Raw genomic sequence first — 144179 nt, 5'->3', positions numbered from 1 at the left:
GCGCAGAATTCCCCCAGGAGTAGTAATAAATCAATCTAATTGCAGTCTAGGTGGGAAACACTGAAAGGAAGCCCAGTCCCACGCCCCCCCGAAGGCTGCCATGTTGGATCAACTCAGACTTTCCCCAGAGGTGTACCAGAGGAAGTTCCATGAGGAAGTGTTCCCAAAAGGGGACTGTCCACAGGCTGTTGCTTAATGGCTCTGTGATTTAGCCACTCACTGGCTGACCCTGGAAACCAAGACGATGGGTGACCTCACGGGTAGTATTATTTTAGAACAATATTTAAAAATTCTTCCCACAGTGGTAAGACCTGACTGTCGCTTCTACCCAGCAACCATTTCAGAGACCATAGAGACAATGAAGAGGTTTTTGGAAGCAGAGGTCTGGAGCATTGGGACGATTTCCCCTCCATGAGGTTCACTGGACCCAGACTGTGTTTTGGAGCTCCCAGAACAAGGAGGTGCCTGTGGTTCTGGGCCCCTTGGAGGGACAGAACCCCTACATCCCTGTGGATCTCCAGGGCCCAGTGCTCTAAGTTTCCAGGCCTCAAGGGGGCCTTCATCGACCATTCAAGAGGGCTTAGTCTTACATTATTATTATGAGCAACTGAGACACATGCAGCGAGAATGCCATGTGTTGGAGCGTGATTATCTTAGGTGTCACTTTGTCCAATAGGATAAGACCTTATGGCGACCTTTTTTAGCGGGTTTGAGAACCTTCTTGGTTCCCACCAAGATAAGACCACACTGGGCAGAAATGTTAATGGACTCTGGCTGTGGCCAAACAGTCATACGCTAAGACTTGCTCCAACTCAAAGTCCTTGAACCCAATCAAACAATCCAAATTGCCTGTATACGTGGTATGACATTATCTGATAAAAATACGACCATATAGATCATTGTTGCAAATGCTGTTATATATTTGCAACAAATCTTGTACAAAATATGGAATGTAAGATGTCTATGAAAAGGTTATGATTTGCTGGTTATGATTATGCTATCTGTATGCATGTATCTTTTGCATTTGAAGTTATGAATATTGGCTCTATACCTGGATTTCAAATGTTTGCTCCTGGGGTAATGCCCACAAGGTACTTAGCCAGCACATCTTGGAGGGACTATTCAAATTGAGTGGCCCATCAAAAGGACACTTAACTCACAATGGACCATGGGGACGCCTATCTACAGATAATGGTCTTTCCTGCTGTGACTAAGCAGAAATATGCATGGACATGTGACTTGCCCATATGATTCCAAACCCCATCTTGTCACCTGTGATTTTCCACTGGCTGTGCTGAGAGCTTTGTTTGGAAACAATGGGTTTCCCTCCACATGGCAGAAGCTACAAAAGGCCCTGGAAACATCTCCATTTTGCCTCTTTCCTGCTCAAATCTCTGGACTTTATACTAACGGGAGCATTCTAGCCAAGGGACTGAGGTCCTTCCAATGACTTGGAAGCAACCAGACTTATTAAGCCAGCAGTTTATTCCATCACTGCTACAAGCCTGAACCAAGAACTTTGCAATTACTGTATGTATTTGATTCCTTTAACCAATTTTAACTCACTTTTCTTTCTTTTTATGAATAAACCTTTAGATTTTAGGTACTAAAGGATTGGCAACAGTGTGATTTTTGGGTAACATCTGAGTATATATTGCCTTGGGTGTGTGGCTGGTCCTTTGGGGTCAGAAGAACCTTTTATTTGATGAGGCTGGCTGTAAAGAACCACTCATCTTTAAATCCAGTGTTTTCTGGGGTGTTAGAAGAACTGGAATACCTAAGGAAACTGCTTTTATAACTTCTTGTTAGCCAGTGTGGTGAGATAAAAGTTTACTTTTGTTGCTGGTTTGGTATATCTTATGGAGGAACAATATATAGGGAAGAAGTAGATTTTTGTCTGTCCTTCCCAGGCTGCCAGAAGGTAGTCCCTAAGGGATGAGGCTGCGTTCCCTTAATTCCCCCCCCCCCCATAACAAAACCATTTGAAAGGGTGGGGATTGATATCATAGGCCCCCTTGAGAAAAGGGCCTTGGGCCACAAATTTATTGTAGTACTTTGTGTTCCCTTGCGGTTTACTTAGATCATGACGTTTACTGTCTGGACCAGTGATGACCAAAATAGATCTACCATGTAAACTGCTTAAGCCTTGGAGGTCTCAGGAAAACCTCTTCCCATACAGAAGAAAGAGATGAGGATTTAGGACCCAGCTCACAGAACAGAGGAGTCAGCTCACAGAACCAACTGAGGTAGGGATTAAGGGGCTCCTGCGTGGGGATGGGTTGTCCACTGGTCGGAGAGAACAATTAGAGACCTGTTGCAGATGTACCAGGACATATTTTCCCCATTTCCAGGATGAACCTCTGTAATGGCCCACCAATCCATATAAAACCTGGGACCCAACCCAGTCAAAAGTCAGTATCCCATCCCAGAGGGGTTGAAGTCCTAGTTAGTATAAGAGGTCCATAAGATGTTAAACTAGCTGTGATTGAGGAACTGAGAAGTCCCTGGTGTAGTCTGGTACTCCTTGTCCCTACACTGGATGGGACTGTTTGATTCTGCATAGACTTCCACCAAATCAATGTGAACTTTGACTTTGTTGCCCAGGCAGTGCCCCGAATTAATGTCCTGTTTAATTGGCTCAGCCAGACCTGATACATCTCTACACTAGACTTAACTAATGGCAATAGGCAGATCCTGCTCTCTCCTAATTCCCGTGCTGAGACAGCCTTCTCAACCTCTGTAGGTCTTTTCCAATTTGTTAATATGCCCTTTGGTTTATACATCAGCCTGGCCACCTTTCAAAGACTCTTGGACCAGGTGATGTGGCACCATCAACCCTGAGCAACAGCCTACTTGGATGATGTGGTAGTCTACAGTCCAGATTTAGCCACAGTTCTGCAGGCCCTGTGGGATGCCGATTTAACCATAAACCGAAAGAAATGCACATTAGGGAAGTGGCAGACCACATGCTTAGGGTACCTGGTGGGGAACAGTAAAGTGGAACTCTTGATTGGTAAAATGGAAGCCATAGCCAACACTCCTGTTCTGAAATCAAAAAAGCAAGTTTGGGCATTTCTTGGTCTGGTGTGGACCAGGGTTTTATAGAAAATTTGTATCCAAGTTTGGCTCTCTATTGACTCCCCTTACTGATCTCATTAAAAAAGCTGCTCTTTGCCAGGTCACTTGGTCTTCTGAATGTGATCGGGCATTCCTAGAAACTAAAAAAGTTCTCTAACAAACCAGTACTGCGTAGCCCTGATTTTACACATGGATGCCTCACAGTGGGCACTGTGAGCAGTGTTGTCCTAGATGCTCTACAGTCCGGAACATCCTATCCTGTATATAGGAGTAGGACACTCCAGGACTGTGAAACCCAGTATTTGGTCCTCAATAAGACGTGTCTAGCAATGCACTGGGCAGGGAAAGCCCTGCACTCTTATTTGTTTGGGACTCCCTATTTTCTTGTCACCAACTACGCAGCACTCTAACAGCTCCAGAAAATGCCTGGGTGACCCATTCGTACTTCACCTTACAGCCCTTTTGGTTTTGTATAGAGCATTGGCCTACTAAGGACCACCAGAATGCAGACGTTCAGTCCAGGATGAATGAAGTTATGCAGTGAGTGCCTTGACAGGCCTATTCAAAGCTTATAGTCAAATGCTTGAGGGATTACTGCTTAACTCAGTTCATTTTACCTGCTCACATAGTAGTCCTTGCTGGTGACAGCTGGAGGACCAATGTCTGAGACATAGACAAGCTAACAGCCACAGTCAAAAAGGTTTGTAAACATTGCTTAAGCAAAACATTGCATTTTAAAGAGTATCTGCAAAGCACAAGCTGTGGGTTTGAATCGTCCTAAAAATTATCCCCGGAACTAGGTAATGTTGACTGAAACAGGAGCTAAAATTAGAAGTGGCCCAGATATCTCGGTCTCAGGTTTGCCTTCTACCCATATCTGTCACCGGGGGCTTATATTTCCACATAAAACTCGAACAAAATAAAGGTACAACAGAATTTATAGAAGGGGTGGCAAGGACTGCCAGAATAAACAAGGTAAAACAGATAACAACCAGGCAGATAATAAAAATAAGGCAGGCTGTAACAATAGGGGGACTATGTACAGAAATATCCCCTACTCAAAGTAACCCTTGTGGGGTGAATGGCCTACCCTTAATTACCTGTTCTGTCTCAACCAGACTCTACCACTCAGATGGGCAGCAGCGATCTGATCTGAACACTGCCTTATATAGACACTCGGTCACTAGGCAGATTAGATGATTGACAGCCACTGTCTTTTCCCGCCTAAACAGAAAAAGGCACCAAACTGGGATGAGGAGGGGACAAGAAGGGCTCACAAAAATGGACGACTAGTTGTCCTTTAGAGGATCCAAGATGGCCTGAGGATTTTTACCTCTACAGTAAGATGGGATGGGGAAGCTGTTACACTACTGTTGCATACCATGCACAAGACATTACTTTTTACTCAAATTTTTTGGAAGGGGAAATTAAAATTACAACCAGTATTAAAGGAGCTAAAATGTCTGCTGGACATTCAGAAATGTTACAGAAACAACTTGACTTAATTGCAGGGTCTGGCAAATAGCTTGTTGATTTAATCAGATGGTTAGAAAGCCATGAGATTCGTGTTCATCAAGTGTACAATAAAGTTGTTGACTTAATCAGCACCTATTGAGCACTTAAAGTTGAGCAAGAAGGATTCAACACCAGTGTAAAAATTTCTACTGAAATTGCAGATAAGCTTACAAACTAGTGTCTCCCTGATCATGGTGAAAGAAAACCCTATTTTACTCAGATAGCACACCAGTTCCTTAAAGCAGTAACAGTGTTTGATTACACGCAAGTTTGTATGTTAAACTTTGATGCCCTCCCACTGGATTCCATACCTGGTTTCAACAAGAGCTTCAAAATTGAATTAGAAGGATACTGGGTTTATACAAAGGAAAGGACCAGTGACCTTTTGATGACTGCCTTTTGGAGGTCTGCAGAACCACACTTTCCCAACATTGCAAAACTGGCCAACCGATATTTGTCTGTTGTCCCCAAATCTGCATGCGAAGCAAAGCATTTCAGCATATGAGTAGGTTCAGACTGTACAGAGGCAATTCATGAAAGAGGAATGAGTGAACTGGCAAACGATGCTTAACTTTAATTCAAAAATATAAACAGAAATAACTGAACAGTTAGTGGACTGTATATATTTGTGTTTACTGTTGATTTTAGTTGTAAATAGGGCTGTCAAGCAATTAAAAAAATTAATTGCGCGATTAATCACAATGTTAAACAATAATAGAATACCATTTATTTTAAATATTTTTGGATGTTTTCTACATTTTCAAATATATTGATTTAAATTATAACACAGAATGCAAAGTGTACAGTGCTCACTTTATATTTATTTTTTATTACAAATATTTGCACTGTAAAAAACAAGATACAGTATTTTTCAATTCGCTTAATATGAGTACAGTAGTGCAATCTCTTTATCGCGAAAGTTGAACCTACAAATGTAGAATTAGGTACAAAAATATAACTGCATTCAAAAATAAAACAATGTAAAACTTCATAGCCTACAAGTCCATTCAGTCCTATTTCTAGTTCAGCCAATTGCTCGGACAAACAAGTTTGTTTACATTTGCAGGAGATAATGCTGCCTGCTTCTTGTTCACAATGTCACCTGAAAGTGAGAACAGGTCTTCTTATGGCTCTTTTGTAGCCAGCGTTGCAAGATATTTACATTCCAGATGCGCTAAAGATTCATATGTCCCTTCATGCTTCAGCCACCATTGCAGAGAACATGCGTCCATGCTGATGATGGGTTCTGCTCGATAACAGTCCAAAACAGTGTGGATCGACACATGTTCGTTTTCATCATCTGAGTCAGATGCCACCAGGAGAAGGTTGATTTTCTTTTTTGGTGGTTCAGGTTCTATAGTTTCCGCATTAGAGTGTTGCTCTTTTAAGACTTCTGAAAGCATGCTCCACACCTTGTCATTCTCAGATTTTGGAAGGTATTTCAGATTCTTAAACCTTGGGTTGAGGGCTGTGGCTATCTTTAGAAATTGTACATCGGTACCTTCTTTGTGTTTTATCAAATCTGCAGTGAAAGTGTTCTTAAAATGAACATGTGCTGAGTCACCATCCAAGACTAGTCACCATCCAAGACTACTGTAACATGAAATATATGGCAGAATGCAGGTAAAAAGACATACAATTCTCCCCCAAGGAGTTAAGTCACAAATTTAATTAACACTTTTTTTTTAACAAACGTCATCTTCATGGAAGCATGTCCTCTGGAATGGTGGCCAAAGCATGAAGGGGCATACGAATGTTTAGCATATCTGGCACGTAAATACCTTGCAATGCCGGCTACAAAAGTGCCATGCAAATGCCTGTTCTCACTTTCTGGTGACATTGTAAATAAGAAGAGGGCAGCATTATCTCCTTCAAATGTAAACAAGCTTGTTTGTCTTAGCGATTGGCTGAATGAGAAGTAGGACTGAGTGGACTTGTAGGCACTAAAGTTTTGCATTGTTTTGTTTTTGGGTGCAGTTATGTAACCAAAAAAAAAATCTACATTTGTAAGTTGCACTTTCACGATAAAGAGATTGCACTACAGTACTTGCATGAGGTGAATTGAAAAATAGTTTCTTTTGTTTATCATTTTTACAGTGCAAATATTTGTAATAAAAAATAATATAAAGTGAGCCGCATACACTTTGTATTCTGTGTTGTAATTGAAATAAATATATTTGAAAATGTAGAAAAACATCCAAAATATTTAATAAATTTCAACTGGTATTCTGTTATTTAACAGTGCAATTAAAACTGCAATAAGTTGCGATTAATTTTTTTGAGTTATTCGTGTGAATTAACTGCAATTAATCGACAGCCCTAGTTGTAAAGTTAATTAAATTTAGTTATAAAATTAGTTCCATGTGTACTCTGTGAAATGATATATTTTGCCTTTTACATTGTTGTGAATTTTTTAAACAAAATTTGTAATTTACATGAAGCCCTGTTTACAAGCAATGGAAAACAAGATCTTATAATGGGAAGTGTCAGGTTACTTTAATAATTGGCTTTGCTATCAGCGCAATCTGTTGTACATTTGGGATAGCTAAGAAGAAATGCTATTTTGGCTACTATTAGTTTCCATGTTGCATATTATAATACAATAGCTTCTTTTTTATTTTAAACTGGGGTGCAAAATTTATTTAGCCAAAAAGGCTTTTTACTTTCCACAGGAGGTGCTTATGTCTTTACTATTGAATAAGCTTGCATTAGGATGAGTAGTAGCTGTTTACAGTGATTATTATAATTGCCATTCATTATCATGCAGGTATATCTTTTTATGAAGAATATGATCAGCAACTTCTCCATCACTGAAGAAGGTAAAAAGATTTTTATCATGCATCATGAGGGGATTTTAGTATACTGTATGTGGGGTTCTTAATATTGTTGCCCCTTTTCAATCCAGGTGGCTGGTTAGTGCAGTGACTCAAGCCTTGGCTACTGTGAGAAGAGGCAGAGGCAAACCAATACAATAGAGATCACCTTAAACCTTTTAAAGGAAAAACCCAGAAATTTGACAGGAACGATAATATGAATAATATGAAGTAAGATCAAATACTTGCTTAGGAAAGTAATAAACTGTCAATTACCAGCACAATCAATTAAGTTTTTTTCAACAACATGCTGTGTTACCCCAAGAGGGAATCAATTGCTATCCCGTTTTTGCCTCTCTCCAGTTTGTGATGCTTCTTTGCTTTGATGCTGCAATGACTGCACCTCTTTCCAATAGGTCCACCTGCAAATGACAGCTCCTCTCCCAGAGGGCTACACCTGTTCCCCAGGCAACCAAACTGTATTTCCTCTGTCAGTGTGACAACAGTCAACTTCATTGGTCATATGCTCTATGCCACTCGCGGCTGGGCTCCTTGAACACTGCCCTTTGTGGTCCAGCTTCCTCTAACACAGCTTTTTCTGGCCAGTCCCCTTTTCACCCCAGCGCAGTCTCTTTTCATCTCCTTCTCTAACTGCCTTCCAGCATCAACCTTTGGGCGATTCTGGGCTCCTCCTCCCCAGCTCGAGCTGCCCTCTCACGGGCTGTCTCTCTTCCCAGGACAGCCTTCTATGCTGCCGCATCATAGCTGCAGCAGGTGCTAGTGCCAGGGTTACTACACTAGTCAAAGTTTCGGGCCTTGTGGGTATTCCAGTTAGGAACAGAAATTGGTCGTAGTCAGGTATTTCTGTGATTAAAATTTGTTTACAAAGAATGTTCAAAGTCCTGAGTCTCTGAATGCAGAAGGAAACTAGGAACAGGTAACAGATTCTTTTGCTCACAACACCAAGAGTACTGAAGTAGCAGCCCTGACCCAAAAACCTCTCCTCAGATTTCTTCCAGGGACAGCCACGTTTTCAGCATCTCCTTCAGGCTGTCTGTGTCACTCTCTCCTCCTTTATTTTCTGCCTTCCCTATCACACACACTCCTACTCAAGAAGCGGCAAAGAATCCTGTGGCACCTTATAGACTAACAGACGTATCGGAGCATGAGCTTTTGTGGGTGAATACCCACTTCGTCGGATGCATGTACTGGAAATTTCCAGAGGCAGGTATAAATATGCAAACAAGAATCAGGCTATGGATAATGAGGTTAGTTCAATCAGGGAGGATGAGGCCCTCTTCCAGCAGCTGAGGTGTGAACACCAAGGGAGGAGAAACTGCTTTTGTAGTTGGCTAGCCATTCACAGTTTTTGTTTAATCCTGAGCTGATGGTGTCAAATTTGCAAATGAACTGAAGCTCTACAGTTTCTCTTTGAAGTCTGGTCCTGAAGTTTTTTTGCTGCAGGATGACTACCTTTAAATCTGCTATTGTGTGTCCAGCGAGATTGAAGTGTTCTCCTACAGGTTTTTGTATATTGCCATTCCTAATATCTGATTTGTGTCCATTTATCCTTTTACGTAGGGACTGTCCAGTTTGGCCGATGTACATAGCAGAGGGGCATTGCTGGCACATGATGGTGTATATTACATTGGTGAATGAACCGGTGATGGTGTGGCTGATCTGGTTAGGTCCTGTGATGGTGTCACTGGTGTAGATATGTGGGCAGAGTTGGCATCGAGGTTTGTTGCATGGATTGGTTCCTGAGTTAGAGTTACTATGGTGCGGTGTGTCATTGCTGGGGAGAATATGCTTCAGGTTGTCTGTGGGCGAGGACCGGCCTGCCTCCCGAGGGATTGTTGTCCAGGATGGGTTGTAGATCAGTGATGATGCGTTGGAGAGATTTTAGCTGAGGACTGTATGTGATGGCCAGTGGAGTTCTGTTGGTTTCTTTCTTGAGCTTGTCTTGCAGCAGGAGGCTTCTGAGTGCACGTCTGGCTCTGTTGGTCTGTTTCCTTATTTCCTCGTGTGGGTATCATAGTTTTGAGAATGCTTGGTGAAGATCTTGTAGGTGTTGGTCTCTGTCTGAGGGGTTGGAGCAAATGCGGTTGTACTCAGTGCTTGGCTGTAGACAGTGGATTGTGTGGTGTGTCCAGGGTGGAAGCTGGAGGCATGAAGGTAGGCATAGTGGTCGGTGGGTTTTCGGTATAGGGTGGTGTTAACGTGACCGTCACTTATTTGCACCATGGAGTCTAGTAAATGGACCTCCCATGTAGATTGGTCCAGGCTGAGGTTGATGGTGGGGTGGAAGCTGTTGAAATCGTGGTGGAATTTCCTTCCCATGGTTCCAGATGATGAAGAGGTCATCAATGTAACATAGGTAGAGAAGGGGCGTGAGTGGATGAGAGCTGAGGAAGCGTTGTTCCAGGTCAGCCATAAAAATGTTGGCATATTGTGGGGCCATGCGAGTGCCCATACTGGTGCCACTGGTCTGAAGGAATATATTGTCACCAAATTTGAAATAATTTTGCGTGAGGATAAAGTTACAGAGCTCAGCAACCAGTTGTGCTGTGGCATCATCAGGGATACTGTTCCTGACAGCTGGTATTCCAGCTGTGTGTGGGATGTTTGTGTAGAGAGCCTCTACATCCATGGTGGCTAGGATGGTGTTTTCTGGAAGATCACCAATGCATTGTAGTTTTCTCAGGAAATCGGTGTCATGGAGATAGCTGGGAGTGCTGGTGGCGTAGGGTCTGAGTAGAGAGTCCAAATATCCGGACAGTCCTTCAGTGAGAGTACCAATGCCTGAGATGATGGGGCGTCCAGGGTTTCCAGGTTTGTGGATCTAGGGTAGTAGATAGAATAACCCTGGTCAGGGCTCTAAGGGTATGTTGATTTGTTCCTGTGTTAGTGTAGGGAGTGTCCTGAGGAGATGGTGCAGTTTCTTAGTGTATTCCTCAGTGGGATCTGAGGAAAGTAGCCTGTAGAATTTGGTATTGGAGAGTTGTCTGGTGGCCTCCTTTTGGTAGTTAGACCTGTTCATGATGACAACAGCACCTCCTTTATCAGCCTCTTTGATTATAATGTCAGGGTTGTATCCGAGGCTGTGGATGGCATTGTGTTCTGCACGACTTAGGTTATGAGGCTAGCAATGTTGTTTTTCCACAATTTCTGCCTGTGCACGTCGGCGGAAGCATTCTATGTATAGGTCCAGACTGTCATTTCGACCCTCAGGAGGAGTCCATGTGGAGTTCTTCTTCTTGTGCTGTTGGTGGGAGGGTATTTGTGTATTAGTGTGCTGTTCAGTGTTATCTTGAAAGTATTCTTTGAGTCGAATACGGCAAAAGTAGGCTTCCAGATCACCGCAGAACTGTATCATGTTTGTGTGGGTGGCGAGGCAGAAAGAGAGTCCCCGAGATAGGACAGACTCTTCTGCTGGGCTGAGTGTGTAGCTGGATAGATTGACGATATTAACTCCTACTCAAAACAATCCTCAGCAAAAGCTCCTGGGCAGGTTCACATACCCCTTTCTGTGTTAGGTGGGGGCTTATCCTTACAGTTATGTTAATTAAAGGGTGCATTCACTTATTCATCTCAATGAAGTTTTAACTCAGCTCAGGTTTCATCCAGCTCATAGTAATATAGTGAATATGTGGATTTTATGACAGTGAAGGTGGACATTTTCATGAATTGTTCAAGACTCCAGCCCTGGAGCACCCATGGAGTCAGCGCCTCTGCTCTGGCTGCCCTCTCCCCTTGCCCTGTTTCTCTCCATTTACTCACAGACTCTCTGTTTCTCTGTCTCTCCCCTGCCTACCTCTGCCCCTCAACTCTTCTCTTCTCCACCTTTCGTCACCTCCTTCCACATTCCCAGAGGGAGGGGCTACATCCTCTCCATAGATCTATGACAGTGAGTTCACCCTGAACACACCCTAATTTATATAACCCCATAAAGGGTTGAGTCCCTTGACCATATTTACATGAGGATGAGAACCACTGGAATACTCCCTCTGGTACAGAACCTCAGTGGAAACGAAGGTTAAACCAGAAGATTAAGTTTTGACATCAAGATACCGGCCTATTGGATGAATTTGAGAAAAATCTTTTGAAGAGAAAACCAAAGTGAACAACCCTGAAGACGAAATATCAGATGAATGAAACAGATGTGAGAGTTGTGAAGGAACAATGTAAATAAAGCTGATCTCACTGAGTCATAGGCTTGAAAAGATATTCGGCATAAAGCTGTCAGTATCAAGAGAACAGATTTGTCAGGAGAGACCCTAAGAGATTCATTGATCAGATTGATGTTAAAAGCAGAATAGGAAAAAATAGAGAGCCAATAAATAATGTGGAAGAGTTTCAGCACTACTGGATGGAAACTTGGTCTGAGGATGTACAACATAATCAGACAGCGGACTGGATTAAAAATTTGAGAGAAAAATGTAAAAAACACAGAATAGAGAAATACAAAGGGATATATAAGAAAGAAATAGATGAGGTACTGAGAGGAATGAAAAATTGGAAAGCACCCAGACCAGATGGGGTACCTGGATTCTGGCTAAAATACCTAACAACTCTCAATGATTGTTTACTTGAACAACGCAGTAACTGTTTGAAGAATGGATGTCCAAGGTGGATGGTGACAAGGAGAACCATCCACAGACAAAAAAAGAAAGAAGGCTGCAATGATCCTAGGAATTATAAACTGATCACGTGTTTACCAAGTATGTGGAAACTTCTAACAGTAATTCTGGCAAAGAAGATCTGGATAGTGCTAGCTCGCAATGGAATGCTGCCTCCTGAGCATAAAAGTTGCACAGTAAACATGAAAGGGACAAAAGACCATCTCAGGCTGAATAGGAAGACCACCGAAGGTGAAAAAACAAAGAAAGAAATACGTAGAGGTGGTATGGATAAACTACCAAAAAGCATATGACAGAGTCCTACGTTCGTGGATCATTGAAACACTGAAAATGCACAAGGTTCATCCAAAGATGATTTCCTTTCTGTAGCAATTTATGATTAACTGGAACACTCAACTCTCTCTAGAAGGGGCTCTCATGGATGAGGTCCAAATTAAAAGAGGACTCTTCCAAGGTGATTCCTTATCATCAGTGCTGTTTATGGTAGTGATGGTGCTGCTGCCATGGATACTCCTTGAGATAAACTCTGGTTATCATATCAGCAAAGAGCAACAACCAGTTAACCTTTTGTTACATATGGATGATCTGAAACTATATGGATAATCATAAAAATCAGAGATTGATGACGTATAGAAAAGTTTGGTGAAGATATAAAGCTATGGGTTGGGTTGGCTAAATATGCATTGGATGTCTGTAAAGAGGGGCACACTGGTACAATCAGATGGCATACAAGTTAACAAACATAGTATCCAAGGTATCTCTCAGGTTGGCCCCTACACGTACCCTGGACTCAGGGAACTGTTGGAGTTACAACATAAGGTAAGTCAAAGACAGAGTGAGGAAAGAATATTACAGATGAATAAGAACTACTCTAAGGACAAACCTCAGAAAATTTGATCGAAGCCATTAATACATTGGCAATACCAGCAATACAGGTACACTACCAGAGAGATCAAGTGGAAGCAAGAGGCAAAGAAAAAAATTGACACCCGAACAAGAAGGCTCTAAGCAATGCATAGAATAATGAATATCAATCAAGACATGGACAGGAGATATGTCTGATGATATGATGGAGGAAAAGGTCTGCTATCTGTGCACAGTACTATTAACAATAAAGACTATAATATCAATATATACAATAAGTCAGCCAGACTAAAAGATCATCTGGTCATGATAACTAGCGATGGCTGAAATGCATCCCAGCCCAAGAAAGCATAAAAGAAAGGGAAAAGCAAATTGCCAAAGAAAGACTTGAAAGATTTACACAGAAATCAATGTACAGACCGTGGTGGGGAAGAGATTGAACCCATTAATGACCAAAGATCCTCCAGACATGAGTTTGTTAATATCTCAAAAGAGAGACAGAGAGCCTCATTATGAGTGCACAAGAACAGTCCTTAAGGCTTAATTATGTTCAAAACAAAATGGACCAATGGAACTGCTCCCCAAGTGCAGAATGTTTTCAGAACATGTGTTGAGCTCCAGCAGGAGCCTGGCTGTGAGAGAATACGTGAACAGACAAAATGTGTGTCTGTGGCAAGTACAGATTTAAATGAACCGTGTGGTATTATGATCGCTGTAGAAAATGAAGAGGCTAAGATTATATGGAATCTGGCAACTGTCACAGACGGAACAGTACACACAAATTGGCTGGACATAGTGGTTGTAGAAAAGAAGTCAGACAAGACCATGTTAATTGATATTGCCATATCAACAGACAGAAACAAAACAAAAAAAGAAGAGAAGATGGCAATGTACGAAGAACTCTGCCACAAGATGGAACTATTATGGAAAACTAGAACAAAGATGATTCCAGTGATTATTGAATTACTTGGAGTGATCTTAAGGGTCTGAATGAGCAGCTGAAGAATATGTTAGGACTGCAAGGCATCATGATCAGTGACCTCCAGAGGATACCATCCTAGGCATTGTGAGAATTTTAAGGAAAATCAAAGGAGACTGAATGCACTTGAACACCTAAAATGCAAGAATTCTGCAGAGGGTTTAACAAAACTCCCAACTACCCAAAACTAAGGCGTTGATTTGTGGTCAGGATTTATTGGTGACTCATGCGGATAAACTTTAGACAGTGGCTTCCCCCTTTTTTATGCTTAAAGATCGTGTATGCTGCTAATGCTGTTTGTTTAAAAAAATTCCCCTGATGTAATACTGAGGGATAATAATAATGTAATATATATTGCATACTTGGAAAATCTTTTACTAAATGCAAACAGGAAGCTTCCCAGGCTAATGTGACCATTTCCTTAATGTTCTGCAGAACTTAGGCTTAAAAAAAAAAAAAAAAAAGCTTCTAGCCAGTATTGAAAAAAAATCTTTAAAAATGTGAACACATGCTGCAGCCCCTGGCTGGTCTGAAAGTAGATGCCATTATTACACTTTTAGGTTGGGGAGCTCTCTTCATTCTAGATCAGTTCAGCAGCAAAAGCAAGTTGAAGGGCAGCTACAATGACCCCTACTGAATCCTCTCTGGATTCTCTGTACTTTGGGCCAGACTGCCTAATTTCTTGCTTTTGGTTGGAGACTCTGGTTTACCTGGTCTGATATCTGACTGCCTTAGAATGTTTCTCCAACTTCTGGCCAGTTGCCACAGTAGGTGGGGCCAGTATATGATACTCCATCACCTCTGTGGTATTGGGAACTGTACCTTTAAGTGGCTTAGCTTTGGAAACAAGGAGTCTGAGCAGGGGTGCTGCAGAAGCCCATGATCTGTCATGCAGAGGCAGTTGGAACTGGACATGGAATAAACAGTATCTCTTTCAAACACCCTGGACCTAGAGCAATTCCCGAATATCATAATCTCCTTTTTCTGCCAGCCAGTTAGTGCCCTCCTTGTTCTCAGTTCCTCCCTTGTTTGCCAATGAGAGACAGTAGAAGGATGGTTCACTGATTCTGGTGCTCGCCTGGGACTTGTGAACTGTGAGATCACTTCCCTGCTCCACAACAGGGTGGTGTGTGACCTTAGGCCTGAGTTCCTCATCTGTAAAGTGTAGATAATAGTGAACCCTATATCACAAGTGTATTGTGAGGATATAATAAACACATTTGAAATTTGTGAAGTGCTCAGATACCATGATAATGTGGGTCATAGGGGCAAGTAGGAGAGAGAATGGAATAGGACTGGAACATTAACAATTCCTCTGGGCGCTAGGCCAGGCCTATTTCCTACTCAACCACTGGATGGCTAAGCTAAGATCAGGCCCAGGGTTCTCCTGCTTTGTTGCCAGCCCCAGCCACCTCCTTCTCTTACCCAACTCCAGCTGTTCCCTCCCGACTCCTAAAGAAAGGAAGAGAATATACTTAGTTTCTTAGCCTTTTCCACGGAAGGCCACAACATCCTTGGATATCTGCCAGCCTTTCCAAAATTAGAGGACATGGCTAAAGTGGTTCATGAAGATGGTTTAAAGAAGGTGGAGGGACAATATTCTGCCAGGGCAACACAACAGACTCTGAGATTCAACAGACAATGGAGCATAATCCATCTGGAATTCACTGGGATCTCTGTGAACTGTTTGAATGAGTCATGCAAAGAACCAGACAGACTCTGGAGAATCTAACCCTTAGAAAGTCACTTGTAGAACAACCAGATGCAGTTTGCCTCAGGAACTCGTAAAGACCAAGATGATAGGCACAATGCAATGTGAACTATGTACTAGAAAATAGATTGCTAGAACTGCGTAATAGGCTGTATTACATTGATGACTATGTACTGCAGAAGAAGGATTGTTCATATTTTTTGGTTTTCTGTTACTATTGTCTCACTCAAAACCAGAGTGATGTCTAAGCGGGAACGGGAAGAGAGTAGAAAGGAAGAAACACTCTGGGTCACCTTTTGGGAAGTGGGACAGGAAGTTCCAAGAGGCAGTTGAGGAAATTAAAATAGTTGAAGCCTGCCCTGGGTGTGGAGTGATTGTGGCTATTATCTTATGTCTCCAGTAGAGCTTCAGTTCTGTTCAAACTGATATGGCTGAGACTTTCAGTTCTGTGGTTGATCCTACACAAGGAATGGGGAAGGGCAGAACCCATGAACTCCTCTTGAGGTACTGGAGAATTGATGCTGTAAATGGAGCAGTGAAGTGATGAGGTGTCTGCTGATAGAAGAGGATTTAAGGCCTCACTGGGGAGAAGGATCTGTGATGGCTGCTGCATCTGAGAGGAGGACAGATCCTGGGAGAGGGCCCGAGACAGCTGTAGCAGCTTTGAAAATCCACTGTTCAGAATTAATAGATTTAGTGGGGCAGGGGAGAAAATGATTTGCAAAACAAACAAGAAGTATGCATCGGAGAGATATTTAGATTGTAAGCTCTGTGGAGAGGAGGGACTGTTTTTTTGTTTTGCCTAGCACAATGGGTTCCTGGTCTATGATTGGAGCTCTTAGATGCCACCACAATACAAATAATAAACAAATAACAATTCCAAGGGGGTGTGAGCGTCCATGTGTGGGTGGATGAATAGAATGTCTGGCTGCATGAGAAGGTGTTCAGGGATGACACAGAGAGTGTGTGAAGGAATACTGTGGAATAGGCAGTGGTGGATTTGTGCATATTGGTGTATAAACCATATGTATGGTGTACAGTAATAGTTGGCTAGTAGATTTTTCTTGGAAATTTTGCAAGAGTGATGGAGTCATGCTCTCATGTCTGACTTTTCCTGATTATCTATATGGACATTCAAATAATTTTGCCTGGCTATCTGACAGGGCTAAGCATTAGGTGTGAAGTACAAATGCTTATGTCCCTGTGTAATGGTTTGAATGCATAGGTTACCATTTCATCCAGCCTCTGAGCTGGATGAGTTGAGTTTATGCAGTTTACTGTGAGGAGGTCAGGGAAGGAAGTGATGGTGGAATCTTTGAGGCAATATCTTAAAAAAAAGTCCAGTCTTCTCTGCATGGATATTAAATTCCCCAACATACTTTTTATAAGTTGGGGTTTGCACAGTGTCCTTGGTCACACATTTCTCTATTCTTAATGTTTTGCAGTGTATTTTATGCCACTTTACTGCTCCTCTTCACCCCAGAGGCAGTTACATTTCCATGCTGCTGCATAAGTTTCGTTTGTAAAGCACTTCAGCTGCCTTTCAGATAGGAGTTCATATAAATATAAAATATTAATGAATATTAACAAATATATTATCTTTAGGTAAGTTTAAAATTAATATTTATATGTCATGATCATCCTTTAGCAGGATCATCCGATATTTCAGTATTGTACTATTACAGTTCAGTGCATTGCAGAGGATCTCTACTGCATATGTATTGACTGGCTTCCCTCTGTCATATTGTTTAGCAACAGCAAACAGCTTTCTGCCAGAGTGATGATACTGCATATGACTTGATCATTATACCACTTGTCCAGTGTAATGAACCAAATTTTATAAACTCTGTACTAATAAAGGATACTTATGGGATATTATATGGAAGTTGGCTTCTCTAGCACTGTGGCTTGTTTGTACCTAAATTATTAGAAGTTTGGCAGAACAAAAAAAGGTGGTAATGAGAGTCTCCTACTTACATTGTGATTGATATTCTGGCTGTTGCAGGCAGAGGCACTCTGGTGGTGAATGGGTATGCAGAGGGCTAGTGCTGGTGTCTGGATATATTTTGCTTAAGTAGTATTTGAGGGGAGCATGCTGGTAAGCTATGGAACTACAAGAGAAATTATGAAACCCATGGGGAAAAGTAGTGTTAAAGGTTTTCAGATCATGGGATAACAGAACATCCTAGTTGTCATTGGGGCATTGTCTATTTATGTGTACTATGTTTTTATTTTATTTTATGATTTACATTTTGATTATTTAGACTGATTAAATTTATTTGACAGGCTAAATTTTCAAAGGTTGCACAGGGATGTAGTCATTCAACTCCAATTAAATGGTCTGATCCTACAATCCCTGCCCAGGGAACACTCACTCCCATTGTGATGAATGGAAGTTTCTCTGGACAGTGTCTGCAGGATGAAGCCACAAATCAATGTGACTCTTAAGTCCCTGTGTAATGCTTTGAATGTATACCCACCATTTCTGGCTGAGCCATATACCATTCTATTCATAGTAATAAAAACACCCTTTGAAATAAGCCAAACATTTTTTTTCCCTTAAGGAGGAATTATTGCTTATTATTTTATAAAGAATGGGTGAAGGGAGACACCAAGCATACAGACAGAAGAATAAGTCAGAAGGAAGGAATGGTCCTACTTTCCTGCAGGAGACCATGAAAAGTGCCATGCTCTGTCATAGAATCATAGAAGACTAGGGTTGGAAGAGGCCTCAGGAGGTCATCTAGTCCAACCCCCTGTTCAAAGCAGGACCAACACCAACTAAATCATCCCAGCCAGGGCTTTGTCAAGCCAGGCCTTAAAACCTCTAAGGGTGGAAACTGCAAACCCTCCCTAGGTAACTCATTTCAGTGCTTCACCACCCTCCTAGTGAAATAGTTTTTCCTAATATCCAACCTAGACCTCCCCCCACTGCAACCCGAGACTATTGCTTCTTGTTCTGTCATCTCACATCACTTTGAACAGCCTAGCTCCATCCTCTTTGGAACGCCCCGTTTTGATTGTTGAAGGCTGCTATCAAATCCCCCCTCACTCTTCTCTCCTGCAGACTAAATAAGCCCAGTTTCCTCAGCCTCTCCTAATAAGTCACGTGCCCTAGCCTCCTAATAATTTTCATTGCCCTCCACTGGACTCTCTCCAATTTGCTCACATCCTTTCTGTAGTGGGGGGCGCAAAACTGGACACAATACTCCAGATGGCCTCACTAGCGCTGAACAGAGGAGAATAATCACTTCCCTTGCCCTGCTGGCAATGCTCCCACTAATGCAGCCCAATATGCTGTTAGCCTTCTTGGTAACAAGGGCACACTGTTGACTCATAGCCAGTTTCTCGTCCACTGTAATCCCTAGGTCCTTTTCTGCAGAACTGCCGCTTAGCCAGTCAGTCCCCAGCCTGTAGCAGTGCATGGGATTCTTCTGTCCTAAGTGCAGTACTCTGCACTTGTCCTTGTTGAACCTCATCAGATTTCTTTTGGCCCAATCATCCAATTTGTCTATGCCACTCTGGACCCTATCCCTACCCTCCAGCGTATTTACCTCTCCCCCCAGCTTAGTGTCATCTGCAAACTTGCTGAGGGTGTAATCCATCCCATCATCCAGATCATTAATGACGATGTTGAACAAAACGGGCCCCAGACAGACCCCTGGGGCACTCCGCTTGATACCGGCTGCCAACTAGACAGAGCCGTTGATCACTACCCATTGAGCCCGATGATCTAGCCAGCTTTCTATCCACCTTATAGTCCATTCATCCAATTCATACTTTTTTAACTTGCTGGAGAGAATAATGTGGGAGACCGTATCAAAAGCTTTGCTAAAGTCAAGGTTTATCACGTTCCCTTCTTCCCCCTTATCCACAGAACCAGTTATCTCATCATAGATGGCAGTCAGGTTGGTTAGGCCTGACTTGCCCTTAGTGAATCCATGTTGACTGTTCCTGTTCACCTTCCTCTCCTCCATGTGCTTCAAAATGGATTCCTTGAGAATCTGCTCCATGATTTTTCCAGGGACTGCTGTCCCTTTACATCAGTCAGTTGGATGGAATTGTATCCACTTCTAGATATGTAGGTCCTAGCTCCCATTAACTTTAAGGGGAGTTATGGCTGCTCAGCACTTCTAAAAATCAGGCCCAGTCCCGAAGTCTTCATTCAGCAAAACTCTCACGGAAAATTAATGGGAGCTGTATCAGAGAGAATATTGGACGATTGGATCCACCTACTTTTCATTTTGTGCCTGATCTTGCTCCCACTGAAGTCAAAAGCAAAATTCCCATGAACTTCAATGGGAGCAGCACCAAGCCCTCCAGTTTTATATACGTATGGTTTGTTGACATGACTATGTTTGTATGTCTGAGATTTATATACCTTTCCATGAGATCTTCAGCCTAAAAGGCCTATCCAGGGTATGGGCTTCCGAATGAAGGATTTTAATATTAATTTGTCCACTGTTTCTGTTTTTTATCTTTAAACGTACACAAATTTCACACATGCACAGTGAACCTGACTGTTCAAGGCCAGCACTGCCATGTAGCTTGAAAATTGCAGTATTCTTCATGTATGCAGAAGCTCACTTACACTAATGCACACTACTCTGAATCTTAAGAGATCTGTATCTGAATTGAGTCCTTTATCTTTATTACGTTTCCACCATAAAAATATCTGCTACAGGTCATCTAACTGGTAAGTGTCTAATGCAGTACTGAATGAAGTTTTGAAATTGAAAATTTAATGGATAGCATCCAGGGCAGTAGATAAATCACAAGGATCGTTAATTCAAATAACTGAAAGATAATTTGTTGAATGCTCCAACAGCCTATATAAAATAATATTAGAAGTGGTGTGGGAAGGGAAAGATTAATATTTTTTTCTATTTATTTTCACCTGCTTAGGGAAAAATGTTTTGCATTCCCATGACATATGATTTAATGTGTTTGTTTTATTAATATGTTTATTAAGCCACTGATTTCTTTATAATGTTTATAAAGTAAGAAAAATATGAAACATGCAGCCTTGAGAAATAAGTAGTATAACAGGGTTATTTAGACAAAATGAAAGTCGTCAATAAGCTATATTACTTTTATACAGAGCCTTTCAAAATGTTTAAGAAATTATACACACAAAAAATTCATCCACCTTGGAATGCAGCTACTTCTGGGGTGAAACATGGTAACTGTTTAATCTCATAGCTCAGGTGTGGCCAACCTGTGGCTCTTCAGAGGTTAATATGCGGCTCCTTGCAGAGGCGCCAACTACGGGGCTGGAGCTACAGGCACCAACTTTCCAGTGTGCTACAGGGTGCTCACTGCTCAACCCTTGGCTCTGCCCCAGGCCCCAGCCCCACTCCACTCCTTCTCCCAAGACCCCCCCCCTTCCCTTGAGTCTGCTGCACCCTTGCTCCTCCCCCCCCGCCTCCTGCACACCACAAAACAGCTGATTGCGTGGGCAGGAGGCGCAGGGATGGAGGGTTAGGTGCTGATCGGTGGTGCTGCTGGCGGGTGGGAGACACGGGGAGTAGGGGGGGAGCTGACGGGGGGCTGCTGATGTGTTACTATGGCTCTTTGGCAAGGCACACTGGGAAATTCTGGCTCCTTCTCAGGCTCAGGTTGGTCACCCCTGTCATAGCTGGATAGGGCACAATAGTCTAATACATAATACAGTATATAACCACATTGTTCAAGGAGAATAACTGGAATTTGGTTATTACTTGGGCTATCACCCTAACCTTAATAAATACTAAAAATACTGAGGATGCTTTTATGACCACAGCTGGTCAGAATTTGGTTTAAGTCTCATGCAAAAAGATTATGAAATGTAGTTGCTTCAGTTATAGTCACATCTATGGATAATCCCTTTAAATGATGGATTTAAAGGTCACTCGGTTACACCTTTTCATCAGACTATGTGCAGTTCTGATTTATCAAAATAGTCTTTTTGGGGAGTAAAAGCATAGTACTGCTCCTTTCTCTAGGGGTTGTTCTTGCCAATAATTTGAAAATACAGGATTCACATGTACTGTGATAGTAGCTGAAAGGCTTCATGGAACAAGTGCCTTTGGGGAAAACCTTGCAGGCAAAGTCCATAAAAGACATTGAAAAGTACAAGGTAAGACTTTTCCTGCAAGGTTTTCCCCAAAAGCTCTTGTTCCATGAAGCCTTTCAGCTACTATCACAGCACTTGGTGTTTTGCATATATGATACTTGTTTGCATGAGTTGAAAGGACTGCTAGGAAAAGTAGGGTGAGAGGTGAACCATCAGAGAAGAGATTTGACTACCAGTCCAGAGCAGCAGCCACTGAGCACTGCTTCAACTCTTCCCCATAATGATTAAGGGACCTAGGGAAAGGAGACAGGGATATAGAGAAGCCTGAAGGAAAGGGAGTGATAAGAGGAGCTTTGGAAGGGAATAGGAGGAGCCTTGGTTGAAAGGGAAACACACTGGGATGGGGAGGCAAGGGGAGCTGTGAGGGCTCCTGGACAACAGGCAGAGGTTGGTAGGAGGAAGGTCTCCAAGAGGAAGGGGTATGCTGGGAGATAGAAGAGACTGAGGAATTTCACAGTGAGAGAAGCCTGAAAAGAGACAGGGGAAAATGTAGAGGGACTATGGAAACTTGGCATGCTGTCTGAAGAATATTTCTAAGGCCTGGTATACACACAGATTTTGTTCTAAATAATTATATCAATTAGGGGATATGATTTTTTATGGACCATGTGACATATTTAGACCATGTGACAGGGTGCTAAGCAGAAAACTGCTTAGCCAACCCTCTGTCACTGCAGCTCCAATTAAGGGAGGTGAATTGGAGCTGGGTAGATCACCTGGCCGATTGGGGAATCTGCAACAGCTGCTGCCTCATCAGGCTGGGGCTGGATAAAAGCCCCAGGGGAAGGAAGCCAGGGGAGGAGCTGGAAAGGCAGTGAGGGGAAGCAGGGAGCAATAGCTTGCCCCCTCTCTCCGGTTGGTGGACTGTAAGAAGGGGACTATGTGTATGGTGGAAAGGTGGTGGGAACACAACCTGTAAATAAAAGCACCAAGGTCTCTGTGTGACTTTCTCAGCCCAGCGGGGGCAGGAGCCAGGAGGGCCCTGCAGGGACCCCATTACAGACCATTTCAACCCCTAGTGTGGACATACATATTGGTCAGTCTTATTCCCCTTCCCATGCTGGAATAAGATATATTAATATAAGCATCTTTTTTGCACGTATAACTGCAATCACACTAGAATGATTGAACTTTGGGGTGTAGACAAGGCCTCAGAAGGAGAACAGGATGGAAGCCTGCTGGACTGCCCTGTAGGAGAAGTTGGCTGGGGGTAATGTTATTGGAGAGAAGAGAGAAGAACTTGTGTTATTGTGGGTTTTGCAGGTCTCATGCTGCAAGGGAGTGTATATAAATACACCCAACTATCCCCCCAGCTATGTGGGTAAAATTACTCCATTGAAGAAAACATTTCTATTCTTCCTGATACAGCTCCCAACTATTTGTGATTTTGTAGATTCTTACAATACGTACATAGTAGGGAGTTACATGATTATCTGATTTCTGGCTTCTACCCTGTTAAATATTGCCCTTAATCAAAATGGTTGCCATCTTCCATTATTGTCAGACAGATGTAATGTTAACAAGTTACTTAAAATTTCTGTGGAATGAAGAGGCTACATAGCTTATTTGATTAACAAGAGGCAGACAGAAACACATTCATACTATACATAGGTGTCATGAGGGATTTGATGACTTGCTAAAAATGAAACCATAACGAAAAGCTTACCTCCCTATGAAGCTGAAGGTGACAGCAGTGCTAATACATATTACTCCTGAGTCTCTGAAATCTCAAAGGTTTTTATGTCAACAGTTCCTGGGGTCAGATATAACTATAGCGGAGATTAAAAATCCGACTCAGGCTCTTTCTGTAGTAGTTGGGAGGAGTGCTGAACCTGATGGGCTTCCTGAGAAAACTGATTTTCAAACACCCTCTTATTAGTGTAGGCCTAACCTGAGATAAGTAACTTGACATAAGTGAGACCTTGTTTCTCAGTGGGCATGACTGAGAAGGGAATGGAAGATTAAGCTGTAAATAAGGCCGTAACAAGCCTTAGGCTGCAGTCAAGCTAGCTAAGATAAGCAGGAATACCGTGGTACTTGGGACAATGGACAAGATAAATCTGGAATGCAGCCATCATGAACAGCACAAGGACAGAGCATACTGTACAGAGATTGGTTCCTGAACAGTAATCAAGTGAATCATATGATGCAATGTATAGTTGGGAATGCAGATGTTAGTAAAGATAAAAATACAAAAAAGTTTTGCTGTGTAACTTTGGATTTGTGCTGTACCCTGCATCATCCATGTGTCTGAGTTTGGCCAGCCTGGGTGCAGTGTTGTTGTATGCCAGGGATTGGCAACCTTTGGCATGCGGCCCTTCAGGGAAATCTGCTGGCGGGCCGGGACGGTTTGTTTACCTGCAGCATCGCAGGTTCGGCCGATTGCAGCTCCCACTGGCCGTGGTTTGCTGTTCCATGTCAATCGGGGCTGTGGGAAGCGGCGCAGGCCGAGGGATGTGCTCACTTTAAGCATGTGAGCAATCCCACTGAATTCAATGGGAACATGTGCAGGCTTGGATTTAGATATAGAGTGACCAGATGTCCCAATATTACAGGCTTGTCTTGGTTATGCAACCTATTAGCACCCCACATAACTTCCCGTCCCCTCCCCTCACGATTTTTCACACTTGCTATCTGGTCATCCTATCTTGGTATTGTTGGGGACACTGGGGCATGGCCACTAGGTAACTCGAGGGGATGGAAGACCACGAGTGTCGATGAAGCCCCCTCGCACTAGGCCCAGGTGTCCATAGCCGCCCCCCCCCTCCTGCCTGGAGGCACTCGCAGCAGCTCTGCGTACTAGGCCCAAGTGTCCTTGGCCCCCCCGCCTGGAGGCACACACAGCAGTTATGCTGAGAATCTGCAACAGTATGTTGCAGAGTCAGACTGCCTGAAACTAAGCAAGGCCAAACAGGGGAGATATGGAAGAACAATGCTGAATAAAGCAGCTTTATGTATAGTTTAACAAATAATACAGAGAATCAGGGAACTAGCTGGGAACTGGATTGGCTGGCTATATGGATACTTAGGGCAGCTTGCTATTGGATAAGTATGCTGGGAAAAAGGATGTATAAAAGCCTGTGTAACTTCCTGCTCTGTTGTGCAGGATTTGAGATTTTATTCTCCCTGTACCTTTTTGCAGCTGCAAATAAACTTTTCTGCTTCTCCACCCCGTTGTGATTATTGGGTGTAGCACACCGGGTAACGAACCACTCAAGCTGTTGTTCAGCCTCTCGGCACTGGGTGCCGGCAACAGTATCACCAAATAAACTGAGATGCAAAGACAGGGTGTCCTTGCATGACTCATTGACAGACTCAGATCCAAAGAGAGACAGAGGTATGTTTGCAGTATAGTGTTTTAAAAGGTTTTAAAAATATCATATTGCAAAAAAATCTTTTTCAAAAACATTTGTCATTTGGATTCAGTGTGAGCTAAGTTTTAAAAATAAAAAACACAAAACACATAAAAATCTATATCAAAAGTTTTGCTGTTAAGATCTCTGTGCTGCTGGAATGTGTTTTTCAGGGGACCAATTAAAAGTGCCATTGGAATCAGTTAGATTTATAAGGATCTCAAGTAGTTATGTGGAAAAGATAAATTAGGCTTGATTAGAAGACTCTCCCCTCCATGAATGAGAGACCTGGGGCAGGGCAGATCTGAATGGGCAGTCTTTTCCTCTCCCAATGAGACACTTGAGGGCAGGTCTTGATGAAGAAGCCCTACCCTCTTCTAAGGAGTAAAACACCATAGGGGAGACTCAGCCCTAAATGGGGGTGTCTTTCCCTCAAACAGTGAGTTTTCTCATCTCTCTCCCAATGAATGAGGAGACCTGCAGTGGATCGTAACTAAATGGCTGCAAGTTGAAGCTAGACAAATTCAGACTGGAAATAAGATGTACCATTTTTAACAGAGTAATTAACCACTGGTTTATTTACCATGGGGTTGTAATGGATTCTCCATCCCTGACAATTTTTAAATCAAGACTGGGTGATTTTCTGAAAGATCTGGTCTAGGAATAATTTTGGGGAAGGTCTATGGCCTGTGTTATACAGGCCACAGTAGATGATCACAATGGTCCCTTCTGGGCTTGGAATCTGTGAATGAGCAAGTCTTTTCTGACCACTCCACAGAGAGGTGGTGGTGAAAGAGCTGAAGGAGAAAAAGAGTCATGTTCTCCTGCCCTACCAAATAAGTGAGAAGAAAACTAGAAGGGGGTGTCAGATCTCATCAGAATAGAATATTCTCCCTCTATCCCATAAATAGGTGGCGATTGGGAGGGGACACCACAAGTATGAATAGGGTTTGCTCTAGTGTTGCCAACTTTCTAGTCGCACGAAATGGAACACCCTAGTCCCGCCCTTTCCCCAAGGCCCCGCCCCTTCCCACTCCCTTCCCCAAGGCCCTGCCCTCTGCTCATTTCATTCCCCCTCCCTCGGTGACTTGCTCTCCCCCACCCTCACTCACTTTCACTGGGCTGGGGCAGGGGGTTGAGGTGTGGGGGGGTGAGGGCTCCAGCTGGGTGTGTGGGCTCTGGGGTGGGGCTGGGCATGAGAGGTTTGGAGTGCAGGAGGGGGCTCCAGGCTGGGGGTGTGTGTGGAGATTTGGAATGTAGGAGGGGGCTGCAGGTTGAGGCAGAGGATTGGGGTGCAGGAGGGGGTGAGGGCTCTGGGGTGGGGCCAGGGATGAGGGGTTCAGGGTGTGGGAGCTCTGGGGTGGGGCAGAGGGTTGAATTGCTGGGGGGTGAGGGCTCTGGGGTGGGGCCAGGGATGAGAGGTTTGGGATGCAGGAGGGGGCTCCGGGTTTGTGGGGGCTCAGGGCTGGGGCAGGGGGTTGAGGTGCGGGCTTACCTCAGGCGGCTCCCAGTCAGTGGTGCAGCAGGGCTAAGGCAGGCTCCCTGCCTGTCCTGGCTCTGTGTTATATCCTGGAAGCAGCCAGCAGATCTGGGTCCTTGGTGTGGGGGGCCAGGAGGCTCCACACACTGCTCTAGCCCACAGGCACCGTCCCACCCCAGCTCCCATTGGCTGGTGTGGAGCAGGTGCTTGGGACAGCGCACAGAGCCCCATGGACCGTGTGCCTAGGAGCTGGACCTGCTGGCCACTTGTGGGGTGCAATGTGGTGCCAGCCAGGACATGTAGGGACTAGCCTGCCTTAGCCCCGCAGACCAGACTTCTAATGACTTGGTCAGTGGTGCTGACCGGAGCCACAAGGGTCCCTTTTCAACCAGGTGTTCTGGTAAAAAACCGGACACATGGTCACCCTCGTTTGCTTCCCCTCTGCACCTATGAGCCAGAGAAGAACTGCAGGGACAGGTGTGTGGAGACTGCACATTCATATATCAAAATAGAGCTTTTTATCCAGGCACTTAAGTGTTTTCCTAAGCAGCAGTACCCCACGGTGTGTGGAGTGGAGTCAGGGCTGAAGAGGGGAATTTCTCTCTCCAACACTGAGAGAGCCCCAGAGGGTGTCAGGCCTAAACTGTTGAGCAAACTCCTCCCTCTCCCAAAATCCAGTGGCGGGGAAGCGATTGGACGATCGCGAGGAGACTGCCCAGGCGTCTTCCCCCCGACGCCATTTTGGGAGCAGGAGCAGGCAGGACTACATTTCCCAGCATGCTGGGGCAGCGAGCAGCGCCATCTTGCCTCGTTGGGGTGGCCGGGGTCTCCTTGGGAAGCTAGAAGGGAGGAAGGTGTGGTTCAGCCCATGGCTCTTTTCCCGGCCTTTGCCGGCGCCGCAGAGCCCGGGGAGACGCCAGCCAGCGGTAGCGAGGGCTCCAGGAGAGGTAACGTCCTCCTAGGGGGCCGGCATCAGCGGCCTAGTGCTCTGCCAGCCCCGGTCCCTCTGCTCACGCCCCCCTCCACCTAGAAACCCTGCTGGGTCTCCTGCTCCCCATAGAGACCCCTCCCCGCCCAGCGCTCCCCTCGCAGCAACCCCCTGGTGCCAGCCCTGCACACACGCTCCCTCCAAGGGCGGCCCCGCTTCTGCTGCTCCGTGCGTGGAGGTGGGTGCCGGGCCCGGGCCCGGGCCCCTGAGGGGACGGCGAAAGCGGCGGCATCAGATACACGCAGGTGCCTGCTGCCCACGTGTGGGGGTGTCAGTTATGCCCGGCTGTCAAGGTGGCCCCCGTTTTATGCCCTGCAGTTGGTACCCGTGAGCGCACTTACTGAGCTGTAATACGCGGGTTTGCAGTGAGGCTACTGCTGGAAAGAAGCTGGCGTGTGAGAAGGCTACCAATCCTCTGGCACACCTCCCCCTAACTTGTGACTGCGCTGGGGGTATGGCGATCTAAAAACACCATGAACTTTGCCGATTTTCAGGCCCTCCCCTCGGGGTACACATCTGTTCCCCTCTGTTCTTTGTCCAGGTTGTGTTAACTTTGGACAAAGATGGTCTTTATTCCGTTTACCCAGGTCCACAACACAAATATAGTTTTATCTACAGAAACTATCATTTTTGTAAAAAGAAAAGGAGGACTTGTGGCACCTTAGAGACTAACAAATTTATTTGAGCATAAGCTTTCGTGAGCTACAGCTCACTTCATCGGATGCATTCAGTGGAAAATTTGTTAGTCTCTAAGGTGCCACAAGTACTCCTTTTCTTTTTGCGAATACAGACTAACACGGCTGCTACTCTGAAACCTATAATTTTTGTGTGAGACAGTAAGATGATTGCAGAGAGAACCTAAAATAGTGACACCTGCAATTTTTTCCACGGGAGCCCGCCCTCCTGTGTTATACAGTAGTGCAGGGATCGGCAACCTTTGGCACGCGGGCTGGTTTGTTTACCTGCCGCATCTGCATGTTCGGCCGATCGCAGCTCCCACTGGCTGCGGTTCACCCCTCCAGGCCAATGGGGGCTGCAGGAAGTGGCGCGGGTCGAGGGATGTGTTGGGGGGCTTACTAGGGCGGGCTGCGTACTAAAGGTTGCTGATCCCTGCAGTAGCGGTTCTCAACCTTTTTCTTTCTGAAACCCACCCAACATGCTAGAAAAACTCAGTGGTCCACTTGTGCCACAACAATTGTTTTTTCTGCATATCCAGGAGATTAAAAGCCAAGCCGGCATTAGGGGTAGCAAGCAGGGTAATTGTCTGGGCACCATGGCGCAGGGGGCTTTGCAAAGCTAAGTTGCTCAGGATTCAGCCCTGGGCATTGGGGCTCTGCTTTCTGCCCCAGATCCCAGCAACTCTAACCCCGTCCTGCGCTTTTGTTTATTTTGGCTGACCCCCTGAAATCTGCTCGCTGCCCCCCTTGGGGCCTTGGACCTCTGTCTGAGAACTGCTGTTATACACCATGCTGTGCTTCCACTAGATGGTACTGTAACTTTTGGTGCTGCCCTCACAATGAGGGGACTTTTTAGCCACATTGGGGGACCTTGTTGGGTAATGAAACCTGGACAGGATGGATGGTACTGGTTAAAGTCCCAGTCCTGCAAATTACAATGCATGGGAAGACCTCTGTGCCCATGTGGAGATCCAGTAGGGTTTTTCATGGGTGCAGGGCTCTGCCCACACATTGTAACTTGCAGGATTGTGACCTTCGCTTAACCTTACTGTGTATGGACCTCATGTCCCCACAACAATCTTTCATTTTATAGAGTTGAAGGCATATAGAACAAGAGGTTGAGACTGAAATTCAGATTTGGATTCTCTTTTTTAGCACTATTTCTAGACCACAATTTTGTCCACAAGTAATTTTTTAAAGAAATCATTCATTTTAGAAATATTGACACTTTAAGAGGGAATCGTTCAATTACATTGCACTTTCTGCTGTATTTTCTTTTGGTTTTTAACCCCTCCTAATTCTGAAAATTGAGTACAAATATTTTAGCTATATTTCAACCTAAGAAGCTCAGTGCTAATTCATTTTTTGTGTCTGAGCTTGGAGAGGTAGAGATAGAAAGTGATTAGCAAACTAACACATCATTACTTTTCCAGAATTTGTGGAAATATCTTCTATAAATTATCAGCTTCCACTAATTAACAGATTGAGCATATTTTAGTAATGTTATAAAACATTAAATATTAAACAGAAATAACTGTTATACCACCATAAACTGTGATCCCATCAAATTTCACAAATTTAATAGAATAAAATGAATACTTGTCTGAGAACTAGGTACTGTAGAATGTGGTGGTGATGAAAGATGGCACTCTTTCCTTGGAGCCAGTGTCCTTCCTGGGTGTAGGGGCCATTGTGCTGCTGAATGTGTCATTTTTTAGATGATACATAAAACTGAGGTGCCCTTTGTGATCATTTAATATCTCTATGCATTTTTTTTTTTTGTAAGAGCTGGGGTATTAACTCTGGTACTCTGGCCAGATTTCATTTTGGGTAATTGCATTCTGCCTACCTATGCTTTCCCCTCTGTTTTATTTGGATTTTGATAGTTTGACTTCCTGTCTGAAACTTTTGCTGTGCCATTTTGTACTCTAGAGGGCACTGCGATTTAGTGGTGAGTGAAGTGAAGGGATGTTATGAGGTTTAATTAGGACCCAATTCTGCAGAAGTTTACTACTAAACATACTGCTTACTAATGTGAGCAGCCCCTTGATGGCAGTCTGTAGTACTTATAAGATTGGGCCTGTATGTTATAATGTGCCTTAAGATCCTCCAGTGAAAGGTGCTTTAAAAATGAAAAGTATCACTAGGTCCCACAATTTGTGCTAGAACCAGACTTATAGATGTTTGCAAAGCAAAAAAGCTTGATTTGAGATTCTTGAACATTGACTCTGCTGTCAGGTACTGGGAGGTTTTTTCAGGTGGGAAGGGTAGAAAGAGTCTAATGCATTATCTTTCTGGTGTTATGCCCATGAACATGGAAAACAATAGGAAAAAATAAATTTTAACACAAATTATACAGACCAACAATATGCCAGGTGTTTTAAAAAGTTGTATTAAAGTGAAGTCCCTTCCTTGAAAACCGTACAATTTTAGGTTAATGATGATGAGATATGAGGAATTAAAAGCGGTTCAAATATTTGTTCCCAGCCCAGTATTTCACTGGAGATTATTTACAAGTAGGCTTTAACTAGGTACGTGTTATGTAATGGAATAGTTGTTTAATTCTCCCCAAAGTATTAGAGCATGGTTTACCATTTTGTACAGAATAGCAAGAGAATTTTTAACATCTGGCTGGTATAAATGATGATTTAGGGGGCATCTATGCAAGTACATTGATTGTACCGGGGATGGAGTTGGAGTTTCTACCATGATTCTACAAGTTTAAAACACAATTTGGTCTTGTCTACGCAGGCAAGATTGAGCTGTGGACATAGTCAAGGAATTAATATGTTTATATAATCATTTCTAAAGGTCAAATTGCCTTTGATAAAAGGTCCTGTTACTGGAATCCCAGTGGAGGCCAACTGAGGTCACTCAATTAGGGTGAACTGCAAAGAATGAGGCAGTCAATCCCCAAAGCTGGTGGATATTTCAATACTTAGATTTACACAAAACAGCTTCTTTATTACCTCACTGATTGCCCAGAAACACAGTTCCCTTAAAGTAACCCGCCTCAGACCTCCATCCAGGTATCCAAGTCAACTAAGATGAAGATTTCTGAAAATCTTATTTCATCATATAGAAGAAAAGGTTCTACCTATCCCAAAGGATCAGACACATTACCTCCCAGGTTAATGAATATTCCAGATTTTACCCAAATATACATTTCCTGCTAATTCTTATTAAGTAAACTAAAATTTATTAAAAAAGAAAAGCGAGTATAGGTTAAAAGATCAATATACATATATACATGAGTTCAATTCTTGAGGCTCAGAGACATAGCAGAGATGGTGAGCTTTGTAGTTGTAAAGAGTTCTTTTAGAGTTTAGTCCATAGGTTATAGTCCAGTATCACATCCAGGGTGTACCGGGTTAACTGCTGTCTCATCTTGTGACTCAAACTTCCTCTGATGAAGCTTAAGCAGATCTGAGATAAACAGGATCAGGACCCAAAGAACTTTTATACAATTTCAAGTCTTCTTTGACAAGTCGGAGTCCCTCAGGGAACAATAGGAATTAGGCTGACTTTGAAGGAGGTACATCACGGGTACTTAGCTATACAAATTAACATAAGGCAATCGCCTGTTCCTCCACCATTCATAGATGATTTGATATATATTTCAAAGAGAGATGAATACAGCGATGTCCCATGTTTACAATGAATGTAAATGCTAGGATGTTCTTTTGATCTCTGAATTATCAGAATACAGCATAGACAGGGACTGTTGATTACATTGTTGACCACTACCTATATATATATGTAAGCACACAAAACCACAAACATTATCTCCCCACATGTCTTTAAGGGTTGAATTTGAGTCATTTATTTTGCAGGATGTTTAACCTTTTCTGGCCATGAGTCACAGGCCCTAAAATGGGAATGTAAAGAATCAGAAACTGAACGATACCTGTGTCCTTTTACTTTTGTGAGCAATCCCATTGATTTTAGTGGGTGCCTTCACCTGTTCTAGGTATAACAGATCCTTCCAGTTAAAGTTCATTTCAGGTTCATGTTTTAAATGTTTTAGATCTGCTGTATTTGGAATGTTTGTTAATAATGGCTCACAGTGAGAATGCTACCTTTTTTATATTTTTCCCTAATTTTTTTGGACAGTCATCTTGAGAAATACACATGAAAAGGGAATATCAATTTCTTTTTTCTTTCCATTTTTTGTTTTTAGAGTGTGGGTCTCACCCTTTGAGCAATTTTTTAAATTTAGAAATATTAGATTTGATAACAATCTTCCACCCTCCCAAAGTGAGATGGTTTCCCTATTCCCTCCCATCTACTGAGCTTTGGTCGCACCCTTCACCCAAACTGACTGAGTAATGGATTAAGTACATTTTTGTTCCTACAGTCAATCAGTTTCCTCACTGTTTCTCTGATGACTTCTGCTTGTGATGTCATCACAACAGCTCACCAACCTCTTTCCAAACAGGAAATAGTGTTTAAAAAATGATCTATTAATGTTTTGTTTATATTAAAATCCTTTGATTTAGGGATTTACCTGACCTGATGTTCCTTCATTTAAAATGTTCTCACCACACCTAATGCTTGAGCGTATAATTCTACTGATTTCTGCAAAGAAATAAACTTGAACTGAAATAACTAAAGCAGTTTTGATTTGAAATCGCATTTTCATTCCTATTGTTGTAATCACAGACTGGCACAAAAAAATAAAATAAATAATTAAATTTGTTTTAATTTGCAATTTTAGTGCAAATTTGTGTGTTGACCAGCCCTATGCTTTTTTGTGGTTTCTATCCGTTGCTGCCTTTTTTTAGTTCTCTGTGCACTGGCATCAAGAGTGATGTAGTCAATAACGTAAACAGTTCAGGGAACAGTGTTTGTAATTAACTAATTCAGAGGTAAAGAGACCCTCATGCATTGTTATTTTACGGTTTTAAGACTCAGATTTTCAGCGGTACAGCGCACCTACAACTCCCATTGTAGTCACGAGGAGCAATGGTCCCTAAAAATCAGGCCCCATATAACAGAATGGAGGGACGGTATCCCTAGCCTCTGTTTTCCAGAAGCTGGGAATGGGCGGTAGGGGATGGATCACTTGATGATTACCAGTTCTATTTATTCCCTCAGGACACTTGGCATTGGCCACTTTTGGAAGACAGGATACTGGGCTAGATGGGCCTTTGGTCTGACCCTGTATTGCTGTTCTTATGTTCTAATAATAAGATTGGTAATGCAAAAATATTTTCCCCCTTATTGGGGTACTTTTACCATTTTACATCTCAAATGGTTTTATTGTAAACTATCACTTAGCACCTATCCACGTTATTTGTTTAAGGGCCTGATTCTGTACCTATTCTAGTCAGTGACACAGATTTCCTTCACTTCAGTGGTGGTAAGATGCCTTATTTGTTTAGGAAGAATTTCTGAGGCACTGTTGTTTAACAGATTAGGAGTTGGAACACCTGGGTTCTGAACGTTGTATCAACAGTCTCTGACTTTGGACATATCACTTAGCTTCACTATGCCATTTGTAAAATGAAGCTAGTACTTTATATAATGCAAATGATCAGAACACTTTCTACTATTAAGTACAAAGTATTATTGTCAATATTTAAAATTAAAATCAGACATGAAATGTAAAAGTATTTACTGTGCAGTAATTACTTTTTATACAAACTTATGAAAAGTATTTCAGCCAAAATAAATAATGACTCAATAGTGAGTTATTACATATTTTATTATGTAGGTAAGCAATAATTTATTAATAAGGGAAGCTGTGTGGTTATACAGAAGACCTGTAATTCTCAAGTACATTGTTAGGCATATGGCCAAAAATATAAATGTGTTCAAAATATCCCGTGGGATAGGTGTAATGATTTTAAGGAGGGTGAACTGACTTATTTCCAGTCTTGTGCTGTTATGCCACATAGCTGCACAACTAGAATCTTTACCAGTCGATCAGTTTTCTCTTTCATTATGTTCATCTGGGTAATATTGCACAAGTCAAAATAGGCACCTTACAGATTCTACTGTGTGTTTGTGTGAACAAATAAATAATGAAAAGGTCATATACATGAAGGACCAAATCATTAAAATTCTGTAAATCCAGAATAATACCGTTGAAGTCAGTGCAGTTATTCTGGATTACACAAGTATAAATGAGATCAGAGTATGACCAAGGGATCAAACAACTTTTTGGGGCAGTTCCTATCTCCCTCCCCCCACTTTCCCAGAAACAAAAGCACCCCAAAAGCACATGGAAAGAACATGGATGTTATGGCAGAAGTTGATAAGAGCAGTTCCTATTTATGAATATGTATTTCAGTGATAAAAATTAGGAAATAAGGCTGTCTTTTTTTCCAGCACACTGTGTGGCATCGACTTAATTACTGCTTTAGGTCCTCATTATGCAATTGTGATGAGTGTATGTTGAAGTTCCATGGATCTTGAATGTAGAAAGACTGCAGGACTAGCCCAGAATCAACCACTCTTGATATTTCCTGGAAAACATAGGGACTGCAGCTTGAGCCTGAACGTGTACTCTATATTTTTGTAGCCCTGCAGCTTGACCCCTGCAAGTCCGAGTCAGTTGACCAGGGCCAGCTGTGGCTGCGTTGCGTGTCTTTTATCACAGCGTAGACATGCCCTAAGAAGCATTCTCTTTAGAGTTAGTTCTTCTTATATATCAGTTCTGAAGTACTTCAGTTACAGGGACTGTGTAAGACAATACTTCAGCCTGTGAAATTCCTTGTGTCAAGGTTCCTTCCCTACTCTGAACTCTAGGGTACGGATGTGGGGACCTGCATGAAAACCTCCTAAGCTTATTTTTACCAGCTTAGGTTAAAACTTCCCAAAGGTACAAACTATTTTACCTTTTGCCCTTGGACTTTATTGCTGCCACTACCAAGTGTCTAACAAATATATAACAGGGAAAGAGCCCGCTTGGAAACGTCTTTCCCCCCAAAATCCTCCCAAACCCTACACCCCCCTTCCTGGGGAAGGCTTGATAAAAATCCTCACCAATTTGCATAGGTGAACACAGACCCAAACCCTTGGATCTTAAGAACAATGAAAAAGCAATCAGGTTCTTAAAAGAAGAATTTTAATAGAAGACAAAGTAAAAGAATCATCTCTATAAAATCAGGATGGTAAATACCTTACAGAGTAATCAGTTCAAAACATAGAGAATCCCTCTCGGCAAAACCTTAAGTTACAAAAAAAAACCCCAGAAAAACGGGATTATACATTCCATTCAGCACAGCTTATTTTATCAGCCATTTAAACAAAACAGAATCTAACGCATATCTAGCTAGATTACTTACTAAGTTCTAAGACTCCATTCCTTTCCTGTTCCCAGTAAAAGCATCAAACAGACAGAGAGAACCTTTGTTTCTCCCCCACCTCCAGGTTTGAAAGTATCTTGTCTCCTCATTGGTCATTGTGGTCAGGTGCCAGCGAGGTTATCCTAGCTTCTTAACCCTTTACAGGTGAAAGGGTTTTTCCTCTGGCCAGGAGGGATTTTAAAGGCGTTTACCCTTCCCTTTATATTTATGACACCTTGTTTCCTACCTGGCTTGAGTAACATTGTTGATGGCTGAGTCAAATATCTTTAAAGGTCACTTACATGGAAATTTTCCAACATATGTCCCACCAGAGTGGATTGATTTAAATCAACTTTCAATTTGTACTTCATTTTTTTCTAAAGAAAGATTCTTTCTTATTGGTTGATATAACCATTAAAACGTTGATTAATAGCTAAATAGATCCTTTACACTAGGTTTGGTGCATTTTTTGCTTCCTAGGAGGGTATGCTATAACTATATGCATTTATTTAAGCAATTATATAGTGTAGTGTTATGATTGAGCTTTGGGGGCACTCCCAAATAATAAACTTATATGGATATGATATTTGTAGTGTATATAGGCCTATTGGGTATATAGGTATAGTATGTATATATACATATGACAGCACCTCGTATCCAAGCATAATAATCCTTTTCCAATCTGGTGGTGTAGTCTGACTGTTTTACTTTGGTACCGTAGATAGCAACAGATCCCTATTTGGGCAGTTACAGTTGCTACCTAGTAGTAGGTTGAGTGTTTTGAAATACTGGGATAGGCATTATTATTACAGTATGTCCCACAGTGCTATGTATATAAAAAGTAAAACAGAAATTTGGAGTAGTGACATTACAAATGAGGCCTTTATATATAATTTCTTGTAATTAGCTACAGTACTGTCCATCCATGATGTATGTTACCCTTACTGCTGGTTGTCACCCTCTGGGATAAGCTTTGCTGGGCAGGAAACTGGAGTGGCTAGCTTCTGTGTTCCATTCATTGCATTGCTATGTGATTTACCAGTAGCTGACATAGATTCAGTTGTTTCTTATAGCTGCTGTCTTCCAGATAACCTACTGAATGGACAGTAACCAATTTATCCAACATTGCTGTGTCAGGATTTAGTATTGGTACTCAGACGCTGAACAAGATTGTTTTGAATAACATGTGCCTCAGTTAGGATGCAATGTTACTGATCCAAATTATGACTGGTACTAACAGGGAATTTGTTTACACAATTTATAGTTTCTATGTAACTTAATGATTAATTTTACCAATATGTTTTTTCCTTGGTGCCGTTCATTTGTTAATTTTTACTAGTGTGTTGGTTAAACAGCTTTGCAAAGTTATTCACATTGTAAATGCTGTACAGCAATAATACAATACAGCAGTAATACTGCAATAATACAGTTGCTTTTACACAATAGCCAAATTCAAATTAAATGACAGTTTAACCTGGTCTAGCTAGTGATTTCTAGCCGATTGCCAATTTAATTGTTCATATATGGTAGACTGAGGTGTAGTTGACCAGTCTCTTACTTATAAAGCACTTCATTTTTCTTTTCTTGGGGCTTCCTTCACTGTACACTGATATCGTCTGGTGTTTTTGTGGTGTGATATCTTCTGGTGTCTTTGGTCTGTGGGATGCAACCTTAAACAGCTAGTTAGTGAACATAATAAAGTTTTTTTTGTTTTGTTTTTACATTTCTTCTTGTTTTCAGTAACCCAAATTTAATACACTTATTAACTTAGTGTGTTTACAGTGTAATAGAGACCAAGTCTTTTATAACAAAGCTATACTTTTGCAGTTGTATAGACATTCATTTTTCACTTGAGGTGCATTAGTAATATTTAATACTAAATGTAATACTTAACTTCTAAAATAGATGCTCACAATCTTCTGTGAGAAGGTGTAATGCTTTTCCCTGCTGAGCACTCTGTTTTACAAAAGAGTTAGTAACATAATTTTTACCAAGCTTTTTAGAGTTAATTTGCTTGTAATACCAATTCCACTTTTAACTATTTAGAATGATAAACTTTAACAACCACTACCTAACAAAAAAGAAGAGTATATAACAATTAAACCAAAATACATTTTAAATGCAAGTTCATGCAAACACTTTGAGGGTTCATGCAACACTTATGACACTTTATTGCAGGGGTGGGCAAACTTTTTGGCCTGAGGGTCACGTCTGGGAATAGAAATTGTATGGCGGGCCATGAATGCTCACAAAATTGGGGTTGGGGTGTAGGAGGGAGTGAGGGCTCTGGTTGGGGGTGCAGGCTCCGGGGTGCGGCCAGAAATGAGGAGTTCAGGTGCAGGAGGGGGCTCCGGGCTGGGGAGGGTGGGGCAGGGGGTTGGGATGCAGGGGGAGGCTCAGGGGTGCAGGCTCTGGGCGCCGCTTACCTCAAGCGGCTCCTGGAAGCAGCAGCATGTCCTTTCTCCAGCTCCTGTGCGGAGGTTCATCCAGGCAGCTCTGCCCTGTCCACAGGCACCACCCCTGCAGGTCCCATTGGCCGCAGTTCAATGGGAGCTGCAGGGGCGGTGCCTGGGGCGGGGGCAGCATGCAGAGCAGAGCCGTCTGGCTGCCCCTTCATGTAGGAGCTGGAGCGGGGCATGCCGCTGCTTCCGGGAGCTGTGTGGAGTGGCCTCCGACCCTGCTCTCTGGCTGGAGCGGGGCAAGCCCCGGACCCCACTCCCCAGCAGGAGCTCGAGGTCCAGATTTGCCCACCCCTGCTTTATTGTGTTTGGGAGCCAAAGGTGGAAACCTGTTGAAATTGTTTGGTTAGCTTTATGCATAAATTATTATTTATGACATTCTTATAACTATATTTAAAAGTGCAAACAAGTTTATCAATTATAAACGCAAACAAGAAATGGATATTTTGTTAATATTATCTTAACCCTTAGATTTTTTTTCTTTGAATAAAAAATAACCCTCTCCCAAAACTGGGATTAATAAAAGAGAATTCTTTTTGTTTGCAGTTGCATTATTTGTTGAGGCATATATTTATAACTGAAACCTTCTTAAATTTTGGAAAAAATAGTATAATATTATGATGGACCCCAACCATAATATTAAAATAATGTGGTACCATTTATATTTTTAAAAAAAGGTTATAAGGCATTAAGAATTTAGTTATTAAAACAATGCATTTAAAACAAAAACAAGCAGATAAAAGCGTTAAACACTTAAATAAGCAAGTTATTACCTTTTTATTTAAAACTTTTAATAAACATTGATAAAAATTCATATCATTTGCCAAATTTGTGTTATTAATTTAGTAATTTAACTTAAGCTGTATTTTAAAGAATCCTTATTGAGGTTACAGGGACAAACCATCCCGATGCGTAGAAAGAATAGTAAATATGGCAAGCGACCAGCTTGGCTTAACAGTGAAATCCTTGCTGATCTTAAACACAAAAAAGAAGCTTACAAGAAGTGGAAGATTATACAAATGACCAGGGATGAGTATAAAAATATTGCTTGGGCATGCAGGAGTGAAATCAGGAAGGCCAAATCACACCTAGAGTTGCAGCTAGCAAGAGATGTTAAGAGTAACAAGAAGGGTTTCTTCAGGTATATTAGCAACAAGAAGAAAGTCAAGGAAAGTGTGGGCTCCTTACTGAATGAGGGAGGCAACCTAGTGACAGAGGATGTGGAAAAAGCTAATGTACTCAATGCTTTTTTTGCCTCTGTCTTCACGAACAAGGTCAGCTCCCAGACTACTGCACTGGGCAGCACAGCATGGGGAGGAGGTGACCAGGCCTCTGTGGAGAAAGAGGTGGTTCGGGACTAATTAGAAAAGCTGGACGAGCACAAGTCCATGGGGCCGGATGCGCTGCATCCAAGTTGGCGGATGTGATTGCAGAGCCACTGGCCATTATCTTTGAAAACTCATGGCAATCGGGGAAGTCCCAGATGAGTGGAAAAAGGCTAATGTAGTGCCCATCTTTAAAAAAGGGAAGAAGGAGGATCCTGGGAACTACAGGCCATTCAGCCTCACCTCAGTCCCTGGAAAAATCATGGAGCAGGTCCTCAAGGAATCCATTCTGAAGCACTTGGAGGAGAGGAAAGTGATCAGGAACAGTCAACATGGATTCACCAAGGGCAAGTCATGCCTGACTAATCGCCTTCTGTGATGAGATAACTGGCCCTGTGGATGAGAGGAAAGCAGTGGACGTGTTGTTCCTTGACTTTAGCAAAGCTTTTGACATGGTCTCCCACAGCAAGTTAAAGAAGTATGGGCTGGATGAATGGACTATAAGGTGGGTAGAAAGTTGGCTAGATTGTCGGGGTCAACGGGTAGTGATTAATGGCTCCATGTCTAGTTGGCAGCCGGTATCAAGTGGAGTGCCCCAAGGGTCGGTCCTGGGGCCGGTTTTGTTCAATATCTTCATAAATGATCTGGAGGATGGTGTGGATTGCACCCTCAGCAAGTTTGCAGATGACACTAAACTGGGAGGAGATACGCTGGAGGGTAGGGATAGGATACAGAGGGCCCTAGACAAATTGGAGGATTGGGCCAAAAGAAATCTGATGAGGTTCAACAAGGACAAGTGCAGAGTCCTGCACTTAGGACGGAAGAATCCCATGCACCTCTACAGACTAGGGACCGAATGGCTCGGCAGCAGTTCTGCAGAAAAGGACCTAGGGGTTACAGTGGACGAGAAGCTGGATATGAGTCAACAGTGTGCCCTTGTTGCCAAGAAGGCCAATGGCATTTTGGGATGTATATGTAGGGGCATTGCCAGCAGATCAAGGGATGTGATCGTTTCCTTCTATTTGACATTGGTGAGGACCTCATCTGGAGTACTGTGTCCAGTTTTGGGCCCCACACTACAAGAAGGATGTGGAAAAATTGGAAAGAGTCCAGCGGAGGGCAACAAAAATGATTAGGGGACTGGAACACATGACTTATGAGGAGAGGCTGAGGGAGCTGGGGATGTTTAGTCTGTGGAAGAGAAGAATGAGGGGGGATTTGATAGCTGCTTTCAACTACCTGAAAGGGGGTTCCAAAGAGGATGGATCTAGACTGCTCTCAGTGGTAGCAGATGACAGAACAAGGAGTAATGGTCTCAAGTTGCAGTGGGGGAGATTTAGGTTGGATATTAGGAAAAACTTTTTCACTAGGAGGGTGGTGAAACTCTGGAATGCGTTACCTAGGGAGGTGGTGGAATCTCCTTCCTTAGATATTTTTAAGGTCAGGCGTGACAAAGCCCTGGCTGGGATGATTTAGTTGGGGATTGAGCAGGGGGTTTTGAGTCCTGTTTTGAGCAGGGGGTTGGACTAGATGACCTCCTGAAGTCCCTTCCAACCCTGATATTCTGTGATTCTATGATTTTTCATTACTTTATATAAACTTTATATTAAAGCTCTGCTGTATGGAAATAAGGAATGCCCATGTTTCAAATATTAGTTAGTGCTTATGATTAGAAACAGTCTGCTTGTCTGTTGCTTTGCAACCATATCTTCAAGAAAGTTAGGAGTAATTCCAGTTGTTGCATTCCTGAAGGGTTAAAATAATTAATTTACTGGATTTATTTAAAGTAAAGTTTTTACCTTGTTTTCTCTTTGTTGTTTTTTTTTTCAGCTGCTTTATCTTTTGGAGGTTTCTTTAAAAACTTCAATTTTTAAAACAAAGAGAGAGTGGTAGTGCAGAGGAAGAGGTTGGGAGCAACCTAGGATAGTAGGGAGACCTGAGCCAAGAAAGATTAACTCTATCAAGATATATTAAGGTACAGGCAGTAGCAGCGAGTTTAGCAAACTGAGAAAAGATATAAAGGAAAACTTAACCAGTATGTAAAAATATTTGAGAAAGAAGGTTATATTTTTAGATTTGAGCGAGGAGTGTGGCTCCATAGGTTAAAGCAGTTGGGAACCTGCAGCCCTGGTTTTTATCCTGTCTCTGAGAGGAGAGCAGGCGTTGTTACTTGCTTTTGCAAAACCTGAATTTTTTCCCCCAGTGTCTGTTATTTTTGTTTGCATGCCAAATGGATTGCAGGAGTGCCCTTTTTTGCTGCAATTGACTGTTTTTGGGCAACTCCGTGTGTTAATGCATCAATTCTAAGTTTTAACCCGCTTAATCTTGCTTTTTCATTTTGAAATTCTTTTTTATTCACTCCCTTACAGCGTGGATATAAATCAATTATTTTTGTGAGTTAAATCGGATTTTTTTGATAAAATGCTTTTTGAAGAAAAAAACCAATCTAAAGATAGTTTTAATTAAGATACATTATAGCTCAAAGATCTCTCATCATGGAATAGGATTATAAATTCTAATTCTGTAGTATGAAACAATATATTCATGTAACGTTTAAGAAAAGTTTTGTAAATGAGTTCCAATAGTTCATGGATTATGGGGTTTCAGGGGCTTCTGTATAGATTATTTAGGTTAATCTTTCTATCTACCCAATGGGACTCAGTGCTCAGTCTAGAAGGGACCATCAGAGATGCTTAGTTTTGCAGTTCTCAAACTGTGGATTAGTGTCTCCAGAGAGAACATGCTTGTTAACAGCAAAAATGTTTTTAAATAAATAATATATAGAGGTGAGAAATAACAGACTTAAACCCTATTGTCCCTCTACAAATTTGTGTACACAGAGTCAATCCCTTACCTCTCTCTAAAAGTGCAAAGTTTCAAAAAGTTCAATGAATAGAAGATTGTTGGGGGCGGAATAGGATCTGGACGAGGAGAAGAAGTCTGGAGAAAAATGTGAGAAGGGAGGGACAGGCAGTAGAAATAAAAGTGAAACTGTTTGAGCAGTGTATTCTGGAAGTCTTGAGGTCTTTCTGAGTGTAGCCTTCATTGATTTGAGATCTACCATACCATTCTCTCACTAGAAGGGAAAACCTATAATAGATGCAGGCTGTAAAAGAGACCCAGTTTGGGAATAAGAACCATTCAAGAAATATATGTTTGCTGATGATGTTTTAAAGAAAGCCACACCAGTGAACTGGTGGAAGTCACTTAAGCACTTGGATTCAGAGACTGTTGAAGTGATAATCTCACTTTTAACAGCAGTAGCTTCTTCTGCTGGTGTAGAAAGAATATTTTCTTCCTTAGGACTAATTCATTCCAAATTGAGAAATCATTTGGGACCTGAGAAAGCAGGAAAGCTTTTTTTTCTTTTCCAGATTATGAGCAAACAGGAAAATGAAGGTGAATACGACTGAGTTAGCTGCAGAAGCCAGTATTTTAAAAAGAAAAGGAGGATTTGTGGCACCTTAGAGACTAACAAATTTATTTGAGCATAAACTTTAAGTGAGCTGTATTTTTTGCCTCCACTAGCTATTTTTCATAATTCTGTAAAGCTGGAATAAATATTTTTTGTATTCTTCCTCATCTTTTTTACGATTTTGAATATTTATGAAAATAGGTCTTTGTTTCTGAATAGTTCCTTTCCTTCTCTTTATTCTCCAAAAGAAGTCCATATCTTCTCTCTTTTACCATTCTAATGTTGTGGAGATAATTTTGATGGCACAAGTAAAAATTATGGCAATGATTAAGTAGCCTGAACAGATGCATTTTTAAACACAAAGAATTGGTATTCATGCAGAGATCTCCAGCAATAAAATGCCTGGGAAGTGAACCACTTCCATATCCTACCATCATCTAGAAAATGTGACATAAGCAAAATTTTGGAGAAGTAATCACTTACAATGCTATATCGTATATCAGAATTAAATGTGAGTGTCTTTGATTTCACTTGATACAGGGGTAATGGTATGTTAGTTGTTAGAGGAGGGGAAGTCTAGGATTTAGGGTTCTAATTCTAGCTCTGCAATGTGAACTTGTACAAGTAACTTAAACTTGCTGAGTGTCCCTATCTGTAAAATGGGTTTAAAAACATTTTTCACACATATAGTATTATGAGGTATAATTAGTTTGTATACATGAAGTGCTTTGATATACTTGAAGGAAATAAATACGAAGTGTTATTTATTTATTTACTTGTAGCACAATCTTATTATTTTTCAGAATTTTTAAGATAAAATAATTTCTGTATAGGAATGGTGGTTGAGAGTTTTGTATTGAAATATTGTCTAGGGAAAGCTCTATCTGAATAACACAGGTATTTATGCATTATAATAAACATTGTTAATATTGAGAGCAATACATTCCTTTTGAAGTCCTCTGGTATTTTTTTATTTTAGTAACTACATGTCTGTTGTTTGGGGCATTAAAACCCACGGTCAGCCTGATTTTGACATTCACTATATAGAGACTTCTAAAGTATGTGAAACTCTTTTGCTTTTCAGTTTACACTTTTAAATGTTGTTTTGTAGCATTTTACTTAAAATTTAGATTCATGTCATGGGAGGATTCCAGGTCCTAAAAATGTTTTACAATGTGCTAAAACTCAGTGGTCTGCTAAGTGAAAATTTCATGGATTGCTTTCTACTATCCTTGCCTCTTATAAATGACTTCAGTGACATTTGCTGTGAATTAGGTTGTCTGCTGACTAGATGAATCTGCACCTTTTAAAGAGTACAACAGGCAAATTGTTGTAGATCTCACATTTTTCTCTACCTGCAGAATTGGACTGGCTTAGCAATCCAAGCTTCTCCACAGAAGATGCACTGAAACTGCACCAGCACACTGCAAAGGCTTCAGATCCTGCTCCTAAGAGATCACAATTTATAAGGTAGCAGGTTCTTTGCAACTTTTTAAATAGCCTTTTTCTAATGTCCTACTTTTCTTTTGGTGTAAGTGTGGCCAAACTCAGGAGCTTACAGTGTAGCTTTTCGTTGCACGGTTTACTGTTTATATCACCAACAGAAGTTGTTCCAATGAAAGATATTACCTTACCCACCTTGTCGCTCAGTTCACTGGTTAGAAAGCCAGAATTGTGTCATTTGGAAAACTATGAATAATTATTGCATTTTCCTTTATTTAAAGTAATGAGAAATTAGCCTTTTAAAATTACTTTTCCTTTAGCTTTTTCTCACTGGTGCATTCAAATTGCTGCTAATCTTGGTGAAAGGAGGTAGCTGAGTGATCGTGATTATGACTACATTTTAGTCACAGGTATTTTTAGTAAAAGTCATGGATAAGTTTCGGGCAGTAAACAAAAATTTATTTATTTTTTATTTTAAACAAAGATTTATTTTTGTTAATCCTTCTGTTCAGTTTGAACTGAATTGGCTCATGATCACTTGAACCAAGATTGTCCCCTATAACCATTTCTTCTATGAGGTCCTCACTACTCACCAAAACCAAATCTAAAATGGCATCCCCTCTAGTTGGTTCAGCAACTACTTGATGAAGGAATCCATCAGCTATCGCATCTAGGAAAATCTGAGCCCTATTATTATTACTAGCACTCGTCCTCCAGTCTATATCTGGGAAGTTAAAGTCTCCCATGATCACGCAGTTCCCATTAGTATTTACTTCATTAAAAACATTAAAGAGGGCTCTATCCATATCCAAATTAGATCCTGGCGGTCTATAGCACACCCTAAGCACTATCCCAGGGGAGGCTCTAATAATTTTCTTCCCCAGTGTAATTTTTGCCCAGATGGACTCTGTCTTATCCATTCCATCACTTCTTATTTCTTTACATTCTACCTCATCATTGATGTACAATGCTACTCCACCACCTTTACCTTTATTTCTGTCTTTCCTAAACAGCACAGACCCTTCAATACCTGTAGTCTAGTCATGACGACTATTCCGCCATGTTTCTGATAAAATATCTGGTTTCACTTACTGCACCGGTAGCTCTAGTTCCTCCATTTTGTTACCGAGGCTCCTCACATTTATGTACAAACATCTTAATTTTTGCTGTTTGGCCTCGCTCACATTCTGTACCCATTAGGCCCAGTCATTCTACAGCCAGTATATCCTATTAGACTGGTATCCACACTGCCCTTCCTCCTTATATACATTCTCCTACCCACGGCTGTATCCTTTCTTACTTCTTTTTATTCCCTCTCAATGCTAAAATCTGGCGTGGAGATTACCTGGACATCTCCCAACCATGTCCCCCAATTTCCTAGTTTAAAGCTCTCTTAATCAATTGTGCCAGCCTCCATCCTAGAAGTCTATTTCCTTCCCTACTCAGATGAAGTCCATCCTGAGAGAACGGTCCTCTGTCCATGAATGCCTCCCAGCGGTCATACATCCCAAAGCCCTCCTTATAGCACCCCTGTCTAAGCCATCTGTTGATAGTCATAATCTTGTCACACCTTTGTTGCTCTTCTCTAGGAACAGGCAGAATCCCACTAAAGATTACCTGAGCCTCGATTTCCTTAAGCATCTTCCCCAGCCTAGCAAGTCTCCCTTAATACTTTCCAGCGAGAATCTAGCTGTATCATTTGTTCCCACATGAAGGATAATCAGGGGATTCTTTCCTGCTCCCTTTAGGATCCTTTTCAACCTCAGGTCTGCATCCCGTATCTTAGCACCTGGAAGACAGCACACCCTTCTATTCTCTGGATCAGCTCTGGTTACAGGCCTGTCTATTCTTCTCAGTAAAGAGTCCCCGATCACATAGACCTGCCTTTTCCTGGTGACGGTGCTATTCTCCAGTCTATCCCCTGTTCCCTCTGGCTGCAAGTTCTTTCCATTCTTATTCTCTCTTGTAATCCTCTTCAACCCACCCTGTATCCTGCTGGGGCTCATGTTTGGTGTAGTCTCCATTGACATCTCACTCCCTCAGCTCCTAGGCGGAGGCACGACCAGGCAGCTCTGCATGCTGCAGCCACCCTGAGTGCCGACTCCCCAGGTCCCATTGGCTGCGACTCCCGGCCAATGGGAGCTGCGAGGGCAGTGCCTGCAGGCAAAAACTGCGCACAGAACCCCCTGGTCGCGCCTCCGCCTAGGACCCAAGGTATGTACCTGCTTCTGGGGAGCCCCCCAAGGTAAGTGCTGCCTAGAAGCCTCCCCCCCTCCTGCATCCCAAGCTCTAGCCTCCTCGCACACCCAAACATCTGCTGGTGCTGTGGGAGGGGGGTGCAGTGGCCCAAGACTGCCCTGGCAGTGGCTGCCCCCAAGCAGCCGCCCTGGCTGCTGTAGAAGTCACGGAATCTGTGACTTTCTGTGACTTCCGTGACAAACTCACAGCCTTAATCATGATTTTTCATTTGCTTTTAAATATTCTAAGTAATCCTTGAAGGAATGCTGAGGCTTAGGTATCATCTTTGTGATTTTTTTCCCCCTTTTTTATGAAAACCAGTTCAAATAGCCACTTTCCCTACCATAGTCGAATATAGAAAATTGTCAGTTATAAACTGTGCAGAGATGTGAATTAATGAAATACTATCCTATGTAAAGTTGTGGAGTTGCAATTTAATCTTATAGATCACTTAAATAGCTGATTAAAGCTAATTTTGATTAAAAGAAATAGATCCAGTTTTATGGAATACAGGATTGTGTTTTAAACACTTTGCCCAACAGGTGCAATACTAGACATATTGATTTAAGTCTTGGGTGCATTCTGCAGTAGTTAATGGAGTGGGTGGGTTAGGTTCTGTGGCTGGCAATGTGTAGGTCACATGGGTGGGCAAACTTTTTGGCCCAATGGCCACATCAGGGTTGCGAATCGGTTTGGAGGGCCGGTTAGGGAAGGCTGTGCCTCCGCAAACAGCCTGGCTCCTGCCCCCTATCCGCCCCCTCCCACTTCCCGCCCCCTGACTGCCCTCGACTCATCCAACCCCCCCTTCTCCTTGTCCCCTGACCACCCCCTCCCAGGACCCCTCTACCCCAACCATCTCCCTGGGACCCCACCCCCTATCCAACCCCCCTTCCCCCCACTCCCTGTCCCCTGACCCCATCCACACCCGGGACCCCAGATCCATCCAACCCTCCCTGCTCCTTGTCCCCTGACTGCCCCCTCCCGGGACCCCACCCCCATCCACACCCCTGCCCCTGACAGGCCCTCCAGGATCCCAGACCCATCCAACCTCTCTCCCCCCAAGTCCTTGTCCCCTGACTGCCCCCTCCCGGGACCCCCGTCCCTAACTGTCCACCTAGGACCCCACCCCCTATCCAGCCCTCACACCTGCTCCCTGTTCCCCCCCCCCCCCCCCCCGGGACCCCTGACCCCCTGGGACCCCACCCCCATCCAACCCCCCCATCTCCCTGTCTCCTGACCGCCTCCCCCATCCAATCGGCCTCTGTCCCCTGACTGCCCCCTGGGACCTCCTGCCTCTTATCCAATCCCCCCTCCCACCGCCCCCTTACCATGCCGCTCAGAGTGGCAGGACAGACTTATTGGAAAATCTGGGCGGTGGGTGGGTGCAAGGTGTGCTGCCCACGCGGCAGTGTGCCTGCAGAGGAGGGGCCAGGGGCTAGCCTCCCCGGCCAGGAGCTCAGGGCCAGGCAGGACGGTCTTGCGGGCCGGATGTGGCCCACGGGCCGTAGTTTGCCCAGCTCTGGACTAGATGATCATGATGGTCCCTTCTGACCTTAAAGTCTATGAGTCAGGTTGAAGCAGGAAAGTTCTGAACTTCAGTGATGTGTATTTTGGAACAAAGTCCTCTGTTTGATGTGTTGGCTGCTCTTTGTAATGACAGAAAATGTGTTCATTACAAAAATCAAAGTTGAACCCATCTCTATTCACCAACTTATGTTGGACTTGAGTTATCACAATATAACTTCTGCAGCTAAACTTGCCAAAACTTTGTGTATTTGTCATTTTTCTTCAAGTCTTTACAGGCTTATAATGTGATAAAGTAAAAGGAATTCTTAAAATTACCTTGCAGATGACATTATGTAAACAGTGAATATTTTAAATAAAATATAATTTGTATTAAACTATCAAGAAAGAAAATATACAGAGGAATTATTTTATTAATTTGACTGCTTAACTTTTGGGTTTCGAGGGTTTTTCCTCAATGATCAGCAGTAGCCCCTTCATGGATTTTTTTTAACACCTGTTTGTTTTCCTGAAAGGTAATCTGTAGATAATTTTTAAAAGGTTGGGTTTGTGCCCTTTTTTTGGGGGGGGGGAGGGGGCATCTTTATGAAGAAGGGTGCAAAGTGTTTTTGTAGATTCCAAGGCCACAAGGAACCATTATGATTATCTAGTTTGACCTCCTGTATAACACAGGCCATAGAACTTCCCCAAAATAATTCATAGAGCATACTTTTTAGAAAAACATCCAATCTAGTTTTAAAAATGGTCAGTGATGGAGAATCCATCATGATCCCTAGAACATAAGAACGGCCATATTGGGTCAGACCAAAGGTCCATCTAGCTCAGTCTCGTCTTCTGACAGTGCCCAATCCCAGGTGCTTCAGAGGGAATGAACAGAACAGATAATCACCTACGGATTCATCTCTTGTCGCCCGTTCCCAGCTTCTGGGAAACAGAGGCTAGGGATCCATAGTTCCTGGTTAGTTACTCTCACCTTATTTTCCATCTGAATTTGTCTAGCTTCAACTTCTAGCCATTGGATCATGTTTTACCTTTCTCTACTAGATTGAAGAGCACATTATTAAATATTTGTTCCCCATGTAGATACTTAAAAATTGTAATCAAGTCACCCCTTAATCTTCTTTTTTTGTTAAACTATATAGATTGAGCACTTGGAGTCTATCACTGTAAGACATGTTTTCTAATCCTTTAATTCTTCTCGTGGCTCTTCTCTGGACCCTCTCCAATTTATCATCAACATTGAATTGTGGGCACGGACCTCACACAGTATTCTAGCAGTAGTCAAACCAGTGCCAAATACTGAGGTAAAATAACCTCTCTACTCCTACTCGAGATTCCCCTGCTTATGCATCCTAGGATCGCGTTAGCTCTTTTGACAATAGCATCACAGTGGAAGCTCTTGTTCAGCTGATGATCAGCCATGACCCCCAAGTTTTTCAGAGTCACTGCTTCCCAGAATAGACTCCCCTTCTATAAGTACAACAAGGAGTCTGGTGGCACCTTAAAGACTAACAGATTTATTTGGGCATAAGCTTTTGTGGGTAAAACACTACTTCTTCAGATGCATCGAAGCTTATGCCCAAATAAATCTGTTAGTCTTTAAGGTGCCACCAGACTCCTTGTTGTTTTTGTGGCTAACACAGCTACCCCCGGATACTTGACATCATTCTATAAGTATCACCTACATTCTTTGTTTCTAGATGTATACCCTTATATTTAGTCATGTTAAAATGAATGCTGTTTGGTTGAGTGCAGTTTACTACGCTTCTTTTTTGCCCCTGAAAGAGTGCTTTTTCTGATGGTTTTTGATCTTCGAAATATCAAGAATGTCAAGTCTGGTCTCTCTTGCTTTTTACTGAAAGACGTCTTGAAAGTATCAGATGTTTATTGTCAACTTGTATCTTAGCTGAGAGGGTACTTATGTTGAATTCTTAACAAAGACATCCCTTCTTCCAACTGTTCATTATATACTGAAATTAACAGTGAGTATCCTCTCAGTTGCTTTCTTTATCTTCTCAATTGCTCAGCTTTCGGTTGCGTGTACTGTCAAAATTTCACTAATTCTCTGGTGATCACTGAGTCTTCCAAAATCAGCAAGAACTGTATTTCTAATCTAAAAAGCATATATATATATATATATATATATATATATATATTTTACAACACATCTTTCAGGTATTTCTTATGCATCAATAAAAAGCAAAAAAGAGTACTAGTCAATTTCTCCCCTCCCCTGCTTGAAGGCCCCTCCAATCATTTTAACTTGATCTAAAGTGAAAGTGGCCTTGCAAAATTGTCTTGAAAATTTATCAGCATAGGTACAAAAGCAACTCATTCGGTTTTACTCTGGGGGTGGTAATGGAAAGGACTACTGATATTTATTCACTTGTCAAAGTGTACTTACCATGGGCAAGTACAACTTTGTATGACCTGTCTCAAGTAGTAATTTCAAAACAAATTTCAATAATTTTAAAGGTAAATGGTGGCTGTTACGCAGATTTCTTTGACTTTTGTGGCAACCATTGATGTAATTCACTGTCTGAGAGCTATCCTTCCCTATAATTTGGGGGATGAGGAAAACTCTGGTTATGGACTTTCTCACTGGTGAAATTTCTTTAAAATTATTCTAACTATATAAGGAATTACGTTTCTTAGCAGGAGTCCTTCAAGGTCAGAGCTCTCAGGAGGAAGTGACACCAATGAAGATCTAAAAAAATCAACTAAGAAAAGGAAAGGGAAAAAGAAAAAGCATCATCACCACAAAAAAAGAAAAAAGAAAACCAGAGAGGAATCAAGTAACAGTGAGTCAGACTTGGACAGTGAGTGTATGAGGGATAAACCTAGAGGAAGTGACACAAACCGTGAAAGAGAAGCAGCAACATTGAAGTATGTGCATTTTACTAATATGCTTGGATATAAATATAATCCTATTCTAGTACTGTATGTGGTGTTTGAACTGGTTAGATGAGAATACTCTCACCAGTGGGTCAGTTCTGACTCTTAAAAGAATAAGTTTAAACTTCCATTGTAACCGTCTCAGAACAGAACAAGAAACACTCAAACATTTTTTATTAATTGTTGCATCTGAAAAATTATGCCGAGGAATATTTTATGAAGTATTTTTTTTTAGAGCTGAACAGAATAGCAGAGCAATGAAAATGTGGTGCTTTTTTAATGTTAATGCTCCCTGTGAATTATTGTAAATCTTTGTTTCCTTATATTAATCCTTGAGTAACCTATTGTGCTTTGAGGGGAATTGTATTAAACGATGTCCTTAGATACTGCAGAAAATTGAAGTTGTTGAATATTGAAGCAAAAATTTGTTTTTCCTAAGGGGAAGTGTTTCATTATACTGTGCATTCATAATTTCCCCTCTCAACAGTGGGCATTCATTATAGGATGTATATTGATGTTCGTATTAATTTAGTATTTTTAGTTTTATTTCTGGCCTTTAGCCATTCATTAGTATGCATCATACACTTTATTTTTTGTATATGTAAATCAAGATTTGAATGAGTGATGTTCTATTATATCAGTGGTTCTCAACCAGGGAGCACATCAGCTCATCTGGATGTTTGCCTGGTTTTACAACAGGCTACATAAAAAGCATTAGCGAAGTCAGTACAAACTAAAATTTCATACAGACAATGACTTGTTTATACTTCTCTGCATATTATACACTGAAATGTAAATATAATATTTATATTCCAATTGATTTATTTAGAATTGTATGGTAAAAATGAGAAAGGAAGCAATTTTTCAGTAATAGTGTGTTGTGACACTTTTGTGTTTTTATGTCTAATTTTGTAACCAAGTAGTTTTTAAGTGAGGTGAATCTTGGAGTATGCAAGACAAATCGGACTCCTGAAAGGGGTACAGTAGTCTGGAAAGGTTGAGAGCCACTGTATTATATCACCTTGGCTTGCTGCTTTCAGAGACACTAAAATAATGAGTAACTAGTCTATATGTAGCAAGAAAAATGTTTTAAAGTGACCAGTATGATGATTTGAATAGGAAAAAGAGCTTACATGGATACATTGGGTGCCCAGGCTCAAAAAGTGGGCCTTCCATTTCGCACTGACCACTCATTGGTCTTTGATGACTTAAATGTAATTCAGGTGCCCAAACAAAAGGATTGATGTTCTTGTACGGTACCTATACTGTGCATATAGGTTGTTTTAAGTTTTCTCAGGAAAAAAACCCTATATAAACACTCTTTAAGTATAAATCTGTGTTAAATTTTAGGTTTAAAACTCAAACTGATGTTAACATGGGACCTATGCGCAGAATTATTCCTGTTAGCATTTCCATCTGAAACATAAACTGTGAAACCCTCTTGAGTGCCTTGTCACAGGTGAATGTTGGAAACCTTGTCAAGGCGCTGAAGCTCCTTTTTTAATATTCACATTTGTAATACAAATGTGAAAGCAGAATTCACCATATCTTGCAGTTCTTAGAGGGGTAACTTAGCTGCATCTTTTAAAAAAAATATGACTTTTATGTAACTAATTCATAAAACCTTTACATTTTACTGAATTGCATTGGTATTGTTATAGAAAATTAGCACAGTATAGCACCGATTGTCCCCTTTTTGATTTACTTTTTCTTATAGAGGAAGTTACAGTTAATAGCAATGTTTCTTCTTGCAGGCTTTAGACTTAGTAAGAAACCCATTTATTAAATCCTGTTGAGCACTTTCCATGCTCTTGGAAGTCCATTTTCAAAATGCAGTGAATGATTTTCTCTTGAAAGTTCCCTGTATTGGTGGCTCCAGTGGTAAATTTCCACTTCAGTTTTCTCATCTCTTTCACCAGTATATGACTTATTTGTTAAATGGTACATGTATCATGGCCTTTTGAATGTGCATAATTTATTATAGGATCTAGAAATGTTTAATTTCCTGGTTTTGTAAATGCTTATGTTTAACTCACATGTTCAGAAAATGCTTCTTCCCCCTTTTTCAGTCTAGAAGACATTACATCAAATGTTGCCACCAATCGCTTTGTTTGGCTTGAGGATATTCAGGCTTTGACAGCAGAAACCTTCAGAACAGACAAGAAACCAGACCCTGCAAACTGGGAATACAAGTCACTGTATCGAGGGGACATAGCAAGGTACAATGCACTGTTTTGTTTTGATACTTAAAATGTCTCTAGACATGTTAGTGGTGAGATATTAAAAGTTTGACACTAAAAATATTTATTTATAAAACGTAAAACCATGCTCAGTAATGTCCCTAGCCTCTGTTTGCCAGAAACTGGGAATGGGCGACAGGGGATGGATCATTTGATGATTACCTGTTCTGTTCATTCCCTCTGAAGCACCTGGCATTGGCCACTATCAGAAGACTCAGTATGGCCATTCTTATGTGAAATTATCTATTCAGACTTTTGTGATTCCACACTCTTCTGTATTGAAACTCAACTTTATGGTACATGGAAATAGTTTTCACATCACAAAAGATGTCTTGGAATAATCAGAGTAAGTGATGTCATGTTTGCTCATGGATAGTCTTAACATTATGGTGTACAGTCACTCCTCAGTGTACATGTAGAACTACCATTAGAAGATGGCAGTGGAGTCTAGCAGTGCATGCAGGGGACTGGAAGTCAGGAATCCTGGGTTCTGTTCTAGCTTCTGTCTCTGACCTGTTGTGATTTTGGTTAAGTCTTAACATTTCTGTGTCTGTTTTCTCATCTGTAAAATGGGACTAATACTCAGGGCATGTACACTACAAACTTTTGCCAATGCAAGTTACATCATCATAAAGGCATTGCGGTTAGTATATTGTTTATGCACATGCACATGCAATGATGCTGGCTTTGGTGGGACCCAACTGAGAGTACCAATTCAGGACAAGCTGCTTAAAACAGGGCAGTTACAGCCTAAGGCTGGGGTTCCTTTACACACCAAGGCAAACCAAACCAGCCAAACAACAGAAGACTTCGGTTTTACCCCACTTGCTGACCAGAAGTCACACAAGCAATTCCCTTAGACACTCCAGTTTCCCAGTATCACCACCAGTGCCACTCATTATGGGGGTGAATGGTTATGAAAACCAATGCCCCAGTAAAAGAAAAAAGGTTCATCCGATCCCAAAAGACCAAGCCCCAGACCAGATCAATATATAAATCAGCTCTTACCCACAAATCACACTATTGCCAATCCTTTAGAATTTAAAATCTAAAGGTTTTATTCATAAAAGGAAAAAGATGAGAGCTAGAATTGGTTAAATGGAATCAATTACATACAGTAATGGCAAAGTTCTTGGTTCAGGCTTGTAGCAGTGATGGAATATACTGCAAGTTCAAATCAAGTCTCTGGAGTACATCCACAGCTGGGCTGGGTCATTCAGTCCTTTGTTCAGAGCTTCAGTTTGTAGCAAAGTCCCTCCAGAGGCAAGAAGCAGGACTGAAGACAAAATGGAGGAGATGCAGCAGCCTTTTATAGGCTTTCTCTTGTGGGTGGAAACCCCTTGGTTCTCCTGTCCAAGATCACAGCAAGGTGGAGTTTGGAGTCACATGGGCAAGTCACATGTTCATGCATGACTCAGTTCTTTATAGGCCGACCCCATTGTTTACATGTTAGTTTGAGCGTTCCCAGGAAAGCTCAGATGTGGATTGGCGTCTCCCAAAGTTCATTGTCGCTAAGTGTTTCTTGATTGGGCACTTGCTGGAAATAGTCCCTTCTCAAGAAGCTGACCAAATGTTTCAATGAGGCCACTTAGAATCAAAACACATTAAGATACAAGTACATAGCCAATATTCATAACTTCAATTACAAAAATGATACACACATACAGCTAGCATAATCATAATTAGCAAATCATAACCTATCCATAGACACCTTACATGACAACCCTTATACAATTTTTGCTGCAAATATATAACAGTGGTTGCAACAATGATCTATATGGTTACAGTTTATGTCAATAACGTCACAGCATACTTGGCTCTATGTGTTGGTGGTGCATGTACTCACCAGGAGTGGTTGTTTCGATGTAGTGTGTGGTGCACCACGGGTAGGTATCCCAGTGTGCAACTTGCCACCGTCCAGTGCACTGTCTTTTGGGAAGTTTTGGAAATGCATGGTGGGGCAGAAATGAGTAGTGCAAGGGAGACTGGGACTGCTGGGTCAAGTTCCCATTATGTAGTTTTCTCCACGCCATAATGCCATCTCCATCCCATAATATTCACTGCTATTTTGAAAATCCCATGAACCTGCACGGGACTTGTCACTATCTGCCATCTGTGACAGAAGCATGGAGCCTGCACAGCTCTCTGCACTATTGTCATGAGTGTTGCAACCACAGGATTCGTGATCCTCTGGTATTTGCAGAGCCACAAGAAGGTGTATGGGGAACATGACGATTTCCTGGAGGGCAGATTGCAAGAATCAGTTCCAAATTATTGGTGGTGGTCATGGAGCAGCTGCAAATAGTGGCACGCTGCTTCTGGGCCTGAGAAATGGAGCACTGAGTGGAGGGAATACATCATAATGTAGGCTTGGGATGATGAGCAGTGGCTACAGAACTTTTGGATACGCAAGGCCACATTCTTGAATCTCTGTGCCAAGCTCACCCCAGCCCTCAGTGCAGGGACACTAAAATGAGAACTGTACTGACAGTGGAGAAGTGAGTGACAGTCATATTGTGGAAACTTGCAGCGCTGGATTGCTATAGGCAAGGGGGAAATAATTTTAATGTAGCCTCATGCTCTACAAGGCAGCACGAATGGAGGGAGGAGATACAATAGACGCATGGCAATGGCTGCAAACATTCCCTGCAGAAACTGAACATAATGAACTCATGCTATCCCACTGGAGTGCACCACTGCCTCCACTTTCCAAAGTGCTAGGGGGTGCGTGTGTGTGTGCGCGCGCGTGTGTGTGTGTGTGTGAGAGAGAGAGAGACGCGCTTTGCCTCTTTAAGTACGCTGACCCCACTCTTAAGTACACAGCCTTTTTAAGTAGATCAGCAAGTTGAGACAGCAGCTGCTGCCACCAAGCTCCCTCCATCCTGAGCCCTGTCCTGTTCCCACCATGCTCTGTGGAGATGGGGTACAGGAGCAGGGGGAAGGAGAACACCCTGACATCACCACCCCTCTTCCCCCCTCCCTCCAGCAAACAGGAGGCTCCTGGGAGCAGCTCCAAGGCAGAGGGCAGGAGCAGCACATGGCAGTGGTTGGAGGGACACCTGAACTACCTGGCAATTGATAGCCTGCTGGGCGGCTGCTGCGCAGGGAACTTACAGGAGCTGATGGGGGGATGCCAGCTCACCCTGGTTCCAAGCCCCAACCAACTCGCTCCAACGGGTTGCTCTTCCTGCAAGCAGTGGACAAAGCAGGCGGCTGCCAAACAACGTTATAAGGGAGCATTGCACAACTTTAAATGAGCATGTTCTCTAACAGAACAGCGACCTAATGAAACATTAACTGGGCGATGTTAAGTGAGGAGTTACTGTACACTACCACTGCTTTCACTGACATCAGGCATTATGCAGCATCTGTTGGGAACTAAAAGATAAATTATTTTCCAAACAAGACTTCTATTGACTAACAAAAAGCACCTCAGAATTTTATTATTTTTTTTTACAAGTTAACAGTAAATACATTAAAACCTTAATTTTAGGATACAGCACAAAGAAGAGGAAGTAACATTCATGTCCATTTAGCTATATGTACACTTACATTCACTGCAGAGGATGTGAGGGAGATTCCCACACCTCAGCCATTTTTTTTTAGGTGACAAATCTGAGGAACTGTTCCGGATTGAGGTGTCAATAGAGGAGGTTTTGAAACTAATTGATAAATTAAATAGTAGTAAGGCACCAGGACCGGGTGGTATTCACCCAAGAGTTCAAAAGGAATTCAAATACGAAATTGCAGAACTACTAAGTGGTATGTAACTGGTCACTTAAATCTAATTCTTTTCCAGATGACTGAAGAATAGCTAATATGATGCAAATTTAAAAAAAAGAAAGAAAAAAAGGTGCAAGTGATTCTGGCATTTTCAGGCCAGGAAGCCTAACTTAAGTACCAGGCAAATTGGTTGAAACTGTACAAAAGAACAGACTTACCAGACACACAAATGAATATATGTTGGGGATGAGTCAACATGGCTTTTGTAAAGGGAAATCATTGCTCACTAATCTATTAGTATTCTTTAAGGGAAGTCAACAAACATGTGGACAACAATGATCCAGTGGATATAGTGTACTTGGACTTTCAGAAAGCCTTTGACAAGGCCCCTCACCAAAGGCTCTCAAGCAAAGTAAGCAGCTCTGGGATAAGAGGGAAGGCCCTCTCATGGATCAGTAACTGGTAAGAGACAGGAAACAAAGGGTAGGAATAAATGGTTAGTTTTCAGAATGGAGAGTGGTAAATAGTGGGGTCCCCTAGGGATCCATACTGGGATCTGTGCTGTTCAGCATATTCATAAATCATCTGGAAATAGGGGTAAACAGTAAGGTAGAAAAATTTGCAGATGATACAGAATTACTCAAAATAGTTAAGTCCAAAGCAGACTCTGAAGAGTTAGAAGGGATCTCACAAAACTGGTGACCGGGCAACAAAATGGCAGGTGAAATTGTGTTGATAAATCAGAAGCAATGCACATGCAGTTATACATATAAAATGATGAGTTCTAAATTAAATGTTACTATGCAAGAAGATGACCTTGGAGTCATTGTGGATAGTTCTCTGAAAACATCTGCTTAATGTGCAGCATCGGTCAAAAAACCTAAGAGCATTAAAAATCATTAGGAAAGGGACATAATAAGACAGAAAATATCAAAATGCCACTATATAAATCTCTGGTATGCCCATCTTGAATACCGTGTACAGTTGTGGTCACCCCATCTCGAAGATATATTAGAATTGGAAATGGTACAGAGAAGGGCAACAAAAATGATTAGGGTTATGGAATAACTTCCATATGAGGAGAGATTAAAAAGACTGGAATTGTTCATCTTGGGAAAGAGATAACTAAGGGGAGATGTGATAGCGGTCTATAAAATCATGAATGGTGTGGAGAAAGTAAATAAGGAAGTGTTATTTACCCCTTAACATAATACAAGAACCGGGGGCCACCCAATGAAATTAATAGGCAGCAGATTTAAAACAAACAAAAGGAAGTACTGCTTCACACAAGATGCAGTCAGCCTGTGGAACTTAGTGCCATAGGCTGTTGTAAAGTCCAAAAGTATTACTGGGTTCAAAAAAGAATTAGATAAGTTTATGGAGAATAGGTCTGTCAGTGGCTGTTGGCCAGGATGGTCAGGGATGCAACTCCATGCTCTGGGTGTCCCTAAGCCTCTGATTGCTAGATGTTGGGACTGGATGATGGGATGGATCACTTGATTGCCTTGTTCTGTTTGTTCTCTTTGAAGCATCAAGGCATTGGTCACAGTTGGAGGATACTGGGCAAGGTGGAGCATTGGTTTGACCCAGTATGGATGTTCTTATGACCTGTGAGAGCCATGGCTGATATATGTGAAGCTGTGGTTGTCTTTACTGTACCCTTGTCTGGCGTGGTAGGGGTAGGGATGCGGTCCCTGATGCCACGTAGAATGCTGGGGGAAGGGGGTGTAGAGAAGCACTATGCTGCAGGACTGCAAAGGGAGGCGAGTCTGTGATTGTTGAACCTGTAGGTCCACAAGAATCTGCAGCATCTGTGTCCGCTTTTGGAAAAGCGCCATTATACCCTGGTGCATCTCCTTCTTTTCCCGCTAGGCCCCCTGGGCCTTTTTCCTATCCGCTCTTTCCACCTCCACATAGCCTGCAATATTCATCCTCCAGGCCATCTGTTCGTAGACTGATGCAGCACTGGCTTGCAGGATCTCTCAGAACATGTCCATCCTGAGTCCTTTTTTTCTCCTCTTTATCTGGCTCCGGTGTTCCGTGTGGGTGGAAACCCCTCAAAGCTGCTTCGGCGCAGCTACAGATAGAACACAGAGGTGCCATAGTCAGGATAGTCACAATGGAAATCAGAAGTTAAGATTCAGAACTCACTTCCCTTGCTTCCCTAAAGTTTTAAACAAGACTTGTTTATTGACGCTTCTGCTTTGCAGTGATTGTGCATAGCGCCACTCACAGCACCAACCATGGTGAGTATGGCCTGCTGTGGTGAGGGAAATGAGGAGGGAATTGCTTAATTGCATGAATCTCTGTGGGAGTATAGGGCAATGGCGTTGAATACTGACACTATTTTCCACAGGCAGTGGTGATTTTAGCTGGTATCTCACTCCTGAAGGTAATAAAGGCACAGAGTACATAGCTGTGCTGGTGTCCCAAAGCTGTTCAGGCCCATATGCTGCTAGCCTGCAATGGTGCCTGTCAAAGTTATCGCTGACTGGCATGGGAAAGTGTCCTACTGAGGAGGAAGAAATGAGGCTGCCATCCATAGAAACCTTCAGGAGAGGATTGCAGTGTACCTCCATGAAAATTTCATTGAGATCACGCAGGAGGATTCAAGGGACATCCCTGTGTACATAAACTGCTCCGCATGGCCCCCTGCCCAACTCTAGAGGGAGAATGAAAAGCTGATAACATTTCTACCTTGTACATTCTTCTGGTACAAATAAATTAATGAAAAGTCAATAGCTGTGTCCTGAAAAGTTGGGGGTGCCTTTACTATAGTGACAAATTTACACAGTTACCCAGGGTTCCTTCTCCTGCATCAGGCTTGCCCATGCTTGACCGCTGGGACTGACTGGACTGCGGTGGAGTCTCAAACAGGTCCTGGTTTACAGCAGAGCAGCCTCCCTCCACCCCCGGACTTGTATTCCCCATCCTCCTCTTCCTCCTCCATCACCTCCTTGTCCTCTATGTTCACAGAAGGGGCCTGTGACACAGACTGCTTTGCAGTATGCATGTGTGGAGGTGGTCGTGGGGTCTCTGCCAAGTATGGCATGCAGCTCTTTGTAAAAGGAGCAGGTCTGTGTCTTGGCACAGTATTGATTGTTGGCCTCCCTGGCCTTCTGGTATGCCTGCCACAGTTCCTTTGCTTTCACATGGCACTGCTGCTGATCGCCATCACACCCCTTCTTCTATGAACAGATTGCACAGGGGATGTAGATGTCCATGTTTCTATGGCTGGCCCATAGTTGTGTGTGCATAGCCTCTTCTCTACACAGGCCGGGAGATCCATTATCTCCTGTCTACTCCTGGCCAGAGCGCATCAGGATCGTGAGGTGTGCTCACCAAAATGCACAATCAGGAAAAGGCATTTCAAAAATTCACAAGGTTTTAATTGGGGGTATGTGACATTAACCAGGGTACAAGCTGGACTGAAGAACAACTGCGTCCCTTGAATTGTCCAGTCTAGGGGCGCCTTTTACACTGTTTTGCTCTGAGAGCTACCACTCCTTTACAAATACCTAATTTAATTAGGAAATACTGAAAAGCGAACTTCTGTCTTCTGAAAGATAAAAATACATATTTGACTAATGTGTATTTTAATAGTCACATTTTTAAAAAATGCATTGTTGTATTTTTTTCTTTAAGATACAAGCGGAAAGGTGACTCATGCCTTGGTATTGACCTAAAGAAACAATGTATAACTTGGGAAAGTTCCATGGTAGAAAAGAAACAATCCCCCAAGCGACCTGAACGCTACTTCACGAAGAATAGTGTGAAATTATTGACCACAGATGGAATTCCAGTTTACAGTAAAAGCCAAACTTCATTTGGTTCAAGCACTTTCATACCAGTTTCACAACTGGACAGTGATGCTCCTACTACAACAACCTGTGTGAATCCTCTTGGGATTTATGATCCGTTGACCACACTCTGGTTGCAAGGAAAAGGTCCCCCAGAGCATGAGACTTTAAAGCAGCAGGCATCCCAAGAGACCAGTGGGAATGTTAACTCTATTCTAATGGCAAAAGTGGAAGAATATAATAGGATGGTCAGAGAAAATCCAAGAGATGTTCACACTTGGATGGAATTTGTTTCTTTTCAGGTACACAGTCTTGTATTTCTCATTGCAGTACTTTGTGATATATTTATTTTATTTGTATCTGAGTAATAATTTTCTGCTTAACATCTTGTTTCTGAGTTAAATTATATATGTGTGTATACTATTATAGTACATGAAATATTCTTGTGTGATTTAACAACTTGCACTAATAGAGAGAGATGCAGTCATTCATTGTCACTTATGTCAACCTTCTCCTTAGTGCTCCTTCAAAGCCTGAGACCCTTCTGTATTTATAACTGAGTTGATTTCCTTTTCTTTTAAGGATGAAATACTGAGAGGACCTAGCCCTTATGCCATCAAAGAGGGAGAGCAGGAAATAAGGAGAAAATCATTCAAGCTAATCCTAGAAAAGAAACTGGCCATTTTAGAGAGAGCTATTGAAAGCAACCCAAATGATGTTGATCTGAAACTTGCCAAGCTGAAGCTTTGTACAGAATTCTGGGAACCATCAACTTTGATCAAAGAATGGCAGAAGCTGGTTTTTCTGCATCCCAATAATCCACTGCTGTGGCAGAAATATCTCTTATTTTGTCAAAGTCAGTTCAGCACCTTTTCAGTTTCAAAAGTCCATAGTTTATATGGAAAATGTTTGAGCACTTTGGCAGCTGTACAGGATGGCAGCATGGTATCACATCCTATACTGCCTGGCACAGAGGAAGCTATGTTAGGTAAGAAGGTTATCTTTTTATATCTCATTTTATGGCTATTAAGATTTTCACAAAGGCTGAATATATTTTAGGAAGAGATTCTCTCTGTATTGTGCTAATTTTTTGCTTTGCAAAGAGCCTGCTGAAAATATCTGGCATCTTGCCTCTTTAGGTGATAGTAAAAGTAAATATTCAAGCCCAATATGGATACAGCAGATGCTTCCCTTCCCCAAGAGAGCTTGTGATATCACATCCAGTAATGCTCTGAAGAGTTTAAAGTACAAATTTCAAGGGAAGGGAATCTAGCCAACAACAAATAGGTGTGTTGCTTACCTTCACAAAACAAATTCCTTTGGTTTGCGCAGCAAATAGCAGTTATATCATTTGTTAAAGATGAAACTTTTGAAGTACTCTTAATTAGGGCTGTCAATTAATCACAGTTGACTCACACGATTAACTAAAAAAAATTAATTGTGATTAATCGCACCGTTAAACAATAGAATAGCAATTGAAATTTATTAAATATTTTTGGATGTTTTTCTACATTTTCAAATATATCTATTTCAGTTACATCAAGTACTCACTTTATATTTTTTATTACAAATATTTGCACTGTAAATGATAAAATAGTATTTTTCAATTCACGCCTTATACGAGTACTGTCGTGCAATCTCTTTATCATGAAAGTGTAACTTACCAATTTTTTTTGTTACATAACTCCACTCAAAAACAAAACAATGTAAAACTTTAGAGCCTACAAGTCCACTCAGTCCTACTTCTTGTTCAGCCAATCGCTAAGAGAAACAAGTTTGTTTACATTTACGGGAGGTAATGCTGCCCACTTCTTATTTACAGTGTTACCTGAAAGTGAGAATAGGCATTCGCATGACACTGTTATAGCTGGCGTAGCAAGATATTTACTTGCCAGATGCGCTAAAGATTCATATGCCTCTTCATGCTTCGGCCATCGTTCCAGAGGACATGTTTCCATGCTGATGATGCTTGTTAAAAAAATAATGCGTTAATTAAATTCGTGACTGAATCCTTGGGAGAGAATTGCATGTCTCCTGCTCTGTTTTACCCTCTTTCTGCCATATATTTCATATTATGGCAGTCTCGGATGATGACCAAGGACATGCCGTTCATTTTACGATCACTTTCACTGCAAATTTGACAATATGCAAAGATACCAATGTGAAATTTCTTAAGATAGCTACAGCACTCGACCCAAGATTTAAGAATCTGAAGTGCCTTCCAGAATTGGAGAGGGATGAGGTGTGGAGCATGCTTTCAGAAGTCTTAAAAGAGCAACACTCCGATGTGCCAACTACAGAACCCTAACCACCAAAAAAGAAAATCAACGATCTGCAGGTGGCATCAGATTCAGATTATGAAAATGAACATGCATTGGTCTGCACTGCTTTGGATCGTTATCGAGCAGAACCTGTTATCAGCATGGACGCATGTCGTCTGGAATGGTGGTTGAAGCATCAAAGGACATAATCTTTAGCGCATTTAGCATGTAAATATCTTGCAGCGCCGGCTACAACAGTGCCATGTGAATGCCTGTTCTCACTTTTAGGTGACATTGTGAACAAGAAGCAGGCAGCATTATCTTCTGCAAATGTAAACAAACCTGTTTGTCTGAGCGAGGCTGAATAAGAAGTAGGGCTGATTGGAATTTGTAGGCTCTAAAGTTTGACATTGTAGAAAATGTAGATAACATCCAAAAATATTTAAATAAATAGTATTCTATTATTGTTTAACAGCGCAATTAATCACAAATAATTGTTGTAATTGGTTGACAGCCCTACTTTTAATTATTGGGGAAAGGATAATGGAAAGTCTCTATATTTTTTTTGTCCTGAGAATCCCTTCTAGAGAATTTGAAGTTTAAACACTGACAATATATGAATAAAATAATTTATACTGTGAGGAAGGATGGTCAGTGGCTGAGGCACTGAACTGGTGGCAGGAGAGTTGGGTTCAGTTCCCAGCTCTGACACAGGCTTCCTTTGTGGCTGTATCCCAAGTCATGTAATCTCTCATTCTTTCATCTTCCCCATCTGTAAAATTGAGGTTGTAATACTTCCCTACCTAACAGGTTTATTGTGGTGACAAATTCATAAACACTTGAGAAACAGCATGTAGATAAAATATGGATCTTTTGTCTCACAGTCAACACCATTTTTCTTTTAGATTCATGGACTTTTAAGGCCAAAAGGGAACATTTATGATCCTCTTGTCTGACCTATATTACAGGCCACAGATTCTCACCTAATAATTTCTGTATCGAGCCCCTAACTTCTGTTTGAGCTATAGTATAGCTTCTAGAAAGATATGCAGTCTTGATTTAAAGTCTTAAAGTGCTGTTTAGTGTCTACCAGTTGGTTTAGAGTGCTTCTATATTGCTTGTTCATTTAAACAGGCTTGGACAAAGCACTGGGAAATATACTATAGGAACAAATCTTGCATTGGCAGATAGATGTTGGACCACATGATAATAGCTTCTTACATCTCCAATTTCTGACAATTTAATCACATCCTACAGCAGGGGTGGGCAAACTTTTTGGCCCGAGGGCCACGTCGGGGTGCAAAACTGTATGGAGGGCTGGGTAGGGAAGGCTGTGCTCCCAAAACAGCCTGGCCCCCTCCCACTTTCCGCCCCCTGACTGCCCCCCTCAGAACCTCTGACCCATCCAACCCCCCCTCCGCTCCTTGTCCCCTGACTACCCCCTCCCGCTGTCCCCTGCCCCTAACCACCCCCCAAGAACCCCACCCCATCCAACCCCCCCTGCTCCCTGTCCCCTGACTGCCCCGACCTCTATCCACACCCCCTCCCCCTGACAGGCCCCCCAGGTCTCCCACACCTATCCAAACTCCCCTGCTCCCTATCCCCCCACACCTATCTCCACCCCCTGACAGGCCCCCTGGGACCCCACCCCCATCCAACTCCCCTGTCCCTGGACTGCCCCCCCCCATCCACATCCCTGCCCCCTGACAGGACTCCCATGCCTATCCAACCGCCCCTTGCTCTCTGTCCCCTGACTGCCCCCCAGGACCTCCTACCCAACTTTTTTTCTTTTTTTTTTTTTTTTTGGCTGCTGCCTTGCGTGCATGTGTGTGCGCCACCACCGCCGCCCCCTTACCATGCCGCTCAGAGCGGCAGGACCTCACAGCCCCACTGCCTGGACAGACCAAGCTGTGGTGCCCGTGCAGCAATGTGGGGGAGGGGGGATAGCCTCCCTGGCCAGCAGCTCAAGGGCCAGGCAGGACGGTCCCATAGGCCGTAGTTTGCTCACCTCCATCCTACAGCCATCATAGTAAGGGATGTTTCACTGGGTATGTGTATCCTTATTGGTCCTTATTTCTTAATCTGTAAATTCTTCTTCTTACCAAACACCTTTAAACTATTTTCAATGTTTGCCACTTCCTTTGAGGGGGAAAGTTTGCAAATACCTTGTGTTAAATGGACAATGATCAAATTTTTTTTTCAAATTTTTTTGAAAAACTTTTTGTTTGTTTATTGATATCTTTCTGGTTGAAATGAAAATAGACTCAATTTCACCTTTTGTTTCTGGTCATTTTTCACTTTCTGGTTCTCATGCACTAGCATGATGCTGTTATAGTTGGGTTGCAAACACTTCAGGAGAATGGTTTTGATGTCAGAATTAAAATAATACTAATGGAAATATTTCTGTGAGTTTCAGGTTTTGCGAATGCTTCTTTTAACCAAACCTAAATCTTGGGTTAAATTTGACCTGACAATGTCCCTTTACTTATTAGGAAAATTACCAAATTGTCAGTCATGATAAATGCACCAAGGTTTTTACAGGTGGCATAATCCTGTTATGAAGATAGTGGGTACTACATATGTAGGCATCCTGTTTTCAGCCTTTGACAAGTATGGATAAATGAACGGATTAAAAAACCTGGTGAATTATGCCATCTAGTGTTTAATCAGACACATTGCTAGCTGCATGAAAATAAACAAAGACAACGAGGAGTCTGGTGGAACGTTAAAGACTAAGATTTATTTGGGCATAAGCTTTCTTGGGTAAAAAAAAACCACTTCAGATGCATGGAGTGAAAATTACAGATACAGGCATAAATATATACTGGCACATGAAAAGAAGGGCGTTACCTTACAAGTGGAGAACCAATGCTGAAGGCCCATTTAGTCAGGGTGGATGTGGCCCGCTCCCAATAATTGATGAGGAGGTGTCAGTGCCCCTCTGCCATGTACATTGGCCAAACTGGACAGTCTCTATGTAAAAGGATAAATGGACACAAATCAGACATCAGGCATGGTAACATACAAAAGCCAGTAGGAGAACACTTCAATCTCCCTGGACATTCAACAACAGATCTAAAAGTAGCCATTCTTCAACAACAAAACTTCAAAAACAGACTTCAAAGAGAAACTGCAGAGCTACAATTCATTTGCAAATTTAACACAATCAATTTGGGCTTGAATAGGGACTAGGAGTGGCTTGCTCACTACAAAAGCAATTTTCCCTCTCTTGGTATCGACACCTCTTCATCAGTTATTGGGAGTGGACCACATCCACTTGGACTAAATAGGCGAGGACTCCCTGCAGCTCTATCTTCCTGCAGCAGCACCAGGGATGGAGGGGGAGAGGTGCCTCTCCCTGTGCGGCAGCTCCGGGGCTAGGGCCGTAGGATAGGTGCCCTTCTCCCAGCCCCTGCAGGTCCGGCTGGGGCTAGGTTCAGGGAGGGGCGTCTCGGCTGCGACAGGTCTGGGCTGGGGTTGGGTTTGGAGAGGGGTGCCCCGTGATAGGGCCGGGCCGCCTTGGCCAGGTTCAGATCTGGGATGCCCTGGCCGCAGCTGGGGACAGGTCTGGCTGGGCTGCGCTGCCCTGACCACGGCTGGGGCTGGGCTGCGCGTGGTAGGGGCACCCCGGCTGTGGCAGATCCAGGCTGCTGCATAGTTGAGATTGGGGGGCTGCTGTGGCAAGTTAGGGGCAGGGCTGGGGTGCCCCTCCTCTGGCTGTAGCAGATCCCCTGGCAGGTTCCCTGAGCGCTTGGGCAGCGTTATATAGGCTGCTGCACGGCCACGCAGCTTACAGGGAACTTAGGCCTTGACATAAATCTTGGACATGCCAGTAACACTTAATAATTTTTTGGAAGGTCGTTTTGTTCCAACATAATGAGTCTCCACAGCACTGGGTAGTGGAGGAGATGTATCTCTTTATATTTGTGTTGCAATCCAATATTTCGGAACTAACTCTTCCTTTAAAGTATTATGATTTTTGTTCCCTTTGCTTTCCAGGTGTCTTTCTTCAGCAGTGCCATTTTCTTAGACAGGCGGGCCATTCTGAGAAAGCTGTGTCTTTGTTCCAAGCCCTGGTTGATTTCACCTTCTTTAAACCTGACAGCGTAAAAGATCTGCCAACAAGAGGACAGGTAGCAATTTCTATTTAGAACTGTTTTTCACTCTCTCATTGCATGATCTGTTTACGTTGGAGCTTCAGCACTGACAGAAAAATATTTGCTGATTTAAAGATGTTAATCAAAATTAAAAATTGATTCACTATTTAGCACTTCTTCAGGGTGGTCCCTGCATTCTCCCCTGATTGGGAAAGGCAGCCGTAGTGCTGAGAGCTTCTGGAACCTTCTGAAACACATACCCAACAGGGAATGTGCACTCTTATAGCAATGAATATTGGTACCTCAGGTTATATAAAGGAGGTGCAGCCCACCCCCTCCCCCCTTGTCATCTCATCTCTTCCTTCTGCCCAATTGCAAGTGGAAGAATTCAGCTGGTTGCCCAATGTCTGGTTTGCCCAACTTATAGTGAACACTTTCCTTATCCCTTTTCTATCTTTGATGTAATTAGGATTGTGTAAATAGTATTATGTAATTTTGTTATTATAGGGAAAGCGGGTAGTGACCCTATTATTTAGATTATGTAACAATTTCCATTCTAAAAGATTCTTGCAAGCTTTTCTTTGAGATGCTCTGACATTTCCATTGTTTGCAGCAGGTCTTTGACATTCAGGAGGAGGAGTGCCCTCAGGCCATAGAATCCACACCTTTGAGTAATTGAGTTATATAGGCCTAACTCCCACTGGAGACAGTGCTATGTCCATGGGAGGGCTTCTCCCATCGACATAAATACTGCCCCTTGGGGAGGTCAAGTACCTTTGCTGATGGGAGAAGCCCTCTTGTCGGCGTAGGTAGCGTCTTCACTGAAGCACTATGGCAGTGCAGCTGCGCCACTGCAGCCTTTGAAGGCCATGTCTACACTAGCAAGCTTACAGCGGCACAGCTATACTACGGCTATTACATGGTCACATATTATTTTTTCCACAGGACTGCTGCACTCCCCTCTCGCAAGCACCCCCCATCTCAGTGCATGTGCCCGCACACTCTCTCTCTCTCTGTTTGTGGGGGGTCTTCGGTGACTCAGCCCTCCGGCCGAGTCAGTCTGTATGTGAGATAAAATCAAACCCTTTCCGGGATTTAAGTCCAATGGGGGCCTATTGTAGTGCCTTCTGTAAGGTCCCTTTATTTGCAGCCCTAGCTCCTATTGCAGCATGCTGGCTTGAAATGTCTCTCATCCCCTTCTGGACTCCTTTGAATTGTCCCTGCTCTTAAAGCAGTCCTGGCCCTGATGTGGGGCCACATACCCCAGGGCTCCCTTCCTGGAGAGTCTTCGATTCTCCAGGCCTTTCTGGCTCCAGCTTTTCAGCTGGCCCACTAAGAGAGTTCTTTTCCCCTTCTGGGATGTATCACAGTCCAGACCACTTTCCCAGTGACTGCCCTCAACTCCAGGTCCCAGCCCAGGGACCCTATAGATAGCAACCATCTGCCACATCCCTTTAAATAAACTGTGTTGCAGCTACAATTCCCTGGGCTACTTCCCCGTGGCTCCAGCACATTCTTCACCTTTACTTCAGGGCCTTGTCCTGGTTGAGTCCTAGCAGCACAGAACTCCTTTGTGTTCCCCCTGGCCTCTGCCCGCACTGCTCTGTCCAAGTCCTGTAGCTCTCTCAGCCAGCCAGCCAGCCAGCCAGGCACACTATCCACACTCCCCCAGCTCCATTAAGGAACTGATCTCACTCTGGCCCTGCAGCTCCTCTTAGACTAGCCTGCTGGACCCTGATTGGCTGCTTCCCACACAGCCACTTTAGGCTGCTTGGAGGACCTCTCTACTGCCCTTTTCTGGGGCAGGGTGTGGCAGGGCTTCAAGGCCTCGAGCAGGGGGCCTCCGGACCTAGCCCACCCTGCCACAGTAAAATGTTCTCATCTCTGCTCACTTTTTCTTGTTTAACAAATGTATTGGCAGGTTGTATCAAGAACGTGCACAAACTGTTATTACAAATTGTATATCTATTTTAAGAAGAAGCACTCTCTCACAAAGTTAGTATATGCACTGTTAGGAGCTGTATAGAAATAGATTCACTGCCACCAAAAAGAAATAATGTTTTTGGGAGGTTCACAAAAAAGAAATCACTTTTGGTTCTATTTTATGGCTTTCTGTGCCACTTAGTAAAGAAAAGAGACATCTATTGAGTTGTGAAATCATAAACTTAATTTTTTTAAATTTATAAAATGCATGCAGTTACACATCACTTTGTATATAATACAAAAATACACAATGAGGACCTAAAACAAAACAAACTAACAAGTTACATGCAACACTGTATATTCACATCCTGCTGTCAGACAAAAACTTGGGAAAGGATGGACTCTGCCTCATTTCTAAAGTTTCGTCTGTGCTGGGGATTTTTTTTTTTTTTTTTTTACACATTTCCCACCTTTGCTAACACCAGTTTAGCTCATATGGTGTTAACACCTTGGGAGCCCTGATTTAGGCAGACTGCCGCTCATGTTTTAAGCACTGTCCTCTAATCCTGCCAGCTGACATGGTTATTAAAACACCAACGGCTCATCTGCGCTTGGATTTGCATCTTTACTAATACCAGTAGAACTTTGCTGTTTTAGCAATGGTGGGAAATTTTTGTAAAATTTTTCCTAGTGTACATTAAGGTCTAACTGTCCATTATAATAGCTGGTTGAATTTCTTCTTCATCTTACCACATCCTATCTTGTAGAACATATTCAGGCTTCTCATCTGCTATATATATTTCTGCTTTAAGTGTAGCTACATGGTGTTCTGGTGTCCATAACTATTTCTGTACTTATTGATTTGGTACCACAATAAGAACTTTGAGTTGTGACTCAGAATTACATGAAATTAGATGCACTATTTCTGATCAGTTTTCAGCATCCCATTCAGCTCAGTGACCCATTTAGTATTTATTTATAGAGCGGTTATTCCCACACAAATGACTCAAGTGCTTGAATGGCCAGAGGTGGATGATGAGTAGCTACTGTCCTGCTTCCACTAATTGACATGATTTCTAGGAGCCTCATTGCCCATGTTGTATGCAGCAGCCAGCTTGCTCATCCATGTTAAAAGTATACCTACAAAACTTTTTTTTTTAAACTTGCCTATATTTCTGTGTTACTTTCTTTCTACTGTGTGCTAATTTAGTTATTCCTTTTTTTTATTAGTGATAGCTTGACAGGATGGACTGCTAAGTCATTTTTAAATGTGGCTACAACATTGAAAATGATATATAGAATGTTTCTTGCCTCAACAATAGGTAGAGTTCTTTGAACCATTTTGGGATAGTGGAGAGCCTCGGTTTGGAGAAAAAGGAGCAAAAGGCTGGAAATCATGGATGCATCAACAAGAAAAGGGAGGCTGGATTATCATCAATAAACCTGGTAAAACTGTACCCTTTCATACGTTAGTTTTTGACAAGTTTTTTCTTTGCTTTCTCCTATTTATTAACTCATAAAGGCTTCTGGTTTTATTCAGAGCCTGAGAACATTGAGAGTTTCCATAAATATCTATATGTCAGAAACAAATTAAGCCACATGGGCTGAGGGAAATATATTGTAGTTTTCTTCGTGTGCCTTTGCATGTTGCAGGCTATTCCCAGACAAAAATCTTCACCAAGATAGAGATACAGTTGAAAATATATTGCCCTTTAAAAAAAAATAATAGAGATTTATTTTAAATTAGAACAACCTAAAACTAGAAACTCCAGTTTACATTCCATTTGCAATCTTCATGCCATTCCTGCATCCTAATCCACTTTCCATGATCTACCTATAAATTGGAGACCATTGCCAGTTACTACACTCAAGTTAAGTCTGCCTTTGTGCACATATGAATTCTAACAGTTTGCTCTTCAGTCTTATACTTTATTTAAGGTTAAGATTTTGTTAGTTATTTTTAGTAAAAGTCATGGACCGGTTGCAGGCAATAAACAAAAATTCACAGGAGCTGTGACCTGTGCAAGACTCTTACTAAAAATAGTGGGGTGGGGAGAGGACTGGGGGGGGAAGAGGAAAGGGGAAGGGGAAGGAATGGCAGCTGTAGCCCTGGCTGAAGCCATGGGGGCAGAGGCATACAGAAATAGCTCCAGCCCCAGCCAAATCCGTGGAGGGCATGAGGGGCGCACACAGTCCTGGCTCTGTCCAAAGTTGCGGGTCAGCGGTGCACAGCCCCGGCTCCCGCACTGATGAAAAGCGGTGCACAGCCCCGGCCGTAGCTGCGTTGTTGGGGGCACAGCCCAGGCTCCTGTTGTAGCTGCGAGGGGCGTGTGCAGCCCTGACTCTGGCTGAAGCCACGGGTTGGGGGTGCACAGCCCCAGCTTCTGCTGCAGTTGTGAGGGGGGGAGCACAGCCCCAGCTCTAGTAAAGCTGTGGGTTAGGGGTGTACATCCCCGGCTGCAGCCAAAGTTGTGGGTTGGGGGTGCACAGCCCCAGCTCCATGCCGGCTGCTGCCAGCTGAAGCGAAGTCACGGAGGTCTGGTAAAATCACAGAATCCATGACTTCCCTAACCTCTGTGACTAAATCATATCCTTAAATATGTGTAACATAGCCTGCATCGTCAATCCCAGCCAGTATCTGATGTAGGGGTCTCCATCAGATATGAAGACAGTGGCAAGGTTTATCCTTAGAATTTGAGCATGTGGATTTGGTGCCCCATAATGTTTGATATTGAAAAATGGTTCTTTTGTGTTCGTTTTAACTATGTTGAAAATCCCACTATTTCTTGACCATTTTTAATATATTTATTTGATATGGCAGGCCTAGCCCAGAGGCCAGGAAGTCAGACATGCAATGTCCCTCCTGCCTTGAATTAGAAACCATCTCCTTGTCTTGGGCTGTGATGATTCATTGCTGCAGTAGTTACCACCTGCATTTAGTTAAGTGCTGTCGTGATTTTAAATCCCAAAGCACCCGTCTTGTGTGTTCTTTTGTTATGTTGCTCACGGAAAAATGGATTCCATGATGGTCCATCTTTCCTTGAAAATGGCCCCTCCCCAACTTTTCCAGCCCATCATTCAAGGCAGAGGGATATGAATATTCAGCTGACACCCACCTGTATCTGCATGGGTTAAAGATACTATCCTTATGAGCCCCTTTGAATATATGTGAGTGAAATTTTCTACTGGAGCAGAATGGTAGTAGCACTGATCCTGGTAGTACTTTCCGGCTTAAACTTTACGATTCTGTTGGCTTTCCCCTGCCTCACTAGGGGTTGTTGTCTGTGATGCTACTTCTGGGAGGAGGCATTGCCTCTAAAGTCAAACATCTCTCACACATCAGCATAGTAGGGCCTTGCCTCCCTCTTCAGGTGGGGCAGAGAGATTGGAGCATTTTGTCCTGGGATGACCCTACCCCCACCCCAACCCCCTTTGCTCAGCAGTGCCTGTTGGAAACCTTTCTGTTGTCCTAGGTGTGAAACAATGGTGACTTAGAAGACTAAGGAGGGAGTAAAAAGAAAAGGAGTACTTGTGGCACCTTAGAGACTAACAAATTTATTTGAGCATAAGCTTTCGTGAGCTACAGCTCACTTCATCGGATGCATACTGTGGAAAATACAGAAGACGTTTTTATACACACAAACCATGAAAAAATGGGTGATTATCATTACAAAAGGTTTTCTCTCCCCCCACCCCACTCTCCTGTTGGTAATAGCTTATGTAAAGTGATCAGTCTCCTTACAATGTGTATGATAATCAAGGTGGGCCATTTCCAGCACAAATCCAGGGTTTAACAAGAACGTCGGGGGGGGGGATGTAGGAAAAAACAAGGGGAAATAGGTTACCTTGCATAATGACTTAGCCACTCCCACTCTCTATTCAAGCCTAAGTTAATTGTATCCAATTTGCAAATGAATTCCAATTCAGCAGTCTCTCGCTGGAGTCTGGATTTGAAGTTTTTCTGTTGTAATATCGCAACTTTCATGTCTGTAATCGCGTGACCAGAGAGATTGAAGTGTTCTCCGACTGGTTTATGAATGTTATAATTCTTGACATCTGATTTGTGTCCATTTATTCTTTTACGTAGAGACTGTCCAGTTTGCCCAGTGTACATGGCAGAGGGGCATTGCTGGCACATGATGGCATATATCACATTGGTAGATGTGCAGGTGAACGAGCCTCTGATAGTGTGGCTGATGTTATTAGGCCCTTTGATGGTGTCCCCTGAATAGATATGTGGGCACGGTTGGCAACGGGCTTTGTTGCAAGGATAGGTTCCTGGGTTAGTGGTTCTGTTGTGTGGTATGTGGTTGCTGGTGAGTATTTGCTTCAGGTTGGGGGGCTGACTGTAGGCAAGGACTGTCCTGTCTCCCAGGATTTGTGAGAGTGTTGGGTCATCTTTCAGGATAGGTTGTAGATCCTTAATAATGCGTTGGAGGGGTTTTAGTTGGGGGCTGAAGGTGACGGCTAGTGGCGTTCTGTTATTTTCTTTGTTAGGCCTGTCCTGTAGTAGGTGACTTCTGGGAACGCTTCTGGCTCTATCCATCTGTTTGTTCACTTCTGCAGGTGGGTATTGTAGTTGTAAGAATGCTTGATAGAGATCTTGTAGGTGTTTGTCTCTGTCTGAGGGGTTGGAGCAAATGCGGTTGTATCGCAGAGCTTGGCTGCAGACGATGGATCGTGTGGTGTGGTCAGGGTGAAAGCTGGAGGCATGTAGGTAGGAATAGAGGTCAGTAGGTTTCCGGTATAGGGTGGTGTTTATGTGACCATTGTTTATTAGCACTGTAGTGTCCAGGAAGTGGATCTCTTGTGTGGACTGGACCAGGCTGAGGTTGATGGTGGGATGGAAATTGTTGAAATCATGGTGGAATTCCTCAAGGGCTTCTTTTCCATGGGTCCAGATGATGAAGATGTCATCAATATAGCGCAAGTAGAGTAGGGGTGTTAGGGGACGAGAGCTGAGGAAGCGTTGTTCTAAGTCAGCCATAAAGATGTTGGCATACTGTGGGGCCATGCGGGTACCCATAGCAGTGCCGCTGATTTGAAGGTATACATTGTCCCCAAATGTAAATGTCTGTAGGCTGCTTTTGCCGGGGACAGAACAGGAATGGAGTCTTAAAACTTTTAGTAAGTAATCTAGCTAGGTATGTGTTAGATTATGATTTCTTTAAATGGCTGAGAAAAGACTTGTGCTGAATAGAATGACTATTCTTGTCTGTGTGTCTTTTTTGTAACTTAAGGTTTTGCCTAGAGGGATTCTCTGTGTCTTGAATCTAATTACCCTGTAAGGTATCTACCATCCTGATTTTACAGAGGTGATTCCTTTACTTCTATTAAAAGTCTTCTCGTAAGAAAACGGAATGCTTTTTCATTGTTCTAAGATCCAAGGGTTTGGGTCTGTGGTCACCTATGCAAATTGGTGAGGATTTTTACCAAACCTTTCCCAGGAAGTGGGGTGCAAGGGTTGGGAGGATTTTTGGGGGAAAGATGTGTCCAAACTACGTTTCCCAGTAAACCCAGATAAAGTTTGGTGGTGGCAGTGGAAATCCAAGGGCAAAGGGTAAAATTAATTTGTACCTTGGGGAAGTTTTAACCTAAGCTGGTAAAAGTAAGTTTAGGAGGTTTTCATGCAGGTCCCCACATCTGTACCCTAGAGTTCAGAGTGGGGAAAGAGAGTGGGGTGGGAGGAGAGAAAACCTTTTGTAGTGATAATCACCCATTTTTTCATGGTTTGTGTGTATAAAAACATCTTCTGTATTTTCCACAGTATGCATCCGATGAAGTGAGCTGTAGCTCACGAAAGCTTATGCTCAAATAAATTGGTTAGTCTCTAAGGTGCCACAAGTACTCCTTTTCTTTTTGCAAATACAGACTAACACGGCTGTTACTCTGAAACCTGTCATTATAAAACTGTAGTCTGATTCCAACACTGGATTTTAGGTTCAGTGAATATTTTTAATCTGAGAAGAATTTAATTGCATTGGCAAGATCTAATGCATGTAAAATTAAAGTCATTGAAAATATCAGTCAGTTTAAAACAGTGATACCAATTTTAATTTGTAATGTTTAATGCCATAGTAATACTTTTCATACAGCTAGTGCTTTGCATTTTTAAAATACTTTCTGTACATTAATCCTCACAATGCACTAATGAAATAAGTAAGCGTGATACTCATTTTACATATGGGGTAACTAAGACAGAGCAAATTATGATTTTCTTTAGGCCACACATGGAGTTGGTGTCAGAACCAGAATGAGAACTCAGAATTTTTCAGTTCTCAATCTTGTATTTTACATATATGAAGTTTCAGGTTTTGGATGGGTGACTTTAAATTTTGGTGTCTGGGTTTTTTTTTTTTGTTTTCTTTATTTTGTAGATGATGATGAGGAAGATGGAGATGAAGATCAAGAAATAAAGGATAAAACTCTACCCAGATGGCAAATTTGGCTGGACATTGAATGTTCCCGTGAAACAAGGCATTGGCTGCCTTGGCGACCTGACAAAACTAAAAAGCAGACTGAAGAAGATTGTGAAGATCCGGAGAGACAGGTCATTGTGATATATAAGACAACGTGTGTGTGTGTGTGTGAGATTTCTTTACATTTAAGTTAATCTGTCAAGGACTCCATGCATAATTGTTTTAAACAAAAATAATAATGATTTTGGAAGATCTTGGACATCTCTAGGGCAGTGGTTCTGAAATTTTATTTTTTTACTTGGGTGGGACTGAAAATTCACCAGTGGTTTCTTGCTGGGAGCCATGCAAGTCCCCCCCAAAACCCACTGGTGGGCTTGAGGTAAGGTTGTTCCAGGGAGAGAGGAGGTACTGGTTGGTGAGGGTAGGCTGATGGGGCTCATGGAGATCAGCTATTATGTTGGGGGGAGGGAAGTTCCCAGGAAGAAGTGGAAGGCTAGTGGAAATAGGAAAGGGCATGGGAGTTGAGGTGATGCTTCTCCCTTTTCTCATTGTTTAGCTCCAGAACTGTGCTACTTCACAAAGCTGAAGCTGTCTTGTTGGCACCAAAGCCTATTGGACATGCTGCTTCGCCTCCCCTGGAGCTGAGCACAGTGCAGGCATCAAGAAGGGAGGAGTTGCTGTGGGTTAGAGGTGGGGGTGGAGTGTGCTGATCTTTCTCTCCTCAGACTGTCTCTGGGTCCTAGCTACTGCAAGGTTTGGCTGATTGATTTTTGTTGTTGTTGTTTTGCCCCTGCCCCCGGTTGATTGTGCCCTTCAGCTTGAAAAAAACTGCTCTAGGGATTGGAAATGGGAACCTTTGACCTGTAGGTCATTGGTTTATATCCAACCTGTGTCAGTGGTGAGAGATAGCTCTGTGGTGGCATTTCTAAAGTGTGGTAGTGTTCCCAGTCCAATCCTTTTGCAGATAAGTCCTTATTCATAAAATCACTATCACATTTGAACTGTCCCTACAGTTTTATAAGTCAAGGCTTGAAAAATTTACCAGACATCAAACCATAATCTGTATAATCAAGGTGTTGCCCTGGATTTGAGGGTTGTGCATACCCCAGAATATGATCAAGCTAATTGCAACCATATTATGTGCATTCAGCCACCGTGAATTAATGAAATAGAACACCACACAGTTAAGGGTTAATTTGTAGACAGGCTTTCAGAAGCAAGGTCAAAACTACTGTCCGTTTTGCTAATCAGAATGCGAGGAGGGGAGAGGAAAATAAACAACTGAGACTGAAAACCTTGGTGGAAGGAAGACCTTGAGTTTGGATGCCTCTGATATTAGGAAGTTTATTGAAAATTAGGAAGAGTGATGATCTAGTAGCGGTCATTATGACCTTTGTGTTTTGTAGAAGCTAGTTATAAAAAGTCTAGATAATAGAATGTACTTTGGAGCAGTCCTCTAAAGCCATCTTGAGAGATGTTTTTCCTGATACCTTTTCTCCCCGGTGGGTGAGCAACTGGCAACTGCGAACCTGCTGTTAATTACTTAATAATGTACCAGGTATTAGGTAAATATCTGGGATGTGCTAAACCTATTGCTTATGTCTGTGTGTGCTTAAATCTAATAAGCTGCTGTTTTAGATAGAGCATGCTTACTTGCATTAATCTTATCAGATGGAATTGCTGTCTTCCTATTGATTTATTCCTGACACCGCCTGGAGTGAAATAGTTAAGGTGCCCCTGCTGTGGGTCCTGAAAACCCTGGGTAACCAAGGAAGATGCAAAAGACAAGGATGGGAAGGTGGAAAAGTGCTTCTCAGCAGGATCTAGAGGCCATACTCTGCTTATGAGCTCAGTACCCTTGTCGCTTCATGTGCTTGAAAGGAAGAAGGTGCTGAGACTTCGACCCCTGCTTGAGGGCTTCCACCTTTATAGCAACCTCTCGCTAGTAGGTGTCTTACAAATTTTAAACTTCTGCTGCTGTAAGGGAAAAGAAATTTCTTCAAATTATCCTTGCTATTGGTTCTTCATGTCAGGAGATTTTTGTCAATAGTGTCTGTGATTCCATGCCTGCTCCCTACGTATCCTCTTGCTCTGGTATGAGAGTATATAGGAAGGGGCGGATGCTCTGCCACTGCAGTTCCTTCTCAACCACCTGTGGCTTGAGATGGAGCATCATTGTGTCTGGTAGCTAGCTGACCCAGCTTCCTGACTTTTTCTTTGTTTGTTTATATTACTTTTTGTTTATTTGATTATTTTCTTGTTTAATTTAGCACAGCTTTGTGCTTTTTTGGGAGGGGGGTGTCTTTGTGTCTCAGGTTTCTTTTGCCCATTCCACTCATCCCCTCTCCATCTGCGGCCTTTCTTCTTGGATTATGCCAAAGATCCTGGGCTTCAAACCTTGCCAGACCTGCCACAGGTCCTTCCCTGTCAGCAAGGGGCATTCCAGCTGCCTTGAAGAGGTGCATGTCCCCTCCATGTGTAGCATCTGAGCAGCAGCATATCCAGAAAGCTGAGGAAGGGTTGATTGAAACTGCTTCTTATAGAATATTCCCTGAGACTTGCAAGGTCCCAGTCACCCCTATTGTTCATCTGCCTCAACTGCTCAGAATGATCCAGTGGCTGCCCAAGCCTCTGCTCTGGTAACTGCAGACCTGGGAGGGGAGCCTTCAGAGTCTTCAGGAACATCTGATAAGAAGAGACCCCATTTCCCTGAGAAAGATACCAAGAGAAGGGGGAAAGTCCCCCTCTAATTAGAGAACAAGAAGACTTTGTGTCCCAATATGGGTACCATTAAGGCTTTTCCCTCCTCTGGTACTGAAATCCCAGTACAACTTCATAATGCGTACTGAGAAGCCTTCTGCAGTACCAGTGTTGGTACTGAAATAGGAGCCTTCTAAATAAAAGGATTCCTTGAAGACTTGGGACTCGGTCATCGTCCTTGGTGTCACTCTGCTCAGGCCACGAGAAAGAGCGCATGGCCCGTACTTCGGAACCGTTCCAGGTATCTCTTGACATGATGACTCCTGAGGAACAGTACCCAGATTCTCTGGTACCATCCAGGATCCTCTTTAATGAAGACCTTTGAATCCTGGAAAAGCCCAAATCACCTCTTCTGAGGGCTACTGAGAGGGATTTCCCACCCATATTGACATTACCGTCTGGTACTATACCACCTCACCCTTTTATGAAGGCTCGGCTGTCCTTACTGATACGGTTGCCAGTCCTTTCTTGCCCTCTGGTACTAAAATGACTCCCATTACTGACACCTGTTGCTCATCCACTAGACATGGGTAAGGACACTTTCTTGGGCTCAGCTGTGTTTGTCTAGAATTCCACCACCTTTCAGCCTTCTTTTATAAAAGGGATTAAGGGCAACCCGGAGAATTACAGACCAGTCAGCCGAACTTCAGTCCTGGAAATATGGAGCAAATAAGTAAGCAATAACTTTGCAGACACCTAGAAGATAAGGTGATAAGTAACAGTCAGCATGGATTTGTCAAGAATAAATCATGTCAAACCAACCTAATAGCTTTCTTTGACAGGGTAATAAGCCTTGTGTATGGGGGCGGAGGGAAGTGGTAGATGTGGTATATCTTGACTTTAGTAAGGCTTTTGATACTGTCTTGCATGATTCTCATCAACGAGGGAAATACAACCGAGACGGAGCTACTATTAGCTGGGTGCATAACTGGTTGGAAAACCATTCCAAGAGAGTAGTTATCAGTGTTTCACAGTCAAGCTGGAAGGGCATATCCTTGGTCCTCTCATGGGAGCTGCTCTAAACTCCCAAAACTCCAGAGGGTACCAGTCCACATAAAAAAGAGTACTTGTGGCACCTTAGAGACTTAACCAATTTATTTGAGCATAAGCTTTCGTGAGCTACAGCTCACTTCATCGGATGCATGCAGTGGAAAATACAGTGGGGAGATTTTATATACACAGAGAACATGAAACAATGGGTGTTACCAGACACACTCCTCTCGTTACAGTGTTTATGGTAACACCCATTGTTTCATGTTCTCTGTGTATATAAAATCTCCCCATTGTATTTCCCACTGCATGCATCCAATGAAGTGAGCTGTAGCTCACGGAAGCTTATGCTCAGATAAATTTGTTAGTCTCTAAGGTTCCACAAGTACTCCTTTTCTTTTTGCGAATACAGACTAACACAGCTGCTACTCTGAAACCAGTCCACATACAGGTTCTCTATGATTTCATTCCCACACTATAGCAGAGCCCACAAACAACAGCAAGGGCTTGTTTTCTACTCCTAGGCCACATGTCAGCCTGTACATTCATAACGTTTCTGATGTCCTCAAGCCTGCCTCAGGGCTGTCTACACCCCTAATAAGCATAATCTGTCCAAGCAGGTGTCAATACCTCAGAGTGTTCTTGACTCCTTCAACTGCTGGAATGATCCTCAGAAGGTCTGTGTGGGAGTTGCATTCTCTTATCCAGCCTCCACAAAGATCACCACCACGGATGCTTCCCTGATCAGCTGGGGCATCCATTTCTGGGACTTCACAGCCCAAGGCAGATGAACTCTCCAGCAGATGTGTCTCCATATTAACATTCTCCATCTCAGAGCAGTCTAGTATCCATGCCATTGCTGCCTATCCAGCATCAGAGGCCACTTGGTCAGAGTAATGCTGGACAGTGGGTCTACAGTATAATGATTGTCAAGGAGAAGCAAGATCCCAGTCCTCATAGTTAGAATCCATAAAATTATGGAGTTGGTGCATATCCTGACACATAGAGATCTCGGCAGTTTATCTGCCAGAGCCACAGAACACCACAGTGGACTCCATGAGCAGGCATTTCTGTCAAGACCTTGCATGGGAGTTGAGCGATGCAGTATTTCAGCATATTTGTCGCATCTACGGCTTCCCAGAGATCGATTTCTTCACAACACCATTCAACACAAAATACCGGTGCTTCCAACTCACTGAGAGGCACCTTCCTTACCCCTTGGCCTTACATTCTGCTAAATGCTTAATCCTTCCTCCCATGCCACTGCTTCTCAAGCTCCTGAATAAATTGAAAAAAGAGAGATTTGTGACCATCCTTACAGCGCTATCATGGCCAAGACAGGTCTGGCTCCCAGATCTGGTGCACCTATTACCTGCGACTGCCTCTTAGCCTTCCTCTGACAGTGAATATTCTGACCCAGGAATCTGGCACCATGACCCACCCCAATCTCTCATCACTTTAACTCAAGGACTGGCTCCTCAATGGCTATCTGGCATAGAACAGGATTGCCCTCCAGAAGTTCAAACCATATTGCTGAACAGTAGACAACCCACCACAAGGATAAGTTACCTGCAGAAGTGGAAACATTTCCAAGGGTGGTGTTCCCAACTGTTCCCAACTGTCCATATCTTCTCGCAAGTTGCTCCTCATGCACGTTCTGTATTACCTGCTAAATGTAAAACCATAGGTTTATCACTGAGCTCAATTAATGTTCACCTGTAGAGCCTGTTACCCCCCCACCCCGAGGGATTTCAGTGTTTGCTCACCCAATGACTGCATGATTAATTAAGGGTCTGTTTAACCTTTTTCCTCCTGTCTAAGAACCTACTCCACCATGGGATTTCAATTTAGTCCTCAATGTCCTGAGAAAATCCCCATTTGAACCTATGGGGAGCTGTTCCCATTTCATATATACTTTAAGACCACATTCTTAATAGCCATTATCCTGGCCAGAGGAGTAGGAGAACTAGGAGATCTTATGGCTGAGCCATTGTGCAGTGTTCTGTCACAGTAAAGGGACTTTACATACCCATCCTTGCTTCCTACCTAAAGTTTCATCAGAATTTCACATTAATCAGAATGTCTGCTGGTGGTTTCTTCAAGCCTCACTTCTTGAGAGAGGAAGTTAGTCTCTGCACACTTGATGTAAGGAGAGCCCTTGCTTTTTACCTTGATAGGACTAAGCCCTTCAGGGCTTCCTTCAGACCCTTTATTTCCCATGGAGAAAGAATGAAAGAGTATCCAATTTCCACTCAGTCTGTTCGAATGGGTTTTTGAGATATATTTTGACCCGTTCCAAAGCCTTTGGGGTGCATCCTCCACCAAGGGTGATTACCCATTCCATCAGGGCTCAGTCTACCTCAGTGGCGTTACTGAAGAACATATCCATCTCGCATATTTACAAGGCTGCCACCTGGTCTTCGGTGCACATGCTATATTGTAGCAGTATGTTATTGCATGTGCTTCTAGAACTGATGAAGCCTTAGAACAAACTCATCAATGATCTGTAGTGAATTTGTCTCCTCAGCACCCTCCTCCTTAATTGGGGTACTGCTCTGGAATCTTCTGACATGGAACACCCATCGGGACAAAAATATGAAGGAGAGATTACTTATCTTGTACAGTAAGTGGAGTGCTTTGAGATGTTTTGTCCATATGGGTGCTCCACTACCCACTCTCCTTCCCCTCTGCTTTGGACTTTGTGGTTGCAAAGGAACTGGAGTGGTGTGGGGGTCCACCCCTCCTTGTACCCTTATATAAGAGCATGAGAATGTGTAGGGTGCAAGTGTGGACCCATGGACTAATGATAAAAATCTCTGATCAAGAGTGCATGGGCATATGCAAATCCTCACATGGAGCACCCATAGGGATGAAACACCTTGAAGAACTCCAGTTACTGTACAGGTAAGTAATCTTTCTGTCTCTTTTCTCCTTTCCAGACCTCCCTAACTGCTGTAAGAAGTGGAGAGGGTGTCCATTACTCTGCCTCTCCCACAGCCTCTTTACCATTCTTCCAGTTGTGTTCTCATTCCTTGTGAATAGCTGAGTGCCTGCCTCTTTGTCATTCATTGCTTTTTCAAGCAGCATGAAACTGATGTGATTTTGGCAATGTTACTGTTGCCCAAAGGGTTCTAAATAGACAGTGAACTTGGCCATTGCCTTGTTAATACCATTCTTCTGCTCCTTGGTGTGCAGGTATGCAGAGACAAAGCACTAAGCAATAGTGGCTGGGGGACTCTTTGCCTGCCTAGGGAAGAAGAAGGCATAATAGCTCCATGAGTGCTGGAAGGAGTTTGCTCACTAGCAGCAATCATAATACCATACATTTTTCTTTATAGGCTGCTGCAGTCATGTCCCTCAGCACTTGCCTCCGGTACTAGCAGCACTCCATGTCCCCAGTCCCCTTGTGTGCATATATTGAGGAGTGTAGAGCTGCTATCTTTGTTAGTCAGCCCTGTTCTCAAAGAGCTGCCTGCAGCATTGTGGCTGTCTTTGGAGTTGTACCAGGAGAGGGAAGGAGCTCGAGCTATTTGTGCTCTCTGTTCCCCCACCTCCCCTGCACTCTTTTCACTAATCCAGAACTGTAGAAGTCTGTTATCTGTAGATTGGGTCTGCAGCCCTCTCTGGAAGGGGGCTATTACTCATCTAATTTGCCTTGTTTTTCTTAATTTGAATCAAGTTCCATCACCATTTCATATTCATTTTTGAAAATCTTCATTTAACTCAGAAAGATGCTTGATAAATTATAGACTTATTTGGTTGAATTATAATTAAATTAACTGTTTTATTCCTTTTTCTAGGTATTGTTTGATGATCTTGGGCCATCTTTAATCAGACTTTCTAGTCCAGATCTTCAGTTTCAGCTGCTGTACTCATTTCTGCAATTCTTGGGAGTTCCATGTGGGTGTAGTCTCTTTCCTTCAAATCTCTATATCGCAATGGATGAGAACAACATCTTTGACAATGGGCAGTCTGAAAGGCCGCTGACTTCTTTTGACTCGCTGCTTTCTGGAGTCAATAGTATTGGCCATATGGACACAATGACCAGAGGGAGACAGCACATAGGACACAGTAAGGAAGGAGAGGAGTTCATACAGAATGTCTTTCATTTAATATTGCCGTTATTTTCAGGAAAGGAAAAGTCAAACCTTTCTGTCTGTTGGCTACAATATGAAATCTCAAAGGTAATTAAATATTTGTGCACTGTCTCTCAATGTGGCTTATAGTTTTATTGTGTACATTTTTATACCATTAAAATAAGCAACATTAAGATAAAATGAAGGTTGAGCACTCAAATGTCAGGAAAAGCTATAGTTAAGGTGGTGTACTCAGCTTTAACTCCATTCACTTATGCATATGTATCACAGTTGTCTATAATTACACAATAACATGTTATTCTTTGAAAAATAGTATAATTTTTCTACATTCTTAGATACATGTTACATTGTCTATTGTTGTGTAATACTTTGTGTATGCTAGAGAGAGTCCATAAGTGGTGGTTATACAAAATGCACAATTAGAGAGGCAAGAGCTCCTTGTAATAATTTTACAACCCCCTTTAAACTTATAATAAGAGTAAAAAATGTGTCAATAAGAATGATGAACCTATATAAATTGAGTATATTTTTGGGAGGTTGACAAAGAATAGTGGGGCAGAGGAAAGTAAGAGTTTCTTTGCTTTAAATTGTAATAACATCTTCATCACTTTGCAAAGTCTCCCCAAATTGCCTGTCATGAAACACTAATATGTGTGGAATGCATGTGAAGGCAGCTTGATAGGGAGTGGTATTCACCTGCAGCAAACAGATCTGACACTTGGCAAAGGATTCAGTCTTTTTAGGCCTACAAAGGGGTTTTTAGCCTTTGGTATAGCTTCACCAGTGAAGATCCCTAGCTGTAGGTATGACGCATTGGTATGTCTTATCACAGTTTTGAACCATAGTAAAGCACATTGGTAAGTAATGGGTTTACAGTCACACTCTGAGTCTACAATAGAGGCTTGCAGCAGTGTAGCTGCACTGGTGGCTAAAAATCCTGGTGTGGAGAAGGCCTCAGTTTCTCTTTGCTGATTCTCTGTTCCTTACAACCACTCCCTGCAGTATAAGTGACATATGACATCAGCTGGCTGGTGGCCCAGGATGGGGAGGGAAACAGATTAATTTTTTTGCATAAGAGCAAAGCTAAGGTGATGACGGCATTTTTCCCTCCCATCCTCCCAGTGGTTGTGCCTATGGGAAATGCTGTTGACTCAGTAATCTTTAATGGGCTAGTGATGCTAAAGAATACAGAAATAGAATAATGAACCCAAATATAACTATGGGTTGTTGTTTTTTCTTGTTGTTTTTTTTTCCTCCAAATTTTGTTCTGTCAATTTTCCATGCAGGTTGGTCAATGTCTCCAAGCAAAAAACAAGAAGAAACTGAAGTCACAGGGAAAGAAAAGCAAAAAACTAGCCAAGAATCTCCTTAAGGCATCTGAAAACCGAAACAACCTTTCCCTCTGGAAACTGTATGCCTACTTGGAATGGTTACTTGGCAACACAGAAGATGCTAGAAAAGTATTTGATACAGCTCTTTGCTTGGCAGGAACTGAAGGAATGAGAAATACCCAACTCTGTAATCTGAGCCTGCTTTATGCTTCACTGGAAGTGGAGCTACTAGAGAGTCTGGAGGAAACTGTTATGTCACGTGCTGTACATATATTGACCAAACTGGCTGAAAGTGGGCCATATGTACCTTATCCTGGGCACGTGTTATCTGTGAATATCTTGAAAGCTCGGAAGGCATATGAGCATGCGTTGCAAGATTATTTAAATGAAAGTCCAGTCTCTAATTGGGATCAGGTCAGCAGTTCTAACCAACTGGTTAGTTTAGTTGGTTGTTATGCACTTTTCCAGTATTTGACTGTTGGGATTGATGCTGCTGTATTAATATGTAGACATATTTCTGAAAAGCTTAAAGGTTCTGCTTCACGGAAGTTTGAAGGTATTGGAGAAAATCTTGGCATTCATAATTTCCCCACTGCTCTTGAAGCAGTCACACTCATGCACACAAATTTACTCAGGTACCATATGAAAGTTAGCATTTACCCTTTAAATCCACTGCGAGAGGCACTAACGGAAGCTTTGAAGCTGTATCCTAGCAACCAGTCTCTTTGGAGGTCATATATCCAGATCCAAAGCAAGTCTCACAATGCTAGCAAAGCACGAAGATTTTTTGATAGTGTCACAAGGTCTGCTAAGTCCCTAGAGCCGTGGCTGTTTGCAATCCAAGCAGAGGAGATGAGAAAGAAGCTTGTCGAGAATGTTCAGAGGTAATAGAACTCGAGACAAAAATAATACTGTCCGCTTCACTCTTCATCAGTAGCTATCAAATCACTTTACCAAGGAGGGTGGGTACTGTCATTATCTTTACAGATGAGGAAACTGAGGTTTGGAGAGGGTATTTGTTCAAGATCTCTCAGTGAATCAGTGGCAGAATCATGACTAGAATGTAAATCTCCTGACTCTTGTCCCATAGTCTTTCTGTTGGATCACACTGCCCTCAAACATTTTCTCAAACCACACAAGTGACAGTCTTGTTCTTGAGCTGTCAGTATAATGAAGTCATAAATTATAATACTTTGTGATAAAATGTAAAGGAAGACAGCATGTTGCAATTTAGAACTTGCTGTTGGTTGCAGTCTGGACACTGTATTTTGACTGTTGTAACAAGAAGTCTCTTTAAATCACCAGTTGACTATCATAAATATCAGATTAATCTTTGGTGGAAATTTGAGAATAGCCCATGCCTTCTTCCTTCAGAGGACAGGGGCAATTCTCAGGTCTTTGATAGTGAGCAAAGAATTGCCTAGTGTGCTAGTTGGACTGTTTTAATAAATGAAAAGCCCACAATGCTCATTTTACATCATCTGAACACATTAAGTGATTTAATCTGAATCACTGCCACGCAGAGGGAGATCAAGGAGACCTGGTGCTGTAATGGAGAAGAGATCAGAATATTATGAGCTTTTAAAAAATGGATGATTGCAGCTCAGTGCTGTCGGTGTTTGCCTTTTGCCTTCGGTCAGATTACTTTCCCTGCAGTATTTCATTCTTTCCTGAATGAAGTCGTCTTTAACCCAGACACCTTTGTGCAGATTGTATTATCCATTTGTATAAATTCCAGTTGACTATTACAGGACGAAGATACAAATGATTAATTAATTATGCATAAAATATGTTGAATGCCCCCACTAATGAGGAATAAGAGGAATTCAGTAAATAGAATCTCTAGTCTTTTTCAAGATTCTTTTTAGCCTCTACAAACTCTACTTGCTCTTTCAGGTTTGCTAAAGATGTATTTTGGGAAATTTCTAGAGAACGGAGAAGGAGCTAGCAAAATGGAAGGTCACTAACTTTTTTTTTTTTTTGTATGCTAGTATAGTTTGTTTATGTGCTAAATGCACCCCCCCCCCAGCCTTGTTAGTTGAATGCAAACCTATTCTTAATTAAGTTTTTGTTTTGGCCTTTTAATTCACCCCCCAGACTCCATTGTGATTCGTTATGGGAACTTGCACCTACAGGTGATTGAGGCTGACTACAGTGTTGCTTCTTAAATGGTGTCAAAAATATTTCATCTCTGATCACTGATGTTTTTGTGTTGTTTTCAGCATTCTGTGTTAATTACGCTATTTTTATTAGTTACTTAAACGATTGTTATTCATTCTTCAGTATGTTTCTGAATGCAGAACAGAATGTGCAGAACACATTACGCAACATATTTAAATTGTCTAATCTTGAGAGCATATGTTGATTTTTTTAAACGTGTTACTATTGTTGATGCTAAAAGCCTTGTTTTATTTACTTCTAACGTATAGGCTAAAATGTCTGAAGAATAGTGATATGTCATGCTGGGTGAAGACTAGAATCCGTAGGTGCCCTCAGGTTACACTGAATTAGGATATTATAACCTAGAAAAAATGATAATTTTTCTCAACTCTGAGTTTAGAGTGATAATTACTTTGATATGCCAGACGTCCTCTCCACAAAGAAAAATAAATACCTCATTGGGTCTTTTTATTGATTTATATATTAAGATGCCAGTTGGACCAGCATATATTCCAAATCAGTTTAGTCTGATAGCAGATAATGTTAACAGAGAAAGTAGCATGAAGTTCCTAATACATTTTCTGTGGAATGGAAGCAGTGAAATTACTCTTGCCTTCTTGTATAAGTACACAGTTGTTTACCTCATGTATATATTGTTTTCTTTTCTGTTTCAGAGTAGATGTTGGAGAAATATATTCAACAATTCCTGAAACTGGATTAAAAAATCGGATCAAAACTTTATTTGAACACGCAATTCAGAGTGAAAACGGTACCCATTGTCCGTTGTTGTGGAGAATGTATTTGAATTTTCTGGTGAGATTAGAATAGTGTTTGGGCTCAGTTTTATTATACTTACCATATTTGGAATTTCTGATTAACAGTGGGCACTATATGGTATGGGTGGGTTGAAAGATGCTTACATTTATCATCTTGAAGTTTGGTGGACATGTTAGTCATATCAGTTCCTACAGAAGGGACTATTTGAGGAAATGCTGTTCAGTCATTTAGTCCAGGGATTCTCAACCTTTTTCTTACTGAGGCTCCCCCCAACATGCTATAAAAACTCCACTGCCCACCTGTGTCACAATTGTTTTTCTGCATATAAAAGCTGGGGCCCGTAGCAAGCATGGCAATTGCCCAGGGCCCTGCAAAGCTCAGTTGCTCAGGCTTTTATATGCAGAAAAACAGTTGTTTTCTGCAGCTTCAGTGTTCTTCAATTTCAGCCCCAGGCAGTGGGAAAGTGGGGATCCGGGCTTCAGCTCCAGGCAGCAGGGCTTGGGTCTCTGGCCCCTGTGGGGCAGTGGGGCTCAGCAAACCCCCTGAAACCTGTTTGCAGCCCCCTAGTTTGAGAACTGCTGATTTAAACTGTCTTGGTTTAGTGAAGAGTTGTAATGTCCTTGCAACATAGTTTTAGCAAGTAAGAGATACTAAGTATTATTATTGTTTGCTTATGACAGTGGCCACAATGTGGTAGGAATTTTTCAGACATTCAGGAATGGACTGTCCCTGTTATGGGGAGCTTGCAGTTTAAAGGTAGGTGGACAGAAGTTAAGGAAAGGGGAAGAACAAACAGGAAAATTATAGAAGTCAACTCAGTTGACAGCAGATAAGGATCTTTAAGGTCTTGAAGATTAAGCTGTAGCTGCTTTACTAGCTATATGCGATAATTATGGTTATGTCTCCAGTAGAGTTTGTTTTTGTTGGTAAAGTCAAAATGGAAATGTCTGCTGAGATGGCCATAGTGGGCGGGCACTTGTTTATAAAAAGTTTAATCCCGTTTTTTATTTTGAAAGTGATCTGATCTCTGAACCCCTCTTGTATCACTTCCCTAAGTCAGGGTTTCTCAAACTGGGGTCCGCGGACCCCTGCGGGACCACAAGGGTATTCCAGGGGGTCCACAAGTCATGTCTGGGGCTGCCGGCCACACTGATCAATTCCTCCCCCTCCCTCCCAGTGCCTCCACGCCGGAGAACAGCTGTTCAGTGGTGTGCAGGAGGCACTGGAAGGGAGGGGGAGCAGTGGGGCCGGGGCACGCTCATAGGAGGGGGCAGGAAGAGGTTGGGCAGGGGTGGGGCCTTTGGGGAGTCCGTGAAAAATTTAAAGTCAAAATGGGGGTCCTCAGGTTGCTAAAGTTTGAGAACCACTGCTCTAAATGTTCCATTCCCCAACTTTTTGGTTCAAGCTTTTCAGAAAAGGAAGATAAAGGGGGGCTTTTTTATTCTGAACTTAACCCATAGGTAAGCTGGACTGGTTTCCAGCTATGTATTTGTCAGTGTTCAGTGAGGCCCGGTCTGCCAGTATCACATCCCCAACGCTAAACAAAAATTGATTTCACATTTGGACCACGTGTGTCTGAATGATAAAAATGCTAACTATGATAAAATGTGATCTTTACATTTTCATTTGTGGAAGAGTTATTGGTGTCAGATGAGAATAAGACTCAATAATAATTCTTCACCTAACATCGATGGCACCAAAAAGCTTCTTGAGGGGTAAAACCAATTATTTAGTAATGTTCAGCTCTGCAGATATTACCACTTAAAAGTAAATGTTATGTCTGTCCATTGTCACCAGAAAGTCCTGTAGATCTTGTCAGATCTTGTGATGTGTTTAGTTCATTCAGTCTTAAGTATTTTCGACAAGGTATTTCTCCATCTTTAACAGAATCAGTAATTCAGTTGGATTTTGAATCAGTATTCTCCTTCCCCTAAAATCCCATTTATTCTTTAAGAAAGAATTAGAGGCAGAATGATATTGCAAGTTGTTTGCTGAACAACAGGAGATGTAAATTTTAGTTCTCAGTTGTGACAAGTAAATGAAGTGTGTTGCTATCTAGCATTCATAAATCTCACCTCACAGTATAAAAGGTTTAGTGATCCAAAAGAGCCCAATCAGTATCTACAAATATTTCATCTATGTGAAACAGAACTCCTGCACTTCAGCACAAAACCTGTTGATCTTAATAGCATCGTTAATGTAGTGAGACCAAGTGAAAATGTTAAATCACTTACAGTTGAAGAATCTCCTGCTCCTTGAAGACCCCAAGGAACTTTTGTAAATTATTGGTGTAGGAAGGCATTGTTTAGATCTAGATTTGCCACAGATTTCCCTCTATGTAAAGTTATTTTCAAACCTGGCCAATTCAAAATATTCCCTTCACAAGAAATTATTAAAATCTTTACATATACATGATGACCGAATAAGGAGACTAGCCAACTAATGCACTCAAAGCTGAAGCCTTTTATTCTTCTGTTTTAAAGCTCTATGCTGCTGTTGTGTTCTGTACTTGCCCCATCAGATATCCAAGCTGGCATTTCTAGGAAGAGGATTTACCTTCCTTTAGCTAGATACCATCACAGGTTCTGATGAGCAGCCCCCTCTTGGCCACTCATCAGACTGCTGTGAGGGGATTCAGCTGCTAGATCCTGTTCGTTTTAAGTCTGAACAGAGCCCAGGCATAGTGAACAGGGACAGTCTTACAGCTTCTGAGCATGCTCTCAGGGTGCAGATCTTCTGTCATCCCCACTGAGATCACACAGCCCACTGCCTCATCATTGGAACCGGTGCTTAACTCTCTATCTCCCCTTGTAGTTTGAACCTACCCTCTCCCAGAATGCCACACAGAAGTGTGAGCCTTCTGGTTTACTTCTTCAAGGGGCCCCGTGGTAGGTTTAACTGTTAAATACACAGACCCTACACAGAATTCTAAAGCACTCCTTGCTAAAGCACAAGAAATACACAGAGTACAGATCATATAGAAAACAACAAACAACCTGAACATATGCTCACTTTAGTTCAGCCTTCCTTTGGGAGTTCTTGGGGACCCATCTGTGTTCAGATAGGCAGGGCTTGCCCTACCTCATCAGGTTCCTGCAGCAGCTTCTCATATCTTGTGCTGGTTACGATTGCATTTACAAAGATGTTCCAGTCATTCATTTACATAGATGTTCCAGTCTAAGTGTCTTAACCATTTAATAACTGAGGGAAGGGCATTGTGCAAGTCCATGAGGAAACCAGGCAGCTCTTGCTGACAGATGCAGCCTGCAAGTATATGATCTATATCTTCTTGGCCACGGCGCCAATGGGGGGAGTCATGAAAGCCCTACTTATGGTCACTAGAAGTATATCTTATCACTCTACATCTGAAGCAATTGAGCTTTGCTCACAGATGGTGTGGAAAGTCAAAACTAGGGAACTGGACTGTTGGATCTGTCATGAGATAGGCTATGTTGAAAGCTTGTTCTTGCCTCCTAGTATGCTGCCTGCAGGTGACATTGAGGTTCCTTAAAAGGAATTGTGCAAATTGGGTGCCTTGAGCTAAAATGGTAGATTGGTGGATTAGAGACCTCTGTAATTAGTGTTAGACCCAGATTCTGTAAGGTGACTTGTCAACTGATAGCAGAAGGCAATATAGGACAGGACCAGCAACCAGGCCAGGCTGGTTGGTCTCATGGTACCAGTTATTATATACATAATTTCATTCAGGTGCATGTCCACTAGTCCTATGTGAGAGGGGCTAAGCCACACTGGGGAGCAATATTCTGCTACAGAATAGCATGAGGAAAGCCTGGAACTTTTTAGTGACCTCGCATTGGTTCCCTAGTTTGAAATGGATAGCTGGCTGATCAGGACATTTCTTGTCTTTATTTGCAGTGGGGTCTTGATAAGGTATTCCTTGCATGTCCAGGTGTGGCCCAGTGTATCACCTAGATACACAGGCATTATGTTGTTGTTCAGTCTGAGTCCATTCAGGAAGATGTTGAGCTGTTTGTTGGCCTTATGTGTGGTTTAGATCAAACAGCCGGAAACGGTCTTTGACACTTAGTCTCTATTTTTTACAGTAGTGGGCCAACTTTCTCATATCTGCATTGAAGACTTTGTCTAGGTGACTGAAATCCTGGTCCTGCACTGCCAGACAGATGATGTCTGCATAGATAAAAGGCCTGGCTGTGGTGTAGGGAAGGTCATTTGTGAAGAGGATGAAAAGTATCTGTTTAGGCCTATTTGACACTTCTTAGCCTTAACAGTTAGTCCTGCCTCCCTTATGCGCTCAAGGACTTTTTGTAGATGTTCCAGGTGGTCTGCCCAGGAATCCAAAAATATGGCCACATCGTCAAGGTAGGTGACTGCATATTCTCCTAATCCCGCTAGGAGACCATCTACAAGTCTTTGGAAGGTGGCGGGTGCATTTCGCAGCCCGAAAGGGAGTACATTAAATTCATACAGCCCGAGATGTGTGGTGAAGGCTGACCTTTCCTTGGCAGATTCATCTAGCAGTACCTGCCAGTACCCATGGTTAAGTCCAAGGTAGAGATGAACTGGGCCCGTCCCAGTTTCTCTAATAGTTCATCTGTGCGTGGCATTGGATAGTTATCCGATGAAGTGAGCTGTAGCTCACGAAAGCTTATGCTCAAATAAATTGGTTAGTCTCTAAGGTGCCACAAGTACTCCTTTTCTTTTTGCGAATACAGACTAACATGGCTGTTACTCTGAAACCAGTGGTAGATTCCTGAGGTATACCATTGTTTTGGGACCTCCAGGAGCTGTTTTTTTGTCCATGTGAAACTTGGAACTGGTGGCCTCTCAGCAGCAGTTCCACACCTGTGACAGCCCATCACGGTATGACCAATGACACTTTGCACCTTAAGCCTGTATGCCAGATCGTGTTATATGCAGCAGCAAAGTCTAGGACCTGTCCTCTACCTGGTCTGGAAGCCATTCGTGATGTAGGCAGTGAGTGCCAGCACTTAACCACAGATACTGTGGTTTGGTGTGAAACCTGTTTCATCTACGCTCAGGACAAGGGGTGGGAGCAATTCTCTGAAGGATAAGCCTTTCAAGTAATTTGTACACACATCGTAACAAAGAGATGGGGTTGTGGTAATATGCTGCAACTCGATTGTCTTTCTCAGGTTTTGGCAAGACTATTTATTATCTTTTGTCCTGTGCCAGATCTTAGGCTTTTTATTCTTCTAGATGACTCTTACATCGAATTCTACATGACTCTGGATAGCAAAATGGCTACTCAGTGTTTGCTAGTTTTTCCCAGGCTCTTCAGGAATTCAGCTGAGCTATTACCAAGCCCTTAGCATCATCTGTTTTCAGTGTTTTGATCGCCCTTTCTGTTTCATCTGTGGCAAAAGGCTGAAGTCTTCACTTTTAGATATGCACTGTTTCTAGTGCCGTCATTATTTCTTCATCTCTCCTTCAAACTTTTTGTCCTTATCTGCCTTTGCAACATTTATCAGGTGGGTAGCAATGCTGTTTGGATAGACTGGGTGTTGGCACTATGCTGGAGGCTGCTGAGCAGCACCAAGTTTTCTGATTAATGCCCTGGCTTTGTGGCTGGATTTTGAGGTGTTTAGTTCCATATTAACCTGCTCTCATCTTGCTCTTCTAGAAATATTCAAGCTGTCTCAAGGTGTGTGGTGATGTCTGGATCATGACTTTCTTCATACTGATTGAGGAATTCTGCATGCTCCTTATCTAGATAGAGAATGTAGACATTATAACAACCTGTTGGAATTGATGTGGTGAAAGCTTTATACATGGCTCTTGTAAATACCATATAAGATTCTTCAGTAAAGATGATGTATGATAAAACTGGGCCAGTTTGCTCTCCATAGTTCCAGCAAGGTTTTTTTGTTGACACTTTCACCAAGTATCCATACCTATTGTAAGTGACTAAAGATCTCAAATCACTCAACTCCTGTCCTTTAATCACTGTCTAGTCTCTGTCAGGTGACCTTAAACCCTTATTAGGTGACTTTGTTGCCAGGTGCCCTCCTCTGACAAACCACTTCTGGGTGGGAGCCTATCTGTTTTCAATTATATTTATATTTGCATAGAGGACCATCCTGAGTTAATGAACCTTTGTCAACCCTGTATCGCTCCCCTGTGGGATTTTTGTCCATTATGGAGGCAAAAGTACAGCAGAGGAGACAGCTACCCCCAGATATTCAAAATGGAGTTTGCAGTCTGCTAAAGATAGACTGTTCATAATCTCACACAGAATTTATAAATTGTATAGCTAGACCTGCCAAATTTATCACAGATGCAAAGTTAATTTTTGCAAACAAAAGGATCTACATTTTCAAGAAGACCGCAACCCTTTCTCCTGCTGTATGTGTGAAACTATGTGCACTATCATTCCCGCACACAGTTTTTGTGGACTGTCGCTTTTGTAGGCACGTGATAGAATTATCTAACCCCTTTATAAAATGCAAATATTGTTGTGCATTTAAATATTATTACTTGCTTACAAATAGCAGTATACTAACATTGTATGGACAAATGGAGGGCACTTCTTAGCAAATTTGGAATTGAGGAAAATCTGGAAATGGAACAATTAGATATTCTAGTTTTTTAAGGAGAGAGAAAAGTTAGGATGACACATTATTTAGAGATTAGCAGGAAAAGATAGTATAGCTCAGTTGCTAATGTACTTGCCTTGGAGCCCCATGCTTCCATGCCATGAGTTGTGTTCTTGCTTAATGCTAACCTTTGACTGCAGTATTAGAGAAGTGCTGTCTTGCAAGTGAAAAGTCAAACAGGTTCTTAGTCATTCTTTGATGTTTCTGTTTCACTCCGCCACTTGTGAGTTATGAAAGGCCAACTCCTACCTCATAAAGGCATTGCTCATATCATAGTCCATTAATATAATATACCATATTACATGTATGCCTGTTATACAGTCTGTTCATAAAGGACTCCTCACCAGGGAACCTCTGTCTGAACTTTTGCATGGTTGTTTCTCTGCTTCTAAGACGACATAAAATATCACTTCAGCAGCCCCATTTTATTTGAAATATGGATATTTTTTCCCCTCACAGTTTTCTGTAGGAGATAAAGAAAGGAGCAAAGGACTGTTTTATAAAGCCCTTCAGAACTGTCCCTGGGCAAAGGTAAGTGTTTTGTTTTGTTTTTAAATTTAAATTGATCATCAAGAAATGAAGATTTTTATAGAAATAAATTTGAAAAGTTTAGGATGTAATTAGCCATGCTACATATGTGGGAAAAGAATGAAAACTGAGGGAACTCTTACTGTCAAAAGATACCAAAGATTGACTACAAATGAGAGGTAAATTTGCAGGGTAAACAATAAATAAATAAAGTGGCCAGTGCAGTTTTCAGTTTCATAAGTTGAGGAATTGTATTGTGTAAAGCATGGAGACGATCCCCCTCCCTGTGACCCCGGAGAGATGGTGTTCTGAGTACCGTGTTTAATTCTGAGTATGTCAGTAGCAGGAATATGTAGAAGACAAATTAGAAGGAATTCAGAGAATTGCAGAAAATAAATAAATAAATTGGCGAGCACCTATGACTCCCATTGAAATTAAAAGGCGCTTCAAGAGCTTCAGCACATTTCAGACCCTACATTTGGATGCTGAATAAGAGACCTAGTCATTTATAGTCCATACCCCTATCTTTATTCTTTCTTATACGTATGCTGAAATGCTGGTTGCATCTGCTAGTTGTATGTACTCCTTTCTGTCTAGTCCCTCTTTCTTGAACAGAAAAATGTCTGAGTAAATGTTCTTTTTTTAAAATTGTATTCATAGGTGCTGTATATGGATGCAATAGAGTATTTTCCAGATCAACTGCAAGAGACCCTAGATCTAATGACTGAAAAAGAATTGAGAGTAAGGGTACCTATAGAAGAACTGGAATTGCTACTGGAAGATTAAAAGAAGATGGTGCAAGAACAAACAAAAAAGGGAATTTTGATGTCCAAAAGACCAACTATAATGGTCTTCAACCATTATCTTTGACTGGGACTTCAACGGACTATGCACATATTTTTCTTACTAAGAATAATTTGTTAAAAACTTTGCTATTACTTTGCCACACCACTAGCTGTAAATACCCTAGAATTTGTTCCACATCTTGTAGTGGGCTGCTTTACCCATGTAAATACATCTGGTTTTCTGGAAAGTACAGCGAAATCCACAAAATGATACTTACCGGTAATTAATTTGCTGTTGGACCCCATCTACAACTCGTATGCTACAGTTTCATACAGCCATTCCCTTGAATTCAGTGGAATGTCAAGACATGCCTACTACAATTTGCTAGGCAGCACAGGAGGTAAACATCTGCCAAATGTACCCTTTACAATCTGCTGCTGTCAACAGGCTAAATATGTCCTGCTTGGTGTGGATGTATATATAAATATCCACGTATGTTCCAGTCTCTTGCTTTCTGTACAAAACAAGAAGATAAGTAAAACTCTTGAAAAAATATCCAAGCAACAATTAGCTCAATTGATAAACCGTTAACTTGTCAAACAAGTTTTGGCTTTTATCAGCTTTGTCTTTGCATGTGTACATGATATGACAATTCTAATGTAAATATTTATGAAAAACATACTTAAATATTTTAATTTCATTGGAACTTGGATTTTTATTTTTTAAATGTTAATTTTGGTGAGGAAAATGTATACATCTTTATTTTTAATACCTAGATTTTTTCTAGCAGCAAGTTTTTGTTTTGTTTTAAATACGCAAGCTATTATAATTAACTTCCCTGTACTCCCAACATACATTGGGTAATTGTCATGAGAGAAAGAAATGGTAATTCTGTTTTGAGGTGCCGCTTGCTAAGGTGACTGCTCAGGATATTAGACTGTTTATAGCAACTCTGTACTTTACAGGCTAGTCAACACTGATATAAGATGGAATATGGCAACTGTTTAACAGTGTATAGCATATTTTTTCCACTTCCCATTATAAACAAATGTGTAATGTTACTATGTTCAGATGAAAATAAATAGGGAATTTACTTATATAGAAAGTGCTAAAATATGAACAAGACACTGGATTTCGCACCCTTGTTGTTGAGACTGCAAATGATGAGGATCTGAGTTTTCATCTGTGAAAGAAATGACCTCCAACAGCAGAGCCCTTTAATATCATATGGGGTATTGGTTTTGTATCGACTCTGAAGGAAGAGTGCGAGCTACTCAATCACTTATACTTATCTCTGCCGCAATGAGATACACCATGGAGGGCTCCTGTCCAGCCCAACCCTGGTCAGCTGATGAGATCTGTTAGCATTGCAGCACAGGCTAAGTCCATTTTAGTTTGCATTGTAATTCATTTATCCATCTTGTGAACGTATTTTGAATAGAGATGGGGATGTGCAAATGTTTGACCATGTTCTTAAATTTTATAATACTTCTGTAGCAACTTTTACTGAAGATCTTAAATTGCTTTACTTAGTAAATTTAGCCTCATATTATCACTCTGATTAAGTGCAAGTATGGCCACATTTTTGTTTCAAAATTAATGGATTCAATGATATTTTTCTTTTTAAAAAATCCATTACTTCTAAAACCCCAGTTTCATGTGAGTCTGAGAGATGGCAGGAACACTCAAATTAGAGCTTGTTACTGGGTGGTGGGTGAAGAAAGAGAGGTCAGACTCTAACTTTTCTGTTTCTTTGGTGGATCAAAAATTGAGTCACTCATTCTCTGTTCCCCTTTGAGATGTGGCCAATGGTAGGGGTGTGGAAGAGGATCTGGCATGCCCACCCTTGGAGGTCTGTTTCTGCTTTGCTACATTGCTTTGCTTTTTCTCCCATGGGATGGGGAAGTTCCTGGAGCTCCTGCTCTATATTATTCTCCGCCTCTCTCCCTACATTCATCCTCTTGCTCACACTTGTCCATTTTCTCTCCTTCTAGCTCACTTTACCCTGCTCCTCCTCTTCCAGCACCAGAGCTAGAACGTTTGTGATTTCATGGGTCTCATTTCTCATGCATAAGAGCAAGTCATTGACTCCACTCCACCCTCTGAGAAGTGTAAGTGTAAGCAGGTTGGGGGTGGTGGGTGCAGGCCCATTTCCACAGACCCTTTTCTCCGCACCTGAAGACTAAGAGCAGCAACAATGGCTGGCTGGCCCCCAGTTCCATGAACTTACTGTACAGTGCTGTATGCAGATGTGATTGCCATTCCTTATTCTTACATGATATTTCTCCTGCTTATGTATCTGTGTTAGCCCTCTTAACCACAGCTTCAACCTGGTAGCTTATGTTCAGTTGGTTGTGCACCATGACCCTAAATCTATTTGAGTCACTGCTTTCCAAGATACAGTTCCTCATTGTGTAAGTGTGACCTACATTCTGTGTTCTTGGCAGTTTGGCTGTATTAAAACACATGTTCAAGTGAGCCCAGCTTATTTTGTGATCCAGATTGCTTTATAAAACTCACCTGGCCTTCATTACCATTTCACCAATTTTAGTGTCTTCTTTAACAGAAATGGTTTTATATTTTCTTTGCGATTACTGATAAAGATATTGGATGGCATTGGGCCAACAACAGATTCCTGCAGGATCCCATGTGAAATAGCCTCTTGGATGATGGTTTTCCATTTACAATTTACTTTTTGAGATTTGTCAGTTTGTAATCCATTTCATGGATTGCGTTCCATTGGTATTCTTTATATTGTTAATTTTTCAATCAGAATGTTGTCCAGTTCTAAGTCAAATACCTTACAGAAGTCTTAAGCATGCCATATTCTGAATTACTTTTTATTATTCAGGCTTGTAATTTCATCAAGAAAAATGAGCTTTGTGTCACAAGAGTTATTTTTCCATAAAACCATACTGTCATCAACTACACTACCATCCTTTAATTTGTTACTGATTGCACCCTGTATCAGTCTTTCCATGATTTTGCCTGGGCTGAATGTCAGGCTAGCCGGAGGAGAAAAGACATGGGTCACAGAAATATTACATTACATGTCTACTCAGTTTCTAGAAATGTCCTTTTTCCACATTCCTAACCCTTTAGGTAAGGGGTTAGAGCATCTCTGAGACACCCAACAAGTTCTGCAGCAAAAGCAGGAGAATTGGACTGTATATTCCTGACATTTCTAAGGTTGTGGTTTTTTTTAAAGCAGATTTTTTATTTTTAAATCTTTTAGGTCATCTTTATCCATCATAAAGCAACAAGAGAGCACACAAGCCCAATGTTTAAGAATTCCTTTGCAGGGCCTCTGTAAGACAAGTCACTCCTCAGGCATATAAAAAGAAAGTTTGGCATCACCCTTGTATCGGCCCCTGCTCCTTCGCCATGCAGAACCCATTGTTTTCATACCCATTGTCTTGATCTGAATCAGTGAGCCAGGCTCTGCTCCTCCCCTTTAGTACTGGAGGGTGCCCTAGGCTTGCTGAAGAATTGGAGTAGCAGCAATGGAGCATTAAGCCAGATTCCTCATCTTCCCTCAGCCCGTCAGCACACATGCAGCAGTGGTAATAGTAGGCCTGACAGGAGGGAGACTCTAGCTGGCAAAAGTAGGAGCAGGGTGAGGAAACCTTTGTCCCACCTCCCTGCCTGAAGAATGGGAGCAGCAGCAATGGCAAGCAGCCTGGACCCTTCATGCCCCTGACCCCAGCCCTATGTGGGAGGAACTTGGGGTGGGGAGGGATGGCTGGGCAGTCTCCTTTTTCTGTAGCCTCACAGCTGCACCTGGTTCCTCTTTGATTTCTCACTTTTCTGGAGCAGAAGTGCCTGGTGCAGCAGACTAGATTCTTGTGCATTTTAACCATGCTCCCATACTGCTCACTGAGCCAGGTTCCTAGGGCATGTACCTACAGAGCCTAGTGCTTATTCAGCAGTTCACAGTATCGGGAGGCTTGAAGTACCTGATGCTAAGAGAAGCGGGGTGGGGGGGGGACCATCATCATACAGCACTTTCTCTACTACAAAGAGCTCCTCTACAATCCTGAAACTCCAGTAAAAGAAGGAGGCTTGGAGGGGGACGTGGGGAAGGAGAGTCTAGAAATTTAGCAGGGGGATTGCCCTGGTCTTGCTAACCTGCCCAAATTATGAGCTATTGAAAATCAGGAGCCTGGATAGATAACTGCAAGAAGCTCAAGAGATGTAGGGAGCAGGAGGAAGTTTGAGGAGGACTGCTTAGGGGAAAAGGGGACAGGGAGAATGTGAGGGGTAAAAGACTGAGGGGAAGTGATATCTGATTCTGGGACCAGTCATTTAGTTAATTCAGTAAGATTCAGTGCAGTAGTCCAGTTTACAATCCACCCTTCTCTATTGGGTATAAGAGCCTGAAGATACAGGATCAGATTCTCAGATGGTGTGAATTGGTGTAGTTCCATTAGCAACACTGATTTACACCAGCTGGGAATCCAGCCTACTGTGTGAAATTGATCCTGAGCCAAATTTCCACCTTCCTTCCATGGAATTGGATATACTGCCAAGTTAAATTTAGTCCCACAACAGGACTGTACTTTCCTCTTCAAATAGGCCTTTTCATTGAGAAAAGTGCTTATGAGCTAGAGCATGCAGTGCTTTCTTTTCAGTACCATAAATGTCCCACATTGCTTTGGGTTTAAAATATGTAGCTCCACATCTGTGTGATGAACTGTACCTGGAAGACATAATGGCAAACTGGAGCTTTAATGAACTGGAACTGACTGCTGGAGATTAAGCTGCCAGCCATGTAGTGGGTAAATGGGAAAAACCTTTTTAGAACTACTATGTCACTGTTTCTATTGCATAGGGCCAAGGGCAAAAGATGTTTCCACGGTGTTTTCTTCTGTGTAGTCATTTTGGAAGTCATCTGCCATGTATCTCCTGTCCCAGTAAGTGAAAAGGTACTTGGACCAGTGGTTCTGAGTAACAGTGAATGATCGTTTTTCTCTCATTACTAAGAAGGGAATCTAGCAGAACTTTCCTGGATGAAGTTTGGTTTGCCATCTGTGATTCTGGATTGTGTGCATTTCATATCAAGATCTCATCAATACTGATTGTTTGCCTGGAAAGTCTTTTTTCTTCTTCCCAAGATATCTGTGTTTCTAAATCTTTGCCTGAGACCAGATGAACCCAAACCAGTTATATTCTTTAGAGTGGGAATTCAGAGGCTGAGCACTGAACTTTCAGCTAACAAGATCTGGGAGGCAAGATATTCGAACAGCTAGTGCACTGGACTGGGAATCAGGAGCCCACGATTCAATTATTAGCTCTGCCGCTGGTTTTCTGTGACCTTGGGTAAGTCACTTCCCCTGACTGAGCCTCACAGGGATAATGCTCCTGACCTCCTTTGTAAAGCACTTTGAGATCTATGGTGGTGTTGCTTTATATTTTTGTTTGCTGTCTTGAATTTTAATCATATTCAATAGTGCCTGGCCTGTAAATACAAAGATATCAGTCTCCAAGGCTGTCAGTATGACTGAGATTCTCCAATTATATATCTGGGGTAGTTAATTAGGAAATGGCAGGGGCCAAGAAAGCAGAAGATAGCGTTTAATGAAAGCAAACCTCTCTTTTAGATGATGAGTGCCCAGATCTGGAGAGAGGCTGGGGATAAGTATTAATACTTGGTGGCATGGGCCCCTGGGTGAGGGCCTTACATGCTAATTGCACTTCCTCCTCTCTCCACTGTGGAATATCAGAGCTAATTTTGATTTTATTAGGAGTCTAGTTACATGCTGCTGAGCTCACTTTGGGCTAATGGTGCACCAGCACTGAGGCTCCCCTACTACAAGCTGAAATCGGGGAGGGATAGCTCAGTGGTTTGAGCATTGGCCTGCTAAACCCAGGGTTGTGAGTTCAATCCTTGAGGGGGCTGTTTAGGGATCTGGAGCAAAAATTGGGGATTGGTCCTGCTTCAAGCAGGGGGTTGGACTAGATGACCTCCTGAGGTCCCTTCCAACCCTACCCTTCTATGAATCTATGAATCTAAGATGCATTGCCTGCCCATGGAAACTGACTATGATTATGTGTGTGAAGATGCCTCCTGCCAGTACAATGAGTATGTGACCTGTCACTTGAACAGATGTGGGACATGTGAAGCTGTCTTTCTGGGTTATGACAGCCTCACTGTAAACTGCAACCAGTGTAAGTCATTTTGGGGGAGGAGAGAGTTCCTGTCACTTACATATACATTGTACATTGCAGTGTTGTAAGTCGTTTTGGTCCCAGAATACGAGAAAGATAAGATGGGTGAGATAATATCTTTTATGGGACCAACTTCTGTTGGTGAAAAAGACAAGCTTTTGAGCTACACAGAGCTCTTCTTCTGTGTAGCTCAAAAGCTTGCCTCTTTCACCAACAGAAACTGGTCCAATAGAAGAGATTACCTCACACACCTTGTGTCTCATATATACTGTGCAGTTAACTAGTCTGTGATCTCAGTGTGGTAATACAAATACATATGAGACCTGCTAAACTAGTGACCTGGTTGTTTTGGTTCTTCAATGGAACTGTGTTTGTGCAATGATAAAAAGCTGGTGCACTATATTGCCAAGGGGGCTGCATTTCAGAGGTGAATAAATCATTTATATGCTTGAGATCTTACATGTATATAGAATTTATCTTTCAATGTGCTGAGCTTAGGAAAGAGGACATATGGTAGGGTACCCTTCTTCCCCTCCATACACCCAAACTATGGGCAAGCAGCATGGCAGGATCTCTGCTTAGTAGTTTCAGAGACTGCTAAAAGAAATGCACTGTCGCACTAGGAAGTTTTCTTAAAATGTTTTTAGTAAGCATTCTGTGTTCTCACTTGGTGTTTCAAGGAGTTTCATTATATTTCCATCTGTTTTGGCTTGCTGAATGCAACATAACTTTGTATGAATGGATCTCCCAAGGGAATCCTCATCCCTAAGACGCTTGAAACTAGAATGGACAAAGCTCTGGAGAATATACTGTAGGGAAAGGTTCTGGCATGATTTTTGCGGGGAGGGGAGCGATTAGATGACCTACTAGTGCCTTTCCATCTCTAATTTATTTTATTCTTGGACCCTTCCTTTAACACGTATTGTCTAGTCTGTCTTTAACCTCTCTATTTATTTACATGGTCCTCAACACCAGAGTATCTGAGCAGCTCCCCAAATTAACAAAACAATCTCGCTCTTTCTTCCCTGCTTTTTAGGGTAAAAACTTGACTAGTTAGTATGTGGTTTGGTTTTTTTTTTCTTTTTTTGTTTTTTGTTTTGGTGTGTGTGTGTGTGCGGAGGTGTGCTGTGGGGATGAGCGTAAGTGTGAGGATAGAAATTGCTGCAATAAAGCTAAGTTGAAGAAATAAGTTTTGTATTTGGTTCTGAAAATGCAGAGGTGGTTATTCTCTCATTCCATAGTCTGAGTCCAGCTTCTAAGAAGTTCTGGCTCCCATGCTCATGAGTGTTCCTGACTGGTGAACAGTGGGATGTAGCTGTTGTGAGAGGTCAGGGTCATGAAGGCAAAGGTGATCTCTCAGATAGCCTGGGACAGTCCCCTAGAGAGCTTTGTATTTTAGGACAGGTTTCAGAGTAGCAGCCGTGTTAGTCTGTATTTGCAAAAAGAAAAGGAGTACTTGTGGCACCTTAGAGACTAACCAGTTTATTTGAGCATAAGCTTTCGTGAGCTACAGCATCTGATGAAGTGAGCTGTAGCTCACAAAAGCTTATGCTCAAATAAATTTGTTAGTCTCTAAGGTGCCACAAGTACTCCTTTTATCTTAGGACAGAGACCTGAGCCTTATATTCAATGGAGAGCAAGTGCAGAGGGTGATGCATAAGGATGATGTGTTCACAGCATCTGGTGGTGGTGATCTGTAACCGTTTGAACTTTACCAGATTGTGTGGTTTCATTCTTAGATACAATAATAAATTGCAGTAATTGACCCTGGATGTCAGAAACTGTAGGTCACCATGGCCAGGTCAGGGTTTTTGTGAGGCTCACTTTATTAGGGCTGGAATATCTCAGAGACGTTTGGAGTTGGATTAGGCTTTAGTTAGATATTAACTAGATAGGAAAATACAAAGGGCACAACCCTGAAACACCACATCTGCACAAAACCAAGGCAGTTTTAATCCTGACCCCGTTGTTTATAACCCTTCCTATCAGGACTCCATTTGAAACGGAATGTTCAGCCCCATTGTCCCACCCACAGTGGGGCGCACACAGGATAATCCTATTGTTACCCTGATCTGTTAATATGAATGCCCCACCCAGTGCCGCCTCCTGAGTCCTCGCACATGTAACATTCACTAGCTGGGGCTTTTCGTCCTTCCATGTGAAAAGACTCAATGTGCTGCTTCTTTAGTCCCCATTAGGATTTTTCCTGGCTGTTCCTGCGATGGTACATGGAGATCCTTTTGGGTGTGTCATACTGCAGCCCTCCTTTAACCATACTTCTGGAAGCCATGCCTGCTTGGTGTGGCACTGTATCCTCCTCTAGGCCAGCTAGAGATTGAGCCTGCTACAGCCTCTGCTGACAGACATGTCTTGTAGCTCAGCCAGTAAAGGCTCCTCCATTAAGATCAGGCAGTGCTCAGTTTGGTCCCTGCTGCAGATGAACCACTAGGGTGTTAGTGTTTCACTTGGATTGTCGTTCCCTTTGTTGAACGCCTGAAGTGGGAGATCTTCATTCCTCTGCAGGAGGAACCACCTTCTGCAGAAGCTGTTTAACAATATCAGCTACAAACAGTTTAAGTGTCATCAACTGGTTATGGGCTAACGGCCCCTTTCCCTGTTCCTGATTTCTGCATTATTCACAAGTATTTGCCAAATAGTTCATGCCAACCAATATGCTATATGTGTTGTTCACAAACTGTTCACTTTGTGCTCTTGATTGTTCATTAGTTGTGGTGTGTAATTGATCACCTAAGTCACATGGCATCATTTTTGCTTCCTGTTTGGACGAGTGACGCTTTTTAAACAGGAAAATATGAAATATCAAATTCTGAATAATAAATTGCAAATCCTCTTGTTCTTGCACACAAATCCTCTTGTCCATGTGTAAGTATGGAGATTAATTCATAGGAAGAACAGCCAGTCCCCAAATGTTAGTGCAAACAAAACCCTTTTTGTGCAAATCCCTGAAAGCTGTGAGTAAAGGTACAAACATGGTTAAAGCAAACAGCCATTCAGTATTCAAGTGAATGGTTGCAGACCTTGTTGCTACCGTATTCATCCAACTCTAGCGGCAAGGTTTCATGAAGCATTCTCCTTGACTCTGGATATGCTCCATATTGTATATTCCATAGTAGTCTCTTCCCCATTGGAAAGGCCAGTTGCTCACTCCAGCCCTTATTTGTTTCAACTCCACCTTTAATGACCTATTTCTGACAGTTTACAGTGTTGAGCTTGAGATAATATGTAAGCAGTTTGTTTTTTACATTGCTTAACTTGCTCACTGGAGCCATGAGAGATCCCTCTAAGGCTTTCAAAACATACTTTATAATTTACAAGCAGCGGGAATCTGTTACAGTTTAATGGTGTTTTCCCTAGTGCAGGACAGAGGTAAAAATACACCTCCAAATTGTTTGTTTGAATAAAAAGTTTGGAGTTTTATGTTTGGCTCTCAGGCTACTTCTTATGTTGTTGCTTTCCAGTTTAATACAAATAGACTTCAGTTTCAAGGCTGAGTTTTTGCTTCTCAAGGGAAAAGAAAAGGCACTTTGCAGGTTTGTTAGTCATGGACACTTTAGAGGTCATTAAAAATCGCTTTGCCTAAGATAGTTTTACTGTATTTTACTAGCGAGAGGATTAGAACTCTTGAGATCTCTAGCAAAGAATCTTGACTAGCTGTTCTTCAAACTCCTTTTTGGCTTTTCTTATGACATTTTTACACTTAATTTGGCAGTGTTTATGTTCCTTTCTATTTACCTCACTAGGATCAGGATTGACTTCCACTTTTTAAAAGATGCCTTTTTATCTCTCACTGCTTCTTTTACATGGTTGTTTAAGCCATGGTGGCTCTCTTTTAGTTCTTTTACTGTGTTTTTTAATTTGGGGTATACATTTAAGTTGAGCCTCTATTATGGTGTCTTTGAAAAGTATCCGTGCAGCTTGCATGGATTTCACTCTAGTCACTGTACCTTTTAATTCCTGTTTAATTAACCTCCTCATTTTTGCATAGTTCCCCTTTCTGAAATTAAATGCCACAGTGTTGGGTTGTTGAGGTGTCCTTCCCACCGCAGGAATGTTAAATGTTGTTATGGTCACTATTTCCAAGCGGTCCTGTTATAGTTACCTCTTGGACCAGATCCTGCGCTCCACTCAGGATTAAATCGAGAGTTGCCTCTCCCCTTGTGGGTTCCTGTACCAGCTGCTCCAAGGAGCAGTCATTTAAGCATTGAGTACTTCAGCTTTTTCCACATCATCTGTCACTATTTTGCCTCCCCCATTCAGTAAGGGTCCCACACTTTCCCTGACCACCTTCTTGTTGCCAACATACCTGTAGAAATCTTTCTTGTTACCCTTCACATCCCTTGTTAGCTGCAACTCCAATTGTGCTTTGGTCTTCCTGATTATACCCCTGCATGCTCAAGCAATATCTTTATACTCCTCCCTACTCATCTGTCCAAGTTTCCATTTCTTGTAAGCTTCCTTTTTGTGTTTAAACTCAGTGAGGATTTCTCTGTTAAGCCAAGCTGGTCACCTGCCATATTTGCAATTCTTTCTGCACATTGGGATGGTTTGTTCCTGCGCCCTCAATAAGGCTTCTTTAAAATACAGCCAGCTCTCCTGGATTCCTTTCCCCCTCATATTCGCCTCCCAGAGGTTCCTGCCCATCAGTTCCCTAAGGGAGTCAAAGTCTGCTTTTCTGAAGTCCAGGGTCCATATTCTGCTGCTCTCCTTTCTTCCTTTTGTCAGGATCCTGAACTTGACCATCTCATTTCCATACATAGTGTGCCCTTTGCTCAGACAATTGCACTGTACCTTTTAAGCCCTTACTTATGACATATTTAATAATCATGAAAAAACAAATGGCTACAATTGAGATGTACGTAGCCATAGTCAAGAGCAAAAGATTTTATAAGTGGGTATTTCAGCATTTTTAAGCAGAGCTTTGAGTGTCCTGGTTAGAGATGAGTGAATGATTCACAATGAATAAATTATCTGACAAATTTAGCCTCTCTTTCTGCTTGAAGAACATCTTCAGGAAGCATCTGAGGATATTCAGATACCTTTGAATATCATCAGATGTAACTGTTTTTTAAAAATGTTTGGCAGATCTGCTGATCCAAGATTTTTACTTCTGTGGACTGATACAAACTGTTCTTTGTGAATACTCAGTGTTGATCTTTGGTGCTTAGTTTTGTTGTCTCAGATAAGCCTTTTGGTGGTGGTTCTGTTCTCAGATTGGGTTACTGAACAAGCACTTCTGGCACGAATGCCCGGGTATGTGAATCTGAAGTTAAGAACATAAGAGCTGCCATACTGGGTCAGGCCATGGTCCATCTTGCCCAATATACTGTCTCTGACAGTGGCGTGTAGCAGAGCTTCAGGAGGAGTGTACAAACAGGGCAGTTATGGAGTGAACCAACCCCGTCCTCCACTCCTAGCCTCTGGTAGTCAAAGGTTTGGAGTTGTGCTGAGTATGGGGTTGTGTTCCTGACTATCTATGCTAATAGCCGTTGATATCTTCCATGAACTTACTCAGATCTTTTTTTTAAACCCAGTTATTCTTTTGGTATCCACCACAACCCAGAGTAACGAGTTCCAGAGGTTGACTGCGTTGTGTGAAGAAGTACTTCATCTTGTTTGTATTAAATCGGCTGCCTATTAATTTAATAGAGTGTCTCCTGGTTTATGTATGGTGTAAAAAGGTAAATAACACATCTCTGTTCACTTTTTTCGACACCATTCATGATTTTTATAGACCTCTATCGTATTTCCCCTTTGTTATCTGTTTTCTAAAACAAACAGCCCTCATTCATGTCCTATGGAAGCTGTTCTATACCCTTTATCATCTTTGTTGCTCTTCTCTGAACCTTTTCCAGTTCCACTAGATCCTTTTTGAGATGGGGCAACCAGAATTGCATGCAGTGTTCAAGATGTGAGCATTCCATGGATTTATATAGTGGCATTATGATATTTTCTGTCTTATCCGTTTGCTAATAGTTCCTAATGTACTGTTAACCTTTGTGGTTGCTGCTGTGCACGGAGTGGAAGTTTTCAGAGAACGATCCATGGTGACTCCAAGATCTATCTTGGGTGGTAACAGCTAATTTAGAACCCATCATTTTGTGTGTATAGTTGGGATTTTTTTTTCCAATCTGCATTACTTTGCATTTATCAACATTGAATTTCATCTGCCATTGTCTTGCCCAGTCACCCAGTTTTGAGAGATCCTTTTATAGCTCTTTGTAGTCTGCCTGGGACTTAACTATCTTGAGTAGTTTTGTATCCTCTGCAAATTTTGCCACCTCACTGTTTACCCCTTTTTCCAGATCATTTATGAATACGTTAAACAGGACTGGGCCCAGTACAGACCCCTGCAGAACGCTGCTATTTACTTCTCTCCAGTCTGAAAACTGACCATTTATTCCTACCCTTTTGTTTCCTATCTTTTAACCAGTTACCAATCCATGAGAGAACCTTCCTTCTTATCCCATGACTGCTTACTTTGCTTAAGAGCCTTTGGTGAGGGATCTTGTCAAAGGCTTTCTGAAAATCTAAATACACTATATCCCTGGATCCCCCTTGTCCATGTGCTTGTTGACCCCCTCAGAGAATTCTAGTAGATTGATGAGACATGATTTTCCTTTACAAAAACGATGTTGACTCTTCCCCATCAAAATATATTCATCTATATGTCTGACAATTTTGTTCTTTATTATAGTTTCAACCAATTTGCCCGGTACTGAAGTCAGGCTTGCTGGCCTGTAATTGCCGGGATCGTCTCTGGAGCACTTTTTAAAAATTGGCATCACATTAGCTATCCTCCAGTCATTTGGTACAGAAGCTGGTTTAAATGATAGGTTACAGACTACAGTTAGTGGTCCTGCAATTTCACATTTGTGTTCCTTCAGAACTCTTGGGTGAATACCATCTGGTCCTGGTGACTTATTACTGTTTAGTTCATCAGTTTGTTCTAAAACCTCTTCTACTGGCACATCATTTTGGGACAGTACTTCACATTTGTCTTCTAAAAAGAATGGCTCTGATGTGGGTATCTCCGTCATGTTCTCTGCAGTGAACACCAATGCAAAGAATTGATATAACTAGTTTGCAATGCTCTTGTCTTCCCTGAGTGCTCACCACCTTTGTCATCTCGTAGCCCCGTTGCCTCTTTGGCAGGCGTCCTGCTTCTGATGTACTTGCAAAAACTAGCAGCAATTTTTTTCTATCTTTAGCAAGTTGCTTCTCAAATTCTTTCTTGGCCTCCCTTATTATATTTTTATATTTTGTTTGCCAAGGTTTATGCCCCTCCCTATTTTCCTCATTAGGATTTGCCTTAATTTTAGAAGATGCCTTTTTGCCTCTAATGGCCTCCCTTCCTCTGCTATTTAGCTATGGTGGCATTATTTTGGATGCTGACTTTTTTTTGAATGGGGGTGTACATTTAGTCTGAGCTTCTATTATGGTGTTTTTAAATAGTCTATGTGCTGCTTGCAGGCATTTTACCCTTGTGACTGCTCTTCTTAATTTCTGTCTATCATCCTCACTCATGTGTCATTCCCCTTTTTAAGGTCAAATGTTACTGTGGTGTTTCTGTTGTTGTTGGTATTCCCACCTCCCCCCCAAGGATGCTAAATTTAATTACATTATGGTTAGGGCTCTGTGTCTTTCACTGAGGTCGTGGAAGTCACGGGTACCATGACTCTCTGCAACCTCAGTGACTTCTGAAGCAGCTGCTCAGGTGGCCCCTGGGACTGCCACACCAGCCACTGCTGGAGCGGCCCTGGGCCAGTTGCACCAGCTGCTGCTCAAGCGGCCTCAGGCACTTGGCCCTGGGGCCTGCCCGATCAGCGGCTGGTGCAGCTGAACCTGGGGACCACCCGAGCAGCTGCTGCTCGGTGGCCCCTGGCAGCTGGTGCTGTTGCCTCGCCCCTGCAGCATCTGGGGCGTAGAAAAGAGAAAATAGATGCTTACGTGTTAGAGAAGACCTAGTTGATCATAAAGTCCAGTAGTTTTCAACTGGTGGGGTATAATTTGGAAGTGGTTCAAGAATGGGTACCTGGAAGGACACACCATACCAGATGAGAGCAGCAAAATCTCTGCGGCTGAAAAGGGAAACAAGCAACTTGCTTCTCTGTATGCCCCACCCCACTGCACAATACAACTTTTCTCCCTTTTTGAAGTTTGTCCTATGGTTGCCATTTAAACTTGATACATAGAGTAATCTTGCTGCAACTTCTATTTTGCAACACTCCATATTCTAAGCCCGTGGTTCTTAACCTGGTGTGCACACAACTCCTGGGGGGGTGCAAGATGCCCTTTCTGGGGGTGCGAGACATGCCAGATTTTTTTAGAAGGTAAATCATCAAAAACACAAATTAAGCACAGCACATAAGTACAACTACTTTGTATCATCAAACCTATGTATTTATTATACATTTTTAAACGATTACTGTAATATACAAACAAAATATATCTAGGTTTAAAGAACTGACCTATTTCAATGATTTTTGATAAGGAGTGCAGGCTGCAGTGAAGGTTAAGAACCACTGTTCTAGGGATAGAAATGTTGCAAAAAGTGCAGAAATTTTAATTCTGCCTGCGAATGGTAATTTGGCAGGTTGTTAATATGGACCAAAAATGTCATCTCATCTCTCAGTTATTGCTGAGTCAAACTGAATGCATTTACTTCTTTTTAGCTTTCCTTGCAAGCCTGTTAATCCAGCCTCTTCATTTCTGTTGCTCATCTCCAAAACTCCTAGGATTTCCTCATATTTCTGGTATAGAGATCACTGTTTGCTGCAGCATCCTGTGTTTTCATTATGCCCATTTTTGTTAAAGCAACTGTGCCCTAACTTTGAAGCTGTAGTGAATCCAGTTACCTCACAAGAGAACCTAAAGGTTAGCACAAAATATTGATTCTTCCTGAACATTGCACAGGATTAGGCATGCACCACATTGACAGGAGCAGGAAATAACACTCTCATTTTTGCGCTCTGCACCTGAAGAACAAGTTTTGCCTTTGCCTTTCTCAAGGATCTTGCCATCCTGCCAGACTCAATTAGTGTTCTGATTTTTGACAATGAACCACCTTGTTTTAACATGAAGACCATTTCTCTGGTTTTGCTGCCATCATGGTTTTAGCACTGGGTATTTTCAGAGGGATTGCTGTTTGTGAGTAATTTGAAGATTTCTGTTGTTTTTCATTGTCAAGTATATCTTTAAAATTACCAGATCAAAGATACTGTGCTTTGCCATTGCTGTGCAACAGCCTTAACTGGACAGATGAGTACATACATTTCACTGCAATTTTGATTGGATACAGTATTCATCTCTTAAATTGATAAGTAGTGTTGCTTTACACTGTTTCATGTTCGTAGTAAGTGATGACAATGGTTTGTGTCTAGAATGAAAAGTGCTCTATCAACTAAGTTAACTATTGTATAGAAGAGTGAAAGTTTAACTGGTGTTAAATTATTAAGGTGTCTAATCTTCCATCAATGCACAGCAGATTTTAGCAGCAAATTTGCAATATTACAGGGAGGTACCTCAGTGGCTATGTAAGAATGATCAGAATGTGATTGCAGAAATACAGAGTCCCCAGCTCTCTTTCTAGGTTTTTTTGTGGCTACATAGTAGGAAGCTCAATACTTTTGGGAAAAATATATGCAGAATTTAGTATACTAAAATGCTTATGGAATGTAGCAATATCCAGATAATCAGGATATTATAAATATTGCATTGCACTCAGGTTGAGTAGAACAATTTGAAGTAAGTGATGAGAGATTCTTTGTGACCAAAACAAAGTGGAAATAAAACAGTAATCTAAGCAGTTTTCTTTGTTTGTTCTCATAGGGGTGGGAGATTACCAACTTGTTCAAAGCACTCACATGGCAAAACTTCAGAAGTCACAACTGTTCAGCAGATGTCAGGATTTATAAAATGTAGTCATCTTAAAGGCAGAATCTTCTATATATGCTGAAATCCATAAGTCTTGACTTTACAAGATCTCAAACTGAAAATACACCACTTGGATGTCTGGGAAAGCAACAGTTATGTTACTGTAGCCTGAGCCAGCTCAGTAACACCAGCTTTTGAAACATAAGAGTGTTACTAATAGACTAATTTTATGAATGTGACCTTTTCAAAAGGCTGTTTTAACTGACATAACCTAGAGACTTTTTCCTAAGGTGTCCTTAATGAAAAGTTTGTCAGTTGTGATTCTAATAAACAGTGTCAGATAATAAGATAAGAGTTCATTTAAAAAAAAGATTGAACTAACCATTTCTATAACTTCCTGGCTACTATTTATATTGAAATACCTAGTCCAGTAAGGATGGTAAACTAGATTTACTACAAGATTAATACAAAGTATAGGAGATTTATTTAGGATGTACAGACAGAGGTACTATATAACTGGCAAATCCAATTCAGAGTACAAGAGAAATTTTATAATAAGTTGCTCACAGTAGTTTTATACGAGATTGAAGGTCTTATTTTCTGAAGCAAGTCATGAAGCCAGTAGCTCGATGAAAAAGTTCAAACCACTAATAGGTAACTAGGCAATTTAATACACATTTGAAGTGCTGACAAAGACATTCAATTAAAAAAAAAATCATTCTGAAACAAATGTTTTATTTAGAAATAAGTATTTTATTGACTTACAACTAAACACAGTCCACCCATCATGCTTGGAGAGGCCTTTGAAACATGTGTTGCCATTTCATGTATTTTGGAAGTGAGAAGAGTCCCTGTGTGGACATAGTTAATCTAAAGATAAAGCCCCTCTGGGGTGCCTTCTTGTTTCTTATAGAGAACATTCTCTTTTGATTTTTTGAAGTCTTCATTAGTTACTTTCATTCTGCGTTCTCTCAAAGCCATCAAACCAGCTTCTGTGCAAATTGCCTACCCAAAAGAAAAGCTGATAGTAATTGCTAGTTATAGACAACTAATTCAAACCACACATGCATTACTGTGACACACAGTTTTCAAATATAATTTTCTAGATGCTAGTGCAAAGAGTAGCAAAACCATGCTAATCACTACTTTCTATATTAAGTTATGAAGCTAATAAGACTGGAAATCAAGTTCTTTCTACACCTGTATTGAACAAATAGTTCTGTTTCCAATCCAAGCAGTGCTTGCATGCCAACAGGAAATCAACCTTTACAATATAACACTTTTTCCAAGGAACAGCTAACATTTGCACAATCCATAACTGTACCTCTTTGATCTTCAACAATCTAGTAAATTGAGGCTGCCAGTGTGTGATCACTTTTCAGCTAAGTGGAATTTTAAGATGGGGCTCTAGAGGTGAAATTGCAAGGAGCCAGAACTCCTAGTCTCAAGTCTGCTAGTGACCTGCTGTATGGCTTTAGACTAGACAAGTTACATTATTTCCATCTAAAATTTTTCTCATCTACAACTTGGTGACAGTACCCTGTAGCTTCACAGAGCCTGTAATGGGGACTTGCTTCAAAAGCTTTGGATGAGAGCTGCATTGTAGCTAAGGCCTACTAGCCAAGACAGTGCCTCCTCCAGATAGGGCAAGAAATATTGGGTTAGATTCACAGAGGAACTTTGTAATCATGCCTAACTTTTAGGCACCTAAAAAAAATCACTGGGATTCGCAAAGCCAGAGTTAAGCTCCCTATACAACGAATGGGGATTCACAAAAGGCAGCATACCACCCGCCTTAGCATCTCCCATTGGCTATGTACTAAGCTTCCCTACCCTCATGGAGTTCAGTGCCTCCAATGATTTTGCAAGAGGAGGCACTCCATGAAAACTTTCAGCCCAGTGGTTAGGGTACTTACCCATAATGTGAGACACACTGCTTCCAGTTCCCCCCTCTGCCTGAGGGGGAAGAGGAGAGCTGAAGAGTGCCCTAACCACTGAGCTACAAGAAGTCTGATGTGGGGCGCTCTCCTTTTGAAGTTGTTCCACTGTGGATAAATTATCTAAAAATAATCAGTGAAGGAAGGGGACTGGTCCAATGACTCATTTATCTATACTGGAACAGCTTCAATGGGCTTCTTCTGTGTCGCCTCACATCAAAATATCCTTTGGGCTAAAAGTTATGAGGGATGGTCGCCCAGCAAGCTGTGTGAGAGCTTGCCTAAGGCGACCCAACCCAGTTCATCTATTTCCCCACCGTTAATACATCCCACCGGGGATGAGGCTGCACTGTGCATACGCACAGACAGAAACCCAGGCACCGATAGGTGCAGCAGCAACTGCGCAGGGGTTTTGTGAATCCAGTAGGGTCTGATCCTGGGATTTAGGGAACTAAGTCCCTTTGTGAATCTAGCCCCTTAGACTTTAATTTCTACTCAACCACTGCTAACACTTGCATTTTCAGCATTTAGAAAAACATGCTGCTCGGCCATTAGAAATGGTGTGGCAAGTAGAGTTTTGGTACCCACCTACACAAAATGAAGAGGTTTTTATGGCACTAGGGCAGGGTGCAAAAATGTATGGAGGGCTGGGTAGGGAAGACTGTGCCTCCCCAAACAGCCTGGCTCCTACCCCCCGTCTGACCCCCTCAGAACTCCTGACCAATCGAACGCCCCCATTCCCCGTGCCCTGACAGCCCCCGCAGGACTTCCACACCTATCCATCCCAACTGCCCTCCGCCCCATCCAACCACTCCCTGTCCCCTGGAACTCCCTGCCCCTTATGCAACCCCCCCTGCTCCCTGCCCCCTTACTGTACTGCTCTGAGCAGCATTCATGCACCTTACCTTAATATCTGCGCCAGACAGATCATCTTTAGCCATAATGAGCTCATCTAAAGTAACATCATCTGCCAAAGTCATCCTGCTTGTGTGGATCTGAAAGATGCGCTTCTTGGTCTTTTCATCTGGTAAGGGGAACTCAATTTTCCTATCAATACGCCCTGTGTGTAGGAAAGACATTTAAGTGATTCTGGATTGAAAGCAGTGGAGTTTGAAGTGCTCTGTCCCTTGAAGTAGTACAGAATGAGCTGTCACTGTTTCCACAACCATATTCTGGAAGAAAAACTGAGGTCAGAAGGTAGGTGAGGCTCCATGCTCATGAGAATATGAGCAAGCTGTGACCATTTGATTAATGTTTATGCAGTGCTGCACTGTAGGGTCTGTGTGCAAGACAAAATAGACAGTCACTGCCCCAGACTGTTTAAATGACAGAGAACTATTACTAAATAATCATATTTAAATAGAGGAACATAAGAATTGACAAACTGGATCAGAGGAAAGTCCATCTAGTCCATTATCTTGTCTCAAATAGTGAACAGCTTCAGTGGAAAGTGTAAGAACCTCACAGTAGGCAAATGTGGGGAAGTTTCCTTCTTACTTCCCGAATCTCTTGTTGGCTGCTTTTACAACTTTACAATATATTATCTGTGCCCAGCTCAAGTTCTGTTGCTGCTCAGCTTTTACATCAGATTTTTAATATTATTTTTCAAGACAAGAAACCCAAATAAGGACTGAATCCTATAGATCTTTAAAAAGAAACATCATCATCCAGCCCAATCTTCTCCATTCCCTATTATTAAATTCTAACCAAACAGGACACTCCTGCATCATACCCTGAAGGTTGCCACGTCCTCGCAAAGGAAGGAAAGCAAATTCAGTAAGTAAAAACTTGTCACAGAGAACATCCTGGCACTCACCCTTTCCTATTGAAAACAGGCACCTGTTAACATGAGTGAGGCTTAAAGCTTTTAAATGCTTAGACTTTTATTTTTCAGACTGTGGAGCTCCTTTGTATACAAGTATTCTAGTAACCTTAAAGTTCACTAACTTTATCTGTGAATTAAATACAAGTTATCAAAAACAAATCACTACACATTGTGTTTGCACTGAATTAAGTGCTTGGATAGTTTTACCTTTATTATAAAGCAGCATACTCCAGAGCAGACAGAATGGTAGGTGCCAGGTTTATACTCAGAGAAAAAAATAAAATCAGCCCAGAAATTATGGTACTAGTATTTAATACTGGTGTTCTATTTTTCAATAGCTGAATGGAAAATGTGCTTCTGGACTAAGAGGAAGGATAGCGATTAGGACAGACATCCCTACCAAGGGCATACTGCATGAACGTGGGCTAGATTTACAAAGGAATTTAGGTGTGGTTAGGTGAAGCATCATCACACCTACCTTTTCAGCACCTAGAAAATCACTGGGATTCTCAAAGTCTGAGATAGGTGCCTTAGAAGGGGATTCACAAAAGCCAGCATGCTAGGCTGCTCCTCATCAATGGGTGATGCCAAGGCAAGTGGTACGTCCTCATCCCCACCCCTCTCAGAGTTCTGCACCTAAGTCTGGGCTGCAGGGAGGCACCTCCCACTGCTTGAGACTCTCAGTGCAAATCTTCTCTTAGCAGTGGGTGCCTATGCCATTTTGCAAAGAGGTGGGGGTGCCAGGACCTCTCTTATAACTTTTAGACCAGGGGTTAGGGTACTCACATGGGATGTGGAAGATCCCTGGTTCAAGTCCCCACTTTGCCTGAGGGGAAGAAAGGATTCAAACAGGGATCTGCCACCTCTCAGGTGAGTGCCCAACCATTGGACTATGAGATAATCTAATGCGGGCCTCCCTTATTCTCTCCTACTGAAGCTGTTGCACTGTGGATAAATAATTTTTTAAAAAGTCATTGGAGCAGGGGGGACTGTATCCTGGGTCTCCCATGGCCCAAATGAGTGCCCTAAGCACCACACCAGAGAGTCATTCTTATGCTTGCTCGCTCCAGCTTAGTGATACTCATTTATTCATGGTGGAACAACCTCAACAGGTGAGACTGAGGGAGCCGCAGAGACTATTCCATAACCTAGTGGTAGCAGAGCCCTGTTTGAATCCCTTCACACTTATGTGGAGGTGCAACTTGAACTTGGGGGCGAGGGGGTCTCCTGAATGAGAAGCCTAGCCCCTGGGCTAAAAGGGAGGTCTTCCCCGCCACAGCAATTTCCTAGTATTTTGGGTGAGCTCACCTATGGGACCCTGATCTGGTAGGTGAGCTCTGAGCCGCTCACTAAATCAGGCCCCACAGGCGAGTAAGGCGGAGGAACACCTTTCTTCCTCTATTTTATACATTGTTCTGGGGGCTTAGGCATCTGGATGTCTAGAGGAAGGCTGCTGCATTGCACAGGAGTACACGCAGAAATATAGGCATGTAGGGAACTTTTACTGTGAAAACTTAGGTGCCTACAGCATTTTGGGGCAGCTGAGCAGGGCTTTTGTTAATCCCACTGTGACCTGATTTGTGGATTTAGGTACCTGAAGTGGAAGTTAAGCACCTAAGTCCTTTTGTGAATCTAGCCCTTAGTCATTCTGCCTCAGCTCCCCATCTGTGAAACAGGGATATCACTTCTCTACCTCACAGGGGTGTTTTAAGGATAAATACATTAACAAATGATGAGATACTCAGGTAAAGGTGGACATATAAAATACCTAAGCAACAGCATGATACATGTTCATGTTTGTCAGCAAGTTAAGGAAGTATGGGCTGGATGAATGCACTATAAGGTGGGTAGAAAGCTGGCTAGATTGTCGGGCTCAACGGGTAGTGATCAATGGCTCCATGTCTAGTTGGCAGCCAGTATCAAGTGGAGTGCCCCAAGGGTCGGTCCTGGGGCCGGTTTTATTCAATATCTTCATAAATGATCTGGAGGATGGTGTGGATTGCACTCTCAGCAAATTTGCGGATGATACTAAACTGGGAGGAGTGGTAGATACGCTGGAGGGGAGGGATAGGATACAGAAGGACCTAGACCAATTGGAAGATTGGGCCAAAAGGAATCTGATGAGGTTCAATAAGGATAAGTGCAGGGTCCTGCACTTAGGACGGAAGAACCCAATGCACAGCTACAGACTAGGGACCGAATGGCTAGGCAGCAGTTCTGCGGAAAAGGACCTAGGGGTGACAGTGGACGAGAAGCTGGATATGAGTCAGCAGTGTGCCCTTGTTGCCAAGAAGGCCAATGGCATTTTGGGATGTATAAGTAGGGGCATAGCGAGCAGATCGAGGGACGTGATCGTTCCCCTCTATTCGACATTGGTGAGGCCTCATCTGGAGTACTGTGTCCAGTTTTGGGCCCCACACTTCAAGAAGGATGTGGATAAATTGGAGAGAGTCCAGCGAAGGGCAACAAAAATGATTAGGGGACTGGAACACATGAGTTATGAGGAGAGGCTGAGGGAGCTGGGATTGTTTAGCCTGCAGAAGAGAAGAATGAGGGGGGATTTGATAGCTGCTTTCAACTACCTGAAAGGGGGTTCCAAAGAGGATGGCTCTAGACTGTTCTCAATGGTAGCAGATGACAGAACGAGGAGTAATGGTCTCAAGTTGCAGTGGGGGAGGTTTAGATTGGATATTAGGAAAAACTTTTTCACTAAGAGGGTGGTGAAACACTGGAATGCGTTACCTAGGGAGGTGGTAGAATCTCCTTCCTTAGAGGTTTTTAAGGTCAGGCTTGACAAAGCCCTGGCTGGGATTATTTAACTAGGAATTGGTCCTGCTTTGAGCAGGGGGTTGGACTAGATGACCTTCTGGGGTCCCTTCCAACCCTGATATTCTATGATTCTATGTAAAATAATTTTCATATTCTTCCTTGGGAGTAACTATACATAATGCAATTTCTCCTGTAACTGAAAGCTATCCTTTTTCTCCATGCACATACATCATGATTCATATTTTACATCCTGTTCCGGAGGACTGACTTTTTCTACTCCTAAATCAATATTTCTTCTAAGCCATAAAATGATTATGGAGAGTCTCAAACAACGTTCTACAAAGAAAGGCAGAAATGAAATTCAGTACCTGGTACAAGAAGCTTTTTGGAGAAAATGCATAATAAAAAGTCTCTTACCTGGCCTGATTAAGGCTGGATCCAGTGTTTCTATTCTGTTTGTGGCCATGATAACTTTCACATCCCCACGGGAATCAAACCCATCTAACTGGTTCAGCAACTCCAGCATCGTACGCTGGATCTCTCTTTCACCACCAGAATTTGAGTCATATCTTTGAGGAAGGCCAAGAGAAAGAAATATAAGCAAACCAAATTAAATCCTGTACAAAAGACACTTTTCTTTACCAATAAGAAAATGATCAGCATATCAGAAATAAATGCTCTGACAAGCTACCAATGATTATAAACAGCTTTTTTCTTCAGAGCTTAAAACACCCAGGTTATATAGGAATGTAAATATGCCCTAAAATACAAAAGCTTTCACAATAGCTCAGTTTATATACCACCTGGGTCCAATAAGGTAAGCAGAAGACAGAGAACAGCCTTAAAAAGGGACAACCAACTTTAAAGTCATATTTCTGATTGAAAATGTTGGATCTTCTGCAGTTACAAGTAACACTGAACTGAAAGATGAGCAAATATTATTGTATTTTTCCAGTGTTTACTTTGTGCACCAGTGTGAATAGTTAGTTCGTCCCTTAATGAAAAGGTCCTTATAAATAAGGAAGCAGAAAAATCCTCAATTTTTTAAACAGGAATTTAAAACAAATTCTAAACATACTATTTAGAAGGGTGTGTTCTCAGAAACTGATTATTTAAATTAATCCATTTCCAGTTTTTCATATATGCACAGATTTTATGGTCAGAAAATATTACAATCACCTTTGCATAGAAAAGGCCACAATTTCACATGATTCCTGCATCTAGTCCAATAATTTTGGGTTGAACCAGAGCCTACATTTATCCAACTCCCTACCCCCCCCCCCCCTTTTTTAAAAAAAAATCTAAGAACTAACATGACATTTACAAACAATCATTCTGCTGGTATATAATGCCCCTTTCCCTTACCCATTTTTCAGTCTTGTCTATTTACACTATAAGCTTTTCAGGGCAGAGACTGGGACTAGCACAAAGGGGCCTGATGCTTGATTGGTCCCTAGGCAGTACCATAATAAAAAATTAGAACATACAGTTTAGAAACACATCCAATCTTGATGTAAAGACGCAGAGTGATGAATTCCTCGGTAAGCTATTCCAATGATTAATTACCCTCAATGTTAAAAATGTGTGTCTCTTCCAACTGGACCTTTGCTGACTTTAGCTTCCAGCTGCTAGGACTTGACAGCATCCCTCTAACAAGCTCTTTGCCTGTGCTGATTCAAGTCAGACCCGCAGCATGTTTTACTGCAACAGTTTTGCGGTTTTTTAAAAAACTGAAGTATGAAAATGGCACCTCCAGACATCCCAAAATGTGCAAATATATACTGCTATTTCCAACACTTTGATTTTTAGGGTGATAATGGGCTGCTTTAAGGACACCTTAAGCTGTGAAGTGCGTCAGTCCCAATTAAACCTTGCTGCATCTTTAAAACAGCACAGCCTGGATGCAAGCTGACATTAGTTCAGTGTGACATAATGGCTTAATCACATGGATCAAATTAACTTCTGCTGTGGACAGTTTAACAATTAAAAATGCTATAAAAGTTATGGAAAGTTATTGAGCATGGATTTTTACCATGATACACCCAAACAATTAATTTTAAACTTTCCGACAGTCCTGCATACCTACATAGCAGAATGTATAGACGAGCATCTACAGATATATATAAAATAACAACACAATAGAAAAATAATTTAAAGTAATCAAATGTCATACTCAGCTTATTTGTTACACAAGCCATCTCTTTCTGCCTAAAGCAATCCATCATTACTGTAGCTATAGCAGCTAACTTTTGGCATAACTTTTTACAAAAAATGTTTTGAGATAAATCTTGAGTTTTGTAGTAACTGCTTCAAATTTTACTAGTCAACAAATGGAAGTGTTGTTTACATTAAAAATCATCTAATCTATCAAAATGGCAATGATGAAAGGAAAAATTCAACACAAACTCACACAAAAGGAAATGTTTCAGATAACTTCCCTATTGTTCTTGACAAAATTATTATATTCAGTGTGGAAGCTTAAATGTAATACACTACCTTTTTGTACCAATGGCATCTATTTCATCAATAAAGACGATTGACGGAGCATGCTCCTCAGCTACACGGAACAATTCACGCACAAGTTTTGGACCATCACCTAGGTACTTCTGTATAAGCTCGGAGCCAACAACTCTCAGAAAGGTTGCTGAGGTCTGGTTTGCCACTGCCTTGGCTAGTAAGGTTTTACCTATTATCAGTTGTAAAGAAAGACTGCAGTAAGTTTGCAGTAACAATTATTAACTTTAAGAAAAAATACTCATGAAATACAGAACAGTGCTGATATACTAAGTCTAATTATATTAAAATTACAACAACGCCTAAGACATTGCAACGCTGAGCATCACAGCGCTGAACTTTTAGGTACCTAGAAAAATCATGAAACAACACTGCAATGCACAATGATTGAGTTAGGCACACAGGCTTCCTATACAATGAATGGGGAGGGTTAGGTGCCTTAGAACGTGATCCACAAAAGCCAACATACTAGGCAGCTCCTCACCTAAGCCAAACAATGATGGGCGGATCCTGGAGACAGGCACCTACCTCTGCTTAGTGATCCATGAAAGAAGACCTGCCTCTTTGAGTCAAATGGCTTAGGTGCTTAAGGCATTTCTTGCAGAACATGCAGGTGCAAAGTTACCATACCCTGAGCCTCCCACATCCCAGATGAGTGTTGTAACCACTGCAATGCAGAGTCAGTGACTATTTAAGTATTTATTAACAGTGGATCAGTCGTTGGGCCAGCGAGAAACAGATTGAGAATGACCCTGTAACCCCAGGGTTAAGGCATCCATCTGGGAGATGGGAGACCCAGGGTCCAGTCCCCATGCTCCAATGACTCAAGTATTTCTTCACAGTGGAACAGCTTCAACCAGAGAAACTGAGGAAGCCCCACTTCAGAATATCCCATAGCTCAGTGATTGGAGCACTCTTCTGAGAGGTGGGAGACCCCTGTTCAAATCCTTTCTTCAGCAGAGGGGGGAATTGAACCTGGGTCTCTGACACCCCAAGAAAGTGCTCTAACCACTGGGCTAAAGTTATAAGGTGGGAACCACTTCCTCCTCCGGGAAGACTCCGAACATGCCTGCCAGAATGGGCTAGCTACACATGTGACTTAGGCAGATGAACACCTATCTTCTCCCAGTTTGTGAACTGCTCTAGGGCTTATGTGGGAGATAAGCTTCAGAATGCCTACAGGGAGGCAGTATTGTGCATGCCCAGAGGAAAAAAACTCAAGCGCTGAGGGAACTTTTACCTTGAAAACTCAGGCCCTAACCTCATCCAGCAGCTATGGGGTGTGGCAAGAGCTTTGTGAATTGCAGTGGAGCCAGAATTGGGACTTAGGTGCTTAAGTACCTTTGTGGATCTGCACCGAATACCTTAAATGGGATTAACTGAGCATACTTAAAGTTACTGTTATGTAGGATACCTGTGCCAGGTGGGCCATACAGAATTACTCCTTTGGGTGGCTTTATACCCATCTCTTCATAATACTCAGGATGGGTGAGAGGAAGCTCCACAGACTCCTATAGCATAAGAACAAGAATTAAAGCATTTTACAAATATTAACTACACCTCTACCCCAATATAACGCTGTCCTCGGGAGCCAAAAGAAAAATCTTACTGCGTTATAGGTGAAACCACATTATATCGAACTTGCTTTGATCCACCGGAGCGCGCAGCCCCGGCCCCCCGGAGCACTGCTTTACCGCGTTATATCCAAATTTGTGTTATATTGGGTAGCGCTATATCGGGGTAGAGGTGTAATTAATCCGCACAACAGTCACATGAAGTAATTGAGTATTACTGTCCCCATTTTAGGAATGAAAACATTAAGGCTGAATGGATGTCCAGCCAAAGGCAACATAGCAAGTAAATATCAGAGCTTGATTTAGAATTCAGGAATTCTTGGCTCCTAATCCTGTGTGCAGAGCACTAGAGGATGCCTCTATAATCTGAGGATTATTCAACAAGAGAAATCTGGTTTCCTCAATGTGTTAATTACCAATTATTAAGGCCAACATTTTCACTAGTGTTTTGGGTGCCCATCTTGAGTCACCCTTAAAAGGTACCTATTTCAGAGGGTAGGAACTCAGAACTTTCTAAAAATCGCGTCTCTTTAAAGTGAGGCAAAATAGGACTCTCAAAATAACCAGTCACTTTTGATCTAATTGTAAAAAACTGCTAAGGCTGAGGATTATAAATGTACAAAATCCCAGAAAACTCAGTGCTGTCTGGGTTCCACAGCAATTGTGACAATTCATGCACAAGTTTTGGATCATCATCTAGGTAACTTCCTGATAAAAAGAAAACTTAAGTATCTGTTAATTAGATAAATTACTAAATATGAATACCTTAATTTCTTGAATCTGGTTGTCAAGGCCACCAATATCAGCGTAAGTCTCCTGAGGGGCCTTCTCCACTTTCATCACTGTAACTAAAGGATCTGTGTCATCCATCAGGACTCCTATCACAGCATGAACCTAGTCCAAGTGGTATACCAATACCAAACATAAGTAAAATAGCATGCAGTTTACTGAAGAATGATCCTAAAGATAAAACACAAAGCTACACAGGAATCCAAGATTAAATGTATACACATTCACACAGCAACATGAAACACACAAAGCACTTATCAGGGTGGATAAAAATCAATGATTTTTTTTAATTTAAATCAGATTTTTTTGATAAAATGCTTCCTTTGAGGAAAAAAAGATAGTTTTAATTAAGATACATTATAGCTCAAAGATATCATCATGGAATAGGGATTATAAATTCTAATTCTATAGTATGAGACAATATATTTATGTAATGTTTAAGAAGAGTTCTGTAAATGAGTTCCAATAGTTCATGGATTAAGGACCCAATTTTATGGGGTTCCAGAGGCTTCTGTACACCTTATTTAGGTTAATCTCTCTATCTACCCAATGGGACTCAGTGCTCAGTCTAGAAGATATCACCAGAGATGCTTAGTTTCGCAGTTCTCAAACTGCGGATTTGTGTCTCCAGAGGTAACATGCTTGTTAACAGCAAACATGATTTTAAATAAAAATTAAAAAAAATAAAATAAATAGAGGTGAGAAACCTCAACTCTACTGTCCCTCTGCAAATTTTTGTACACAGAGTCAATCCCTTACCTCTCTCTAAAAGTGCAAAGTTTCAAAAAGTTCAATGAATAGAAGATTGTTGGGGACAGAATAGATCTGGACCCGGAGAAGAAGTCTGGAGAGAAATGTGAGCAGCAAGGGACATATGCTTGTTTTGTTAAATTATAATATGTTTGCTGTTGAAGAAAAAAAATCCAGAATACTTAACGTTGTTGTTTTAGTTAAATAAAACAATTTAAATGTCTGTCTGGTAACGTTCTCCTCCTAATACAGCATGGCAAGAAAATCCTCGAAATATTAATGATTAACCTGGTGAATTGGAGATAGTTCACCTCCCAATTACTTCATAAATATCTGCTTCAATTACCTTTGGTAAATGAAATACCCAAACAATCATTCTTTTTCTGATATAGCTGTAAAACTAATCTGAAAAGTTTTCAAAATAAATCACTGTTTAAAAAAGCAGAGTGTGTACCTTCTAAAAATGAAACCTACATCCATCTTTGAGTTGTGAAGAATATGTTACGGTTATAACAACAAACAAGAATGCACTTTTATGTAGAAAGCCATGATTAAATCAAGTCTTCCTGACTAGTGATTTAAATCAAATCTACCCTGGCACTTATCCTTGGAGCTATGGTACCCTTGTAACAGATTCCAAAAACAAAGGCTAGTTCAGAGGGATACTGGAACTTGCACACCACTCCATCTTCATATTGTGAGACAACTTACCTTATGATTGAGCAAAACGGAGCAGCCTGGTTCTAGAAGATCTTTGTCCACAAAAGACAGAATACTGACATAGTGCTCAGATCCCACTGATGTAGACACTATAGCGTGATTATCATCAATAATCTCCTCCAGGGTACCAACAGACATTGGGGTTCCTCTCAGGTCATCCACCTTTGATCTCTCTTCCTGCAAAAAACAAACAAGCAATAGTAAAGAATTAAACACACACAAAAAATTAGCTTCTGCAAAACATGTATTGTACTGCTTTAAACATATATATTAAAGTAAGAACTACTGCCTGCATGAGGGAAAAATGGAAATTCATTACCCAGTTTTTTTGGGAACTATTTGAAGAAAAAGGTTCTTTCTACTTCTTGTGATGCGGTACAGATCCCATGGTCCCTGAAAATGTAGCTTCCACAGCAGAGAAGGATAGGAGCTCTCTTTTTGGAGCAGCTAAGAAGCTAAACCACTTGTTTAATCTCATGTTGCTTTATGCCTCTGTAGCTTATCCTATAAGAATGTGTACATGTCTAACGCATTCCTTCCCTTCTCTGCTGGCTGGCCACCTTGGGGAGTTCCACCTTCAGAGACCCACTAACCAAAAACACGTGCCCTACCTACAATAAACTGTACCAAAACTCAAACCATTAGTCTAGTCCCTAATATTTCTGAAAGTAAACTCCTCCATCCTCTGCTCTTCAACTAGGGAGCCGCTCAGTAAGGAGACTGTACCTTCTATGCTTTATTAAATACAATTAAAATAAATATTAAATATTTAGTCTGTTTTTTATAAATTTCAGTCACTTTATTTCCAAGTCTTGTGCATCAACTAGTTTATATTGTTTAAAATTTTACTTTGAAAGATCTAGGTTAGTAGTATTTCTGTTTTAATAAGAGTGTAATAATTTCCTCAAGACTTACCTCTTGCTTTTCTTCCAAAGGTTTCATCTGTTCCTGATTTCTGATAAATTCTTCCTCCATAAGTAGGTAATCTTTAATTCTCTCTAATTTCAACAATTTGAGTCTGCATTGTGTGTGAGGTGTCACTGTAATGAAAGAAGTAGAATCACTGTATATCTGACTCCCATTGAGATATGGTATAAGCTATTCAGTAATTCACTGCTAGAAACTGTTGGCCTAATCCTTATTAACAGGCCAGTCTGAATCATTACCCAAAGGCCTGTGAACTAAGAAATCCACCAGCAAATCTTTTCAAAATAGTAGTTACTTAAATGAAAGTTTCTAACCAGATTTTCTCCCAAATGTCATAATTACCTTCCACCACAACAGTCTCTGGGGTGATGGCTTTAGGTGTGTGTTTCTATAGATCTACCCAACCACTACCAGGGTTTTCAATGGCACATCAGTGGACGAGTCAATACTTCCAGAATCTAACAGGTAAGGTAAGAGTGTATCAAGCATAGGTAGGCACTGCAGACTAAGAACATGCTCTGGCAGCCATAGCCACTACTGTGCTAATATCTCACCACAAAAAGGCTCCAGTGGCCTAGAACATGAATGTAATTTCCCAAGGGGTTTCCAGCCATCAGGCAACATAGTAAAGCAATACTTTACTCCACTTTAAAGACAGTGGAGCACAAGAACAGTCATACAGGGTCAGACCAATGGTCCATCTAGCCCAGTATCCTGTCCTCTGACAGTGGCCAATGCTAGGCGCTTCAAAGGGAATGAACAGAACAGGCAATCATCGAGAGATCCATGCCCTATTGTCTATTCCCAGCTCCTGGAGGTTGCGTCCCTGACCATCTTGGCTAGTAGATTCCATGAACTTATTTCTTTTTTAAACCCTGTTATAGTTTTGACCTTCACAACCTCCCCTGTCAATGTATTCCACAGGTTGACTTTGTGTTGTGTGAAGCATTAGCTCCTTTTGTTTGTGTTAAACCTGCTGCCTATTAATTTCATTGGGTGATAGCTGGTTCTTATGTTATATGAAGGAGTATGTAACACTTCCTTATTCACTTTCTCTACACCACTCACAATTTTACAGACCTTTATCATACCCCACTTAGTCATCTCTTTTCCAAGCTGAAAAGTCCCAGTCTTTTTAATCTCTTCTCATATAGAAGCTGTTTCATACCCCTAATCATTTCTGTTGCCCTTCTCTGTACCTTTTCCAATTTTAATATATCTTTTTTGAGATGGGGCAACCAGAACTGCATGCAGTATTTAAGGTGTGAGCGTACCATGGATTTATATAGTGTCATGATGATATTTTCTGTCTTCTTATCTATCCCTTTCTTAATGGTTCCTAACACTGATAGCTTTTTTGACTGCTGTTGCATATTGAGCAGAAGAGAAAAAGGAGAAAAATTCACAGAAGAATCACTAAGTCACCCCCGATCAAAAAACAGTGTTAAAAATAAATTAACCACAGTAAAGAAAAGATCACTTCAAGCTAACAAAGCAACTGGCTATGATCCAGTCAAAAAGTACAGCCTTGAAACAGAGCAAGTTCAGTAGATCAGCTGCAATACATCTTAAACGCCACAAACCCTAGAAGATCCAATTCTAGAGAGTTTAATGTTTTTCTCCTTCTCCCTCTTTTACTAAAAGTCATCTAGAATAGCATTACTGAATGAGCAATTTCACCACTGTTTATAAACAAATCAGGAACCACAGTTTCCTTTTTCCCTTGTCTTGCCTCAGTATTCAGGCAAGTATTCAGTCCGGATTCTGAATGCTCCTTCCAGACCCCCAGTGCTTCACCCTGATAGAGAACTTCAAAGGAAACAAAAATGCCAGCCACAATCTCACAGCAAAAGGCTCAGTTCAGGAGAATTTCACAGGTCTTCCTTGAACTGGTGCTATATCCACACCTGTGCAAAGCACAGTATACACATGAGTTATAGAAGTAAAGCACAGTTTGTACCAGTGCAGCTTATTCCAGCTACAACAAATTGTGTGGAATCAGAGTAAATCCTGTTTGCTCTAGGGCTTGCACCAGCATGCTACACCAATGGTTGAAAACTTAGTACAGAAAAGGCCATAGATACAAACCAAATTCACATGTCCTATTCACAGCTAAAGCTTCACAGAATAAGTGCCAAAACAAGAGTTCTCCCCCTTGACAACCTTCCAAATCCAGAAAGGGCCTCTGGAAAAAACAGCCTCCAGAACCACCTCATTCCACTTCCCGATTTCATTTAGTTTCATTCTGCAAGTTTCATTTGGGGATGGCGGGAGAATTACAACAGCAGCAAACACACTCACATAACAGAGCAAATATAATTGCAAAAATATAATTGTTAAGGACTGTGAGCAAGCACCTTCACCACAACATTCCATAATTTAATACTGTATGTCTTGTTAGTTCATCTGTTCAGATCCTCTGCAACAGTTAAAAAAACTGCTATACTACTGTCCATTTGTCTGCCATTTATCTGTGTCACTGTCCAACTACTGGACAGAATATGAAACCCACTCAAACATATGTGTGCTTTTTACAGAGAATAAATCCTACTGGTCCTGCACAAGGTCAATGTTTCACAGTTTACTGATAATTCAGGTGAATACAAAATTTACTTTTGTTATTTACACAGACAGAAGAGACTCTCAACATCACTTCTCCCAGCTCCTAAATGCATGAGAGAGTCAGGCACTCTTTTGCTTACTCCAATGCTACTCTAGCTAAAAATTATCTTCCCCACTTCTGATCTCATTTCAGAAATTTTCTTTTGGGTGCCCTATACAGTGGTCTTCAGAAAAAATTAAGAATTATTGAGATTATCTCTAATAACTTTAACCAAGCAATAGGGAAATTATTTCTAATAGAATCTTTACAGCGTTACCTTTGGTTTTACAATTTAGTCATGAGATTTAGGCTTAATCCTGCAGTAAGACCTGTGAGAGCAGACCACTATATACCCTTGTGAAGCTTGCTGCATGATCAGAACCCTAGATCCCACAATATAAGAGCCTTGTGAGATTGTAGGAGAAATAAACATACTTACCCAATGGAAGTTTGCTGGCTGCATCTGGTCCCTTTGTTTTCTTCTTCTTTTTCCCCACTCTAGTTGGAACTGGAGGTTCATATTTCTTCTTCTTATCCTTTTAAACCAAGTAAGACAAGCACAAAACAAATATCAGAATAGCTACCACAAGAACGAGCCACAGAAATCCACCATAGTTCCAAGCTGAAAAAACTCAATTTGAAAGTGAACTACAATGCAAAAATATATTGGGTTTGTGCCCTTTACTCCTCCTTTATGATGTATAACATATAAAGAGGGAGGCTTTAAAAAAACAACAACTTTTTTTCCTGCTTACTTTATACATTAGATATATCAGGTCTTGAGTTGCCTCTTTCTGATGAAGGACTTTGCTAATTTTTGGAGAACTAGGAATCTGATGTCCCAGGAGGCTGAAAGCTGAGCTGTAAATCTTCTAGGCCTCTGCAAACGAGGCTTAAGGAAGAGAGGAGGTTGACTCTCAAGCCTCGTCTACACTAGAGAATCACACTACAGCTCTCTGCACCGGTGTGAGTGTAAGTTGCAGCAAGGCAAAGTGTTTACACTAACCATCCTATTTCACAGTGCACAGCTTCCACACACAGAACAGAACACCTTGCTCTGTTGCAGCAGCACAGCACTGTGGAGACTTATCCCAGTGTTATTTTACATCATAAAGGAGTAGTCAGGTTTTGCAATTGGTTTACTTTGCAGTTTAGTCTACATCCAAATATATTAAACTCAGTTGTTAATTTGTATATTTATAAGTTTGCCTGCATAAACAGAATTCTAACTCAGAAGAACTCATTTTTCTTCCTAAGCCACAAGAAAAAAGAACTATATTAATTGGATTTTTAAAAATGCACTTGCACCCATGATCCTAACGTATGTACACAAGTGCTGACTCAGTACTCACAAATGAGGTATCTGCCTGCAGATTTTGGAAAGTCAACTCCTTTGTGACCAAAAGCTATTTTTATTTCACTGCTTGTAAATAAGATATTACTGCCATGTAATATTTAGTGCCTCTCAAACAGCTTACAGAACAAGCCATTTTCTGAGTAAACCATGTGAGTTCTTCTAGAACATGCATATGAAAGTGATATTTGGGGAGGCTAGGAAATTTAAGCAAAGGGCAAATATTAGGCAGTTTTGAGTACAAGGCACAAAAGATTATTTAAAAACCCATTGCTGAAAACTTTGGAAGTAGTCATGCAGTTCACCCTATTAAAAAAGGGCAATTGATGTTTCATTATTTACCTTGTCATCCTTCTTGCCACCCCCAGGACCATGTCCACCACTTTGACTTTGACCCTAAAGGAAAACAAAGATGACACCCAAATGAAAGCAAGCAAGCTATTTGTATCTGGAATACTAAGAATCTTGAAAGACTCAGACTCTTGTAAAAAGAATATGTAACTAGATGCATCTTAATAAGGTTAAACAAACTGCTGGTAAATCCTAGAATAAATCAATCTTCTCAAGCAGGAGAGTTAGTGAAGGAATTTGAAGAGTGGAGTAATATGGATTGACCAAAGGGCAGGGAAGATTACTTCAACAGCTATGTTTTGGACTGATACAGCATTGCACTAGCTTGGTGCATAATGGTTATATCTCCTTCCTTTGAAGCATAAGGTATTGGCCACAGCTGAACTAGATATGCCAGGAAGATGGTAATCCCTATTTCCAAGGCCTGTCAACTACAGACTTGTTAGTCAATAATACAACTAATCACATAAAGCTAGTGTACTCAACTGTACTAAATCAAGGATTGGTATTAAAGCTATTGAAAAGAATGTACTATCAATAAGGTTAAGATTTTGTCACTGGTATTTTTGGTAAAACTCAGGTAGAGGTCACCAGTTTCTGTGACTTTTTTTTTTTTAATTGCCTGTGACCTTCCCTGACTTTTACTAAAAAATAATAGTAACAAAATGGGGCTGACTGGGGGAGGACTGAAGCCCAAGCTGGGGGGGGGGGGGATGATAGCCCGAGACCCACTGCTAAAGGGAGGGATCTAGCACCTGCTGCTCATGGCAGCTGGGAGCGGCTCAGTGCTGTCGGGCTCCACAGCAGCTAACAGCTCCAGCCCGCTATCCTGGGGTTGGAAAACATCACGGAGGTCTCTGAAAGTCACAGAATCCATGACATAATCTTACCCTTCACCAGCAGACATGGATGTTCATTGAGCAAACTATGTTATTAAATCCACAGGTTTTTATATGACTTTTCACATTTTTAGTAAATCAGTCTATAAAATAGGTTCGCTTTTGTTAATCAGTTAAGGCAATGAAACAATAAAGTTGTGTATTTTAATTGTATATTGTATGCTTAATACACTGTTGTCAGCTCTTGGGATTTTAGGTGTTTTTCTTGAAGCACCAGCTACTAGAGTCATGTAATAATATGAATAGGAGTACTTGTGGCACCTTAGTCTCTAAGGTGCCACAAGTACTCCTTTTCTTTTTGCGGATACAGACTAACACGGCTGCTACTCTGAAACCTGTGATAATATGAGCATCTCAGCTCTCATTTAAAAAAACAAACAAACAAAAAAAAAAACAGGTTTCTAGGCCTTGTGGTTGTGAAAACCTGAAGATGTGACCCAAGTGTTGTCCAAAGGCTCAAACACTGAAAAGCGGATTAAAAGACCCAAACTTGTATTTTAAAAAAATCTCAAGAATTTTAAGGTCCTTGTGGTTTTTAAACACTTTGTGTTGGCAATATGCTACACAGCACCTCACAATGTGAGCACTTTGAGATCTACTGATGAAAAATGTTATGTCAAAATTAGATATTTTTGTGATTTAAACACAAGATTAACAAACCAATTGTGGGTGTGGGAAAGGGGACAGGACCCGGGACCAACCCGTTTGTTTTTTCTCCGTTTTGCTGAATGCCAGGCAGGCCGGCCTACAGAAGAGGAATGTTTTCAGTCTCCTCATGGGGTAGCGGGTAAGCAGGGAGACTGCCAACATGGGTGGCAGCTTTGCCCTTCCCACCCTCCCCTGTTTCGCCTGTGCCTTGTAGCAGCGGGGATCTGCTCCCTTCGGTGGCCTGCAGGGCAGGACGAGGGTCTGTGCCTGAGGGGGACCGGCCCCTCCTGGACAGAGCTCTGGGGAGAGGATGTTACGGCTTCGAAATAAATTGCCTCCCGAAATCGGAAAATAACCCCCCTCACGCCCCGCCGACTCCTGCCCCGCTCCCCTCGCTCCAGGGCCGGCGGGGCAGGGGCCTCAGAGGGGGATGGGCGATGACTCCGCATAAGCCGGGCCGGCGGGGGAAGGGGCCCAGCCTCCCTCCACACCCCCCCGTCCCCAGGGCTCCTGGCTGCAGCCCCCTGGTTACCGGTGGCGGAGAAACGGGCCCGGTGCTCACTCACCATCCTGCATCCACCAACGGAAGCGCCGCGGCGTACGGGACCCGAGAGGGGACAGACGGAGAGGCGAAGGCAGAGGCGGGGCCGCTACGGAGCCCAGGACGGGCCAAGCGCGGTCGCCGAAGGCGGGGGGACGGGGCGTGACGAACAAGAAGCCTCTGCCCAACCCTGGGGACGGGTCGGGGCAGCGCGAGGGGTCACGTGACGCGAGTCGGGCGGCTGTTAATGGCGCGCCGGGAGGGGCCGCGGGGGCTGCTCTGAGCTCGTGGGGCGCGCGCGGCAGGTTCGCGGAGCTGGCGCTGAGTCAGTGGGCGGCCGCTCTGAGGCCAGTGCCCATGGCAGAGCCGTCCCTGCTGTCACATGGGGACTTTTCCTGCAGCTGCTTCTTGGCTGAGTTAAACTCCCTGTGGTTTCCTGAAGGGATGTTCCTGACCTCGCTGGGTCCCTTTGCATTAAGCCTGCTTTCAGTGGCATTTCACACTTCCACCCAGTTTACTGTCATCTTTGGATTTCACTGACATCCATAGAATTAAAAATCAATGATTCCCACTCTGAAGGTGCTCCTTGTCTTGTCTCACACACACCGGAGTCTAAGAAACATGTTGAACCAACCTAAAAAAAGACAGGTTTCAGAGTGGTAGCCCTGTTAGTCTGTATCAGCAAAAAGAAGGAGGAGTACAGTGGGTTTTAGCCCTCGAAAGCTTATGCTCAAATAAATTTGTTAGTCTCCAAGGTGCCACAAGTACTCCTTTTCTTTTTTTTAAAAAAAGACAGCAATTCTTGATATGATTAAATATTGTAATAATATACCCCACTCTCTTCTAGGAAACTAGGCAGAAACTAAAGTTTAACCAACTATTCTAAAAAACCTTTATAGAACCTTTATCTCATCTCTAAGTATCTCAGATCATTCAGTGCTGGGAAGACCACATTTTTACTCCTGCTGGAATTCTGCAACAGTACTACGGCTCCAAATGCAACAGTGTCAAATGGATGGATCTTGTCTCTTTCTTACAACAGCAGTAGACAAGGAAAGCTGTAGAGGGCTCTGTATAATTAAAGTTCAGCATGATACTAAAAAAAGAACAGGAGTACTTGTGGCACCTTAGAGACTAACAAATTTATCTGAGCATAAGCTTTCGTGGGCTACAGCCCACTTCATCGGATGCATAGAATGGAACATATAGTAAGATATATATATATACACATACAGATAAGTTGGAAGTTACCATACAGAGTGAGGGATCATTTTTCAGGATAGGTTGTAAATTTTTGATGATGCGCTGGAGAGGTTTTAGTTGGGGGCTGAAGGTGACAGCTAGTGGTATTCTGTTATTTTCTTCGAGACATCACTGACTTCCTGAGGAAACTACAATCCATCGGTGATCTTCCAGAAAACACCCTCCTGGCCACTATGGATGTAGAAGCCCTCTACAGCAACATTCCACACAAAGATGGACTACAAGCTGTCAGGAACAGTATCCCCGATAATGTCATGGCTAACCTGGTGGCTGAACTTTGTGACTTTGTCCTCACCCACAATTATTTCACATTTGGGGACAGTATATATCTTCAAGTCAGCAGCACTGCTCTGGGTACCCGCATGGCCCCACAGTATGCTAACATTTTTATGGCTGACTTAGAACAACACTTCCTTAGCTCTCGTTCCCTAACACCCCTACTCTACTTGCGCTACATTGATGACATCTTCATCATCTGGACCCATGGAAAAGGAGCCCTTGAGGAATTCCACCATGATTTCAACAATTTCCATCCCACCATCAACCTCAGCCTAGACCAATCCACACAAGCAGTCCATTTCCTGGACACTACTGTGCTAATAAGCAATGGTCACATAAACACCACCCTACACCGGAAACCTACTGACTGCTATACTTACCTACATGCCTCCAGCTTCCATCCAGGACACATCACACGATCCATTGTCTACTGCCAAGCTCTAAGATAATGTTGGATCATATTAAAGAAGTTCTGTATTAAAATCACAAATGAGTTTGATTCCCCATAGTTTAAATTCCAGGGTATTACTAATTAAGAGGTCTCTTGGTTTTTGGTACTGTTTCTCTCCCTCTATGTGTAAAACCTGCAAGCTGCTAATTGCGTTAGTACATTCTAAGACAGAGTCTGTTCTCAAAGCAATTCACACAGAGAGGCTCAAAGCAATACACTGTAACAACAGAAACAGCACCCAGAGACTCCGTGCCCTTTTGTTGTATTAACAATTGTGATTAAAATAGAGATAGAGGATGTATGTGGATGGATGCTTGGTGTGGATAATAACTGAATGATCAGGAAGGTGCCAGCCTAAGAATCCAGTGTCCATCGGCTGAAGAAGGCATCAAGTGGAAATAACCAGAGGACCCCCGGAGGACAGACTGGAATCCACCCAACAGTCTTGTCATAAATATAAAGGGAAGGGTAAACCCCTTTAAAATCCCTCCTGGCCAGAGGAAAAATCCTCTCACCTGTAAAGGGTTAAGAAGCTAAAGTTAACCTCGTTGGCACCTCACCAAAATGACCAGTGAGGAGACAAAATACTTTCAAAAGCTGGGAGGAGGGAGAGAAACAAAGGGTCTGTGTCTGTCTGTATGCTGCTTTTGCCGGGGACAGAACAGGAATGGAGTCTTAGAACTTTTAGTAAGTAATCTAGCTAGGTATGTGTTAGATTATGATTTCTTTAAATGGCTGAGAAAAGAACTGTGCTGAATAGAATGACTATCCCTGTCTGTGTGTCTTTTTTGTAACTTAAGGTTTTGCCTAGAGGGATTCTCTGTGTTTTGAATCTAATTACCCTGTAAAGTATCTACCATCCTGATTTTACAGAGGTGATTCCTTTACTTCTATTAAAAGTCTTCTTGTAAGAAAACTGAATGCTTTTTCATTGTTCTAAGATCCAAGGGTTTGGGTCTGTGGTCACCTATGCAAATTGGTGAGGATTTTTACCAAACCTTCCCCAGGAAGGGGGTGCAAGGGTTGGGAGGATTTTGGGGGGAAAGATGTGTCCAAACTACATTTCCCAGTAAACCCAGATAAAGTTTGGTGGTGGCAGTGGAAATTCCAAGGGCAAAGGGTAAAATTAATTTGTACCTTGGGGAAGTTTTAACCTAAGCTGGTAAAAGTAAGCTTAGGAGGTTTTCATGCAGGTCCCAACATCTGTACCCTAGAGTTCAGAGTGGGGAAGGAACCTTGACAAGCCTCAAGAATGGGAGAACCAAAGAACAAGATAACATCTAGCAGCATGGAGCCATCGGGAATGTGACATCTGCTGATTGATTCAGCAACAGCATGATGAAGCAATTCCCATAGACTGGCATAGGAAGAAATTCCTATAAAAATGGACTCTAGAAAGTGAGAACTTTGGGGTCTGATTCTGCAAACCAACTTGCAGGAGCATCAGATGAGCATCTGACAAGGCCCTGCTCCCTCCTCATGTCAAGGCCACCTGGCCAGTGGCTTGGCATGAGCAACTCTAAGGCTGGTAACTATGATACCAACCTTGCAGAACCTGTGTGTGTGTGTGTGTGTATGAATGTGTGAATAAATATGAAATTGAATGGAATGTTATAGCTATAGCTAACTGCTTACTATGATTCTTTCTGTATTCACAATAAATGTGGTATTTTGCCTTTTTCCCTTTAATAAGATCCTGCTGGTTTTTATTTTATTGCTATAAGAATACAACTGCATTTGCTCCAATCCCTCAGACAGAAACAAACACCTACAAGATCTCTATCAAGCATTCTTAAAACTACAATACCCACCTGCTGAAGTGAAAAAAACAGATTGACAGAGCCAGAAGAGTACCCAGAAGTCACCTACTATAGGACAGACCCAACAAAGAAAATAACAGAACGCCACTAGCTGTCACCTTCAGCCCCCAACTAAAACCTCTCCAGAGCATCATCAAAGATTTACAACCTATCCTGAAAAATGATCCCTCACTCTCACAGATCTTAGGAGACAGACCAGTCCTCGCTTTCAGACAGCCCCCCAATCTGAAGCAAATACTCACCAGCAACCACACACCACACAACAAAAACACTAACCCAGGAACCTATCCTTGCAACAAAGCCCGTTGCCAACTCTGTCCACATATTTATTCAAGTGACAGCATCATTGGACCTAATCACATTAGCCACGCCATCAGGGGCTCGTTCACCTGCACATCTCCCAATGTGATACATACCATCATGTGCCAGCAATACTCCTCTGTCTTGTACATTGGCCAAACCGGACAGTCTCTATGCAAAAGAATAAATGGACACAAATCTGACATCAGGAATCATAACATTCAAAAACCGGTAGGAGAACACTTCAACCTCTCTGGCCACTCAGCAAAAGATTTAAGGGTGGCAATTTTGCAACAGAAAAGCTTCAAAAACAAGAGTCCAAAGAGAAACTGCTGAGCTTGAATTAATATGCAAACTGGACACCATTAACTTGGGTTTGAATAAAGACTTGGAGTGGCTGGGTCATTACACGTATTTAATCTATTTCCTTAAGTTAAGTATCCTCACACCTTCTTGTCAACTGTCTAAATGGACCATCTTGATTATCACTACAAAAGTTTTTTGTTTTTTTTTCCTCCTGCTGATAATAGCTCATCTTAACTAATTAGCCTCTCACAGTTCGTATGGTAACTTCCAACTTATCTGTGTGTGTGTGTGTGTGTGTGTATATATATCTTATTATATGTTCCATTCTATACATCCGATGAAGTGGGCTGTAGCCCACAAAAGCTTATGATCTAATAAATTCGTTAGTCTCTAAGGTGCCACAAATACTCCTGTTCTTTTTGCGGATACAGACTAATACGGCTGCTACTCTGAAACCTGTCATGATACTAAAGAGATAGTAGGAACCAAATTCAGGCTTGGTGCAAACAGGCATAACGCTTTTGACCACGATAGAGTTTGGCTTGGTTACAGTAGGGCTAATTCACCATAACTTTCAAAAACAATGAACTCCTCAAACCCCTATTTTAACAATTGGGCCTACAAATTTACTCTAATTGAGTTTGATTGTAAGAAGTGAGTAGGGTGACCAGACACCAAGTGTGAAAAATCGGGACAGGTGTGCGGGGTAATAGGTGCCTATATCAAACAAAGCTCTGAATATTGGGACTGTCCCAATAAAATTGGGAAATTTGGTCACCCTAGAAGTGAGTGAAAGTTCATAAAGTGTTACAATAACCTACAACAATAAATTTTAACAGGAAAAGGTGCAAAGGGGAGACAGACTAAATTAATCCAAACAAAAAGGCCTATTAATATAGTTCAAAGACTATTAAAATCATGCCTGGTAAACTAGAAAAGTTTGGGACTGGACCTTAATGAATCAAAGTTGGTGTGTTGAAAATGAGGCCTAATTGATGAACAAAATAATGAGGGGATGGACTATTCTGCCCATCACCTCCTTTTAAGTGTCTTTTTTTTAAAAATGGGGGAAGGGGGAACCTGACAACAGCAGCTAGCTGAGAGGTGGATCAGAAGGCGAAAACTTCACCATCATGGCTGCTATCCACAGTGTCTCCAGGGGCCCTGGGATCCACCATTACAACATTGGGCCTGCATTGTCCCGATCCTGAAAGATATCCTGATGAAACTGGGCCAAGAGAGAGACCCAGATGACATCATCACCTCCACTGGCTCCAGCTGAATCCTAAACTCCACCTGGGATGTGAGACTTTAGTGCCCGCTATCACTTCCCTCCCCCATGTGTCCTTTTCCTTCCCAGCTTATTTCTTCTATTTCTTATATCTCTACTTTTGCCTTCTGTCTAATAAAAGGCTGGCTTGGCTGGCCAAGACTGTACATTTTGCAACACTGGTGTAAGCCTATAACCAATTGTTCTCAAACTTTTTTACTGGCGACCCCTTTCACATAGCAAGCCTCTGAATCTGACCCCACCCCCTTATAAATTAAAAAGACTTTTTAAATATATTTAACACCATTATAAATGCTGGAGGCAAATCAGAGTTTGGGGCAGAGGTTGACAGCTCGTGACCCCCCCCCCCATGTAATAACCTCATGACCCCCTGGGGGATCCCGACCCGCAGTTTGAGACCCCTGCTATCACCAAAGAGGCCATTAAAAATAATGCCGTGAACATCCTGATGCTGGTACAGTTTGCCAAGTCTCAAAGTGGCCAGCTGTGGGTTGTGCTTGTGTCTCTCCAGCAGTGAGGTTACAAGTGAAAGTTAATACTAGAGATAGAAGCTCCATTTTCTATCTTTGCTGTTCTTTTCTCTCACCTCTTGTGTGTGTGTCTGTCTTGTCTCCTAGAAAACAGGATTGGACTTTAACAATAAAAGCAACAACAACTGATCCAGCCCACCTCAACTAACTTTTTCTCTTTGCCTCAAAAAGAGTTGTTATTACCCTCTTGATTAATACTGTGTAAGAGACTGTCAGATGGGTATGTGTGTATGTGTGTCCTTCTAAAGGCACGCTACAGCTTAAAATAATGAACAAGTGACATTGTTAAAATAAAAGCCTTAATATTTTACATTTCAAATGCTTTTAACTGTGTTTCCTTCTTTTTCTGTATCTTTAATAAAAGGTTAAAAAAAGTAATGGTTTGCCATGGTACTAAGGCTGAGGTCTCTGTATACCAAACGTTGTTTAAAAACTGATTAATGTTGGACAGTGACAGGGTCATGTTACCACCTTTGACTGTGGGCTCATTTATTCCATCAAGATTAATACAACACCCTCATTTGTCTCCTATGTCCCTTTCAGAGTGCAGGCAGATGTTTCCCACATAATGTTTGTAGGTGCAACAAAAGGGAAATCTGCTCAACATCTTAGATGTCTCTACAAATACAAGGAGTATGGGAAATAAAAAGGAAGAACTGGAAGTATTAGTCTGTAAATTAAATTATGTCATAACTGGCATGACAGAGATGTGGTAGGATAAATCTCAGATCTGGAATATTGATGTAGAAAGGTATAACTTGTTCAAGAAGGACAGGCAGGATAAAACAGGTTGAGGTTTTGCATTATACATCAAGAATATATGCATTTGTTCTGAGTTCCAGAAGGAGCTGAGAGGCAGACCAGTTCCAAGTCTCTAGGATAAAGATAAAAGGGGTAAAAAATAGGGATGTTGTGTTAGGCATCTACTGCAGACAACTAAATCAGGACGAGGAGGTGGCAGAGGCATTTCTAGAACAAATAACAGAAGTATTCAAAACACAAGACCTGCTAGTAATGGGGGACTTTAAATACCCAGACATCTGTTGGAAAAGTAATATGGCAAAATACAAAATTTCCATTAAGTTCTTGGAATGTATTAGGGACAACTTTTTGTTTCAGAAAGTGGAGGAGGTAACCCAGGGCACAGCCATTTTAGACTTTATTCTGAGCATCAGGAGGAATTGCTAGTAATTCTCAAGGTGGAAGGCAATTTGGGTGAAAGTGATCATGAAATGATAGATTTCATGACTGTAAGGAAAGAAAGGAGTGACAGTAGCAGAATAAGGTCAATGGACTTCAAAAAAAAAAGACTTTAACAAACTCAGAGAACTGGTAGGCAGGTCCATGGAGAGAAAATCTAAGGGGAAAAGAAGTTCAGGAGAGCTGGCAATTTCTCAAGGAAACAATATTAAAGGCACAACTTCAACCTATCTTGGTGCAAAGGAAAGAATAGGAAGAGGCCAACATGGGTCCACTAGGAGTTCTTTAATGATCCAAAAATCAAAAGGAATCCTACAAAAAGTGGAAATATGGACAAATTGCTAAGGATCAGTACAAAGGATTAGTAGAAGCATGTTGGGACAAAATCAGAAAGGCTAACGTACACCTAGCAAGGACATTAAAGGCAATAACAAGAGGTTCTTTAAACACATTAGGAGCAAGAAAAAGACAAAGGAAAGTGTAGATCCTCTAATTAGCAGGGAAGGACAGCTAACCAATGACATCAAGAAGGCTGAGTGATTTAATGCCTATTTTGCTTTAATCTTTACTAAAAAGGTTAATGGTGAGCAGATACTCAACACCATTAACAACAAAGGGGAAGGATCACAAGCCAAAATAGAGAAAGAACTGGTTAAACTAGAATATTGGAGGTATTCCACATTGGCAGGGCCTGATTCATCATAGGATACTTAAGGAACTAACTGAAGCAATCTCAGAACTGTTAGCAATTATCTTTGGTTTCAGAGGAACAGCCGTGTTAGTCTGTATTCGCAAAAAGAAAAGGAGTACTTGTGGCACCTTAGAGACTAACCAATTTATTTGAGACAACTCATGGAGGATGGGTGAGGTCCCAGAGGACTGGAGAAGGAGAAACATACTACCTATCTTTAAAACAGGGAACAAGGAGGACCCAGAGAATTATAGACCAGTCAGCCTAACTTCAAAACCTGGAAGGATACTTGAACAAATTATTAAACAATCAATGTGTAAGCACTGTTCTTAGAGGATTATAAGGTAATAAGTAATAGCCAGCATGGATTTTTCAAGAACAAACCAGCCAAACCAACCTAATTTTCTTCACCGACAGATTTACTGGCCTTGTGAATAGCAGGGAAGCAGTAAACATGAGATATCTTGATTTTAGTTAGGCTTTTGACACAGTCCCGCATGACATTCTCATAAGCAAACTAGAGAAATAGGTGAAATCAGTATAAGGTAGATGTGCAGCTGGTTGAAAGACTGTACTCCAAGAGTAGTCATCAATGGTTCATTGTCAGTCTGGGAAGGTGTATTTAGTGGAGTTCCACAGGGGTCAGTCCTAGGTCTGGCACCATTCTATATTTTCATTAATGACTTAGATAATGGAATTTGCAGATGACACCAACCTGGTGGAATGGAGTGGTTGCAAGCACTTTGGAAAGCTGAATTAGAATTCAAAATGACCTCGACAATTTGGAGAATTGGTCTGAATTCAACAAGATTAAATTCAATAAAGACAAGTGAAAAGCACTTCACTTAGGAATGAAAAATCAAAGGCACAACTACAAAATGGGGAATAAGTGGCTAGGCGGTAATATTGTTGAACAGGATCTGGGGGATATAGTGGATTACAAATGGAATATGACAGGCTTCAGAGTAACAGCCATGTTAGTCTGTATTCGCAAAAAGAAAAGGAGTACTTGTGGCACCTTAGAGACTAACCAATTTATTTGAGCATAAGCTTTCGTGAGCTACAGCTACAGCATCCAATGAAGTGAGCTGTAGCTCACGAAAGCTTATGCTCAAATTGAATACGAGTCAACAATGTGATGCAGTTGCTCAAAAGGCTAATAACATCTGGGGTTTATTAACAGGAGTGTTGTATATAAGACAAGGGAGGTAATTGTCCCACTCTGTTCGACACTGGTGAGATCTCAGCTATGCCCCGTTCTTGGCACCACACTTCAGGAATGATGTGGCTAAACTGGAGGGAGTCCAGAGAAGGGCAAAACAAAAATGATAAAAGGTTTAGAAAACCTGACTATGAGGAAAGGTTAAAAAAACTGAGCATGTTTAGTCTTGAGAAAAGAAGACTGAGGGGGCACCTGATTATAGGCCTCAAATATATTAAGGGCTGTTATAAAGAGGACTGTGATCAATTGTTTTTCATGTCCATTGAAAGCAGAAGAAGAAGTAATGGGTTTAGTCTGCAGAAAAGGAGATTTAGGTTAGATATTAGGAAAAACTTTCTAACCATAAGAGCAGTTAAGTACTGGAATAGGCTTCCAAGGGAGGTTGTGGAATCCCCATTACTGGAGGTTTTTAAGGACAGGTTGGACAAACACCTGTCAGGGATGGTCTTGTTAGCCAGGCTATACTTGTGGTAAACAAACAACTGGCATTCCATTTGCCAGCAAACTGGTAACAGTGATTATTGTTTAAGAAATGTCAAACAGCCTACTCAGCCCCATAGAAATCATATAAGCATGCCAGAAATACCTTTGTTTTTCGGTATACATAGTGTTGCACCGCTTACAAAACTAACAGTCCATAATAATAATGCCCAATGATAAAAACAAAAACGCTTCCAAATGTACTGAAAAAAATTATTCTTCAAGCCTCTTCATTCAACCCACCTCCTCTAAAAAACCCTGAATAAATAGATGGGCCTTGAAAGGAGAACATACTCAGTTCTGTTGGACCATGTAAAAATCAAATTCCAGAATTAGGGAATTATAATTGGACGGCAACCATCTCCCACATACATGTCAATCTAAGGACTGTCAGCTCAAAAATCTGAACTGAACTCAGGTGTTACAGCAAAGCACCAAGATAAGCAGGGTCTTTAGAATACCCAGGACCCAAATCATAAAGGATTTTATAGGTGAAAACCAACTTCTTTAACTGAGCCTGGAACAGAAGCAAACACTGATGTGAGGATCTTTGCTGAGACTGCAAAGTCATTTTGCTTTAATATGGAGACTAGCATTATGAAAGGAGTCCAAATTCCCTCTGAAAGATATGTGAGCAGTGTACAAGGAGGCAAGAAGAAGCTAATCAGCTGACTGGAAGAAGATGACAAAAATATCTTTCAGAGTAGCCGCCGTGTTAGTCTGTATTCGCAAAAAGAAAAGGAGTACTTGTGACACCTTAGAGACTGACAAATTTATTTGAGCATAAGCTTTCATGAGTTACAGCTCACTTCATCGGATGCATTCAGTGGAAAATAAATCTCCCCACTGTATTTTCCACTGAATGCATCCGATGAAGTGAGCTGTAGCTCACGAAAGCTTATGCTCAAATAAATTTGTTCGTCTCTAAGGTGCCACAGGTCCTCTTTTTTAAAAAATATCTTTAACTCTTACCATGTAGAGCACTGTGGTTTGAAGAATCACCCACTGAGGGACCATGTTTGGGCTAGTCTACTGAGCACTACCTGTACCAATATTAGGTACTAGCACACTCTTACTGCTGGTCGTTTTCCAACTATGTTTTGAGATGGAGACCAACAAATATACTCGTGCACTTTTATCTGTTCCAATAATACAAACAGTAGTACCTTACGAGTAAAACAGCTTTTCCCCCAATGGTTAATTAAAGATATTCATGCTGTAACATTCTTTTCATTTGTGTTTTCAAAATAAATGATGGCATGAGACCCTTGTTTTTAATTTATTTGTGCAGAGAGTAACCAGAAAAGCTGCTAAACAAGGGAAGAGCAAACACATGAATCAAAGAAACATGAGCACTTGATTTCATCTCTCTCGCTCTTCTCTCTCTAATCTACTCCAAGAAAGAAATATAACCTTTAAAAGTTTAACATTTTCTTAGAGCTATAAATGGAATGTATTTAAGTGCCAGGTAAAAAGAGACACTCTGCTGACCTTTCAGTTGCAACCTCTTACTGTGAGCTGAGCTGTGATAGGTTGTAGCTGCAGAAGGAGGAAGAGTGGAAATTATTCTTGTAACTGCAATTAAAAAGTTAAGGTGACTCATAGGTGCTGCAATTAGGGGTGCTACCACACCCCCTGTCTTGAAGTGGTTTCCATTATATACAAGGCTCACAGTTTGGTTCAATGGCTCTCAGCACCCCCACTATAAACATTGTTCTAGCACCCCCGTAAGGTGTGGGTCTTTTTGGTAGCCCTGGTATTTGTTAACCCCCTTTTTGATCAGCTACAGTAATTAATTTAAAGACAAACTTTCCACTGGCGCAGGAAGTTCCGTACTTCTGATTTGAGAAGTACTTACCAAGATAAATATCATCAGGTTAGCAACCTTTCTAGAACCCCAAAATAATACTAGTTTTTAGTACATATACAGAGCTCTACATTTTCACAACACCCCTGTGAAGTAGGGTAGGGAATTTTATGATGTCCTTCTGCAAAAGCAGAAAGTAAAGCACACAGAGATGAAAGCAAGGTTGTGCCTATTCCTGCACTGGTGTACAAAGGGAAGGAAAGTGGAGACTTCCCCACATACCTAGGTAAAGGTCAGGCAGAATCCTAGTGCCTGGAAGTGCAAAGACTACTTGAGTCCAGCCCTGCTCCTGGCACTACATTCCTCAGATGAAGTCACAAAATTGCTCAGGGCATAAGAACATAAGAATGGCCCCTACTGGGTCAGACCAAAGGTCCCTCTAGACCAGTATCCTGTCTTCTGACAGTGGTTAATGCCAGGTGCCCCAGAGGGAATGAACAGAACAGGTAGTCATCAAGTGATCCAGCGTGTCGCCCATCCCCAGCTTCTGGCAAATAGAAGCTAGGGACACCATCCCTGCCCATCCTGGCTAATAGCCATTGATGGGCCAATGGCAGAGACTTTATTTTATATTACTTCTGGAAGAATTGTAAGCTAAAATATTAAAAATGCTGTGCACAATATTTTAAAATTCTGCATATTTTATTTGTCAAAATACCACAATATAATTACACCAGTTTCAATTATTTTGGTAATTTATTTCAAATAACCTGTCAACAAGTGTGTCTGTAACAATGTAGACAACAGAAAAGATTCAGGAAATGTTTTTTGACAAATAGATGCCTTATGAGGCATATCAATACAGAACTTTAAGTAATTATTCATTTAAACTACAATACATAAATGTATTTCCCTCACCCCTCAGAAGTTGTGCAAAGGTTTGGGGGAGTCAGGGGTAACAGAGGAGCTGAGGGAGGGGGAAGTA

At 41.9% G+C, this 144179-nt stretch overlaps 2 protein-coding genes across 9 annotated transcripts; one reads left to right on the top strand and one right to left on the bottom strand.

Moving 5' to 3' along the window:
* The first annotated feature begins 27333 nt into the window (after positions 1-27333).
* Positions 27334-98548, top strand: NRDE2 (NRDE-2, necessary for RNA interference, domain containing). Of its 8 annotated transcripts, none has more exons than XR_012159525.1 (14): positions 27334-27495; positions 44066-44174; positions 50565-50795; positions 52874-53023; positions 60413-60869; positions 61150-61555; positions 66828-66961; positions 70171-70294; positions 75226-75398; positions 82818-83201; positions 84401-85329; positions 87280-87374; positions 94438-94509; positions 95167-95253. XR_012159525.1 is itself a non-coding variant. In XM_073349412.1 (14 exons), exons 1-14 carry the CDS (start codon positions 27417-27419, stop codon positions 95290-95292), a joined length of 3510 nt encoding a protein of 1169 aa, XP_073205513.1. In that variant the 5' UTR covers positions 27334-27416; the 3' UTR covers positions 95293-98548. The 8 variants fall into 8 exon arrangements, 6 of the variants coding, with proteins under 6 accessions (XP_073205513.1, XP_073205512.1, XP_073205517.1 ...); XM_073349412.1 differs by having other exon boundaries at positions 50568-50795; positions 87280-87418; positions 95167-98548; XM_073349411.1 differs by having other exon boundaries at positions 87280-87418; positions 95167-98548.
* A 13538-nt stretch (positions 98549-112086) lies between these two features.
* Positions 112087-131732, bottom strand: PSMC1 (proteasome 26S subunit, ATPase 1). Its single transcript, XM_073349408.2, has 11 exons — positions 131580-131732; positions 129458-129511; positions 128201-128297; positions 125148-125272; positions 124224-124409; positions 122739-122867; positions 121814-121910; positions 120382-120571; positions 118303-118454; positions 114197-114351; positions 112087-112359 (listed from the first exon to the last, which is right to left on the bottom strand). The coding sequence occupies exons 1-11, from the start codon at positions 131580-131582 to the stop codon at positions 112225-112227; spliced, it is 1323 nt and encodes a 440-aa protein (XP_073205509.1). The 5' UTR covers positions 131583-131732; the 3' UTR covers positions 112087-112224.
* Positions 131733-144179: the final 12447 nt, after the last annotated feature.

The sequence above is a fragment of the Lepidochelys kempii genome, chromosome 6, assembly GCF_965140285.1.
Source record: "Lepidochelys kempii isolate rLepKem1 chromosome 6, rLepKem1.hap1, whole genome shotgun sequence".
NCBI lineage: Eukaryota > Metazoa > Chordata > Testudines > Cheloniidae > Lepidochelys > Lepidochelys kempii.
This window is presented reverse-complemented; position numbering and strand designations above follow the sequence as displayed.

What these genes read in the sequence shown, in the direction of transcription:
- PSMC1 (XM_073349408.2), bottom strand. An exon ending in AGCCAGCAAACTTCCATTGG is followed by an intron (nt 125,273 to 128,200) that starts GTAAGTATGTTT and finishes CTTTCATTACAG; the next exon opens with TGACACCTCACACACAATGC. An exon ending in GTATGGCCCACCTGGCACAG is followed by an intron (nt 120,572 to 121,813) that starts GTATCCTACATA and finishes AACTGATAATAG; the next exon opens with GTAAAACCTTACTAGCCAAG.
- NRDE2 (XM_073349411.1), top strand. Translation starts at nt 27,417, where the DNA reads ATGGCTCTTTTCCCGGCCTTTGCCGGCGCCGCAGAGCCCGGGGAGACG. An exon ending in AAGAGATCACAATTTATAAG is followed by an intron (nt 44,175 to 50,564) that starts GTAGCAGGTTCT and finishes TACGTTTCTTAG; the next exon opens with CAGGAGTCCTTCAAGGTCAG. An exon ending in GATTATCATCAATAAACCTG is followed by an intron (nt 70,295 to 75,225) that starts GTAAAACTGTAC and finishes TTTATTTTGTAG; the next exon opens with ATGATGATGAGGAAGATGGA.